The 138,752-nt window shown below is 54.0% G+C and overlaps 3 protein-coding genes across 12 annotated transcripts; all 3 read left to right on the top strand.

Moving 5' to 3' along the window:
• The first annotated feature begins 2,599 nt into the window (after positions 1 to 2,599).
• LOC113994649 (D-glucuronyl C5-epimerase) lies at positions 2,600 to 51,425 on the top strand. 9 transcript variants are annotated; one of them, XM_039385342.1, is made up of 20 exons: positions 2,600 to 2,615; positions 4,871 to 4,972; positions 7,058 to 7,187; positions 7,703 to 7,853; positions 8,371 to 8,581; positions 9,187 to 10,337; positions 11,371 to 11,546; positions 12,102 to 12,284; positions 12,751 to 12,883; positions 13,129 to 13,253; positions 13,494 to 13,580; positions 14,438 to 14,515; positions 14,936 to 15,060; positions 15,567 to 15,651; positions 15,845 to 15,944; positions 16,046 to 16,212; positions 30,879 to 30,979; positions 41,500 to 42,041; positions 46,253 to 46,495; positions 49,440 to 51,425. In XM_039385342.1, exons 3-20 carry the CDS (start codon positions 7,068 to 7,070, stop codon positions 50,462 to 50,464), a joined length of 4,803 nt encoding a protein of 1,600 aa, XP_039241276.1. In that variant the 5' UTR covers positions 2,600 to 2,615; positions 4,871 to 4,972; positions 7,058 to 7,067; the 3' UTR covers positions 50,465 to 51,425. The 9 variants fall into 9 exon arrangements, with proteins under 9 accessions (XP_039241276.1, XP_039241275.1, XP_039241274.1 ...); XM_039385341.1 differs by lacking the exons at positions 2,600 to 2,615; positions 4,871 to 4,972 and adding an exon at positions 6,027 to 6,110; XM_039385340.1 differs by lacking the exons at positions 2,600 to 2,615; positions 4,871 to 4,972 and adding an exon at positions 6,066 to 6,242.
• A 5,078-nt stretch (positions 51,426 to 56,503) lies between these two features.
• On the top strand, positions 56,504 to 70,260 carry PAQR5 (progestin and adipoQ receptor family member 5). 2 transcript variants are annotated; one of them, XM_039385346.1, is made up of 9 exons: positions 56,504 to 56,669; positions 59,543 to 59,595; positions 60,026 to 60,223; positions 60,437 to 60,564; positions 61,320 to 61,519; positions 62,121 to 62,247; positions 66,167 to 66,263; positions 66,915 to 67,056; positions 68,199 to 70,260. In XM_039385346.1, exons 3-9 carry the CDS (start codon positions 60,173 to 60,175, stop codon positions 68,426 to 68,428), a joined length of 975 nt encoding a protein of 324 aa, XP_039241280.1. In that variant the 5' UTR covers positions 56,504 to 56,669; positions 59,543 to 59,595; positions 60,026 to 60,172; the 3' UTR covers positions 68,429 to 70,260. The 2 variants fall into 2 exon arrangements, with proteins under 2 accessions (XP_039241280.1, XP_039241281.1); XM_039385347.1 differs by lacking the exons at positions 56,504 to 56,669; positions 59,543 to 59,595 and adding an exon at positions 57,958 to 57,999.
• Positions 70,261 to 71,516: 1,256 nt separating this feature from the next.
• On the top strand, positions 71,517 to 88,171 carry KIF23 (kinesin family member 23). Its single transcript, XM_027733963.2, has 23 exons — positions 71,517 to 71,611; positions 72,003 to 72,066; positions 72,150 to 72,278; positions 73,355 to 73,460; positions 74,202 to 74,338; positions 75,021 to 75,130; positions 75,832 to 76,002; positions 77,354 to 77,466; positions 77,914 to 78,035; positions 78,497 to 78,599; positions 78,930 to 79,009; positions 79,099 to 79,218; positions 79,678 to 79,837; positions 80,755 to 80,922; positions 81,151 to 81,308; positions 81,575 to 81,748; positions 82,546 to 82,722; positions 83,038 to 83,331; positions 85,011 to 85,241; positions 85,656 to 85,738; positions 86,015 to 86,096; positions 86,359 to 86,429; positions 87,434 to 88,171. The coding sequence occupies exons 1-23, from the start codon at positions 71,601 to 71,603 to the stop codon at positions 87,447 to 87,449; spliced, it is 2,880 nt and encodes a 959-aa protein (XP_027589764.2). The 5' UTR covers positions 71,517 to 71,600; the 3' UTR covers positions 87,450 to 88,171.
• The last annotated feature ends 50,581 nt before the right edge of the window (positions 88,172 to 138,752 follow it).

Below are 138,752 nucleotides of genomic sequence, written 5' to 3' on the forward strand. Positions count from 1 at the left end.
CCCACCTCATTTTACACTTTTCCTCCTAATTCAGGTGATTTTTGCTTTTAAAAACAAACCAGAAAGATCCTGCAACAGAAATCCCGTTTTCACACGTGCCTTTCCACTGATTTTTGTGGGACTATCACATCCATAACCAGCTACAGAGCGTGAAATCACAGCTCTAACAATATATTTAAAATGTCCTGTCAAATTGTGGATAACAAATTCTGGATATCGCAAATTTGGTTATAATTTGGGGGAGGGAAAAAGCAATTTCCCCCTGGGATTTCCTTTTGAAAGGGCCTAAAATAACCTCCTCCTCTGCCAAGATTTCCCTCCTTCCCTGCACAAGCAGTGCTGGTGCTGCTGTAATTAAATATTTACAGTATTTCTGTATCTGGTGGCTGGGCAGGAACTGGGAAGTGCTGATTCCAACAGCTCCGTGACCTTGCGGGGTGACCCCCTTCTCCCTTTGGCTGCTCTCCCTCTCCCTTTCATCCCCAAAGCCCTCCCGGCTTTCCCAAAATCCCTCTGACAGGTGGCACTGTCTCTCTCGGCGGCTCCCAGGGGAGCAGCTCCCCCCTCGCTCACTTCACTGCGCTTTTCCCTCTCCGTGCAAACCTTCCTTTCCTCCTTTTCCCTCCCGATATCCCTCCGAGCTCTTTCATTCCTATTTTTCTCCGTGGAACGGTTCCCTCGGTCTTTTGGTGCAACGGGGCTGAAAGGAGATTTAAAAAAAAAAAAAAAAAGCCCTTCTAACCAATTTTGTGCCTCCCTCTGGAGGATTCCTTCCCAAGGCCAGGAATAGCTCTGGTGGGAGCAGCTCCGCGCCTGCACAGCCGGGATTCGCTGCGGATTTCCAGCCCTCCCCGTGCCCACAGCCTGGCCTTTGGGCTTTATTTCCCCCCCTGCTTTTCCCCCTAATGTCTCCTGGATGTTCTTCCTGCTGTCTTTTCAATATAAACGCTCCCAGGCCGTTTTTCCTGAGGCAGCAGGAGCCCCGGGAGCAGCCGAGCCTGGGATGTGCTCCCTCCTCGGGATGAATCCCGGGAGCCCGGTGGGCAGGAATCCTCCTGCGGGCACCTCTGGGCTGCTCCTCTCCCGTGGCAAAGGGGACGTTCTCGGGGCTGATTTTCACCGTGACATATTTTTGCCCCTCCACGGAATTTTTCCTTGTGTTTCCGTCCCATGGCAAAGGCTCCGGGAGGGGGGGAGAGGTCCCAGGGAAAGGGGGGATGTTTTTCCCGGAGCATCCAAACGTGATCCTGGGAGTCTGTGCTCTGTAAAGAAAACTGTCCCAGGTCATGTTTAAACACCAGGGAATTCATTCCCAGTGTCTCAGACCCGTTATCTCACGTAACCATTTCACTCCCAGCAACCATTCAACCATTCCTGGTGGGATCTCTTAACTGGGAGAATCCTCTTCCCAGCGGGAGGTTCCTCCAGGATCCTGCTCAGCCAGAGGCCCCTGGATGAGGAGCAAAAGCTGGAATTGCTGCCTCAAATCACCCTCAGGTGGGTCCAGGTTGCAGCCACCTCTATTCCAGCCTTTTATTTCCTAAAGGAAAAGCTGAGCAGGACAATCCCTTTAAAAGGCAGGATAGTGATGGGAAAAAGCTTTGGATCCTTTAACAGACTTTGAGGGAAGAGAGAAGGAAATCATGGGGTGACCAGCTCTGGCTCCATTAATTCCTGGGATGAGGGATCAGCTGTGGGAGGTTCCCAAGAGATTCCCAGTATGGTAAGACTTGGATGAATTCCATTGAAAAACTTGCCAGTGGGACCTTTAATAAAGACACTTCTTTATTCCTGTTTATCCACTGATAAAAGAACCTCATGTAGGGCCACCTATGAGGCTTTTAGGCCTGAAGGCACATTCATTCCTATTCCAAAATATGGAATTTTGGACACATATTCCTTGCATTCCAGCTTGCAGACCGAGGAAAGATTTCAAATGTACCTGCTCTCATTTTTTCCCCACGAGGAAAAGGTGGGAGGGCAAAGTGTGAATGAAATATTCTGTCAAAAGCATTCACTTGCAAGTTGGATTTTGATGTTTTTCAGCTCGAAAAAGCCCGTTTTCTCCCCCACATGGGGCTTGTGGAGCAGGAAATTTATGAGTTGTGAGTATTGTAAAGAATATATTCACAAATCATGGGATGCTGGAATGGTTTGGGTGGGAAGGAGGCCTTAAAATTCATCTCATTCCACCTCCTTGCACGGGCAGGGACATTTCCACTATCCCAGGTTGCTCCCAGCCCTGTCCAACCTGGCTTTGGACACTTCTTCCTACTGGGATTTTTTCCTTGGGCTGGTTCTGTTGCCTCTTTACTCAAAATAGGAGCTTTGACTTGGGATTTTCCAGGCCTTCCAAGCAAAATGCTTTGACAAATTTCCCTCCTTCCACCCCAGGGTTTTTTTTAGGAGTTTGCCTAAATTTGAGCCTCCCAAATTCCACGTGATGATGATGAGTCTCCTTGTTCCAAGGAGCTGCAAGGCCTGATGTGATTGGAGTTGGGGTTTGTGTTTGGCAGAGGATGGGGAAAAATCCTTCCATTGAGATCCAAGGCCAAAGGAGGAGCAGCAGCTCCTGGAATAAATGGGAATGAAAACTATCAAACACCTGATTTAAGGTGAGTTTAAATATTAAGAATGTTGCAGTAAATTATCCATCAAAAATACAGTTTTTGGCCAATTTTTCATATAATTTCAACCTAAAGATGGTTTTGCCACTTCCCATATAATTTAAATATTAAAACACAATTCAGTTATGGTTGGCTGCAGTTTGTGGGATTAAAAAGTGATCTCCTTCCTCCCCTCTGGAGATTCCTGCTGGATCCCATGGGAAGAACTTTCCCTGGCACACCAACAACCCACACCCTGAGCAACAGGACCTTCTCCAAACCAGGAGGATGTGAAGGAAGGCATCCCTTGCACATTCCCAATGTTCATTAGGGCATAAAAGTGTGGATTTCAGGAGCAGCATGGAAGGAACAGAGTGAGATGGAGAATTCCTGCATTATTCATCCATTCAGGAATTCAGGGTTATCCTCTAGAGAAACAAAACTAATGGATTGTCTGCAAATATGGAGATGATAAAAGATTCCAGGAAGGTGATCCAAGGGCTGGAGCCCCTCTGGAGCCAGGCTGGGAGAGCTGGGAATGTTCACCTGGAGAAGAGAAGGCTCCAGGGAGAGCTGAGAGCCCCTTCCAGAGCCTAAAGGGACTCCAGGAGAGCTGGAGAGGGACTGGGGACAAGGGATGGAGGGACAGGACACAGGGAATGGCTTCCCAGTGCCAGAGAGCAGGGAGAGATGGGAGATTGGGAAGGAATTCCTGGCTGGGAGGGTGGGGAGATGCTGGAATGGAATTCCCAGAGAAGCTGTGGCTGCCCCTGGATCCCTGGAAGTGTCCAAGGCCAGGTTGGACGGGGCTTGGAGCAACCTGGGCTAGTGGAAGGTGTCCCTGCCCGTGGCAGGAGATTAAAATGAGATCGTCTTCAGGGTCCCTTCCCACCCATCTGGGATTCTCCAATGATCCAGGTGAGTGCATCCCCTGCTCCTCTGACACTCCCAGGGACTCACAACTTAAAAACCTCTTTAAATCCTCATTTTCAGCCCCTCCAAACCCTCCCTGTGGGAGCAGCTGGGGAAGGACCCTCCTGCCCTTCCTCCCCCTCATGGTCCCATCGATGCTGCTCTGCTTCAAAACATCCAAAAAAAATCCTGCAAACATGGAAAACACCCCAATGCTCCAAAAATCTCCTCCTTCTCCACCCTCACCATCCCTGATGCTCCAAAGTGTCCCAGATGTTTGTGGGGAACAAGCCTGGCCACTCCAAACTGGCTGCTCCAAAGAGGAAAACGAGGTTCTCCATCAGGGAATTAAGGGATTTAGGGGGAGATCCTTGAGGAATGTCCTTAAAAAAAAAAAAAAAGGAATGGTAAATATCCCAATTAATATTTCCACCGAATAATTAAATATATTTCCATGAAATATAATTATAATCACTTAATGATCAGTTAATTTCACGAGGAATCATTAGAATAATTTTGTGATTATGTTCAGCAAAAGCACAAGGTGCAAAGTCTTGGCATTTTAGTATCAAGTAAAGAAAATAATTTAAATTTAATATTTAATATTTAATATTTATTTAATTAATAGGAAATTTAAATCAAATATCTAATGAAAAAAATATCTTTCTAAGCCACTTTTTGTGCCAGAACCAGGGAATTACAGAAGTGTCACATCCAGGTGCTGCTCGATGGATCTGAGAAATCCCTTCTTTTGTTGTTGGTGTTTGACATGAAAAGCTTTAATGGGAACAACTGAAACCTTTAAAAGGGGCCTCGTGTCCCTGGCACCTCATTTTGGGAAAAATCCTTTCGTTGAGATCCAAGGCCAAAGGAGGAGCAGCAGCTCCTGGAATAAATGGGAAGGAAAAGTATCAAACACCTGATTTAAGGTGAGTTTAAATATTGAGAATGTTGCAGTAAATGATCCTTCAAAAACAGATTTTTTGCCAATTTTTCATATAATTTCAACCTAAAGATGGTTTTGCCACTTCCCATATAATTTAAATATTAAAACACAATTCAATTATGGTTGACTGCAGTTTGTGGGATTAAAAAATGATTATTTTTTATTTATTTTAAGGGAAGAGATGGAGCAGAGCCCTCAAATCCTGATGGGTTTGGGTTTTTTTTTAACGTGGGAGAGACACTAAATTGTCCTGGGGAAGAATTATTTAGACAATTCTGAGATTATTTAGATTTTAAGCCATATTAGCAATTGATTTCTATTTTACTTATTGATTTCTATTTTATGTATTGATTTCTATTTTACTTTTTGATTTCTATTTTATTTCTTTATTTCTGTTTTATTTTAGATCCCCAGTGTAGTGGGAACACCCTGAGGACAGAGGGGGTCGTGTCCATCACATCCAGCAGATACTCCAAGGTTTTTCATCTTCTGCTCTCCCCTTTCCCAAGTAAATAATTCCATGACCTTGGACTGTTTAAAAATGAATTTATGCGGGTGGTGAATGAGCAGCTTTGGCTCCAGTCAGGATTTGTGGGATGGATCCCAGGAGGAAAAGGTGGAGAAGGAACACAGAGATCCTGGGAAATGGGGGAGCAGCAGGAAAGGGGGATTGTCCCCCCGTGCCCCTCAGGGGGACCCCCCTGCAGAGCTGCTCCAGCCCTGGGAACAACATCCAAAGGACGTGGAGCTGCTGGAGCAGATCCAGAGGAGGTCATGGAGATACTCCAAGGGCTGGAGCCCCTCTGGAGCCAGGCTGGGAGAGCTGGGAATGTTCACCTGGAGAAGAGAAGGCTCCAGGGAGAGCTGAGAGCCCCTGGCAGGGCCTAAAGGGGCTCCAGGAGAGCTGGAGAGGGACTGGGGACAAGGGATGGAGGGACAGGACACAGGGAATGGCTTCCCACTGCCAGAGGGCAGGGATGGATGGGATAGTGGGAAGGAATTCCTGGCTGGGAGGGTGGGGAGGCCCTGGAATAGAATTCCCAGAGAAGCTGTGGCTGCCCCTGGATCCCTGGGAGTGTCCAAGGCCAGCTTGGACGGGGCTTGGAGCAACCTGGGCTGGTGGAAGGTGTCCCTGCCCATCCAGGATCTGGATAATGTTTAAGGTCCCTCCCAGCCCAAACCACTCCAGGATTCCCTGGGATCAGGTCGGAGCAGCACAGGCCCTGCTCCCTGGGCTGTGTGTCCATGGGGGAGCTGAGCCATCCCTGCCCTTCCCGTGCAGCCAGGGGGGGAATTTGCTCCAAAGCTCAGCCAACTTCCCAAGAAACAAGCAGGCAGGGAGAGGGAGGGAGTTTTCCAGCCGGAATCAGCTGCCTCAGCTCCAGCTCTGCCTCTGCACAACCCTCTCCTGCCTTCCCTGCCCGGCGCTCCGTGACAGCGGCGGCGGAGCAGGAATGTTTTACTACCTGGTTTCTGGTCCTGACATTCCCATGGCAACCTCCTCCCCCAGAGGAGTCCCAGTTTAGAGCTGCACAAGCAGGATCTGTTCAGGAAGGAATAAAGGTGGCAGTATGGAAAAGACACTTCCCCGTGTGTTCCTGACGGGCCGTGAATGGCGACGGAAGCGCCGCTGGATCCCAGGCCGTGTGGGTTTGGCAGGACACGCTTCCCAAGGGCAGGGGGCTCAGTGGGGCAAGGAATGTGAAATCAAGGACACTGCAGGAGGAACATCCAAGAGCTGGGATCAGCTGGAAGAGCCAGGATGCAGCAGGGACCTGGTGTGTGGCTGTAGGACAGGAGGGACAACGGGAATGAGGTGGGAGAGGGCTGGGAGTGACCAGTGTGGGCAGGAGTTGTGCCTTGTCCCAGCTGTACATCCCAAATCTGATCCATCCCTGCCTGTCCTCCTCGGGAACACCATATCCCTCTGGCAGGCCCCCTCTGGTGTCCCCAGGAGCCATTTGGGGTGAACAGAAGGGGTTGGGTCACACCTTTGGGGCTGGAAAAAGGCTCGTTGAACGTGGCAGCTCCATGTGGATTTTCCTTTGGTTTCCCGAGATAACGAGGTCCTACAGTAATTTGGGACTGTTGGGGGGCTGCTGCAGGATCTGATGTGAGCATGGGGGATTTGAGGAATTGTGGAGGTCTGGAAAAGGAGATGGAGGGGGGACAGAGGGTGGGAAGGCAAGGAGGGAGCAGGAGGAGGGAGGTGAGGACAATCCAGGGAGGAGAGGGAAGGGGAGGGAGGGATGAGCACCTGTGGAGAGCAAAGATTCCCATCTCCCTGCTCTGGTTTTGCTGGCAAAAGGAAGCCCCAAATCACAAAATCTTACTGCCATCACCCTCCTTCCAGCCCAGCTCGGCAGAGGAGCAGCATCTCCCTGTCCCTGGGAGCTGAAGGACTCTGGGAATGGGTCAGTCTGGGAAACCGGGCTCTCCGGGCCCAGATTTCCCTAATTTTGAGAGCCCAGTTTCCCAGAGAGCAGCCCCTGCTCCGCTCAGCAGCACGGGGCTGGAGGGGCTGGAAGCACGGCAGGAGCACGGACAAGGCGGATTTGGAGGGATGCAGGGCTTGGAATGTCGCCTCCTGCAGGTGCAGCACCATGGGCACGGCGGGAGACGCCGAGTGGCTGCGCTGGGTGACGAAGCAGTTCGGGAGCATCGCCGGGAAGGACAAGGAAATCAGCCTGGAAGAGTTCAAAAGTGCCCTGCAAGTGAAGGAGGTGAGGGGTCCCCCCGGGGATGGGCCGTGGGGGTCCTGCCCCAGGACAGCACCCAGCTCTGCCCCAGGAGGGGACCGAGGGAAAATCCAGCTTAAAAATGGGACTGTGCAGTGTTCATGGGGTTAGAGAATCCGGGGATGGTTTGGGAAGGAAGGACCCTGAAGGTCTCTCCTCATTATACCCCATACAGGGATAAAACCTGCTCCAGGGAAAGGTGTCTCTGCCCACGGCAGGGGGTTGGAACGAGGTGCCAGAGGGCAGGGTTAGGTGGGATATTGGGAAGGAATTCTTCCCTGAGAGGGTGGTGAAGGACTGGAATGAAATTCCAAGGGAAGCTGTGGCTACCCCTGGATCCCTGGAAGCATCCAAGGCCAGGCTGGGGCAACCTGCTGTGGTGGAAGGTGTCCCTGCCCATGGGAGGGGGTGGAACAAGATGAGCTTTAGGGTCCTTCCAAGCCAGGCATTCCAGGATCCCGTGACTTGGGATCATCCCAGCTCCCGTGGTGCTCCCACAGTCCTTCTTTGCCGAGAGGTTCTTCGCCCTGTTCGACGCCGACGGCAGCGGCACCATCAGCCTGGAGGAGCTGCTGAGGGCCCTGAGGCTGCTCGTGCACGGGGACCAGCGGGACAAGCTCAGCTTCCTCTTCCAGGTCTACGACGTGGACGGTGAGACGAGGGAAAACACACTGAGCCGTGTTTCTTTGGGATAAAGTTGGGATTTGGAAGGTGGGAGGGCTCTGCTCTGAGCAGAGCCAAGGGCTGGCGGGGGGTCTGCGCTGCTGGAGCTTCGTGTCTGTCTGGGATCATCATTCCATGGTGAGAACATCAAAAATCCGTCTGAAAGGCAGCAATTCAATTGGCCACGTGTCAGGAATTCCCATGGAGTGCTTTCACCCTCAGCCATGGAGAGGAGTGGGCTCTGCTCCGCTCAAACACCAACTCCCCATCCCGGTTTCATGGACCTGGAGGATCATTTTGGTTGGAACAGCCCTTTGAGATCGAGCCCAAGCTCCCCCAGCACTGCCAAGGCCACCACTAACCACGTGCCCAAGTGCCACATCCACAGGGCTTTCAAACCCCTCCAGGGGGTGGGGACCCCACCCCTGCCCTGGGCAGGTTGTTCCACTGCCCGACCCCCCTTTCCACGAAGGAATTTTGCCCAGTGTCCAACGTGCCCCCCCAGGCAGCGGCTCCATCGAGGCGGAGGAGCTGCAGCTGGTGCTGCGCTGGTGCCTCCGGGAGAGCTCCGTGTCCCTGCCCGAGGAGCGCCTGGGGGACCTCACCAGGGCCCTCCTGGAGGCGGCTGACAGGGACCACAGCGGCTCCATCACCTTCCCGGAGCTCCGGGAGCAGCTCGAGGCCTTCCCAGAGCTCATGGAGAACCTGACCATCAGGTGGGACCCTCCGGCTGGGAGTACCCCCAGGGAGCACCTTTGTCCTCCTGCCTGGAGGAAAACTGGGGGATTTCTGCTCCTGTCGAGACTCTTGGGGGGGGGCAAACTGGGCAGGGCTTGGCTGGCACTGGGAGCAACTTGGGAGCCTTGGGCTTGGATGCAGGGATGGTGTTGGGATGGGGGTTTGGATGTTGGGATGGGTGCTGGGATGGTGTTGAAATGGGTGCAGGGATAATGCCAAGCCAGGTGCTGGTCTTGGATTCAGGGATGGGTGAGGGGTTGGTGTTGGGGTTTGGGATTGTGCTGGGATGGGCGTGGGACTTGGATACAGGGGTGAGTGCAGGGATGATGCCACAGGTCTGGATGCAGGAATGGTGCTGGGATGGATGCAGGGATAGTGCTGAGATGGATGCAGGGATGATGCTGGGATGGATGCAGGGATGGATTTGGGATGGATGTAGGGCTGATGCCACACTGGATGCTGGGCTGGGATGCAGGGATGGGTGCTGGGGTGGTGCAGGGGTGCCCCCATGCTGGTGCCAGCCCGGCACACGCCCGCCCCAGCTCCCCCTTCCCCGGAAGGCAGCTCCACTCCTTTCTCCCAGTGCCGCCAGTTGGCTGAAGCCCCCGGAGCCCCCGGAGCGGCCCCGCCCGCGCTGCCTGTCCCGGGGCTACTGGTACAACCACCGGGGCCAGCTGGGCTGCCTGGGGGGCTTCGCCGCCCTCAACCTGCTGCTCTTCACCCTGGCGGCCCTGCGGCACCGCGGGCTCGGCCCCGCGATCATGGTGGCCCGGGGCTGCGGGCAGGGGCTCAACCTCGACTGTGCCCTCCTGGCTGTGAGTGCGGGGCACGGGCACGGGGAGGGGTTTAGGACTGTGGGGGGCCCGGGAGGGATGAGGGTCTGCTGGGAGTCCAGGAGGGATGTTGCCCCCAACATTTCCAGTTGCCCCCCCAGCATCTCCACATGCCCCTGGTATCTCCCAGTGCTCCCAGACCCTCCCCTTGCCCCCTGGTATCTCCTACTACCCCCAACGTCTCCCACTGTCCCCTGGTATCTCCCATTGCTCCCCAATATTTCCCGTTGCCTCCACCACTTCCAGGTGCCCCTGGCATCTCCAATTACCCCAAATATCTCCCGTTACCCCCTGGCATCTCCAATTACCCCAAACATCTCCCATTGCTCCCCAGCCTCTCCCATTGCCCCCAACAGCTCTAATTGCTTCCAGCACCTCCAATCATCCCCAAAATCTCCCACTGCCCCCTGGCATCTCCAGTTACACCCAACATCTCTCATTGCTCCCAACAACTCCACTTGCCCCTGGCATCTCCCGTTTCTCCCCAGCACCTCCCGTTGCCCCTCTGCTATTTCTCATTGCCCCCCCAGCATCTCCTGCTGCCACTGCCACCTCCAAATGCCCCCCACATCTCTCATCGTCCCCTGGCACCTCCCATCACCCCCTGCTATCCCTCACTGCCTCCCAACACCTCCCATTGCCCCCAAGTGCCCCTGGCATGCCCAATTTTCCCCTGGCACCTCCCGTTGCCCCCCTGGTATCTCCACGCGCCCCCAACACCCCTCCCTTTGTCCCCCCGGCCCGGAGGTGCCGATGCTGCGGCGGTGCCTGACCTGGCTCCGCTCCACGGCCGCGGCCGAGGCGCTGCCCCTGGACCAGCCCGTGCAGTGCCACCAGCTCGTGGGGTACGTGGTGCTGGCCCTGGGGGCCGCTCACAGCGGGGCTCACATCGCCCACCTCGGTGAGTGCCGGCGCTGCGGCGGGGGGACCTCGGCCACCGCGGGGGAGCGGGCAGAGGGTGGGGGGAGTGCTCCCGTCCCGGGGGGATGGAGATATCCCGGGGGGATGGAGGTATCCCAGGGATACGTGTCCTGGGGGATGCCCGTATCCCAGAGGGATGCCCGTATCCCAGAGGGATGCAGATGTCTCGGGGAAGGGAGCTGATGTTCGGGGGGGATGCTCCTGTCCTGGAGGGGGGTGGATATCCCAGGGAAGGGATGCTCGTGTCCCGGGGGGTGCACATGTCCCAGGAGGGGGATGCGAGCCCAGGAGAGGGGGTGCCCATGCCGAGGGGGGCTGCGAGGGTACAAGCAGGGCGCGGGCAGGGTGTGGGCAGGGCACAGGCAGGGTGTGGGCAGGAGCAGCAGCGGCGGGCGCGGCGGTGCCGCACAGTCTGTGATCCCCCTCTAGTGGTTCCCAGCCCGGCAGCCAAAGGGCTCCCGCTCCCCCCGCGCTGCTCCCGGGTGGCGTCTGGCACCCACAGCTCCGCACCCCAAAACCCTACACCCCCCAGCAGCCATAGCCCTGCACCCCAAAACCCTACACCCCCCAGCACCCCATAGCCCTGCACCCCAAAACCCTACACCCGCCAGCACCCCATAACCCTGCACCCTTCAACCCTGCAACCCCCCCCCGCAGCCCTGCACCCCAAAACCCTGCACCCCACAGCCTTGCAACCCCTCGCCCAGTCCTGCACCCCTCAGCCTTGCACCCCCAGCACCCTCCAGTCCTGCACTCCCAAGCCCCCCATTGCCCTGTACCCCCCACCCCGTCACCCCCCAGCCTCCCCAGCCCGCGGTGGGTGCCAGGGCTGCCCACCCCCCTCAGGGGAGCAGCTCTGCCCCCCCTGCCCACCCTCCCGCACGATCCCCCGGCACAGGACGCCCCGGTGCCCCCGGGACACGACACCGAGCCCGGGAAGGGGGTCAGGAGAGGGGGAACGGGGCATTCCCACGGTGTCCGGGTGAAACCAGTGTCCCTGTGTGTGCCCCCAGCCCGGCTGGCACAGCGGGACGGGGGTCCTGCCCTGCTCGAGTCGCTGCTGTGGGCACGGCCCGGGGGGGGCGGCGTTGGGGGCACAGCCCCCCAGACCGGGCTGGCCCTGCTGGCGCTGCTGCTCGCCATGGGCACCTTCTCCAGCCCCTGCGTCCGGCGCCGCGGCCACTTCGAGGTGGGAAGGGGAAAACCGCGGTGGGTGGGGTGGGGGCACCAGGGGGAGGGTCCCGTGGGTGGGTGGGTGGATGGGTGGGTGCCCATCCAGGGGCTGCCCCGCGAGGAGGGGGAGCTGGGCTGGTGCAGTGCCCCCGACATCCCCTGGACACTCCCCAGATTTGCAGGTTTGGGGTTTCTGGGCTTTTCTCCCCGGATGGGATAAGAGGGAAGGTGGGACAATAGGAATGGCTTCACACTGGCAGAGGGCAGGGTTGGATGGGATATTGGGAAGGAATTCTCAGCAGTGAGGGTGGGGAGGCCCTGGAATAGAATTCCCAGAGAAGCTGTGGCTGCCCCTGGATCCCTGGAAGTGTCCAAGGCCAGGTTGGAGCAAGCTGGGCTAGTGGAAGGTGTCCCTGCCCAACCAGGACCTGGATAATGTTTAAGCTCCCTTCCCACACAGAACATTCCATGATTCATTTGCCTTTTCCCCCCGGGATGCCCTGGCACAGCCTCACCACGAGGCACAGTTTGGCTCCACCACGTTCCCTGTGCCCCCATTCCCTGCCCACAGGTTTTCTACTGGACCCACCTCTCCTACATCTCCGTCTGGACCCTCCTCATCCTCCATGGCCCCTACTTCTGGAAGTGGTTCTTGGTTCCTGGCTCCCTGTTTGTGCTGGAGAAGGTTCTGGGCTGGGCCTGGCGCCGGGCGGGGGGGCTGCACATCGTGGAGGTCAACCTGCTCCCCTCCAAGGTGTGCACCCAGAGCTCCTCTGGGGAGAGCAGGAATAACCCAGTAAACCAAGAGTTTCCATGGAAAACTGGGGGTTTGGGTGGTTTAGGTTTGCAGGGAGAGGTGAAAGAAATTTCTTCGTTTTCGAGCCGTTGTTTATTTAATTGAGAATTTTTGCCGATTTTTCAAGTTCAAAACCACCCAAAGTCGTGGAACAACTGGAGCCAAAATGAAAACTGCCCAGATTCTTAAGTTTGCCAAAAAACCTGTTTGAGTCCAGCCTGAACTGGGACTGTTGTTCAACACAAAGTGGGCAGAGAACAGGGGAATAAACCCCCTTTTAGGTCCAACCTGGGAGCCCGTCTTGTGTCAGCCACTGCTTAAACTGGGAGACACAGCCCGGGGGTTCAGCTGCACAGGGACCCCCTGGGCACACCAGCCAGTGTCCTCTGGATGCTCCAGCTTTCCTGCTCCCCTCCTCCTCCAGGTGACTCACCTGGTGATCCAGAGACCTCCGTCCTTCCACTTCAAACCCGGGGACTACGTGTACCTGAACGTCCCGGCCATCGCCTCCTACGAGTGGCACCCCTTCTCCATCAGCAGCGCCCCCGAGCAGCCAGGTGGGAGCACAGCCTTCCCAATTTCCCATCCCTGGGGTGTTTTGCATCACTAGAATGATGTTTTGCATCCCTGGGCTGATGTTTTGCATCACCAGGGTGATGTTTTGCCAGCTTGGAGCAGCCTGGTCCCGTGGGAGGTGTCCCTGCCCCTGTGGCAGCAGGTGGCACTGGATGGGTTTTAAGGTCCCTTCCAAGCCAAAGCATTCCAAGATTTCGAGCACCCTCTTCTCTGTTTGATCCCACAGAGACCCTCTGGCTGCACATCAGGTCTCTGGGCCAGTGGACCAACAGGCTGTACGAGTACTTCCAGCAGCTGGAATCGCCCAGCCCGGAGCCGAATCCGCCCGGGAGGAGCCGGAGCTGGGCACAGGTCGGTGGGACTGGGATCAGCTCTGGGCAAACCCAGCAAAGCAGCACAGACTGCTGGATGGGAGTCTGGGCTGGATGTGGAGTGGATCCCTGGGGTGCTGGGTTATCCCTCGGGATGCACATTCCCTGCACGGTGCTTGCCCAGCCCTGGGGGATTTGGTGTCCCACCGCCCTGCTGACCCTGCTGGAGGGACACCCCCTGGGAGCATCCCAGCAGTGATTCCTGCCCTTTGTTTTCCAGGAAGGCTCGGTGGCCTCTGGCAGGGATGGATCTGTCCAGCTGACGGCGTTCAGAGCCACTGTCCCGGGACAGGACCCGGAGAGGGGGGTGAGCACTGAGCCCAGCCCGGGGCAGGGAGGGGGCTCTGCCCCATCCACAGCCAGGAGCAACCTGGAGAAACCAGCCCAGAGCTTCTTTAAGGGATCCTTCAAACAGAACCCCTCGGGTGTGCCCAGGGCCCTGCCAGGACACCAAGAGCCTCCACTGGTGGCTTTATCAGGATGTTGATCCCTCCAGGCTGGAGGAGCAGCCACAGGGGGGTTAGATTGGATACTGGATATCAGGAAGGAATTCCTGGCTGGGAGGGTGGGGAGGCCCTGGCACAGGTTGCCCAGAGAAGTTGTGGCTGCCCCTGGATCCCTGGAAGTGTCCAAGGCCAGGTTGGAGCAACCTGGGCTAGTGGAAGGTGTCCCTGCCCGTGGCAGGGGGTGGAATAAGATGGACTTTTATGTCCCTTCCAGCCCAAAGCATTCCATGATTCCATGATAACAGATCTGCTCCTGTCCGTCCCTGGATGAGCAGAGGTGCCCCGTGGCTGCTCCCACTGCCTGAGCCAGCACAGTCACTGCAAACCCCTCATTCCCCCCAGCTCATGTGGGAATTGGGATAATTCCCTTTTTATTCAAGATCAAACCCATCTGATCCAGACAACTGGTGACAGATCCCTGGATCCCCGGGGGGGGGATGTTGTGGGACATCTCCCAGGAGCACAGGCTTGGCCCTGGCTCTGACTGAGGGATGGGGCTGGAAGTGTGTGTGCAGCTGGATAACCCAGCTGGGAAAACCCCTGATCCTGGGAACAGGCAGGGTCAGGAGGGGCTGGGCAGGGAGGGGCTGTCACTGCTCTGTGCAGGGAGGGGATGTCCCTGCTCTGTGCAGGGAGGGGATGTCCCTGCTCTGTTCAGGGAGGGGATGTCCCTGCTCTCTGCACCTCACAGGGCTCCACCGGCCCGGGGGAGACTCGGCGGCTCTGCAGCGTCAAGGTGAGGGGCCAGGGCCTTCCCAGGGCTCACCATTCCTGGGGGGACCCACCTGTGGGCCTGAGCACCCCATCCCTGCTCCTGAGCACCCCATCCCTGCTCCTGAGCACCCCATCCCTGCTCCTGGCTGCCCCATCCCTGGTCCTGAGCACCCCATCCCTGTTCCTGACAGCCCCATCCCTGTTCCCAGCCATCCCATCCATGTGTCCCCAGGTATGGATGGTCCCATGTGGGGCTGATCCCAACCCTGCCCTGCTGGAGCCTTCCTGCTCCTCCCCACCCCTCATCCTCTTCCTTTGCTCCCACAAAACTCCCCCAGAGCCCCCAAATTCCACCTGCAATGCCCTTTGTGCTCTATCCCTGCTCTTCCCCTCAGGCTGGGAGTCGTTCCAGCCCCTGTGATCCCTGTGTTCTCTCTCCCAGTGCTTCCTGGATGGTCCCTACGGGACCCCGACGCGGCGGATCTTCCTGTCGGAACACGCCGTGCTCATCGGGGCCGGGATCGGGATCACCCCCTTCGCCTCCATCCTGCAGAGCATCATGTACAGGTGGGTGTCCCTGCAGCTCAGGGTGCCCCTGGAGATCTGGGAGCTTCCCAGAACGGCCCTGGCTGGATTTGGGAAGCACCAGGTGATGTTCAGCCAGAAAGACCTGTCCTTCGACACCCTTCGGGGTCCTGCTCGCTTCCAACCTCGGCACTCGGTTCCCAGACCCCCAGGGGGGTCCTCTCTTGGTGCCAGGATTTTCCCTGGGGGGGCAGGAAGGGACAGGAAGGGACATCCTGGGGCAGAAAAGGGACAGAGAGGGGCAGGAAGCACAGGAAAGAGCAGGAAGGGGCAGGAAAGGGAAGGCAGGGGCAGGAAGGTGCAGGAGTGGACAGGCAGGGGCAAAAAGGGACAGGAAAGGACAGAAAGGGGCAGAGAGGGACAGGAAAGGGCAGGAAGGAGCAGGAAAGGGCAGGAAGGGGCAGGAAGGGGCAGAAAGGGGCAGGAAGGGGCAGGAAGGGGCAAGAAGGAGCAGGAAGGGGCAGGAAGGGCTGTATCCACGTGCGCAGGTACCGCCGGCGGAGGCAGAGCTGCCCCAGCTGCCACCATTCCTGGTGTGAGGAGCTGCGGGACCAGGACATGACTCTCAGGAAGGTAGGAATGGGAGCAGGAGCACGTGGAGGGGATGTGGGATCCAGGTGTGCCCTGGGGTGGGGCAGGAGGGTGCAGAGCCCACGGGCATCCCTCCCATCCGGGAGGTTTGGGCAGGGCATGGCCGGGTTTGGTGGCCAGATTTGGTCCCTGTGCTGCTTCCACCTCCGGAGCAGAGGCTGCCCTGCCCTTCCAGGTGGATTTCATCTGGATAAACCGGGATCAGAAGCACTTCGAGTGGTTCCTCAGCCTCCTGAGCAAGCTGGAAAGGGAGCAGGCGGAGCTGGAGCCGGGAGGTGAGCGGGAGGCAGGGCCAGCATTCCCGGGACATCCCCCATCCATCCCGGTGCCGGGGTGCGGGTCCGCGGTGCCAGCCGGGCTCCCCTGGCACCCCCAGGGCGGTTCCTGGAGCTCCACCTGTACATGACCTCGGCCCTGGCGAGGAGCGACGTGAAGGCCCTGGGGCTGCAGGTGGCGCTGGATCTGCTGGCGGCCAAGGAAAAGCGGGATTCCATCACCGGGCTGCGCACGCGGACACAGCCCGGCCGGCCCGACTGGGGCAAGGTGGGCACCGGGACACGTCCCAAAACTGTCCCGGGGGAAGGGGAACCAGGGATAGACCCCTCTGGGTGCGCTGGGACGTCCAGATCCAGGACAGGGAGTGCCAGGGGGGCACAGGGAGCCTGAGCTGTGCCAAGGCAGGCAGGGATCAGGAATCAGGGAATGGGTTGGGGTGGAAAGGACCGTAAAGATCCGTAAGATCCTTAAAGGTTCCAACCCCCTAATCCAGCCCAGGGATCACAGAACCGTGGAATGGGTTGGAAAGGACCTTAAAGATCATCCTGTTTCACCCCCTAATCCGACCCAGGAATCATAAATCATGGAATGGGTTGGGTTGGAAAGGACCTTAAAGATCATCCCATTCCAACCCCCTGACCCATCCCAGGGTCATAAACTATGGAATGGGTTGGGGTGGGAGGAGCATTAAGGATCATCTCATTCCGACCCCCTAATCCACCCCAGGGATCATAAATCATGGAATGGGTTGGAAAGGACCTTAAAGATCACCTTGTTCCAAGCCCTAATCAGGCCCAGGGATCATAAGCCATGGAATGGGTTGGTCTGGGAGGGACCCTCTAATCCGGCCCCCAATCCCCTGGGTCCAGCCAGCACTCCCTCTCCCCCTTCCCCCTGTGCTCCAGGTGTTTGGGAAGGTGGCCCAGGAGCAGGTTGGGAAGGTCCAGGTGTTCTTCTGTGGCTCCCCAGCCCTGGCCAAGGTCATCCGGGGGCACTGCGAGCGCTTCGGCTTCCGCTTCTCCAGGGAAAACTTCTGAGCCGGGGCCTTCCCGCCCTGCCAGGCCTGCCCAGGGATGGCACTGGGGCTTGGAGCTGCTCCATCAGGGCTGGGAAGAGGGGGGATGCACGGTGGGATGGGCCAGGGGGATGTGGGATGGAGGGGCGGGATCCTGGAGCCGGGTGGGATGTGGAGATGGGGGTCCTGGAGCAGCCACGGTGGGGTGGAGGGGGAGAACCAGGGTCCCAGGGATTTGGGATGGCAGGGATGGGTCCTGTGTCACCTGGCAGGGATTTGGGATGGCAGGGATGGGTCCTGTGTCACCTGGCAGGGATTTGGGATGGCTGGGATGGGTCCTGTGTCACCTGGCAGGGACCTGGGATGGTTCGGGATTCCCCCCACAGGAGGGCACTGCAGCCCCGGGAACAGCTCCAGGCGGCCCCTCGGGAATGGGGCTGCGCTCCCGGGACCCCCCGGATCCCTGCTGGACCCCCCCGGGTCCTCTGGGACCCCCCGATCCCATCCCTTATCCCGGGGCAGCTCCGGCTGCTCCTTCCTGGGAGGCACCGAACGTTGTTCTGCAAAGACAAATAATTTGGCAGCTCCTCCATCCCATCCCTCCCCACCCCCTCCCACCCCATGTCACCGGGGACAACCAGGAACAAGACAATAATTAGGGAATCCTGGAATGGTTGGAGTTGGAAGGACCTTAAATCCCCTCCAGTTCCACCCAGGGACACCTTCCACTAGCCCAGGTTGCTCCAAGCCCCGTCCAACCTGGCCTTGGACACTTCCAGGGATCCAGGGGCAGCCACAGCTTCTCTGGGAATTCCACCCCAGCCCCTCCCCGCCCTCCCAGCCAGGAATTCCTTCCCACTATCCCATCTTTCCCTGCCCTCTGGCAGTGGAAGCCATTCCCTGTGTCCTGTCCCTCCATCCCTTGTCCCGAGTAAAACCACAGAGGAAATCGGGCACTCGGTGTTAACTCGGGGGTTGTTCCATCGCTCGCGTCCTTTGGGAGCCCTCTGGACTCATGGAATGGTTGGGGCTGGAAAAGCCCTCAGGGATCACCGAGTCCAACCCTAACCCCGATCGTGTCCCCAGGTGCCACATCCACAGGGCTGTTAAACCCCTCCAGGGGTGGGGATCCCCCCCTGCCCCGGGCAGGTTATTCCAACCCCCTTTTCCATCAGGGAATTTCCCGATATTCCCCCTGACCCTCCCCTGGCCCCGCCCCGCCCTCGGGGGCGGCTCCTCGCCGGGCACGCCCCTCTCCCCGCGGCACAACCTCCACCTTTGCGGTGCCGCCGAGCCCCTCCCGCTGCGCTTTCATTCCCGAGTCCCGCTAATTATCGTTAATTAACCCCGGAGCAGACCCGGCCGGGTCACGCGGCTCCTCCGCGCCGCCCACGTGACCACGACATGGGCGGGGCCGCGCGCAGCCAATCGGAGCCCGCCCCTCCCTGAAGCCCCGCCCCCTCAACTCGCGCTCCCCATTGGCCGCCGCCGGGGCCGCGCGCGCCGCGCCCCACCCATCCCCCCCGCCCCGGCGGGTCCGGTGGGAGGCGCAGAGCAGGGACACAGCCCCGGGGTGGGGAGGGAGGCGGCGGCGGGAGCGGCCCCGGTGTCCCCGGTGTGTCCCGCTGGCGGTGCCTCCGCCCTGCCCGGCCCGGCCCCGCCCGGCGCCGCTGTGGCGGTAGCGGCGGCGCCGCGCCGCGCGCTCTCATTGGCCGCCGCCCCGAGCGCGCGCCGCCCACCGTGCGCTCCCATTGGCCGCGGCCCGCCCGGGCGGGGCCCGGCGCGGCCCCTCCGTGCGCCCCCGCTGCCCCGCGCGGGGGTTCCGCCGCACGACAGGGCCCGGCGCAGGTACCGAGCGGGGCGGGAGAGACCGGGATAAACCGGGACGGAACGGGACAGGGCCCGCGGCCAGCGGGCTGGGGACGGCAGGGAGGGGTGAGCGGGCTCAGCCCGCGCCGGCGGGGCTGGGCTGGGCTGGGCTGGGGTGAGAGCTGGGTATGGGGGAATAGGGGCTGGGAATGCCGGCCCTGGAATGGGGGAATGGGGGATATGCGGTGCGGGAATAGGGACTGGGAAAATACGGTCCGTGGGGCTGGGGGATGTGGGAATATGGGCCATGGAAAGTGGGAATACAGGCTGTGAGATATGGGAATATAAACTGTGAAATGTGGGAATACAGCCTGTAGGGTACGGGAGTATGGACTGGGAAAATACGGGCTGGGGGATACGGGAATATGGGCGGTGGGAATATGGGGTGTGGGGTGCAGGAGTATGAGCCTTTGGATGTGGGAATATGGGCCCTGGGATGTGGGAATCCAGGCTGTGGTGCTGAGGAACTCCCAGGACCCTTCCAGCCTGAGTCCTGCCTGGAAAACCCCCAATCCAGGGGGATCCAAAGTCCAGGGGGAGTAAATGGGGATCACTGAGGGCTCCCAGTCCTGGAAAATCCCGGTGTGTGCTATTCCAAGGGGTTCTCTGGCCTCAGCCCTGGAATGGGGGTATTCCTGGGACATGGGTTGTGTTACTGGGATAATCCTGGAATGGTTTGAGTGGGAAGGGACCTCAAAGCCCATCCAGTGCTGTGGGCAGGGACACCTTCCCTATTCCCAGGCTGCTCCAATCCCTGGGTATCCCTATGGAAGAGTTTGGAGGGGCTGCCCCTGCTCAGCTCTGGGGTGCCTGTGCTCCATCCCGGTGTTTTCCATGGATTTGTGTCTCACTGAGGCCTCAGGGATCACAGATCCCACCTGGAGGCTCTCCCAGGCTCAGGATGTTCCTTGGAATGTTGTCCTGGTCCTTAATTTTCCACTGGGAGCTCCAGGGCTGTCCGACCAAGCCTTGGAACTTCCATCTGGGAGAACAGGAGTTTTCCAGGTGCCTCTGGAACGTGCAGAGTGATTCCACCTGTTTGTGGGAAGGATCCAGGTGAGGTTGTGGCTGCTGGGACAGGTGGATTGATTTGTTTGGGAGCTCTGGGAATTTTGTGTGGGATCAGTGAGTCCTGAACGGGATTTAATTCCAAGATGTCGCCTGTATGTGGGTTTTTTTTGGAATTCACTCCCTCTGGAACAGCAGGAAGAGGAGAAAACCTGATGATCCTCCTGCCAGGGAGGGGGAAAATTCCAGTAATATCGATTTTTCCTACCAGGGAAGGGGAGAATCCAGATAATCCCAATTCTGGGAAGAGCTGAGTGAGGGCTGGGAGGAGGAGAACATTCCAGGATTTGATGGACTCCACTCCTTCCAGGGCACAGACCTGTGGAAAACAGGGAGAAATCCCATAATTAGTGGGATTTTTGGCCCTTTCTTGCCCCAGGAAGTCACAAATAGGACGAGTTTATGCTGCAATTCCTGAGGGATTTGGGCTTCCAAGTGCTGCCCATCCCAAAAAAGCTCAGGAGGATCCAGGATAGTGGGATTATCATTCCAGTTTTTGGCTAAAAATCTTCCTCTTGCACGTTCCCAGGCAGGGGAAGAGGCTCATTTTCCACCCAGGAATGTCCATTCCAGCTCTGCCTGTTGGAATCGGGGAAGTGCAGCCCAAAAACGTGGGAATTTCTCAATGGATTTTATTATTTTCCCATCAGGAATTGGAGCCCTTTGGCTTTTCCAGCAGCCACAGGAGCTACCAGTGGTTCCGAGTTCTCCTGGATAAAACTCTCCAGGGATTAAAAAAAAAGGGATTTTAAGGCCATTTTGTGCTTCCCAACTCGGCCAGATGGGAAAAGGCTGAACAATATTTCATTGGTCCACGTCCTGCTGGGGTTTTCTTTGGAAAAGTTGGGAAGTGGGGCTGGAATCCTGCCCTTTGTGGGTTAAAAGGCTTTATTTTCCCCCCAGTGACCCTTGGAATACGGTTGGGAATCGATAAATAAAGTCAAGGTCAGAGGAATTTTGCTGATCCAGGTGTTTTTTGGACCTTTTCCACAAACTTCCATGATTATTTTGGCTTCCCAGCTCCTGGAATGGCTCTGTGCTCTCCCAGGGAAGGGAGACTTGATTTCATAGGGAATAATTGAAGCATTTTTGGGTGGCAGCTTCAGGAAAACGGGGAAAAATGTGGGAAAAATACCCCCAAACACCATCTTAGGGCTGTGATCCCACGGGAGCAGGAACAGGGGATCCTCAAAGTGCTGTTTTGGGGGCTTTTCCCTCATTTTTGGTGGATTCCTCCAGTTTTTCTCTGTTCCTGGCACGTGGCCCTTCAGGTGGTGCCTCCTTTAACTTTCCATGGGTTAATCACGGAATCCTGGAATGCTTTGGGCTGGAAGGACCTTGAAGATGATCCAGTTCCATGGGCAGGGAGACTTCCACTGGGAACAAGAGGGTTTCCTTCAGGAAAACAGGGAAAATATTGGGAAAGAAACCCCAAAATGCCTTTTTTGGGCTGTGATCCCCCTGGAGAAGGAGCAGGGGGTCATGGAATCCTGGAATGCTTCGGGTTGGAAGGACCTTAAAGATGATCCAGTTGCATGGGCAGGGACACCTCCCACTGCCTCCCTTTGGAATGGTTTTTAAAAGTATCCCAGAAATCCTGGCTGGGGCTGCTCCGTTGGTGTCCCACGGCCCTGGGATGACTGGAGGCCCAGGAAAAGGGGAAGCTGGAGCTGGCAGGAATTCTCTGTAGGACAAATGTCCCCAGGTAATTCCTCTCCCATTTTTGGTCCTGAATCCCCAGTTTTCCAGCAGGAAAACAAGTCGTGGCTGGTGCACGTCCTGCAGGAAATTAGATTTTCCTTCAAGAAAATAGGGAAAATGTGGGAAAAATACCCCCAAACACCATCTTAGGGCTGTGATCCCACTGGAGCAGGAGCAGGGGATCCTCAAAGTGCTTCTTTGGGGCTTTTTCCTTCATTTTTGGTGGATTTCTCCTGGTTTTTGCTGTTCCGGATCTCGGTTCCTTCGGAAAGGGAATAATGAGCTGGATTTCTCTGAGGTTCCAATAAATTGGCTCTGTTTCTCTGGACTTTTAATTGAGCTGGAAGATGAAAAGGAATCTTCTCATGGAGTTAATTTAACGGGTTCTTTGGGGTTTAATGATGGAATTTTCCCGTCGGAGCCGCAGTCGGAACTTCCCGAGCCGGTTCCTGCCGGATTCAAAGGGAGTTGACTCATCCCTGAGCTTTGTGAGCAGCCCTGAGGTGGCAGAGGATGTTCCCCTTTCCCACTGTTGCCATTTTGGGATTTTCCGACGCTCCCGAGTAAAATTTGGGAATTAAAGCAACGAGCAGACCCGGAAAACTTAGCAGTGATCCCGCAGAATTTCCTCCCAGACCACAGGAAGCTGGGTTTGAAATGGGAATGTTGAGATGGGAATATTGGAGGGGATAAAATGCATGGAAATGAGATCCTTGGAAAGAAAGCTCCCTGCTAATTCCAAAGGAAAGGAGCTTTTCCCTGGTGTCTCCTCCCCAGTCTGGCACCTTTTCTTCCCCCCCTCGTTCATATTGTTTGTGGTTTTGGAGTTAAACTTCAGCTGATTTGGGAAATTTGGGGTTAAGAAGGTGGAATATGGCAGGGAAGAGTTTTAAAAATCAGGAATTGTGCACGTGGTTTCATAGAATCCTGGAATCCTGGAATGGTTTGGGTTGGAAGGGGCCTTAAAGCTCATCTTGTTCCAACCTTCCACTATCCCAGGTTGCTCCAAGCCCTGCCCAGCGTGGCCTGGAACACTTCCAGGGATGGGATGTTTGGATTGGGATTGAGGGATTGGATCAAGAAGCAAAGTGTTGGATGAGGCTCACCTGATCCCAGGGTTTCCATGCCTGGTAGGATCCAGTGATTCCATTTGGGATGTCCCTGGAGAAGGGGCTGGGGAGGTGCCACAGCACCAGCTCTGGTTCAGGGGGGTGGTTCCCTGTGTTTCCTGGGATTTGGGGCTCATCCAGAGTCTCCCAAACACCAGGGAAGGAGCAGAGGGGAGGGGAGGGAGCATGGAATGACCCTGAGTTGGTGGGAGAGCTCTGGACCTTCTGTGGTGGGACAAGGAAGGTCCTTGTCCCTTGCCTTTGGAAGTGGCTCCATTCAGGCTCAGGCTCAGTCCTTGTCTTGCCATGGAAAGCAAAATCTCTTCCATGCGTTCTGTGGGGTTTTCCATGCGTTCTGTGGGGTTTTCCATGCATTCTGTAGGGTTTTCCATGCGTTCTGTGGGGTTTTCCATGCATTCTGTGGGGTTTTCCATGCATTCTGTAGGGTTTTCCATGCATTCTGTAGGATTTTCCATGCGTTCTGTGGGGTTTTCCATGCGTTCTGTGGGGTTTTCCATGCATTCTGTAGGGTTTTCCATGCATTCTGTGGGGTTTTCCATGCGTTCTGTAGGGTTTTCCATGCGTTCTGTGGGGTTTTCCATGCATTCTGTGGGGTTTTCCATGCGTTCTGTGGGGTTTTCCATGCATTCTGTGGGGTTTTCCATGCATTCTGTAGGGTTTTCCATGCATTCTGTAGGATTTTCCATGCGTTCTGTGGGGTTTTCCATGCATTCTGTAGGGTTTTCCATGCATTCTGTAGGGTTTTCCATGCGTTCTGTGGGGTTTTCCATGCATTCTGTGGGGTTTTCCATGCATTCTGTGGGGTTTTCCATGCATTCTGTGGGGTTTTCCATGCATTCTGTAGGGTTTTCCATGCGTTCTGTGGGGTTTTCCATGCGTTCTGTGGGGTTTTCCTTGTGTCTGTAGGTTTTCCTTGTGTCTGTAGGGTTTTCCATGTTTTCTGTAGGGTTCAGCCCAGGCTGTGTCTCTGAGGGACCTTGGGAGTGTCCCCAAGCTCTGGGAATGGGGCTCAGGGCAAATCCCTGCTCTGGAACTGAACTTCCAGTCCATCCAGTGTGTCCAAATGTGCTGGGATCGGCGGGATTGGAGGAATTCTCCTTGAGGAAACCTCTGGAGACACCTGGACCTTCCTTCTGGAAGGTTGTGGAGCTCTCCCTGAGGAGTTTGGAGGCAACTGAGCAACAATTTTCCATGAAATCCTAGCCTGTGCCGTGCCTTCCCACTTCCATGGGCACGGGGGGTTATTCCAGAGCTCGGATGCAGCGAATCCTTGGCGGCCGAGCAAAGTAGGTCAGTTCTTTGGGAATGCTGTGATTAATTTATAAATGCCATTTTTTTCCTGGAGGAGATGGAGATCCAGGTGGATCCCAGTGCTCCTCCTCCTGCCACAGCAAAGTGATGCTTCCCGGGAAAAGAAGAGGAGCCGGGAAGGAGGGAAAGGATTATTTTTAAGCCCTTCTGGAGCTTTTCCTTGAACGTGAAATGGTTGGGTTTTTTTTCCCCTTGAACATGAGATGGGTTTAGAAGAGCAAATCCTGCCTGGAATGTAACGATTCCAAAGCCTTGGCAGATGGGGAATTTGTTTCCAAACACCAAGTGTTGGAGCTGTTTGAAGCCTGGTTTTGAGGATGAGCAGCACTCGGGAATGTTCACATGAAGCCTTCCCAGAACTGGAGGTTTAAAGGAACAGTTTCCTCAGGAAAAGGGAGGAATGAGGGAAAGATAACCCTTTCTTATTTGGGGAAAATGGCAAGAGTAACACTTGGAGAATTTCTTTGGAATATATGGAAAATAATGGGGGGGGAAAGGAGGGTCACTCATGGGCTGGTGTTCACTGAGGGGGGATGGGGAAGGACGTGGAGCTGCTGGAGCAAATCCAGAGGTTCCCATGGAGCTGCTCCAAGGGCTGGAGCCTCTCTGCTCTGGAGCCAGGCTGGGAGAACTGGGAATGTCCAGCTTGGAGAAAGGAAGGCTCCAGGGAGAGCTGAGAGCCCCTTGCGGGGCCTAAAGGGGCTCCAGGAGAGCTGGAGAGGGACTGGGGACAAGGGATGGAGGGACAGGACACAGGGAATGGCTTCCCACTGCCAGAGGGCAGGGAGAGATGGGATATTGGGAAGGAATTCTTGGCTCTGAGGCAGAGGAGGTGCTGGAATGGAATTCCCAGAGAAGCTGTGGCTGCCCCTGGATCCCTGGAAGTGTCCAAGGCCAGGCTGGAGCAACCTGGGCTAGTGGGAGGTGTCCCTGCCCATGGCAGGGGGTGGCACTGGATGGGCTTTAAGGTCCCTTCCCACCCAAACATTCCAAGATTCCATGGTTTGGCAGGGAATTCCCTCACCTTTGCCAGGCAGTCCCAAAAGCCTTGGAACACTTGTCGATGGGATTGGGATCAGCTCCTTGCTGAGAGCTGGGAAAGAACAGGTGGGAGTTCAAGATGTGCTTTGGGATTTAAACTCCCAAAATTTGGATTTAACACGTGCCAGGTGCTTCCCTGGAGTGTCCTGGATCTTATTGCCACGAGATGTTCCACTAAGGAACATTTTTATCCCTGGAGGGGCAGTTTGTTCCCACTCTGGACAGGATTTTTTTGTGTCCCTCTTGGTGTAACTCGGGAAAAATGGGTCCTGATCCCCATCCAGTCCTTAAACCCTCATTTAATCCTTGAACTGCAGCAAAAGGCAAATACTGGGGGGCCTTATTTCTTGGAATGTTCCGTTGGAAAAGGTGGATTTATCGTTACATTTCAGCTGAGTGGGGCTGGGAATGGCAGGGAAAAGCAGCAGGGAATGTTTTAGGTCAGACAGAGGCTTTGCCAGTCCTGGGCTTTCTTGGAAAGGTGACTCTTGGATCAGTGTCCAGGAACAGCCCGAGTTTCTTGGGATTCACGGCCTGTAAAATTTATGGAATAATAAATATGCAAATGGGCTGCTGCCAGTGTGGAACTGGGGCAGGGATCTGGGCTGGCTCACAATTCCCTCTCCTCCAGGAGGGAGCTTTAGCAGCTTCCCACCTTTTGAAGGATCTGATTCTCAAGTCTTTTCCCTAAATACCTTTTTTTAACCTATTAAAAAAAAGGCTGGAAAAAGGGAAACTTTGGGATCATTTGCAGAAGCACTGGTTTGAATTTTTAAAGGGCTTAGTGATGCTGCATTTCCCTGGCACCAAATTCCACGTGTGTTTTTAAGGGAAGTGTCAGGAGCCCACAGCTGGATCTTTTTAGTGCTGGAAAACTAAATATTCAAGCCCTGAACTTCCAGGTTTTCCCTCTCCATGTTCTCACAGCTCCCAGGATTTTTGGATTTCCAGGCTCCCACCCATCCCAGATTCTCCTTGGGCCTTAAATCCACTTGTTTCATTCCAAAAACCTGTTTTATAGATGTTTTTAACTGATTTCAATGAGAAATAGAACTGTCAATTCCTCCTTTCCATAGTGTGGGAACAGCTGGGTTTTCCCTGCCATGGATTGTGGAGTTCCAGGTTCTCCTCCAGGATTTTTCCAGTCCAAGGTGCACCCACAGCTCATGGATTTGCTTGGACATGGATGCTGGACTTGATCCTTGCTGTCACAGCTACTTTAAAATGCCCTTTTGTAACATTCCAGTGAAACATTTTGTGCTCCAGGAGAACCATTAACCCGGAAAATCCCTTTTTTCCCCCTCATTAAATCCGACTCAAACTGGTCCTACTGGTTTCCACTGGAGCAAATACTGATTATCCTTGGGATACACTGAATTTTAATACTCACAGGATTCCTAACAAGCTTGGCAGGGAATTCCAAATTTTACCGCCGCTCCTCCAAGATTTTTCCCAGGGAATTCCGATTAAATCCAAGGAGCTTTTTTAATTTTCTGGGCAAAATATTGCAGCCTAAAAGATCTCCAAGGGAGCCCTTGGCCTGACTCTGTGCCCTTGTGTGCCCTCGTTCCAGCTGCTCTGACTGACAGTTGTGCACATTCCCCTGGAACAGCTTCCCAAACTGGAAACACCCCCGGGCTCTGCAGGGAGCTCCTTTATTCCCTGCTTTTTTGCAGGTTTATTCCCTGCTTTTTTGCAGGTTTATTCCCTGCTTTTTTGCAGGTTTATTCCCTGCTTTTTTGCAGGTTTATTCCCTGGGTTTGTGCAGGTTTATTCCCTGCTTTTTTGCAGGTTTATTCCCTGCTTTTTTGCAGGTTTATTCCCTGCTTTTTTGCAGGTTTATTCCCTGATTTTTTGCAGGTTTATTCCCTGTTTTTTTGCAGGTTTATTCCCTGTTTTTTTGCAGGTTTATTCCCTGATTTTTTGCAGGTTTATTCCCTGTTTTTTTGCAGGTTTATTCCCTGGTTTTTTGGAAGGGCTCATAATTCCAACCAGGATGGCAAATGAGGCACCAGGAAAAGCAGTGCTGGGAATGTCCCCTCTGGGAGCTTTGCCAGCAGCCCAAACATCATCCAAAATGGGAAAAGCTTGGATTTTTATGGGAGTGTCTCTGCAGGGTGCACCTAAAACTTTGGACTAACCTGGAATTCCGCTCTTTTCCAGCCTTGCCCTGCTCTTGGAAAGGCTGTGCCTCCCCAGGCAGCTCCAAAGAGTCCTTTTTTCATCAAAAATTCAATTTAAGAGTCAAAAATTTATTTAAAAAGGGAACACTCGTTGCAACCCTCGGGTGCTTTCATTGTTTTTTAGGATCCTTTATTCCCAGGGGGTTTTATAAAGGATGACCCTGGGTCCAGACAGAGGATTCCATGTTCCATGAGGAATTTGGGATGGGTTGGGTAAGTTCTGGCCGCTGGGCTGTTTGTTTGTGGGGTTTGGAATCCCCCCCGTGCCTGTGGCTCACGTGGATTCCATCCTGGGAATTCCAGCCAAGGCTCCTCATCCCCCAGGACAGGGATTTAATGGCTTGGGAAGTTCAGAACTAGAACAGAATCGACCCAAAGTGAAATTTGGGGAAGGTCAGAGTGGAGCAGGTGGGGCTTGAGAGGAAAAATGTGTCCCAAATCCCTCTTTGGAAGATCTGTTCCTGAAATCCCGGGATAAATGGGTAGGAATTTTCCCCTCAGCCTGCAAGGCACTGAGTTGTTCCCGAGGTGCCTCCTGGGGAAGCAGCAGCATTCCAGCCTGGATCTGGGCTCTCTGGGTAGGGAAGAGCAGCTCTTCCCCCCCTGAGCTGCCCTGAGGCCTCTTCTCCTGCCCTTTCCCTCCTCATTCCCTGGGGAGCTGCTCCAAGCTCTCCATCCCTCTCCTGGAGGTTTCTCCAGGGATTCCTGGGCTGTTGGATCCATCCTTGGCAGAGCTCCCGGGATGAGCTGTTTGCTGAGCTCCTTGGCTGCTCCAGGCTCAGCCTCCAGGCCATTCCTGGTGCAATTCCAGGCTCTGCAGCTGTTCCTTCCAGGAGCCAGGAGCAGGAAGGATCCAGGCTTGGCTCCTTGGCTTTCCCAGCCGTGTCCAGGCTGTCCCAGGGATGTTCCCCACTGACCTGTTGGAGCCACCAGCACAGTCCTTCCCATCTGGGACCTTTCCCAGCTCCTGGTGACTGGGAGCGCCTGGAATTTTCCCAGTATTTCAGCCAGGAATTCTCCTCTGTGAAAACCCAGGGATATTTCCCCTTTTTCTGCCAAAAACCAGGAGGAATGTGCAAATCCAGGTGGGAATCAAACATCCCAAGTGCTGGTGGTTACTTGGAAAAGTTGGCAGTGGATCCAAGGGAGGGGATTGGAGTGGGAAGAGCCTTCCAGAAGGTTCCTTGTGGGAAGGAGCTGGATTGGAGCAGCACTCCCGGGGTTTTTGGGGCTGCTGGAAACGGTACCAGGGAAAGTTTGGAGCCCTCAGGAGGGTGGAGTGGGAGAGAGGAGCTGAGGAGTGTGGAAAAGAGCAGATTCACTCCCGAATATTCCCCCAAAATAAGGGAGGGATTAAAAGGGAAAAACAGAGGGAATCTTCAGCCACGGTGTGGGGACACATGGCAACATCCACTGGGGGGCTGGGGCTGGCTGGGATGAGGATCAGCAGGAATTTTCGGGCGGAATTCCCTCATGGAAAGGGGGATTGGACGTTGGAATGGGCTCCAGGGAGGTGGTGGAGTCCCTGGAGGTGTCCATGGAATGCCTGGATGTGGCACTCGGTGCTCTGGGCTGCTTGGGATGGTGGTGGGTGACCTTGGAGGGCCTTCTCTGGGAAAATATTCCCGGATTCCTGCTTCAAAAAGTGGGATTTCTGCTCTGGAAGCTCCAAATGGGCTCCAAGGGAGAGGGATGAGCTCCCGAATAATAGAACTGAACATCTGGAGGGAGCCAGGGAAGGGCTTTCTGCTCCATGTGCTGGGAATACCTTGGAAAATCCAGGGGGGGCTTGTGCTCCCACAGGAAAATCCCCGTGGAGCCGTGGCAGTGGGATCTGGGCTTTGTCTCCTTGGCTTTCTGAGGGAATGCCAAGAAAAGGAGGATTTTGTTGCTTATTTCTTATTTTTTGCAAGCTGCCAATTCTTGGGGCAGAGGCTCTAAAAATGCCAAAGGAACCTGGGAATCCTCAGCATTCCAAGGAGAAGTGTGTCAGAAAGCTCCTGCCGGGTCCATCCCGGCCCTGGAAGGAAATCTGAATCCTTGGAGCTGCTTTGGTTGTTAAATGGAGCCTCCAGCAGGAGGATTAGAGGGAAAAATCCCACCTGGAATAAATTTGGTTTATGGGGCTAATTCCAGGAGAAAATTCCAGTGGAGTTTTCAAAGGTCCAGGTGGGTGTTGGATAATGGATGAATGGGATTCAAGTGGCTGGATAAACCTCCTCTGGTGGGATCCAGTTTGCTCAGAGACGCGGAGAATCCTTGGAAAACAAAGCCTGTTCCAGGGAAACTCCAGCAGAGGAGTTTTTGTTGGATCGGAGATTGGGAATGCGAGGGAAGGATGCAGGGAGTTAATAAGGGAGTGATTATCCCAAATTTGGGAAGGGCAGAGCCCATTGAAAGGCTGGGTTAGGAGTTAATTCCGTGGGATTGAGGCAGTGCCGGGTCCTGATTCCCGGGTAATCCATGGATCATGTGTGGGCAGGGGGGTGGTTCCTTTTTTAAGGAATGTTCAGCCACATAAGAAAAAAAAGGGAATAAATAATCTGAAAAGCTTCCAAGGGTTTGTTCCTGTTGGATTTGAGCAGGGAAAAGGAACAGCAATGAAAGAGCTGGGAAAAACCTCTGGAAATATTTTGGGGCTGGACCAGACCATCAATAAATGTGGAATTTGGGGAGTTAAATCTCCTCTGGAGCTCAGTGAATAATTCCAGAGCCATGGAATTGAGGGAGTTAAATCTCCTCTGGAGTTCAGTGAATAATTCCAGAGCTGTGGAATTTGGGGAGTTAAATCTCCTCTGGAGCTCAGTTAATTCCAGAGCTGTGGAATTTGGGGAGTTAAAACTCAGTAATTCCAGAGCTGTGGAATTTGGAGAGTTAAATCTCCTCTGAAACTCAATAATTCCAGAGCCATGGAAGTGGGGGAGTTAAATCTCTGGAGCTCAGTGAATAATTCCAAAGCCATGGAATTGAGGGAGTTAAATCTCCTCTGGAGCTCAGTGAATAATTCCAGAGCTGTGGAATTTGGGGAGTTAAATCTCCTCTGGAGTTCAGTGAATAATTCCAGAGCTGTGGAATTTGGGGAGTTAAATCTCCTCTGGAGCTCAGTTAATTCCAGAGCCGTGGAATTTGGGGAGTGAAATCTCTGGAGCTCTGTTCGTAATTCCAGCTGCAATTTCTTCCCGCTCTCCGCTTTATTCCCTTTTCCCTTGGAATTCTCCCCCTCGTGCAGCTCCAGCCACGTCAGGGCTGAGCTAAGCCCGGGATCCTTTGGTTGGAGCTTTGCACTGGAATTTTCCCGGAGTGTTTCCCGGGAGCCGTGCCCGGGCAGATGCCGGGATTCGGGATTCGCTCCGGAGCGGGGCGGGCTGGGGAGGGGGAGTGGGATGTGCTGCTGGAGGAAGTGACATCCCTGCTCCCGAGCCTTCCGTGCAGGAGCTGAGCCTTGGAATCCAGCAGCCCGGCTGCCTTGGGAAGCACAGCCCTGGATAAGAGGATTTGAGGGATAAAGGAGGCGAACACCCCGCTCCGGAGGCTCCGGAGGCTCCGCCAGCTCCGCCAGATCCTTAAGCACTTCAGTCTTCCCTGTTTTTTTTCCCTCTCTCCACATCCCTGCAGGAACACGGAGCTGGAGACCCGCTTGAAACCTCCCAGGGATCTATTCTGGAAGTTGGAAAACCCGGAGATGCGTTAGAATTCCCAGCCCTCCCTTTCCTAAGGTAAGAGAGGAGCCCCTTCTCCCCGTTCCCGGCTTTAATCCGCGTGTGTTTGGGGCGAGCTGGAATTCCTGGGGCGAGCTGGAATTCCTGGAGCGAGCTGGAATTCCTGGCTGTGATTCCAGCCTTTCCCTAAATGGTTAATGTTGATCCCGTGGAAGAACTCGCAGCTGCAGCTGCACATGGCTCTGCTTCCAGGAGTGTCGGGATAACGGGAAGCGGGAGCTGCTCCGGCTCAGGGGGAGTTGGGGCTTTCCAGCCTAAATCCCGGATTTCCAGAGCTTTTCCTTCGCCCTCCTCAGACCGTGAGTAACTCCTGCAGCATTCCGGGCTTGGAATGAGCTGGAGGAGGTGAAAGCTCACCTTGGAGAGGTGGGAAGTGCGGAATTCCCTCCGTTTGGGGAGCTGGAGCTGTGTTTCCATGGTATCCATGAGTGACTCCGGTGGGAGGGCTCGGAGGCATCAATGGGAATTATCCCGGGCTCGGGAGAACAGGTCTGGGGTTGTTTGATGTGGGAAAGATGGTAATTCCCTTCCTTTGCATGTAGGATCTCATTATCCATGATTAAACATGGAAAAGGCTGGATTGAACCTGTTGTACTTGCAGGGAGGCTTTGGGATACTGGAAAATCCAGGGATTAAACTGGAGCTTGGTTTTCCATGGGGGAGGGGGTTGGAACTGGATGAGCTTTAAGGTCCTTTCCAGCCAAATTCCCTGATTTTATGATCCTATGACTCTAATTTTCAAATATATGAAATTTAGGGATAATTTTTATCCTTCACCAGTTTCTTTGGTCCTTGGGGTTTATCCCACAACTTCGGGAAAAGCCAAACTCCAAAGGGGAAATGCCCAAAGAAAGCTGGAAAATCCAGGGGTTCAGCTGGGACACAAAAGCTTTTCAGGAGCTGCTGAACCAGCCAAGTAATTCCAAAGCATTTTTCCAGGATTAAAGGCAACTCCAGGCTCCTTCCCAGGAATTAATCCAGGCTGGTGGGCCCCATCTGGGCTGGGGAAGTTGTATTTTCCAGGCTTTTCCTGCTGAATTCAGGCAGAATTCCCGAGGCTGGGCTGAGGTTTGGGAGGCTGGGCTGTCATTCCCAATCCCTCCGTGCAGGGAACGCTTTAAATCCTTTGGAATGAGCCCCGAGAGCATCTGTGGGAACAATTAAAATCTCCAGGAAATGAATTTTTCAGTGGCCGGGGAAATAGTTTGGGAATGAAGGTGGTGTTTCCTGGGAAAGCATCCATTTTGTGTCCACCCTCTGGAGTGGAAACCAAACCCCCGGAATCCCGTGGGATTAGGGGTCTGGAACATTCCCTCTCCCATCTCTTGCTCTAACTCTCCCCTCTGGAATTGTTTGACTTGTCAAACTCCTCGTCCTTCCCGGGCTTTTCCAGGCTGAGCTGCCCCTGGAATGTGGGGTTTAGGAACAGCAACCACACTCCTGGTCCCAGGGAATAAAGTTCTCCTGCCAGCTTTTCAATCCATAACCTGTCCAACATTCCCACCACCTGCTCCCGGCAGTTTTGGTGTTTAAAGGGGAGGGATTTTGGTGGTTTTCCTTCTCGTGGAAGCAACTGGAGTTGGGAATTGGGAGGGACAGGTGGAGTTAAGTTGATGGAAATTAAAAAGCCTTAATGTGGGAATTTTGCATGTTTAGGAGTCTGGATTAAGTCCTAGAAAAAAAAGCAGATTTATTCTCAACCTCCTGTTTCCTTGGAAGTGCTGGATGGTCTGAGACAGGGATTTGAAGGAGAAAATCAGGATCATTTTGCCATTGGAACTGTTGGATATTGATTATCCCGGAGTTCAGGCTTGGTTTCAAAATTCCAGGGAGGTTGGGAAGGAAGGGACGATGGTGGCAAAAATTCCCAGCTTTTTTGGAAACCTGAATTTTTGGCCTTTGGGAATTCCTCACATCTGGAGCTTGTTCTTGGCTGGGTTTAATTTGTTTGGAACGACATTGCAGCAGGAAAAATAGGGAAGGAGCTCTGGATGGAGCAATTAGGGATGTGCCAGAGGGAAGAGCAGCACAGGAGTTCTTGGCATTGGCTGCACACTTTATTTTATATATTTTTTTATTTAATCTTATATATTTCTCTATACTTTTATATCTTTATACTTTTATATATTTTATGTATTTTTATTTATTTTATGTATTTTATGTATTTTTTATATTTTATGTATTTTATATATTTTATATATTTTATGTCTATTTATATATTTTATGTCTTTTTATATTTTTTTAATATTTTCAATATATTTTTATCTTTTTAAAATAGCCTTAATATATTTTTAATATCTTTTTAGATATATTTCATATCTGTTTAGACATATTTTATATTTTTATATTATATATTTAAACTAATACACAATAGATATATTTTATATGGTATCTAATATCTACATATCTTTATATAGGATATAATTATCTGTTTAACAAACTGTATTTAATATATTATTAATATAATATATAATATAAAATATAATATCATTAATATTTTGAAATATAATTTTATCTTTCATTTTCTCTCTATTTGATGTAGAACAGGATTGTAGCATCTCCTAACAGGGTGTTTTGTGTCTCTATTCCAGCCCTTTGGATGCTCTGTGATAGTAATGATTTATAATAATTATATAATAATAATAATAATAATAATAATAATAATATCTCCTTTGGACCTTCTGGAAATAAGGCACCAAATGTGCTTTCCAACCCTTAAATAAGGCCTCCAATAAGCCACTAAATGTGCTTTAAACCCCTTCAAAAAGTCCCTCCATAAATCCTTAAATGTGCTGTAATGTTTATTAACCCAGAGCCTGTTCCTGGTGGATTCCAGGTTGGATTCCAAGCTCCAAACCCTGAGGAATTGGGCAGGTCCTGCCCCTAAACCAGACCTAAGCAAGCCCAGCCCGACCATTCCCTGTCAAACATTAACCTGGAGCTGGGAATGTTCAGCCTTTGGGGGGGGGCGGGGGGGAGGGAATTCTTTGCTCTGGGAAAAACTCTCCTCACGAGGAATTTTTCCCGGGAAATCCAGCCTTTCTCCCTAAAACCCCCGTGGTGCCAGGGCTTTTCCTGCCCTGGGGGGATATTATGGGCTGGCCCAGCCCCCTGGCCCTGCCCTGCCACCACCAAAGCCCTGCCCCTGCAGCCAAAACCTGGATTGCTGCCCGTGTCCATCCCAGAAGGTGACATTCCTGAATTTTTTTATTATTTTTTTTTCCAGAAGGACTTGGCAGGAAGGCTTTGGGATCAGTTAATAATTAACTGAACTAACAAATCCCTCTGGGAAACCCGCAGTGAGCCAGGGGCTGCTCCGTGCCCACCTCCTGCTTCAGGAGGTGCCAGGGATGCTGGGAATTCCTGCCCCCATGCTCCAGGTGTCCTGCACTTCAAATCCTCCTTTCTCTTCCCGCCATTCCCACTTTGGCAGAGCCTCTGTGAGGATAAATCCCTGTGGAAGAGGCCCAGGAACCAGCTGGAGGCTGGAAGTGCTTCCATGTCCTCCCTGAGGAATGTGGGAGCAGTTTCCCCAAGGCAAGGTCATGTTGTGGTGTTTTTCCCTCTGACTGGGTTTGGAGCTCCTGGGTGGCAAAAGCAGGAATTCTGCAGGTGTTCCTGGAACATGCACTGCATCCTGGAAAGCTGGAAATCCAGAGTGTTCCATGCCTGCTGACACAGAGGTGGCTGCAGGAGTGAGGGAGGACTTGGGTAAGGAAAGAGGGACTTTGGACAAGGACCTGGAGGGACAGGAAAAGGGGGAATGGCTTCCCTCTGCCAGAGGGCAGGGATAGATGGGATACTGGGAAGGAATTCCTGGCTGGGAATTCCAGGTGGGGAGGCCCTGGCACAGGTTGCCCAGAGAAGCTGTGACTGTCCCTGGATCCCTGGAAGTGTCCAAGGTCAAGTTGGAGCAACCTGGGCTAGTGGGAGGTGTCCCTGGGGGTGGGACTGGATGAGCTTTAAGGTCCCTTCCCACCCCACCCATCCCTGGATTCTGTGAGTCTTTGGCTCCAGCACCATCTTCCCTGAAAACAAGGAGGGAAGAGCTCACACCCCCTGTGGAACCAGGTGCCCTTTACGGTCCCTTCCCACCCGAACCATCCCAGGATTCTGGGATTCTCCAGGAAGTTTCCAGGTACCACTTTCCCTGGAAACCACAGGAAGTCAACCCCCCCCCCCCCTTTGCATCTGTGGGAGCTTGGAATGCAGAGCCTGGAATTGCTGAGCTGGGCACTCCACCCCCAGCGCTGCTGATGGTTGTGCTGAAAATGTTGACTGGGAAAAGCCTCTTTCCTTTCACTTTTCAGCAGCTCTGCAGCCCAGAACTGCCAGGAATGGCTTTATCCTGCACGAGGCAATGGATCCTGCTGAATGTGGGCAGGGAAACGGGATCATCAGCAAATCCATTGTCAGGGTTTCATTCCCAGCTGGGGCTCGGAAAGGGTTTTTTGGCAGGGCCGGTGCCAGTGCTGAAAGGAAAAAAATTCCCCCCAAAGAACCCACCTGGGAGGGAATTCTGCTCGTGGAGCCACATCTATCCGTGCTTTGAGGGTATAAATTGGGATAAAATGAGTAAGAGGCAGCAAAAAAAGGCACAGGAGATATTAAATATGTGTTAAATAACGTGCTGGGAGATCGTGGAATCATGGAATGGGTTGGGTTGGGAGCTTAAGGATGATCTTGTTTCACCCCCAGGAACTCCTTCCACTAGCCCAGGTTGCTCCAAGTTCATCCAGGGCTGGGATTTGCCCATCACCAGCTCATTATTCTGCAGATCACTGGAGAGGTTAAATTTGAGGCAGTGTAAGATTTGAGTGGTTTTGGCTCTCTGGAGGAAGAGCTTTCACCAAAATGAAGATGTTTTTACCAAAATGCAATGAACTCTTTAAATGTTCCAGTTGAAGCCTCCAGCAGTCCACAGGCTGAAGGAACATCCCCGCTGGATGTGGGTTCCCTGGATGGGTTCCCTGTTGGAGCTCCCTGAGGAGCCTCTTGGCTCAGCTGCTCCCACAGACAGGAGGGTCAGGAGGGAGGATTTGGAAGCAGCAGGACCTGATTTCCCTCTCCACTGAGCACAGAGAGGGAAACTCCAGTGTCTGAGGAGACTGAGCCCAGGGAATGTCAGCCCACACGGCCCCGGGGGATCCATGGGGAACACGAGCCAGGCAGGGCTGGAAGCAGGAGAACCAGGAAGGTTCTGGAAGGAAGACCAGGCTGGATGAACTTGGAGCAACCTGGGATAGTGGAAGGTGTCCCTGCCCAGGGCAGGGGGTGAGGCAGGATCAGCTTCAAGTTCCCTTCCAATCCAAGCCATTCCAGGATTCTGTGATCCTTGGAATTGGGTTCATCTTTCAGAATGCTCCTGAGAGGATTTGGGGTTGCCTTGGGTTGGTTCTGGTTGCAAGGTAGGATTTGGAGATACTTCCTAATGAGGGAATCCTGAGTTCCATTGGATTTACTTAAAGTTTATGCTGTTCACAATGCTTCTGGAAGTTTGCTTTGCTTCTCCCCAAAATAGCTGCCTTATTTCATCCTTCCTGTTTATCCCTCCTCCCTTTGAAGCGTTCCTTGCTCCCACCTTTGTGGGGGAGAGGAGGAGGCAACGCTGGAATTGGGATGTTTATCTCGGTATAAAAATCCACTCCTGCTCCTGCAGAGGAAAAACAGGGAAACCACAAACCCGAGGGGTTTTGGCAGCAGGAATTGATGGAGAAATTAGTAACAATTCAATTTGTTTGGGAAAAGAAAAGGATATTTTCCTGCTGGTTCTACCTCGCTCTCCCAGTGCATTATCCCTGTGTTTGTGTGAATACATCTCCATATTTATCCATTATTTAGTGACATGGGAGAGCTTGGCAGTTTATAATCCATTAAATTCAGGCTCCCAGCAGTGATCAAAGACCCCACATCCCTCACAAATCATTCCCTGTTACCTGAAACCAGGAAAGACAGAGGGAATCGTGGCCTCTTTTTGCAGGAAAACAGCCGAATGTTGGAACTTCTCTCCTACTTGTTCCTATTAACATTTCATCAATGGAATTCCAGGAGAATTAGTAGGTGAATCTCGGGATTCTGTGGATTTATGTTGTGCAGCTTCTGGGAAAATGTCCCTGTTGCTGAGTTAAAAGGGGGCACTCGGAGTGTCCTGAAGTCACAGGGAAATTCCTGCAGGTTGATTCCTGGAAAATGAGATGCAAGAAGAGACAAGGAGGAAAAAAACTGGGGGTTTGGGAGATGGAGCAGAGGAAAGTCAGGAAGCAAAGGTGCTTCAGCTGCAGTTGGATGAAGCTGCTCCGTTCCACGGCCACGGCTCCGTCGTGGCAAGTCGGGAGCCAAGGAAAAGTCTGCAGCAAATGGAGCTGAAGAGTCAAGGATTAAACAATCTCTGCTGATTTCCTGGAGGGTTTGTGCTGCTGGATGGATTTGCCTAAAATAAACTGCTGCATGCCTGGGAAAAAGGGCAGAGCATCCCCGAGAGCTGCTCCCTGGGGAACGGCTGGGGCTGCAGAGCCAGGGGTTTGTATCCCCCGTTATCCACCTTTCTGTGAAATGGGATTTTCAAAAAGCAGAGGAGGAGGTTCAGCACCAGGTTCCCAGTCCTGGGGGTGCCAGGCTTTTAGGGAGGAGGATTATCCTGGAGAATTCCTTGCCAGCGTGTTGGATGGGGCCTGGAGTGAACGGGGACAGGTCCTGCCCATGGCAGGGCTGGAATGGGATGAGCTGGAAGGTCCTTCCAACCCAACCCATCCCGGGATTCTGCCATAGGAAGAACAGGGGTGTTTGGGGCAGTTTGTGGGGTTTAAGGGCTGGTTTTCCTGCTGGGACTCAGCTGGAGCTGAGTTCTTGCCCACAGGGAGGTGGGAGGGAGGGACTGGGCAAACCTCGGGAAGCTGCTCAGCTTCCATAAAAAACTGGATTTGGCACATTGGCAGAGCTCCCTCCTGCACAGGAACGTTATCCAAGGCCTCCTCTGTCCAAATGGAAGTTACACAACGCTCTTCTTCTGACTCTGTAGTGATTCCAGGTGGTTTGGAGTCGGTTCATCTCCCTTTGCAGCCCGGGAGCAGCTGTGCCTGCGGATCCCTGCGAGGGATCAGGGCTGGAGCGTGGGCTGGAGTGTGGAATTCTGCCCTGGGAACCCACCCCTGCCAGGAAAGCATCACCCCCCGAGTGCAGCCCAACATCCAGACCCCCCTCATCCCACAGAACCGCAGTGGTCCCTCTCCCAGTTCAAGGAGGCGGCAGGACCCGACTCCTACGCTCCCAAAAATCCCCGAGGAACAGGTTGGTGGCATCTCCAGCCCGGAAGGCTGAGGCAGAAGAGGTTTGAAGGTCAGAGATGGACCAGTGGGAAAAATGGGGAGCTTTGGGAACCGCCTCCTGACTTCCATTTCCTACGTTCCAGGATATCCAGGTGGAGTAAAACCTTTCCCCCCTTGTTTCTGAGGCTCTTTCCTTCCTCGGGGTTGAATTCCCGTGTCTTGAGGTTGAGCTGCAGAAGGGAAACTTGCTGTGGAAGAGAGTTGGAGACTTTTTTTATTTTTTTAAGATAATTGTGATTTAACCTAAATTTTCAAGCCCAGAGTCACAGGATGGATCCAGACTCTTTTTTTTTGGCCACAGTAAAAGGAACTTTCAAGCTTCAAATTTCAGCTGTTGGACAAACTGAAAAGAGCCATTACTGTGCCCTCCACCCTCCATTAACTGTTTTGAAACATTGTGCAGCACAAAGAAATAACTTTTTTTTTTTGCTTATTTCAACACAATTACTGCCTCTTGAAAAAAAGGGATTCCTGGAGGGGATTCCTGGATACCCTTAGTAAGGATGAACCACTTCAACCTCCATTAGACAGGGCTGGAATTAGATCAAGTGCTCCAGGAAATGACAGAAATACCCCTCAAAAAAGGAAAAAAACCAACCCAAAAAATCAACAACCCCCCAAATTTGTCAGATTTTACCAACTGGGTTTGATCCCCAAGCCCTGGAGCAGAGAGTGTGTCCGTAGGGATGTGGAATGGCCTGCAGGGGGACACAGGGAATGCTGTGGGTCTGTCCCTGCTGCTGCTCTCTGGATCCTCCAAGTCCTGGAGTGGTCCCTGATCCTTAAAAACTTGGGGTAGAATGCTTGGAAAACGGGAATTTATTTTTCAAGCAGGGATTACTGTAAAAAATGTCACCAAAACGAGGAGTTTGGCACCGCGGGAGGATTTCACTGCCCGGCTTTCCCGCTGGCTTTGGGGATGAAGTTTGTGGGATTTAACTGGCAAAACTCTTCCACTTGGACGTGGCCTTCCCAAAGGAACACCTGGATCCTCCAGCCACGTCCCTGCCTTTTAACCTGAGCCTGAAGAAGAAACTGAAATATTCGGGAATTCTGTTCCTCCCAAAGAAAAGCTGCTTTGAGGGATCAACCCCGAATTCCGTTTTATCAACGAGGATTTTGTAGGTTCTGTGTTGGGCACTCCAGGTATTGGAGATGTTCATCCCAGGTTTGTTGGGAGCAGGGAACCAAAGGCTCTGGGAGGTAAGAACACAGAATTATTCCACCTTTTTCCAGGAATCCTCTTTGCTCTTCGCTGACCCCAGGGGAGAATTCCCTGGCAGCATTTTCCCTGCTCAGCAGTTGCTCTGCCCTTGGACTGGTGATTTTCTGTTGTTTATTCGATATTTAATATTAATCACCTCCTGGACTTCAATAATTCACTGTCAGGGATTCAAATATAATTCACAGTTTGTCCTCAAGGAGCTTTTCTGTCACTTCTCGTTCTGTTCTGCTCCTCCTCGTCATCAGCTCTGGAAGCTGGGAGAGAAAAACAGGTAAAAAATTTGGGATTAAAAAGGTAAAAGGTAAAAAAAAATTGGGATAAAAAAGGTAAAAGACTTTATTCCAGGCCTCTGTGCATTCCTGACCGTGTTCTAAAAACCAGTTTTAAGTTCCTGGTGTAAAATCCAGCTCAGCCTTTGGGCTGGACTTGAATAAACCCAGGATTTGTGGGTTCCTTTGGTCTCCCCAGCGCTGCTCCAGTGATCCCTGAACAGCAGAAAATCAAGGAGCAGGAGTTCCAAACATGTTTTCCAGGGCTAATTCCAGAGTCTAAACATCAACTCTGCTGGGACAGACTTATTTGCAGGATGAGGTGCCAGGCAGGGCTTGGTTTGAAGGATCAGGAGAAGGAGGCACAGGAACAGGGATCTCCTGGATCTCCTCTGTTCCCATTCCTGCAGCTTGGACACCCTCCCCTGGTGGGAATATTGAACATCCTGATCCTTAGAAAGCGATATTCCCAAAATGGGATCACACCCAGGTTCCCAGAGGTGCCCATTCCGTGGCCCCCACCCTCCCTGTGCTCTTCAGGATTTATGGAAAATATGGAAAACTTTCCAATGTTCCCTCGCATTTCCCGACATTGAGGTTCAGGCTCTACTGATTTATTGGTAATATATAGAAATATATTATTTAAATGTGGTATTTTCGGTGGTTTTTCCTCAGTGAAAATCCCTGTGGGAGCAATTTCATCCAAGGTTCAAGATTCCCTGGCAAAATCCCTCGTCCAGGACATTCTCTTTAGAAACAATCACTTGGTGAAGCTGCAGAATTCCGCTGAAAATACGAACTCTGTGATGGAGAAACTGCCTTTGGTTGTTCCTTCCTGGGAAATAAGTGCCAGGGATTTCTAAGCAGGAAAAATGAGGCAATTTTAGCCAGTTCTTCAAATTTAATTGGGATTTTATTTCTTTCTCTGCTCTGTTACTCCCTTAAACTCTGCTCTTTGCACAGGGAAGGCAGAAGGTGATGAAAGCATCCCTTGGGAATAGGGTTGGGAGTGGGATGTGCCAATAATAAACTGGGAACATCAGTGGGGCAAAACTGGGGGGGTTGGGGCTTCCCAGAGATTGGAGCTTCCAGGGGAGCAGAGAATAAGGGAATTGCTGATGGATCTCCTGGTGGACGCTGTGGTTTGCAGGGAATGTGTGTCCAGCACTTCCTGGGAGGTAAATCGTGATTAATGCGGGAATTAACTGTGGGAATTGCATGGAATTACTGGGAATTGCTGTCAGGAGGGTGTTGGAGGTGATGTTCCCGTTGGAAAGGCCCCACCAGGAACACATGGGGTGCTTTTCCCTTTGGAGATGCTCCATCAGGAGCATGAGGGGTGATGTTCCTGTGGAAAGGCTCCACCAGGAGTACAAGGGGTGATGTTCCTGTTGGAAAGGCTCCACCAGGAGTGTGTGGGGTGATGTTCCTGCTGGAGATGTTCCACCAGGAGTACAAGGGGTGATATTCCTGTTGGAGATGCTCCACCAGGAGCACAAGGGTGCTTTTCCTGCTGGAGATGCTCCACTAGGAGCACAAGGGGTGATGTTCCTGTTGGAAAGGCTCCCCCAGGAGCACGAGGGGTGATGTTCCTGTTGGAAAGGCTCCCCCAGGAGCACGAGGGGTGATGTTCCTGTTGGAAAGGCTCCCCCAGGAGCTGCCCTGTGCCCCCCTCACGCTGTGCCCGCTGTGTTGCAGGTATGGTGTGAATATGCGTTGCTTGGCAGCTCGGGTCAACTACAAGACTCTGATCGTCATCTGTGCCCTGTTCACGCTGGTGATGGTGCTGCTGTGGAACCGCTGCTCCTCGGACACCTCCGGCCCCTTCCCGCGGATCCCGCCGGGGCTGGAGCGCCGCGGGATGGCCGAGGACGAGCCCAGGCAGCACAGTGAGGAGACCTCCCCCCAGGAGCAGCAGAAAGCCCCCCCTGTGGCCGGGGCAGGCAGGGCCCCCGCGCCCAAGTACGAGGAGATTGACTGTGTGATCAACGAGGAGCACACCGTGAAGGGCAGGAGGGAGGGCAACGAGGTGTTCCTGCCCTTCAGCTGGGTAGAGAAATACTTTGAGGTTTATGGGAAAATTGCTCAGTACGATGGTTATGACAGGTTTGAATTCTCTCATAGCTACTCCAAAGTATACACACAGCGGGCTCCCTACCACCCCGACGGGGTCTTCATGTCCTTCGAGGGCTACAACGTCGAGGTCCGGGACAGGGTCAAGTGCATCAGCGGGGTTGAAGGTGGGTGGAGTGTTTTCTTCTCCTTTGGGGTGGAAACGCTGCTTGGGATTTGCTCTGCGAGGCCGTCCGGGGTTTGGGTTGGTGGGAGAACAGCCTGGGGTGATTTGGTGCAAAGTATGAGGGGGGAATGTGAGGGTGGAGAAGGGAAAACTGTGAGGGAAACGTTGGTGTCCAGTGAAAAGGGTGGAGAGGAATCAGAGAATCAATCCTAGACTCGGGTGGAAGGGGCTTTAAAGCTCATCCCATCCCACCCCCTGCCCTGGGCAGGGACACCTTCCCCTATCCCAGGTCACTCCAAGCCCCGTCCAGCCTGGCCTTGGGCACTTCCAGGGATCCAGGGGCAGCCACAGCTTCTCTGGGCAACCTCATGCCAAGTCTTCCCAGCTCCATAGGGAAGTGTCAGCCCATCCCTGGAAGTGTCCAAGGCCAGGTTGGATGAACCTGGAGCAACCTGGGCTAGGGGAAGGTGTCCCTGCCCGTGGCAGTGGGTGGCACTGGATGGGCTTTAAGGCCCCTTCCAGCCTAACCCATTCAGTGATTCCATGATGATTCCCAGTTTTCCCAGTTGCAGTGAACTCCAGAGGTGCTGGGACACTGCTCTGGCAGTGCTGCTACCAGGGTTTGGCATCACTGTTGACACTTGAGCCTCTCAGGGAGCCACAATTATTTTATGATACAAAGCATTAAAATATTACGTTTTTTAAAAAAAGAAAAAATAAAACTACAGAGTAAAAAAATTATTTTAAAATTTAAATTCGGAATTAAATTTTAAAATCATTTTAGAAGGCCAGCAAGCCTGGCCTTGGTTTCTGAGGAGGCTCCTGCTTCCCTGTGGACACGGATAAATCCATGGGCTGAGCGCTGCTGGCACCTCTGGAACAGCCCAGCTGCTCTCAGGCACCTTAATTTTGGGGGTTAAATCCGTGGGAGGAGGTTTTGGAGAACAGCCCAAGGGTCAAGCAGCTCTCCAGCCCCTGGATTATCCCTGGATAACAGGGAGATGCAGTCAAACCTTCCCAATTTGAGCCATCACTAATTAACCCTCGGGGTCCTCCCACGGCTCGGCGGAGATTTGATGGCAGAAAATTCTTCTTGGCTTCCCATTAAAAAATTAATGACTTTGTGAAGCACTTACAGAGTGTGCCACCGTGACCCCTCATAAATTAATGACCAACTTTCACTTAAGGAATAAAACCCATTAATTCTCCTGCCTCTGGTGCTGCTCCCGGGGTGTGGATTCCAGCTCTTCCCGGCACACGGACACGGCAGGAGCTGCTGGGCCTGGGAGCTACTTGGCTGGGAAGGTTCACATGAGGAGATATGTAGGATATGGAAGTTTGGGGATGGAGTTTGAGGTTATTCTCACATTTTTATTGTTATTTTCTAACTCTCGTCCTTGTTACACCTGGGAAGGAAGGGATGGAGAGGTGGGTTGGGAACAGCAGCCTCGGGAACACCGGGGGCCTGTGGAGCTGCTCCCTGCTCAGCCCTTGAGGCTCCAGGGAGTTTAACACTGGATAATGGGGTTGGTTGTCCAGGAATGTTGGGGGTTTGCAGCCTGTGATTTAAATGTGGTGGCAGAGCCTGCGTGGGGAAGGCAACAGAGCTCTGGGAATGCAGCAAAGAGGGTGGGAAAGGATTCCAGAATCCCAGAATGGTTTGGGTTGGAGGGACCTCAAAGCCCATCCATCCAACTCTCTGCCATGGGCAGGGACACCTTCCACTAGCCCAGGTTGCTCCAAGCCCCGTCCAACCTGGCCTTGGACACTTCCAGGGATCCAGGGGCAGCCACAGCTTCTCTGGGCAACCTGGGCCAGGGTCTCCCCACCCTCACAGCCAGGAATTCCTTCCCAATATCCCATCTCTCCCTGCCCTCTGGCAGTGGGAAGCCATTTCCTGTGTCCTGTCCCTCCATCCCTTGTCCCCAGTCCCTCTCCAGCTCTCCTGGAGCCCCTTTAGGCCCTGAAGGGGTCTCTTGGGTCTCCCTGGAGCCTTCTCTTCTCCAGGTGAACAATCCCAATTCTCTTACCAGCTTTGTTGGGAAGGGATTTTAATATTAAACCAGGTTCTCAGGCACCTTTAGGCTTTTACTTTGCACCATGCCAGCCCTGGAAGTTCTCACAGTCCTGTGAGATTATTCCTTTAACTTTTGTCCTCATTCCAGAGGCTGTGGCTGCCCCATCCCTGGAAGTGTCCCAGGCTAGGCTGGATGGGGCTTGGAGCAGCCTGGGATAGGGGAAGTTGTCCCTGCCCGTGGCAGGGGGTGGGATGGGATGGGTTTTAATTCCCTTCCAACTCAAACCATTCCCTCGTGTTCTGTGTTCCCTCCTCTCTCTCCCAAGGGGTTGTTCCATCCTGTGTCCTGCAGAATTTCACCTTGTCAGGTTGGATGAATATCAAGTGAAGCTTTTATAGCAAATTTCCTTCTTTTTTTCCACCTTTCACTCCCAGTGAGTGTCCCTTTAACTGGAAATGCTCAGCATTAATGAGCCTCCAGGGGCTCACATAAGATGGAATATTCAAACCTTCCTGGGATGGTTTATCCCATCAGTGATAATCATTAGCACCAACAAATGTATGAAAACAATGAAAATATATCTTTTTATATTTAATTTAAGTCATCTTTTCACTGTTCCACCCTGAAGAACAAATTGGTTCCTGAGCCTGACGTTGCCAAAGGGGAAATGGTGCAAATGCCAACTTGATTTTTCCCTTTCAGTGCCAAACGTCCTTGGTTTGCTGCAGGAAGGACCTGGTGATCTGTTCCCACTTTGGATTTGTATTTAGAGGTCGGGAATTTGTTCCACAGAAAATTCAGGACTTTAGGATTTAACCATACTTTAAATATCCTGTGTCTGCTTCTGGAGGAACATGTGCAAATGAGGCTCCCCCACGCAGCTTGTTCCCACTTCCTGGGTTTTCCACCCAAATCCTGGGAGCTGGGAAGGGCAGGTAGAGCTCTGCAGGGATTTCTGCAGGTGCATCCCAAGGATCCTGATGGAGGGTGGCAGTTTTATGTGACACTGAGCTCCTCCCCTGTGAAAACCCATAAAATCCCATTAAAAACCCATAAATCAGGATGCAGATGATGAACTCTGTGATTTTCCTGCCTGATTCCTCTGAGGTGCCTCCAGGGGGTTGTTTTAGATCTAAAATCACCCAAAGCCCAAACTAAGGGAGAGACCTTTGTGAGACCACAGGCTTTTGGGACAATCCCAGGGAAGGCTGGGATGAAGACAAGGGACAGCTTTGCGGGGTGGAATTAGGGCAAATCCTTCTTGGAGAGCCTGCTGGCTCCTGCAGGCACCACTCCAGGCAGGAACGCTCCCAGGAGAGCTGGGTAATGGGAGGGATTTGTGGCTGAGGGTAAATCGCTCTCTGAGCAGCAAATAACTCTTAGAAAAATCTCCCAACAACAGATGCACTTAATTTGCAAAGATTTACTGACGTTAAAGGGATTGCGGGGATGGAAAAGCGTTTGGGGATTAACTGCTCTCAGGAGCAGGGGGGAAAAATCTGTTCAGGCTTGGAAAATGTGTTTTGAGATAAGTGGGAGGCTCCAGTGACAATGGAAGGAGGATGGAGCCAGGCTGGGAGAGCTGGGGGGGTTCACCTGGAGAAGAGAAGGCTCCAGGGAGACCCGAGAGACCTTTTCAGGGCCTAAAGGGGCTCCAGGAGAGCTGGAGAGGGACTGGGGACAAGGGATTGAGGGACAGGACCCAGGGAATGGCTTCCCACTGCCAGAGGGCAGGGACAGAGGGGATATTGGGAAGGAATTCCTGTCTGTGAGGGTGGGGAGGCCCTGGCACAGGTTGCCCAGAGAAGCTGTGGCTGCCTCTGGATCCCTGGAAGTGTCCAAGGCCAGGTCGGAGCCACCTGGGCTAGTGGGAGGTGTCCCTGCCCATGGCAGGGGATGGAATGGGATGAGCTTTAAGGTCCCTTCCAGCCCAAACCATTCCATGAGTCTGTGAATGTAGGGAAGCCTGTGATAAGGATTCCTCTGCCACTCCAAAGTGCTGAGTTTGAACTAGTTATGGATCTTGGTGGCAAAGGGAACAGTTCAGTCCCTGACCAGGACTGAGATGGTGACCCCTCCACGCCCCGCGTGTGCAGGGGAGGCAGTGCTGGCTCTGCAGGAGGACTCAGCAGAGCTCCAGCACTGGGGGTTTTGGCAAGGTGCTGACCACTGCTCCCTCTCCTTCCTCCCCCAGGAGTTCCCCTCTCCACCCAGTGGGGGCCCCAGGGCTACTTCTACCCCATCCAGATCGCCCAGTACGGGCTGAGCCACTACAGCAAGAACCTGACGGAGAAGCCGCCGCACGTGGAGGTTTATGAGACAGCCGAGGACAAGGACAGGGGCAGGGCCGGGGACTGGGCCGTGCCCAAGGGCTGCTCCCTGACCACAGTGTGGGACAAAGCCAAGCTCACCGGGGTCAAACAGTTCTCTGCTCCAGGTGGGTTGTCCTGAAGGTGTCACAGGTCACCTGTTCATTTGAACATGCTGTGCCAGAGGAGCCTTAACTTCTTGGGATTCATGTGTTTGTTTTCATTTACCCTTCATTCCCATCCTTCATTCCCCATCCTTGATTCTCTATCCTTCATTCCCCATCCTTTTCATTCCCCATCCTTTTCATTCCCCATCCTTTTCATTCCCTGTCCTTGATTCCCCATCCTTGATTCCCCATCCTTGATTCCCCATCCTTGATTCCCCATCCTTCATCCCCCATCTTTCATCCCCCATCTTTCATCCCCCATCCTTCATCCCCCATCCTTCATCCCCCATCCTTCATCCCCCATCCTTCATCCCCCATCCTTCATCCCTATCCTTTTCATTCCCCATCCTTGATTCCCCATCCTTTTCATCCCTCATCCTTCATCCCCCATCCACCTCACCTGAGAGCTCACCCCCCTTCCCTCAGCCCCTCAGGGCCTCTGGAGATCACCTCATCCAACCCCTGATTCCCGTCCCTCTGGAGTTTTCCCTGTTTTCTCCCCCGCACTGGCTTCCAGCACTGTTCTACTCCAACCCAAAGGCTGGATGTGCTCATGGAGGGAGATGAGGAGTCACATTTCCCGAGCCTTCCAGCTCCTGTCCCAAAATAGCAGCTGCAGGAGGAGGTGGGAGCCGTGTGGGGTGTGCCAGGGGATGGGACAGGTGGCACAGAAGGGCTGTTTCCAGCCCGGAGCACGGGCAGGACCGGGAGCTCTCTCTCCCTTCACTGGGATACAACTGTGCTTGTAAAATTTAGGGTCTTAATTCTGCCTAAACCCAGGTAGAATTACAGAATATATTGAGTTGGAAGGTACCTCAAGAATTAAGTCCCTGAGGACACCCCTGTGCCCGAGAGCGTTGTCCAAACCCTCCCTGGGGCTGTGTCCACCACCCTGGGGAGCCTGTGCAGTGCCCAGACACCCTCGGGGGGAAGAACCTGCTCCCAGTATCCATCCCAAACCTCCCTGACACACTCTAAAGTTGCCTTAGAGAAAGAACAAGAGTGTTTTGGGGTCTCCCAGTTGTTCCCTTCACCGCGTTTCGCTGCCACCTCCCTGATTCCCCCTGTTCTGTTTGGTATTTAGGAGGGAAACCCATTATTTAATCCAAGAGTTCCCCTTGTGCCAGGCCAGGCTCATTAATAAGGCCCTAATGTATTTTCCCTCAATCAATACCCACTGGAATTAATGAGTCCATTACTTCCAAGGACAATGAAGTAATTTTCCGTTGGCACCTCGGCCCTGGGGCTCCCGGGAAAAGGTTGTCCAACACTTTTGTGTCTTTGTAGTGGATAAACACAGGGAGAGGGGAGGATAAAAGGTCTGGGCTGTGTTCTCTCCTCATCCTTTATTGATGGCTGAGTAATCCATGGATATGGATATGCATCCACTCCTCTGAGCAGGCCCTAAGTAATGGATTTATGGATGCTTAAGGCACAGCAGCCACGAGCAGCCTTTAGTTCCTTGCTCCTCCAAACTCTTTTTCCTCCCTCTTTTCTAATTCTCTTTTGTTATAATTTATTTACAAGGAACCATAAAACTCACTTGACAGGCACTGTGAGAGGGGGGAGGTTAATTAGGTTTTTTTCCACAGGAGCAAAATGTGGTGGCCCAAAGCGCTCGGTTCCTTCTCTCAGAGCAGATGCTGAGCTTAAAACTCCCAGCTTTTCCTTGAAAAGCTTGGAAAACATGACATTCAGTCAAAAAAATTGGGACTGGACAACAGAGCCTGTACAGGAGGTGTTTTAAAATTCCAGGGATTAGTTTGGGAGGCAGGAAAAGCTGCCCATGACGTGCTGGTTGCACGGAGAAACGTGTCCGGGGTATTTCCCACATCCCAGAGCAGAAATAAAGAAACAATGGCCTTTTCCAGGAGAGTTTTATCCCATGGAAAGCCCTTAATTTGATGTGACACTCTTTAAGTGTTCATCATCCCTCTGTGCATTCAAACCTCCAGGATTTGCTCTCAGCCTTCCAAATTAATTATCCTTTTGATCTCCCGCTGTAGGTTTTGTGGGAGAAGTTGATATTTTCAAATCCAGAGAACACTGGATTTTATTCTGTGGCAGTGCCTAGGAGCTTTATTTAATTTATAGCTTAAAATTAAGCTGAATTTTGCCAATGCAGAGGTTAAGAAATATTTGAACGCACTCGTCTTTATTCCTTGGTTTTTCCCCCCATTAAACTAATCGGGTTTTGGCTCTGTCAGGTTGGGAAAGAAAAAAATCCCAGAAACAGTCCCAGGAGGATCCTAAATACCTGCTTCTGGCATTCCTGGGGTTTTTTTCCCTTTGCTGAAAGCAGAGCTTTATTCAGGAATGTGAGGCTGCAGCAGCGCCGGGTTTTGGTGTCGCTGTGCCAAGGGAGGTTTTAATTTGGGAACAAAAGGGTGGTTGTTGGTTTATTATTGAGTTACGGCAGAGGAAAATCAGGGAGCATCTCAGTTCTTGCTGTGCCCCATCCTGGAGGAAAGGTGCTGCTCTAGGGGAAGGTGTTCCTGCCCGTGGCAGGGTGGGATGAGACGAGCTTTAGGGTCCCTTCCAGCCCACCCCATTCCAGGAGGGGCCCTGTGCCCTGCCAGGCTGGTGACCTGTCCCCAACCCCGGGTGCTGCTGGGTCATGGCTCCCCTCCATCCATGAGGTACCAGAAACATCCCATAAAACGCTGGATGGAGCCCCTGGCACTGCCGCAGCCCTTTAATGGGAGGCACAAACAGGTTCTCCCCTTCGCTCCCAGATTTACTTTTATGCTTAATTAAATAATGTGCAACAGCCCAGAAACGACTGAATTATTGATGGGCTGCCCTGAAAGCTTTGGGCTCCTGCCTGGGGAGGGGGGTTCCCCGGGGGAGCTGCCCTGCCCAGCTGCCGGGCTGTGGGGCGCTGAGCTGTCGGGTTTGTTCGCAGACACCAGCGAGGGGGTGTCCCTGCAGCTGGGGAACACCCGGGACTTCATCATCTCCTTCGACCTCAAGTTCGTGACCAACGGCAGCATTTCGGTGGTGCTGGAGACGACGGAGAAGAACCAGCTGTTCACGGTGCACTACGTGTCCAACACGCAGCTCATCGCCTTCCGCGACAGGGACATCTACTACGGCATCGGGGCGCGCACCAGCTGGAGCACCCTGACCAGGGACCTGCTCACCGACCTGCGCAAGGGCGTGGGGCTCTCCAACACCAAGGCCGTGAAGCAGACCAAGATCATGCCCAAGCGGGTGGTCCGGCTGGTGGCCAAGGGCAGGGGCTTCCTGGACAACGTCACCATCTCGGCCACGGCGCACATGGCCGCCTTCTTCGCCGCCAGCGACTGGCTGGTGAGGAACCAGGACGAGCGGGGCGGGTGGCCCATCATGGTGACCAGGAAGCTGGGGGAGGGCTTCAAATCCCTGGAGCCGGGGTGGTACTCGGCCATGGCGCAGGGCCAGGCCATGTCCACGCTGGTGCGGGCCTACCTGCTGACGCGGGACGCGGCCTTCCTGGGCGCGGCCCTCAGGGCCACCGCGCCCTACAAGCTGCCGGCGGAGCAGCGCGGGGTCAAGGCCGTGTTCATGAACCGGCACGACTGGTACGAGGAGTACCCCACGTCCCCCAGCTCCTTCGTGCTCAACGGCTTCATGTACTCCCTCATCGGGCTCTACGACCTGAAGGAGACGGCGGGCGAGAAGCTGGGCCGGGAGGCGCGGCTGCTCTACGAGCGCGGCATGGAGTCCCTCAAGGCCATGCTGCCGCTCTACGACACCGGCTCGGGCACCATCTACGACCTGCGCCACTTCATGCTGGGCACGGCGCCCAACCTGGCCCGCTGGGACTACCACACCACCCACATCAACCAGCTGCAGCTCCTCAGCACCATCGACGACTCGCCCATCTTCAAGGAGTTCGTCAAGAGGTGGAAGAGTTACCTGCGGGGCGGGCGGGCCAAGCACAACTGAGCTGCCACCAAAGCCGCCGGCCGGGTGACGGCCCCGCTTCTCTACGGCCCGTTCAAAGAAGTGATCCTTAGAACTGCTCTCCTGAAATCACTGCATTCCAGGGTGGGAACCTTTGGGTCCGAGGGGTGGGGCCGGGGAGCGTCACCCGTCCCCTGCGCTCCGCGAAGCGAAACCCCCCCTGCTCCTGAGTCTGAGGCTGGGTTTTGTCGGGTTTTAGTTTTCCTTTTTGCAGGAAAATGTTTGCAGAAGCCATAGAGGTCTCGAAAGCCCCGCAGGCCTCGCCTGAAGAGTTAATCCGTGGCCTCTTAAACTGAGTCTTATGTGTCTCTGTGGGAACAGCTCCTGTGGTGTGACGCCGTCGATGTGACTTCACTCGTAGCCTGGGTAGTGCACAGTGTATCTTTTAGAGGCGGGGGTGTTTTTTAATAGGAATTCTTTTCTCGGGGTGACAAATACACCTTTTTAAGTTTTTCCCCAGTCCTCTGGCTGGAGATCCTTTAGCTGGAGGGTTTCTCCCCAGACGTGTGGGCGGAGGACGCGCGGCCGGCGCCACGTAAGCACAACTCGGTGGGGCTCGCGGGGCCCCCGGAGCCTGAGCCTCATCACCCCCAGGTTCACCATCACCCCTCACTGGTGTCACCTCGGAGCTTGGATCCCTCCTCTGGAGCCTGATGTCCTGTCTTGGGTTTTGTGATTCCCTCTGAGAGGTTTCTCTGAGCTTTGGCCGCTTCTTTTTGGGGACACTCGTGGCGAGTTGCTGAGCGGGACGTGGAGCTCGTCCCGAGTCGCTCAGGAAATTCAGTCGGGGTTCATTAAGGTTTTCCTGAGGTGATTTTAATTTTTAACCTGCTCGATCCATCAAGCACTTTAGAAATTGAAGTTACCTCAGAGGGCTCTGCAGCTCTGCCTGGGCTTTAATTCCTGAGAGGTTGTGGCTGCCCCATCCTCTTGGAAGTGTCCAAGGCCGGGTTGGACAGGGCTTGGAGCAACCTGGGCTAGTGGAAGGTGTCGCTGGGTTGGAACTGGATGAGCTTTAAGGTCTTTCCATTCCAAACCATTCCAGGATTCCATGATTCACTGGCTTACAGTGTAAGGGGTCATGACACCTCCAGCAGTGGCTTCTTGGGTGTGATTTGCCTTCGTGGCTCTGCCAAGTGACCAGTGGTCCCTGTGCACATCCCAACCCACACATCCCAACCCACACACTGGGATGGAGAAGAAACCAGGTGGATTCTTCCCATTTCCCAGTCCTTTACACCCACATTACTCTGAGGTGTCTGGGGTGATCCAGAGGAGTCAAACCAGCCCATGGCTGAGGTTTGCTCTGACCCCAAACTCCCAGAGAGGACACGGATTGACTGTGGGGCTCCCACTGCTCCCATTCCATGCTGTCCATGGAGGTGGGGCTTCAGGTGTTCACCCAAACCCCAGGGAGGCCGGGCACAAGGACAACATCCATCTGCATTTGAGCATTGCTTTGATTTTTTTGATGCTTTTTGGGATTTCTGGCAGAGATTTGAAGCAACTTTTGAATTACTTGATGTTCCAGCCCACGCTCCCACCACACAGATCCGTGTGGGACGTGGGGGTGGAGGAGGAATTTCAATACCAAAGGTAGCAGAGGTGATTTTTGTTACATATCTGTGCGCACACAAAACCACCCTAAAAATGTGCTTCCCCCCCAAAAAACTGGTCCTTCCTGCGACATCTCCCTCCTGCTTCTTCCCTCCACCCTGTCCCCGTTTGGGAGTTGGGGAATCTGGAGACACCCTTTGGGTGCTGCTCGAGAGATGGTTTTGGTGCCTTATGGAGGCCACAATTTCCAATTTTTGTTGTTTTTTTTCCCCTCATTACATCCAATTCCAGGATTGGAGCGTGGCTGATCCGGCTCGGAAGCGCGAGCTGGCCGTGCCAACACCATCGGTCTTGTCCCACCACCTGATCCTTAACACCCCATTGCATTTTCTTGGCCTTAGCACAGGTGGAACTCCAAGGATGCCCCAGCAGAGGTGGTAGAACCGTGGAGAATCCGTGTGGAGTTTCTCCTGGCATTCCCTCAGTTGAGTTGTGCGGTGGCAGAGGATCGTCGGACACGGCGCCAACGCCAGCGGCGCCCAAACCTCCACCAAATCCATTTTGACATTTTTGGGGTTTTTTTGTCGATTTTCACTCTCCAAACCGACACACAGATCTTTGGCACTGAGCCCTCAGACTCCAGACTCCGATCCGAGCTCTCGGAGCCCCGGATCCAGCGAATCCTCCCGCGGGATTTGCCGTCCCCGGGCGCCATCGGAGGCGTCGCGCTCGCGGATCCCCCCCACCAGTGACACAAGCACAACCCTCCCAGCGGGCAGGTGCCATTCCCTGGAAGCTGCCATTCCCTGGAAGCTGCTCTTCCCACCCCCCTCCTCGTGGGGCTTTGGTTTGCCGGGTTCTCGCTGCGCCGCCGTGGCCGGGCGGGCTCTCCCCGTGTGGTAAATATGCAATAACTTGTTTACAGGATGCTCTGGGCAGGGTGGTCCTTTGTAAAGCTGTACAGCCTTTGCAGTTCAAGCACAATGTGCACAGTTAGTTTTCTATTCAGCCAAACCTGAGTTTTTTGCAGCAGGAAGAGGTTCCTCTATGTTTCTATACGATGTGAAAATGGGTCAGCGTTTGTGCTTCGTGTAAAAGCTGCTTTATAAGACTGTAAAATAAATTTTTTTATCTTAAGGCAAGCACGGGATGTCTTCTTCTTCTCAGCCCCCTCCCCTGTGGTGGCTTTGGGGAGGTTTGGATTCTGAGGGAGGTGGAAAATAACTCATTTTTTCACTGATGTGCTGGTTTGAGGTAAGAAGCACAAATCGATGTTCTCTGTCTGCTGGGGTGAAGGTCACGAGGTGGGTTCCTGGTGGGAGTGATTTCTGCTGAATCTGCTTTGGTTTGAGTTTCATGGGGTTTGTTAAATCATAATTTTAATTGACTGGTCACTAAAAACACCTGAACAAAAATGGTTGGTAAAGTAAGAAATTCAGGACTCTTAAAGCTCCAGGGAGAGCTGAGAGCCCCTTGCAGGGCCTAAAGGGGCTCCAGGAGAGCTGGAGAGGGACTGGGGACAAGGGATGGAGGGACAGGACACAGGGAATGGCTTCCCACTGCCAGAGGGCAGGGACAGATGGGATAGTGGGAAGGGATTCCTGGCTGGGAGGGTGGGCAGGCCCTGGCACAGGTTTCCCAGAGAAGCTGTGGCTGCCCCTGGATCCCTGGAAGTGTCCAAGGCCAGGTTGGACGGGGCTTGGAGCCACCTGGGCTAGTGGGAGGTGTCCCTGCCCATGGCAGGGGGTGAGATGGGATCAAGATCAACTTTAAGATCCAAAAGAAACCACTCCAGGATTCTCCCACTCCTCGGGTGAGAATATTGATTTCCATTCCTTAGGAGTTCGTTAAAACGCAGGGATTGAAAATAGAAGTGGATTTAACTCTGTTGCTTGGTGATGGATTTGGGTGTTTGCTGCTCAGTTCGTGGTGGAAGGAGCCACATTTCCCATCTGCCTGGAGTGACTGATCATCCCATGGATGCCTTGTGCTTCTGGAATGTTAAATAGCTGCTTCTCTCCTTAATCTCTTCCCCAGGCTCTCCCAGGCTGGCAGAGCTTCCCCACCCAAGGGCTTTGGCCCCGGGGACAAATCCCAGCAGGAATTCTTGGCCGGTCTGTTGTGTCCAGCCCCCAGGACATCCTGCTCCCAGGGCTGGGCTGCAGCTCCAGTCCCGTTTTCCTGCAAAAAAGAGGATTTTCCACTGGGCTTCAACCCCTCGGTGCTGGGAAGTTTCCTCTGGTTTGAAACTGGACTGTCACTCGTTGCACAAAGTGTTTTAAAGGACGTGTGGATGTGGCACTTGGGGACACGGTCCAGGGGTGGCCTTGGCAGTGCTGGGGGATGGTTGGATTTGATGATCTTTAAGGGCTTTTCCCACTTTAGTGATTTTGTGATTCCCTGGGAGGCACCAGGGGCTGGCACAGCCTTTCCAAGCGCTGGTTTGGGAATCAGGAGGTTTCCCAGGGCTGGGAGGAAGGTCCTGCCTCGGGCAGGAGGTCGAAGGACTTGGGATAGTCCCTCTCCCCGTGGCTCTGGCAGAGCTGCTCCTGGGCACAGGGATTATTGCTGAGATTGTGTCCATGATCATATCAAACAATCCAGAGTAATTTCAAAGCTTTTCCTGGCTCTCTGCCATCCCAGCAGCAGAATTCCAGCCTTTCCAGCTCTGATGCATCCCAGAAACCCAGGCAGGTGAGGGGGCACCTGGAGTCAATCCACATCCCGGGCCCTGCTTTGGAGGGAAAAGAGCCTGGAGAGGGTTCAAAACACACACTCGGTGCCAAAAGTGTGGGGTGGGCACAGAGGGAGTGTTTTCTCCCTGCTCTTCCTGAAATCCTGGGAGTTGGGGACCGTAGGGGGATCAGTCAGTGACAATCCCCCTGGGAATGGACGTGCCCAGGGCACAGCACAGCAAATCCTCCTTTTGTGCCAGGCTGCCAACACTGCGGGAGCTGGGGGTGATCCAGAGGCACCTGGTTATCCAGGATGCAGCTCCAAGGAGGAACCGTGATGGAATTGTCCTTGTGGTGCCTGGGACAGCCTGGCTTTCCTCATCCCAGCAAAAGGGCTCTTGATGAACCCAGCAGGAAACATCGGCTTCTCCAGCACCATCCACCCATCCCTGCATCCCTGGCTCATCCCTGGCTCATCCCTGCATCCCTGGCCCATCCTGCATCCCTGGCTCATCCCTGGCTCATCCCTGCATCCTCCACCCATCCCTGCATCCCTGGCCCATCCTGCATCCCTGGCTCATCCCTGCATCCCTGGCTCATCCCTGCATCCCTGGCCCATCCTGCATCCCTGGCCCATCCTGCATCCCTGGCCCATCCTGCATCCCTGGCTCATCCCTGCATCCCTGGCTCATCCCTGCATCCCCAGCCCATCCCTGCATCCCCCACCCATTCCTGCATCCCCGGCTCATCCCTGCATCCCCGGCTCATCCCTGCATCCCCAGCCCATCCCTGCATCCTCCACCCATCTCTGCATCCTCCACCCATCCCTGTATCCCTGGCCCATCCCTGCTGGGGTCAGAGCACCCCGTGTTTGCTGCCAGGGGTGAGTTTTGTGGGAGTTTGAGTCCATGGGATTTGGGGTTTGCTGGTGGGATCCAAATCCATTCCTGATCCATTGGTGCCAATCCCTGTCTCCGCCCCGTAGCTGCCTCCCAACGGTGGGTGAGCTCTGGCATTGGGAATTGGGCAGGAGCTTGGCTCTGGAGCATTCCCCATGGTGGGAATGGGAATCCCAGAGCCCTGGGAAGGTGTGTCCGAGGGGAATCTGTGCCCCAGTGCCGGCAGGGGAGGGATAACCCCAGAAATGGATGAAAGAGTGGGATTAAAGCACAGGATAGTGCTGGGCATCCACCAGCCCTGCTGGAATGACCTTCCAGCAGTTGATTATTCCTCTTCTTCCAGCTCCTTAATAATTGAGGATCCGTGCCCAGGATCCCTCTCCATCCTCCACAGCCTCCTGCTCCTCAAACGTTCTGAAACGTTTACAAAGGCTGCAGCAGAAACAGTGGATTTTGGGAGCAGAAAGGGAGAAACGTCCCAGGTTTTCTACCGGTGTGGGGAGAGCTGGAGGCTCCTGCTCTGGCTGGCTGGGGTCCTCCGTCCAGCTAGGAATAATCTGGGAATGAGCATCTCCCTCTTCATCCCTGGGAGGGTTGGAACTCGCCCGTCTCCTTGGGGACAGTTCAGCGAGTTTTGGGATTTTCCGGTGGCCCTGGGAGCTTGGGATGCACCGGGAGGGCTGGGAGTTAATATTTTTTCCTGCCCTTATTCCACTTCCTCGCAGCTCGGCCGAACTAATCCCGAGCCATCGGGAGCGTTCGGCCACAGTTATTTCCGGTTTTATTTTGTTGCCTTTTTCCTGTTCCACTCCAAGACGAGCCAGAATTAATTCGCTCCCTAAGCCGGGAGCGGGGTTTGCCCGAGCCGGGTCGGGGCGCGGGATCATCCCGGCGGGTGCCGCCGCCTCCCCGCGCTTCCCGCTGGATCCCGCCCGTGGAAAAGCCTGTGGAGCGGCGGTGCCGCCCCGGCCGGGCCATGTGTGCCGGGTTTGGACTCACATGAGCGCCCGCGGGTGCGGAGCCAGCGCCGCCCGCCCCGCGCCGCCAGGACCGGCCGTAAGTACCGGCCGCGCCGCTTCCCCCGCCGCATTCCCGCTGCCCGCTTTGCCCGCTGGATGCCCAGGCTTTGCACGGCAGGAGTTGGCCCCCGGCTCCGTGTTGGGAGGCCGGGAATGTGTCCCGGCCCCGTGGAAAGGTGTGGGCAGGAGCTGGCGGGGCGGTGGGGCCGGAACGCGCCGAGCTTTCCCTGCCCTCCCGCGGCTCCGGCGGCTCCGGCGAAATTCAGGGAAGTTTCGCTCGGCAGCGCTTTAGGAGCGGGATGGGGCGCTGGGACACGTCCATCCCCCCCCCTCCCCAGGAGGACGGGGGGAATTTTTGCCCTGGCAAAGTGCGGGAGCGTGCGAGGGCTTTGGAAAGGCTGGAGCTGCGGCTCGTCCCGGCGGATCCCGGCGAAAACAACCTCCTACAAAGCCTCTGTTGTGCTGCTGGGAAAGGTCTTGGCATGTCCCGCGCTGCTGACGCCGGGGCCGAGAGCGCGGCCGGGCGGTTCCAGTTCAGCTCCTCTCGCCCTCCTTCGGGGCCGGCGGAAAGTGGGAGCTGCTAATTATTAACTGCTCAAATATTCTCTCCGACCACAGGCACCGGCCGGGGCCGGCGGGCAGGGATGTGCCGTGGGCAGGGATGTGCCGTGGGCAGGGATTTGCCAGGAGAATTGTGCCGTCGGGGATGTGCCAGGGAGAGCTGTGCCACGGGATGGGATGTGCCATGGGGAGAACTGTGCCATAGGGAGGGATGTGCCATGGAAAGCTGTGCCATAGGGAGGGATGTGCCATGGAAAGCTGTGCCATGGGAAGCTGTGCCATGGGAAGCAGAGCTGCCCCACCCACGCTCCAGGCTCCGGGCACCAGGCAAAGGACGGTGACAGGGACACAGGGACGTGCCAGGGCTCCTCTCAGCGGAGAGGGTGGAAGCAGTGCCAGGTGGGAACATTCCCCAGGTGAACCTGGAGCAACCAAAGGCTCCTGGGCTGGACCTGCAGCTGCAGCGCCGGGACATCCCCACGGGGCTTCGTGTGGGGCTGTGGGAGAACAACAGGGAGGAGGAGGAAGAGAAGGAGAAGGAGGAAGAAGAGGTGTGTGGCACCAGCTGGGCGAGCCCGCAGCGTTTGTCCCCCGCCCTTGGCAAGGAGGTGACTCGCGGAGGGCCCGGCCCCGCTGTGTCCCCGTCCCTCATCCCAGTCCCGGCTCCCGGTGGGAACAGGGAGTCAGAGGAGGAGGAGGAAAAACGAGCCGAAGGAGGAGGGAAAGGCGGCCCTGCAGGGTGTGCCCGGTGCTGCTGCGCCCGCGGCTCCGGTGACTCATTTTGCTTTAAAAACACGAATTCTTCGGTAAGGCTGGGCCGGAGCCTCCCGCGGCTTCCCGGGGCTTCCCGGAGCAGCCGGAGCGGGATGGGCACGGGGCTGGATCCCTGCTGGGGATGGGGTTTGGCTGGGGGGAAAGCGGGGGCTCCCAGCTCAGGGCTCCCATCCAAGGGCTGTTTGCAGACCGGGCTCCTGCACCCCGGGATGTGCCTCTGGAAGAACTCGTGCCTCTGAAAGAGCTCATGTTTCTGGGAGAGCTCGTGGCCCTGGGAAGGGCTCTGTGTGGCTTCCCCGAGATAAGGGGCATTATTGGCATTATTGTCGTTCCGTCCCATCATCGCCCTCGGTTGTGTTGGTGTCAGACCTGGTGGGCACGGCCAGAGCCTGGGCTGGGCTGCCCTGGGGGGCTGGAGATGCAAATATCCAAAGTATCCAAGGGCAGCCCTCCCCCCTGGTTCCAGCTGGGTCACGGAGTCCCAGAATTCCAGAACAGTTTGGGTTGGAAGGGACCTTAAAGCTCATCCCATTCCACCCCCTGCCATGGGCAGGGACACCTCCCACTAGCCCAGGTTACTCCAAGCCCCGTCCAACCTGGCCTTGGACACTTCCAGGGATCCAGAGGCAGCCACAGCTTCTCTGGGCAACCTGTGCCCTCACCCTCCCAGCCAGGAATTCCTTCCCACTATCCCATCTCTCCCTGCCCTCTGGCAGTGGGAAGCCATTCCCTGTGTCCTGTCCCTCCATCCCTTGTCCCCAGTCCCTCTCCAGCTCTCCTGGGGCCTCTTTAGGCCCTGGAAGGAGCTCCAAGGTCTCCCTGGAGCCTTCTCTTCTCCAGACTGAGCTCCCTCGGCCCGTGATGGGCTCTGGAGCTGCTGCAGGATGCAGGTCCTGTTTCCAGTGGGATCCCAGGGGGATTCAGACTCTGTGGAGCTTTGAGGCAGCACGTTTGGAGTTCAACAACCCCGACAAAGCTCCTGATTTAAGTCTAATCTTTAACCAGAGGCATTGCCAGTTTTATTTTATGTCTGTTTATCGCTCTCTTGCCTCGTTAATTTTTTCCCTCCCTTCACCACCTCCTGCCCCCTCCCTCTCCCGGCCCTTCCCGGGGGCCCCCCGGCCTTTTCCTGGTGCTGGTTCTCACTGGAGCTGCTCAGCCCAGGGGAGAGGTAGAGTATGGGAGGGGAGGGAGGGCAGGGGGAGCAAAGGGAAGTGCCAGGGGCTGGGAAAGGACAGCAAAGGGGGTTATTTGGGGCTGGCTCTGCAGCACATGCCATGTGCCAAAGGCTGGATCCCGGCGTGTCCCACTGTGGAGTTCCGGATGGCTGAGGTGGCTGGAATTCCAGCCCAGGAGCACATTTTGGGAGATTCTTCCTTGTGGCTCTGTGGGCTGGAGGGCTCTGACACCTCTCAGAATCCTGGGGGAGCAGAGGGTTGGATTATCTGAGATCCCTGGAATCCCTGTGGGACCAACCTGACCCGTGGACTCCCTTCCCACCCCCTTCCCTCGCTCCAGGCACTCCCTGGCAGGAGGAACAAGGACAAATTTCTGGGTTTGACCTTTATTTCACAGACTGGAGGTGGAGGCAGAGGCAGGAGAGGTGGCACTGCCAAAGCCAGCAGCGGGTAAGAGCTGGAGCTGCTCCATGTGCCGGGATGTTCCCTGGGGAGTGGGAAAGGTGACCCCGCCCTGGAGCTGCCTGGGACCCTCTGCCCCCTCCCCGGGGGATGTCCTGCACCCCCAGCCCCTTCCCTGCCTGCTCCCCCAGCCCCTGCCCAGAGCTCCCTGTGGGACCTCGAGGTGCTCCAGGGATGTGGGTGCTGTTCCCACCCCCCGGCTCTGTCGGGATAACAGGGAGTTTCTGTCCCGGTGGGAAGTGGGCTCTGGGATGTGCCGACCTTGTCCCTGTGCTTCTTTTGGGCACAGAGGGTAGGAGGGATCCCAGCACCCCCTGAAGGGATGGATGCCCTCTCCCCTCCCCTCCCCATCCCATGGGAATCCCATTTCCTGCTGGGAACACCGTGCACATCTCCAGGAATGCTTGTTCCCCCCCAGGCCGCCCATCCTGACGCCGGGAGCATCCCTTTGGCCATCCCCGGTGCCCGCGGGCCGGGAGCTGTGCCCAGGAGGGATGTGAGGGCTCATCCCCGGGGAGGCGGATCCGGGAGGTCCCCCTGGAGCCGGAGCGAGCCGAGCCGAGCCATGCTGAGCCTCAAACTGCCGCGGCTGCTCAGCATCCACCAGGTGCCAAAGGTCAGCCCGGGCTGCCTCTTCCCGAAAACTGAGGCTCGGAGGGGCTCGGGAGGGGCAGCATTCCAGGGTGGTCTCCCCGGGGACGGGGGGGGTCACGGCTGGGTGCTGGATCCCGCATGACGGGCACCCTCCTGGCTGCGGGACAGCCTTGTGTCCTTCCTGGCCCTCCGGCTCGTCCCTCTCACCGCTCCCGGGGCCGTTCCTCCCCCGCAGGGATACCGGGAGCAGGGAATCCTGTTCGGGTACCGCCCCCCCCGCAGCTCGGCCACCGACTGCCTGCTCAGCGTCTTCCAGATGACCAACGAGACCCTCAACATCTGGACACACTTCCTGCCCGCCTGGTGGGTCCCGCCGGGGGCTGCAGCACCCAGGGGTGGGGGGTGTCCCATGGGGGGTCATGGGTGTCCCACAGGGTGGAGAGAGTCCCACAGGGGAATGGGGGTGTCCCAAAGGGTAGTGGGGGTGTCCCACAGGGTGGAGAGTGTCCCAAAGGGTGGTGGGTGTCCCAAAAGGGGGTGATGAGTGTCCCAAAGAAGGGTGGTGGGTGTCCCAAAGGGTCGTGGATGTCCCAAAGGGGAATGGGGGTGTCCCAAAAGGAATGGGGGTGTCCCAAAGGGTAGTGGGGGTGTCCCCCAGGTGGTGGGTGTGTCCCACATGGTGGTGGCTGTCTCACAGGGTGGTGGGTGTCCCCCAGGGTGGTGGGTGTCCCACAGAGTGGTGGGGGTGTCCCAAAGGGTGGAGAGTGTCCCAAAGCAGGGTGGTGGCTTTGCCACAGAGTGGTGGATGTCCCCCAGGGGAATGGGGGTGTCCCCCAGGGTGGTGGGGGTGTCCCCCAGGGTGGTGAGTGTCCCACAGGGTGATGGGGGTGTCCCACAGGGTGGAGAGTGTCCCAAAAGGGGGTGGTGGGTGTCCCAAAGGGTAGTGGAGGTGTCCTCCAGCATGGTGGGGGTGTCCCACAGGGGAATGGGGATGTCCCTCAGGTGTCCCTCAGGGTGGGTGTCCTGCAGGGTGGTGGGTGTCCCAGAGGGTAGTGGGGGTGTCCCCCAGGGTGGTGAGGGTGTCCCCCAGGGTGACCCCACCTCCCTCCACCCCACAGGTACTTCGTGTGGACGCTGCTGGGGCGGCTGCAGGGGGGCTGGGAGGACCCCCAGGCCTGGCCCCTCCTGGCCTACCTGGTGACCTGCTGCATCTACCCACTGGCCTCCAGCTGTGCCCACACCTTCAGCACCATGTCCTGCCGTGCCCGCCACCTCTGCTACTTCTGCGACTACGCCGCCCTCAGCACCTACAGCCTGGGTGAGGGGCACGGCCGGGGCACCTCGGGCACCCAGGAGAGCCCCTCGCCCCGGGCACAGGCAGGGAGCAAGGCTGGAACAGCCCTGCCAGGTCATGGAGCCCAAGCACCCCCCAGCAGCACCAAACTGAGCCCAAAGCACACCCCGAGGGCACAGCTGGGCTGGAGTGGGGCTCCCACTCCTCCTCCTCCTCCTCCTCTGCTCCAGAGGGACCACGGAGCATCCCTGGTGCTTCCCCACCCCAGGGAACAGTCTGGGGACACGGACCTGGCCGTGTGACACCCGGGGGGCTCTGGGGGAGATAGGATAAGGAAAAACCCCACATTTAAGACAAATGGTGTCAGTGAGGCCGGTGGTGCCTCGCTGGGGGAGCAGCAGAACCATCCAGGGGCTTCCTGTGGCTCCACACACCTCCATCCCTCTGGAATACTGCCTGCAGGAGCCGTGTCTGCCTCTGCCCCCCTCTCCCTCCTCCACCCCTTCTCCTGCTTGCAGAGTTCCCAGTGCCCAGTGCCAGCTGGGAGGTTCCAGCCGTGCCCAGGAGGACGGGGAGGGTCCAGCAGGGCTGGAACTAACCCTGCTCCTCTCGTGCTCCATCCCAGGGTCTGCTCTGGCCTACTCAGCCTACGTGTTCCCCCTGGAATGGGTGGGCTCCACCTTCCACCACTGCTACGTGCCCGTGGCCGTGTTCAACACCGTGGTCAGCACCAGCCTCTCCTGCTACTCCAGGTGAGCTCCTGAGGTTGGGGTTATGTTAGTATTAATCATTACTAATCATCATAATTAATCATTACTATTACTAATAAAGGGGATCAATGAGAGGTTGTAGGAGCCTGAAGTTCAGGAAGGGGAAGGAGGGGATTTTTTGGCTGGGGGGACGTGGTGTGTGTTGGCACCGGGAGTGTTGGATGATCCAAAATGCAGGATAAGTGAAGGAGCTTTAATTTTTTGGAAGTTCAAAAGGTAGTTAATGGAATCACAGACCGGTTTGGACTGGGAGAGAACTTACAGGCCATCCAGTGCCACCCCCTGCCATGGGCAGGGACACCTTCCACTAGCCCAGGTTGCTCCAAGCCCCATCCAGCCTGGCCTTGGGCACTTCCAGGGATGGGGCAGCCACAGCTTCTCTGGGCAACCTGTGCCAGGGCCTGCCCACCCTCATAGCCAGGAATTCCTTCCCAGCGTCCCACCTAACCCTCCCCCTGGCAGTGGAAGCGCTCAGTGATGCTTTGGGGTGGTGCCCACGTGTGTTCCTTGGGATGGGGGGACCCTCCCGGCCCCTGGGATCCCTTTCCAAGCACAGCCAGGGTTGTGTGTGCCGTGTTTCATTCCTGGATGGCATCAGACCATTGGTTTGGAATAACTGGACTGTCCAAAGCACCCAGCTGGTTCCCAGGGTTGGATCTGAGCAGTGCTGGGTCTCTCACTCACTCAGTTTTTTCTCATTCCTGGTGGATCCCTCCCTGAGGCTCTTTGGGAAGCACTTGTGGATCTCACTGTGTGCAAAACATGCAGTTCCTGCTTTCAGGAGTGCTGGATCCTTTGGCATTATCCCTTCCTTCTACTCTGGGGCATCTCTGTGTTTTGTGTTGTCTTTCTGTTAGGGGTTTCTTCCTATTTTGGGGTCTTTGTATTTTGGATTTCATAGTATTTTGGGGTGTCTGTATTTTTGGGTCTTTGTGTTTTCAATTGTCTTTGTATTTTGGGGTGTCTTTGTATTTTGGTGTCTTTGTATTTTGGGTTGTCTTTGTGGTTTGGATTGTCTTTGTATTTTGGGTTCATTTTATATTTTGGGGTCTTTGCATTTTGGGGTCCTTGTATTTTTGGTTTCTTTATATTTTGGGTTCTCTTTGTACTTCGGGGTGTCTCTGGCCTGTGCTTGCTCTTTGGCACGTGGGCTCCTGTCACAGCATCCCATAATTCCAGGGGTTTTCCTGCCTGGGTGCCGTGGCTCAGGCACAGGGTTGTGTTTGGGCAGGGAGGAAGATATTCCTAAAGCCTGGCAAATCCCACAGGGAGAGATCCCAGTGTGGAAGGGCAGGATGAAGCTGAGCATCCCTGTCTCTTCCCAAAGCTGAGCTCTCAGTATTCCTCATGGATCCTGCAGATTTGGCTGTTGGGCACAGAAGGATTTACTCACCTGTTGGTCCCAGAGTCACTCCCAGAGTGGAAGACTTGGACAATCCTTGGCATTCCAGAGCAGAACCCCAAACCCAGGATCTCTTGGATCCCTCGGTGGATGGTGCCAGTTGGGGCTTGCTATTTTTTCCTTCTACTCCTCATTTCTTTCTCCATCTTTCTCTCTTTCCCCTCTTATTTCTGCCTCGTGCCCCTCTTTGGTGTCTCATTAGGCAGCTTTAGCAAACAAGACTCCCTGACCGTGTGCTAATCCCGGGGCTTCCCACTTGGAGACACCCTTGGGAAGCATCAGCAACTTGGGATCAGGTCCAGAGTAATTTGGATTGGTTAAAAAAAATCCTTGATCCACCAAATTAGTTGTCAGCATCCCTTCTACTCCAGACTGTAAGTACAGATCTGTGAAAACCAGTTCCTGGTGCATGAGAGAGCAGGGATTCTTCTGGTCTCTGGAATTTTCATGAGGGGAACTCTTGTCTCCAGAATTTTCCTGAGGTAAATCCATCAAATCTAAGCATAAAAATTAAAAAAAAAAAAATCCTCAACCCTTCCCAAGTGAGCAGGAACACTGAAGAGACCAGCCCAGTATGGCCCAGTAAAGCTGCTGGGGGAGCCCATGGTGGGAGGGAAGGGTGTCCTTGAGACCCCCACGGGGCCACCCCCTTTCCCACCACAGGGATTCCCCTTGGCATCACCTTGGCTGGTCACAGCAGCTTCTCCAAGGTGGGCTTGGGTGGGAGTGGAGCCAAAACCGAGCTGTGCAATGGGAGGTGGTGCCATGGAGACAGGAGGGGCCTGCCTGGGCACTGCTGCTCCTGCTCCTGCTCCAATTCCTACTCCTACTCCTGTTCTTGCTCCTGCTCCACCTCCTGCTCCAATTCCTGCTCCAATCCCTGCTCCAATTCCTGCTGCTGTTCCTGCTCCAATTCCTGCTTCTGCTCCGATTCCTGCTCCTGCTCCTGTTCCAACTTCTGCTCCTGCTCCTGTTCCTTCTCCTGCCCCTATTCCTGTTCCAATTCCTGCTCCTGTTCCTGCTCCCGTTCCAGCTCCTGCTCCTGCTCCTGTTCCTGTTCCAACTTCTGCTCCTGCTCCAATTCCTGCCCCTGCCCAGCCCAGCAATGCTGTGGGAGCAGCTCCAAACCCACACCCTGGGCAGGGCTTGGGCTGAGCTTCAGCACCCAGAAAATAAAGCAGAACAGAGCAGAGGCACCTTCACCATCCTCAGGGGCTTTGAACTGCCAGAGGGAAGGGGCAGATGGGATATTGGGAAGGAATTCCTGGCTGGGAGGGTGGGCAGGCCCTGGCACAGGTTGCCCAGAGAAGCTGTGGCTGCCCCTGGATCCCTGGAAGTGTCCAAGGCCAGGCTGGACGGGGCTTGGAGCAACCTGGGCTGGTGGAAGGTGTCCCTGCCCAGGGCAGGGGGTGGGATGGGATGGGCTTTAACGTCCCTTCCACCCAAACCATTCCAGGATTCCATGACCATCCTGAGGCTCTCTGAGCAGGCCACAGCCACAGCTCAGCACGTTCAGGCTCCTGACACACCTTGGGAAGGTCGACAGGAGTTTGGGTCAGTGCAGAGGAGGGTGTGGGATGTGAGGAAGGGCTGGAACTGCTGTGGGACATCTCAAGAAAGGCATTTGCTGAACTACTGCACCAAATTTAGCAACTTCTCAGGAAAATGTTCCAATCCTCCATGGCTGGTTGGTGAGGCAACAGGAAGGTGTTGGTTGGTTGGTTGTTTTTTGCCTCCCGTGGCCCAGGAACGTTGAGTTGCCAAACAGGGAAAGGTGCAGATGGACTGGAATGTGTTTGTCCTTCACGGAACCAGCAACAGGACAAGAGGAAACGGCCTCAGGGGAGCTTTAGTTGGGTATTAGGGAAAATTCCTTCCTGGAAAAGGTTGTCTGGCACTGGAACAGGCTGCCCAGGAGGAGTCCCTGCCCCCAGGTGACCTGACCCTGTGCCCAGGGCGAGCTGGTGGCTCTGTTTTGGCAACAGGAGGTGGGGTTGGGTGAGAACGTGGGGTGGGGAGATGTGTGGGAAAGATGAGCGGGACAGGGAGCTCTGGGAAGGTGGTGCCATGGGAGGGAAACACAGCAGGAATCATGGAATGGTTCGGGTTGGGAGGGACCTCAGTGATCAGCTGGTGACTCCATGGGGAACAAATAGAGGGGAAAGAAGAGGGGAAACTTAGATGGGATATTGGGGAGGAATTCCTGACTGTGAGGGTGGGGAGCCCCTGGCACAGGTTGCCCAGAGAAGCTGTGGATGGATCCCTGGAAGTGTCCAAGGCCAGGTTGGACGGGGCTTGGAGCAGCCTGGGATGGTGGGAGGTGTCCCTGCCCATGGCAGGGGGTGGGACTGGATAATGTTTAATGCCCCTTCCCACCCAAACCATTCCAGGATTCTAAATGTCCACATCCACGGGCAGATCTGTGGGCACCACCAGCCCCCCTGTGTATCCTGCAGTGTATCCTGCTGTTCCCTACGGAATTCCCTGTCTGTTCCACAGGTTCCTGGAGGCGGAAAGTCCCCGGCTCAGCAAGGCCTGGCGCACCCTGGCCTTCGTGTACCCCTACCTGTTCGACAGCATCCCCCTCTTCTACAGGGTGTGTATCCCACGGGATCCCCCAGCCCAGCCTGCTGCAGCCTTGGGAATATCAGCTGCCTCATCTTACTCCGAAAATATTTGGGAAAACAGGCCAAGCTTTTCTTTTCTAAAGGCAAACAAACTCTGGCAGGAAAAGGGACTCGGGTATTTTTTCCTGCCCCCACTGACAGGCAGATTCCTTGACTTCAAAGGGCCCCAGGCTGGAAAATTCCTGCCTTTGGAAGCAAAGTGGCTAAGCTGGAGCAGGGTGGGAATTTGGCTGTGGTGGGGTGTAAGGACAGGGATTCACATGGAAAATTCCTGCCTTTGGAAGCTGCAGAGTGCCTTTTCCAGTAGCTGGACTGGAGGGGTGGGAATTTGACTGCAGTGGGATACAAGGAGAGGGATGCGGGGCCGGGATTTTCATGGAAAATCACTGCCTTTGGAAGCACCAAGTGCCTTTTCCAGGCTCAGCTGGAGCAGGGTGGGAATTTGGCTGCGGAGGGGTGCAGGGCCAGGGATGCAGGGCTGGGATTTGCGTGGATGCAGGTGATGGGTGTGGGATTGAGTGTGGGGTCCTGCAGCCCGGTGGGCAGCCCGGGGAGCTGTGGGTTCGGGAACGGCCGTGCCCGCTCTGGGAATGATTTCTCCCACTTTTCCCCGGCTGCAGCTGTACCTGTGTGCCCTGGAGGGCTGCTCCGAGGGCTCCATCCTGCTGCACTACAAACACACGGGCTGTGCCCTCCTCACCTGCTTCATCTTCGCCACCCACCTGCCCGAGCGCCTGGCACCGGGCACCTTCGACTACATCGGTGAGTCCCCGGCAATCCCGGGAATAAAGCACCTGGAGCAGGAGGCGCTCCTGGAGGAGGTCACCTGTTCCCTGCTGGAAATGTAGGAGGGGGTTTTACAGACAAGGCACAGCAGTAGCCTGTGTATATTTGGGATATTTTGTGGGATATTTTTGCGGAATGTTCTGGGGGAATATTTTGCGTGGAAAATTTTGTGTGGAATGTTTTGCTTCCAGAATCTTCCACGGGGGGTTTCACGCCCAAAAACGCTCATTTCTCGTGGAAAACTCCTCACCTGGGGCACAGTGGTGCCGTGGCAGGAGCAGCCACCAAGGAGCTGGGATGGGATGGGATGGGATGGGATGGGATGGGATGGGATGGGATGGGACGGACACCTTGGACAAACACCATGGACAAACAGAGCTCTGGGCACATCCCTGTGCCAGGACTGCAGCACAAACACATCCCTCATTCCCATTCCATCTGGGAAGGAAGAGCTCTGTGCAGGATGATAAAAGCCACAGGAATTAGTAGAGTAAATATTTAAAGGAGATGGAGGGAGGGCAGAGCGTGTGGAGAGTGTCTGAGTGAATCACGGAATCCTGGAATGGTCTGGGTGGGAAGGGACCTTAAAGCTCATCCCATCCCACCCCTGCCCTGGGCAGGGACACCTCCCACTATTCCAGGTTGCTCCAAACCCCGTCCAACCTGACCTGGAACATTCCAGAGCTGTGGCAGCCACAGCTTCTCTGGACAAGCTGAACTCCCAAGGAGTTCCCTGAATGCTTTATCCCTTCCTTCTGTTTTGGGACATCTCTGTACTTTGGGGCCTTTGCTTTTTTGGGTTTCTTTCTCTTTTGGGTTGTCTTTGTATTTTGGGTTCTTTTTGTATTTTGGGTTTCTCGTATTTTTGGGTTTCTCTGCATTTTGTGCTCTTTGTATCTTCGTGTTTTGAGTTGTCTTTGTATTTTGGGTTCCTTTTGTATTTTGGTTTCTTTTTGTATTTTGGGTTCTTTGCATTTTCGGGTTTCTCTGTGTTTTTGGGTCTTCATATTTTGGGTTTCTCTGTATTTTGGGTTGCCCCTGCACGTTGGGGTGTCTCTGGCCTGCGGCTGCCCCTTGGCCCGTGGGCTCCCGTCACCACATCCCGCCGTTCCTTGCAGGGCACAGCCACCAAGTGTTCCACGTGTGTGGGATCCTCGGGACGCACTTCCAGCTGGAGGCCATCCTGAGGGACATGGCTGAGAGGCACAGCCAGGTCCTGCTGCCCTCCTCCCTGCAGACCCTGTGCTCCATGGGGGTCTGTGTCACCGGGAGCCTGCTCGTCATCGGGATCAGCTCCGTGGCCCTGCCCCTCATCCCGGAGCCTCCGCACAGGGACAAATCCCACTAGGATTGGGGACTGGTGGCATTCCTGCTGCTCCACCAGCACCCAGCAGAGTGTTGGTGTGGACGAGGAGTTTGTTTGCTCCCAGTATTTATTGATGATCTTCTCAAGGGCTCGAGGAGCTGCACTGGTTTATCCACTGAGCTTTAACGCTGCAAACGGGTTCGGAGACGCTTTAAATCCAAGTTGTTATCCCAGGAAAGATGTAAAATATCCTGAATTTTATCCAGAAAAAGGGACAGAAGTGCTGCCACTTCCCAAAGCAATGGGGATTCACCAGGTGTGCCTTAGGGAGGGGTCACAGGGAACGTGGTGACACCGAGGGCACCGGTTTGGAGCGATGGCCACGACCCCTGGGGAGGCACGAGGGCTCCCTGACCCCTGTTCTCCCCTTCCAAGGGGCATCATTTTGGAATCTGAAGCCTTAAATGTCCACCTTTCACAGCCTTAAACCCAACCCCAGTGCCTGACAGACGTGGGATTGAGGGACTGGTTTAAAATCAGCTGGTTTTGATCAACACCTGGAAAAAGTGATCCTGGAAGAGCTTCCATGGGGTGTTCCTCCAGAATAGCTGGTTTTGGGTCTAATTCTGGCACAAAGGGAAGTAATTCCTGTGGGAAAGCTGAGCTCTCGTGTTGGCAGAGCAAGTCCATCCTTTCCTGGGTGTTTCTGGAGGCTGGATGGGCCCTTGGATGGAGGGGCTGACACGGGAGAGCCAAACCCCTGAACCCCTCTGGGTTTTGGGGTCACTCACGGGGGATAATGCTTGGAATGTTCTGTTGGATGAGGGGTTGGGATGGGAGTGTCCAGGAGGATGAACCACCAGCAGAGCAGGGAGTGGGATCTGGGCAGTGTGGAGTTGGGAGAAAGGCAGGATTTGGGATTAGATACCTGAGGGATCAAACCCTGGGATTTTAAAGCATTCCCAGAGTTATCCCTCTGCTCCTGCTGTTGCTCCTTGCTTCCCTTTCCTGCTGCTCCTGGATTTTCCAGGCACAGAGCCTGGAGGTCTCAGCCTGATCCAGGAGAGGGAGAGCTCAGCTGGTGGCTCCAGGAATCCAGGGAAAATCCCCTTGGATTTTCCTACAGGAACAAGCGACACTTCTAGGGAACATTACCAATCATACGGGTGTTTAATTAATGTTTTAATTGCCTCTGCCAAGGTAGAACTGATGCACTTTGGAGTGACAACCCAACAGCTCATTAAATATGGGATCATGTGGTTAAACATGGAATAACTAAATCCTTTGTTTTGAAAGCTGACCAAGATTTGTGGGAATATTTATAAGCACTGGAATGTAATTGTTTATTCAAAAGTTTTATTGCATTGAAAGAGAAAACTAATATAAATCACTGATCATAATCTGGTTTTTACCGTTTGATAAGAATATGGCTGGGGGAATTAATCACTTTGGAGATAATGGCTGATAATTGCAGAGTTTATTTACCGTGGTGGGAGTGGGGAGGAATCCAGCTCTGCCTGCAGGACATGACTGAAGAGCCTGGAAAACCCACGGGAATCATTGCCCGGCTTTTTTAGGTCATTTAACTTTTGAACTGAGGGGTTCTGCTCCTCTTCAGCTGAAAGGAAAACTGTAGGAAAACTGCACTAAAAATCTAACCCTGGGTTATGGAATGCCATGATCCCGCCGGATCCTGTGTCTGTGCACAGGGAGTGGGAGATGTTTGATCCTGAAGCAGCACAGAGCAGCCAAATTTCCTCCTCAGCTGGACAGAGGCCTCAGAAAATCGATTTAATGTGTGAAATTCTCCTCACAGAAGAATTAAAAACTCTGTAGCAAATTGTTATGAGTCAATAAACGAGGATATTTATTTGTTGGAGCGTGTTTTGTTGTGTGTGTGTTCCCGACCCACAGCAAATCCCAGCAAGGATCTGAACTGCAGGACCAAATCCAGGGAATATCCCTCAGCTGCTCCTCAGCCACGTGGGTTTGGACGGGCTGGGAGAGCTGGGAATGTTCACCTGGAGAAGAGAAGGCTCCAGGGAGACCTGAGAGCCCCTTCTGGTGCCTAAAGGGGCTCCAGGGGAGCTGGAGAGGGACCTGGGACAAGGGGTGGAGGGACAGAAAAAGGGGTAAATGCAGTTCCAGGTGCTGTAATCCACGTGTTCCCGGGGCTTTGGGAATTCCAGCTGTTTTTTAGGGTGTTTTTAGGCCCTGTCCTACAAGTTTTAGGCTGTAGGGCAGGGCCAGTTTCGGCTGGTGATGGTGGGACTGCACCCCTGGGATGGGGGTTCTGATTCTGCTCCTGGGGAAATCAGGGCAATTTTGTCCTTTTTAAAATAGCCTCGATTTGTATTATAAAAACATGACAAAATTTGCCTGTTTCCTTGTGTTTTAAACCAGTTTAAGAAGGGAAGGTTGGCCCTGGACACTGAGAATGGTCACAGAAGGCAGAGGGTTGGAATTTCTTTGGGCTTTTTCCCTCATGAGGATAAACTCACTTGTTGTATTTAATTTGCACTAAAACTGTGAGTCTGTGGTTTAAAAACAATCGAGTTCAACCCCCTGGAAGCCTTTGCTGAGGGTTTAACCCCGAGTTACTTCATCCTCCACCCCAATTTCCACATTTCCCCTTCAGGAAGTTTTGGCTTTCATAAGCTTGTTCCACCGTGGTTTTTACATGTCACAACAGCACATTGGAACCTTCATTTCCCCCCGTGGATCATTTCAGGTGGGGAATTAACTGATATACTGATTTAATTCAGGAATTAACTGATTGACTGATTTAATTTGGGAATTCACTCATTGATTTCACTCAGGAATTCACTGATTGACTGATTCACCTCCAGCCGTGGCCACAGGGGAGCCCTGGCACTGCGAACTGACTGGATTACACCCCTTTTCTTGAGAACTAAGGAGATAAAAAAGGAGATAAATAAATCCGAGGCCGGACACAGCCCCGCGATCCGGCGGGGCCGGGATTCGAACCCGCGTTCTTCCCCTCCCTCTCTTCGTGACCAGCAGGGGGCGCCCGCGCACAGGGCCGCGCCCCTCGGCGCCGCCATGGCAACGCGGTGCGCGATGACGTAGATGCGGCCGTGCGCGCTGATTGGCTGGATTTGAACGCGGCGGGCGCGCGGCCGCGGCTCGGACCCGGCGCGGCCCCGATCGCGACCCCCGGGCCCTGTCGCGACATCGGCGGAGACACCGCAACATGAAGGCGGCGTAAGTCCCTCCACAGCCCCTTCCCGGCGCGCCGGGGGCGCGGGGCGGGGTGGGGCTGCCACGGGATGGGTCCCCTCGGGGTGGGGCCGCCACTCGGGATCCCTCCCCGCTCCCCTCAGGGTTCCCCCAATTCCCCTCCTGGCTCCTTCCCCACCCCCGGTTCTCTCCCTCCCTCCCGGTTCTTTCCCCTCGTCCCGGTTTCCCTGCACCCAGTTCTCCTCCATTCCCTCGGTTTCCCCCCGTGTCCCGGGTCTCCCTCTCCCCCCGTTCCCGGTTCTCTCCCCCCCGTCCCGGTTCTCTCCCCCCCGTCCCAGTTCTCCCCCCGTTCCCGGTTCTCCCCCCCGTCCCGGTTCTCCCACCTCACCGTTCCCGTCCCCTCCCTCTCCCTCAGTAGGACCAAGACGCCTCGGCGGCCGAAGAAGCCCACGAACCCGACGCTGAAGGACCCTGTGGGGGTGAGTGTGTGGCGGTGGGGCTGTGGGGCTGTGGGACTCGGCTTGGCCCCGCTGACCATCCCTCCCTCCCTCCCTCTCTCCAGGTTTACTGCCGGGTGCGGCCGCTGAGCCGCGCGGACCAGGAGTGTTGTATCGAGGTGATCAACGAGACCACGGTGCAGATCCACCCGCCCGAGGGGTACCGGGTGTTCCGCAACGGCGAGTACCGAGAGGTAACCGCGCGGGGGGACCGCATTCCAGCCGGGAATGTGCCCGGACAAACTGCCGGCCCCACCCCTGCGAGTGTCCAAGGCCGGGCTGGGCTTGGAGCAACCTGCCACAGTGGAAGGTGTCCCACCCAGGATTTCCCCCTGGCTTGTGGGGCTCTTGCAGAGGGCAAAATCAGAATTTTTTTCCCCCTCTTTTTCAAACCCATCCAGAGCAAAACTGCACCACTTCCTTAGCCATATTATCCACAGAGGAAGAGGCTTCTGCAGGGTGCAAGGAACTAAAGCAAACCTGAGGAATGTTTGTGCTGCTTAAAGGATTTTTTTTCGTGCAGGACTAATTGAAAGAAAGCAGCTTTAAACTCAACCACACACAATTATATTTATAAGCATATAATAGATATTATATATACTTATATATAGTCTGTGCTCTGTACAGATGGTACAGAATGAGGAGCCAGAGCACTGTAGGACTGAAGGTGTTGTGGTAGTGAAAGGATTAACTGGAGTATCCCAAAACAGTGCTGGAATACCAAATGAGACAAAGCCATGGAGTTTTTAAGAAAAGAAAAAATAATAGAATTTTTGTGGCATTCTGGAATGTTTTGGGTGGGAAGGGATCTTAAAGCCCATCCAGTGCCACCCCTTGCCATGGGCAGGGACACCTCCCACTAGCCCAGGTTGCTCCAAGCCCTGTCCAACCTGGCCTTGGACACTTCCAGGGATGGAGAATACACAGCTTCTCTGGGCAGGAATGTTGGGTGGGGTGTAGAATAGTCTGGCAAGTTCTTATAAGAAAGGTATAAAGTGATCTCTTAAGGCTTAAATGAAGGAGGCAAAGGTTAATTAAAAGTTTGATAAACCTTTACTCGAAAACTTAAAATTCAGATATTTACCTGAGAAAGTGTTTTGATGGAAAAATGAGCAACCCATGTTCAAACCCTGGCTTAGTCCTAAAGCCGAGTTTAATCGTTCTGCTGAGCTGTGGGGAGTGTCCTAAGGTGTAACCCCTGGATGTTTGGAAGCAATGGACTCCTGGCCACGGAAGCTGAAGGTTCAGGCCGTGTCTCCTCTCTTGGCAGACCCAGTATTCCTTTAAGGAAGTGTTTGGCACCCTTGGGGTTCAGAAGGAGCTCTTTGACGTGGTGGCCAAACCTCTGGTGGAAGATCTGATCCGGGGCAAAAATGGTGAGCAACTGCTGGCCTGTGCCACTCCTCTGCCACCCTCCTGGCCATGATTTCGTGGCTCTCGAGGTTTCTTGTCTTCTCAAGGTAAAAAGGTACATCTTGTTTGCTTTGGAATTGTGGCTCAGCTCCTCACACAACATCCTTGGAAGCTCTCATGTCTAAACCTATTTATTTTTGTTATGATTTGCATGTTAGGTGTGTCAAGGTCTAAGATTTTAGTGCAAGATGAACAGGAGAAGCTTTTTTTCTCTGTGGGAAGGGATGGATTGTCCAACTAAGGAGTGACTGCAGAAATCAGTTTGTGGGGTTTGATCTCCTGGGCTTGGTGTGGGCACAGAATCCTGGAATGGGTTGGGTTGGAAGGGACCTCAGAGCCCATCCAGTGCCACCCCCTGCCATGGGCAGGGACACCTTCCACCAGCCCAGGTTGCTCCAAGCCCTGTCCAACCTGGCCTTGGACACTTCCAGGGATCCAGGGGCAGCCACAGCTTCTCTGGGCAACCTGTGCCAGGGCCTGCCCACCCTCACAGAGATACCACAGTGCCTGCTGTGTGTCAGACTCCTCAGTAATGCCCCATTTTTGGCTTCCAAGTGCCCTGTCCCAGAGAGGACGGTGGATAATTCCAGTTGTGTTGATCAGGGAGAGCTGCAAACACTGCTGGTGGGCTGGAATCCCTGACTCTCCAAAGAGAGCCTTTGGTTTTTTTTCCCCAAATCCATTTGATTCCACACCTTTCCCAGGTCTCCTCTTCACCTATGGAGTGACAGGCAGTGGGAAGACCCACACCATGACGGGATCTCCTGGGGATGGAGGGCTCCTCCCACGCTGCCTGGACATGATCTTCAACAGCATCGGGCCCTTCCAGGCCAAGAGATTCGTGAGTGGCTTCACCCTGAATCCTCCCCCCTGCTGCACTGACAGCCCCAAAGCCCCAGATAAGGGCTGTCTGCAAAATAGATCTGTGACTGAGAAACCAACCCAACCCAACCCACCCCCTCGAGGTCTGAGCAGCAGGGCCAGGGAGGGGGCTGGGATGGACATCTCGTGAAGGTGTGTGGTCTGCCTGTCCTTCAGCTGCTCCTCATTCCTTGATTTAAAAACAAGAAAAAAAAAGAAGAGGAAGCTTTCTGAGTTATGGAGTGAGATTTAGCCATGAGATCCAGAAGCCTCAGGAAACCTTATCCATAATCACAGAATCGTTGAGGTTGGAAAAGACCTCCAAGATCAGGAGTCCAGCCTTGGACTGAACACCTTTGTCAACTAGACCAGAGCACAAACCAGTTCACAGAGATGTGAGGCTTTTCTCGTGGGCAAACTTCTGTGGATTTTTAGTATCTAAATGTACTTAGACAGTCCTGGAAGCCTCTTCCTTGGGAGCATTTATGAAATCTTGTTATTTTGGAAATACCTGTTTTCTGCCAGATCCACTTGGCAGCCTGAGTGCTGGTGAGGGGCATGGAATTAATTCAAACTAGTTAGTTGCCAGCTTGATCAAATAATTAGTTTTGTTGGTCAACACCTTGATTATTTTTTTTTTAATTGTCCAAACCTCCTGCCAGGTTTTTAAGCTGGATGACAAGAACGGGGTGGATGTTCAGAGTGAGGTTGATGCTCTGTTAGAGCGGCAGAGGAGAGATGCCCTGCCTGTCCCAAAAACTCCATCTGGGAAGTAAGTGACTGTTGGAACACTCAGAGGGAATTTATTTACTATAAATGTTATTCTGTTAGTCTGGTTTTAACTCGTCTGGAGGTTTTTATCCTTCCCTTGGAGAAATGAAAGAAAAATCCTAGAATCCTGGGATGGTTTGGGTTGGGAGGGATCTTAAAGATCATCTTGTTCCAACCCCTATTGGTTAATATTCCTATTAATTAATAATATTAATTATTAATAGCATTAATTAATTAGTAATTATTTATTGATTCATAACAGTAATAATGTTAATAATATTATTAATGTATTTCTAAGTGTTAATTTAATATATTAATTAATATATATTCCTAGTAATATTCCTATTGATTAATAAAATATTAATGGAAAGTGAGTGTATTTCATGGGGTTGGAGCAATTAACATAATTATTTAGATTAGAAGACTTAGAATCAGGCAAGAGAAGTTTATTTTCATGAGTTCAATGCTGTGACTTTGAGCAGGAGCACCGTGAAGTTCAACTTGGAGATGTTTTCCTAGAATCACACAATATCCTAAGCTGGAAGGGGCCCTCCCAAGGCTCATGGCAGTCCAGCTGCTGGCCCTGCCCAGGCCAGCCCAGGAATCCCAATATTTTGGCAGCTATGGAGCATTTCCATGCCGCAGTGCTCAGATGTGCCTGCACAGCTCCAGGGGCTCCCACATCATTCCCTGTGTCCACAGGCGCCACCTGGACCCCGAGTTTGCCGACATGATCAACGTGCAGGAGCACTGCAAGGTGGAGGAGGTGGATGAGGACAATGTCTACAGTGTCTTTGTGTCCTACATTGAGATCTACAACAACTACATCTACGACCTCCTGGAGGAGGCTCCCTTCGAGCCCATCAAACCCAAGTGAGTTTGGGAATCCTGCTGTTCCTGGCTTTTGCAGGAGCTCCACCAGGTCTTTGTGGTTTTTAGTCTTGGTGAGTCTGGCTCAAGTCACAAGAATCCTTAAAAAATCCCGTGGAAAGGTGATGGCAAAGGAATCCAGGCAGGAATATTTCAGAGTACCAAGTACTGATGCTTGTTGTGACTCGGTGCTCCCTTCCCTGTTACAGTGGGAGATGGATATTTAAATATTTAATTCGGTGTCCCACTGAGATCCCAAATCTAGTCCTGTCTTTGAGCACGGTTCTAGCAGGTGACTGCAGCTTGGAGCAAGGCATTCCACAGCTGACCTTTTTTCCCCTGGAAACGGTGTCTTGGGTGAGAAATGCTGCTTTGTTGCTCTGTAGTTAATTCACATTTGCATAAGATTTCACCTGATGGCAGTAATTCCCAAAAACCAGCAGTGAATTGTCTCCTAATTGAAATGATGGATGTTTCTGCAAAGGTGTGCAGACTTGGCTGATGTCTAAAATTGGTAAATCTTGACACCAGCAGGAAAAAAATATCTGCAAATTGGCCTTTGAATACATTTATTTAAATTCTAAATCCATTCAAGTAGCCCATCAACACATGTGTTAATTAAGGAGTTGGCTGATTTACAAAGACCAGCTCGAGCAAACCAGGCTGTGTCTCTCAGACATCAAGAGCTGTCTCCAGGGCACTGGTCTGAAAAGGGTTTGAATGTCTGTGAAGGCTTTGGAAACAATGACATTGGTTTAGTGTTGTGCTTCTGCCCAAAAACCAGCCTAGGAAGACTCTTGGCTTGTTTCTCTTTCTGGAAGCTGCAGTGTGTTATATGTGGAGAGATTTTAGACACAAACTTGAATGACTTAATGTTTTTACCCCTGTTTTTTCGGTAGGTGGAACAATTGCAACACCCCTGTGCGAAATGGAGACTTTATGTATGTGCACAGCCTATTATTGCCATCTCAAAAAGTGCCACTTTCCTTCAGTAGAAGCAGAAAATAGACTGATTCCCTGTCTCTTCTTGCTTTACTAGCAAATACTGAGTGCTGTCAAAGCCCCCTTGCTTCTGTGTGCATGTAGAGAAGCAGTAGCTGCCACCAAAGCAATGATTCCCAGCAGAAATTGCAATTAAACGTAGCTGCTCAATTAAAGCAGTAGCTGAAGTGTCACTAATCTGGGCTGGGTCTGTGTCCGTGTCCTTGTGTTTCCTCTTCCATCCTCTGTGCAGATAATCCACGTAGTCACTCTGAATTTTGCACTTGAACACAGCTTGCATGCCAATGATGTACAGAAAACTGTTCTAATTTTTTTTTTTGTCTGTTTGTTTTATTTCCTCCTTGTCCCAAAGACCTCCCCAGTCCAAAATGCTTCGGGAGGACCAGAACCACAACATGTACGTCACGGGCTGCACGGAGGTGGAGGTGAAGTCCACAGAGGAAGCTTTTGAAGTGTTTTGGAGAGGTAAATCCTCCAGAATTCTGGAATGGTTTGGGTTGGAAGGAGCTTAAATATTGTCCAGTTCCAACTGGACACCTTCCACTAGACCAGGCTGCTCTAAGTCCCGTCCAGCCTGGCCTTGGACACTTCTGGGAATGTGGAGTCCACAACCTCCCAACTAGACCGGGTTGCTCCAAGCCCTGTCCACCCTGGCTTTGAGCACTCCCAGGAATGTGGAACCCACAAGCTCCCTGGGCACCTGTGCCCCACCTGGGCACCTGTGCCCCACCACCCTTCCAGTAAAGAATTCCTTCCCGAAATCCCACGGAACCCTTCCCTCCTTCCCCCTAAGGCCATTCCTTTGGCAGCTGGGAAGTCCTTCCCGCTGTGGTGCTGAGAGCAGAGCTGGCTTTGCCAGGTGGGAGTTCTGTTTCCCAAATCCCTGTTTGTGGGCTGTGTGCTGCCCTGCAGGTCAGAAGAAGCGGCGCATTGCCAACACGCAGCTGAACCGCGAGTCCAGCCGCTCCCACAGCGTCTTCATCATCAAACTGGCTCAGGCCCCGCTGGATGCCGATGGAGACAACGTCCTGCAGGTGAGCTCGGAGCAGCTGAGCCCAGGAGAACTCTGGGGGGGAGGTTGGGAAAGGTGCTGAACCGTGGAAATGGTTCCTGGGTCTTAAATTTCCAGGGGACAGAATTAATCTCCTTTTTGTGCTGAAAATAAGGCCTTGAAATCACAGACTCTGCTGAGTTGGGAAGGACCCACGGGGATCATCGAGTCCAACTCCCACATGGAGGGTGGAACTGCTGATTCCTTTGGTTTTCACCTTTTCCTTTGTTAGGAATGTAAAATGTGGAGGACAAGGGAGCTGCTAAACTTCCCAAGAAAAGCTGGTGGTGCCCAGGCCTTGGGCCGTAAAAACACCCCCTGACCTTATTTAAGGGCTCAATGTGTATTATTTTTGAAGTGTTCATGCTGCTTTGGGGGGTGGGGTGTTCCCCCCACCCCTTCAGAAGGAATATGGAGGTGATTATCCTTTGTTTCCTGTGGCAGGAGAAGGAACAGATCACTCTGAGCCAGCTGTCCTTGGTGGATCTGGCTGGAAGTGAGAGAACCAACAGGACAAAAGCCGAGGGGAACAGGCTGCGAGAAGCAGGTGGGAACCACCTTTAGGCACCCTGGTGATTGCTCTGCTAATTATGCTGCCATTAGTCTTGTCTCCTGGTAGAGACATCCCAGGGAGAACTGAAGTGCTCTGTTATGATGATCAATTATCTGATTTGATGACCTGAAACCCTCTGGTTTGGAAACCACAAGTTTTCGGTAGCACTTCTTCTGCTCCTTCAGTTAATTGGAGCAGTTATCTGGAACAAACAGAACTGAAGGCAGGCAATTTATCCTTCAAGAAACTGCTAAATAATTTGGGAACCTGATCCAAGTGGCTGCTTATGGAGTTTTTTTGCTCTGCCTTTGGGTTTTTTTTAAGGTAACATCAACCAGTCACTGATGACGTTGAGAACCTGCATCGAAGTTCTGCGGGAAAACCAGTTGTACGGGACAAACAAGGTGTGGAACCCTCATCCCATCATCCTGTCCTTTGAGGAAGACCTGGAGTGCTGAAAACTTGCTAAATCCTTCCTGTGCTTGATTTTCAGATGGTTCCATACAGAGATTCCAAACTGACTCATCTCTTCAAGAACTATTTTGATGGAGAAGGGAAGGTCCGGATGATCGTGTGTGTCAACCCCAAAGCTGAGGACTATGAGGAGAGCCTGGTAACTCCCCTGCACAGCTTAGTGCAGTCCCTCCTGCTCCTTTCTTCACATTTCCCACTCAATTCTTGTGCTTGAATAGATAAAAGGAATTATATTTTTTTTGTTATAGTTTTGTAGGGTAAAATCTTATTTTTCCTCTTAAAATTACAACTGCTACTTGCTTGTGAAGAAGTAAAGGTTTTACTTATTTAGAGAATTCCAAAGAGCCATATTTAGGTGCTTAATCCCTGCTATGGCAGCACTTACAGGAATCTGAGCTGTCTGCACAAGGGTTCATGGCTCCTCGGGGCTGGAGCTCTGGGGGTGTTCCTGGGAAGGCTTTGGGGTGCTCCACATCAGAATCCCAAGTCGGGAACTACTCGAGATTAGAGCTGGATCGTGTCCTCTCGTATTTCATTGCCTGAACCCCCCTCTGAGTGTCCCTCTGAGGTGTTCCGTGGCTCTCTCCCGTCCCTGCAGCAGGTGATGCGCTTCGCAGAGATGACCCAGGAGGTGGAGGTGGCCAGGCCCGTGGACAGACCCCTGTGCGGGCTCACCCCCGGCCGGCGCTTCCGCAACCAGGCCTTCCGCGAGGAGCTGGCCAGGAAACTGGAGATGAGGGGGGGCCCCCTCGGGGGGGGTGAGTACTGCAGAGTCTGGGGCAGGCTGGGAGAGCTGGGGGGGCTCGCCTGGAGAAGAGAAGGCTCCAGGGAGACCTGAGAGCCCCTTCCAGGACCTAAAAGGGCTCCAGGAGAGCTGGAGAGGGACTGGGGACAAGGGACGGAGGGACAGGACACAGGGAATGGCTTCCCACTGGCACAGGGCAGGGTTAGATGGGATATTGGGGAGAAATCCTTCCCTGTGAGGGTGGTGAGGCCCTGGCACAGGTTGCCCAGAGAAGCTGTGGCTGCCCCTGGATCCCTGGAAGTGTCCAAGGCCAGGTTGGACGGGGCTTGGAGCAACCTGGGCTAGTGGGAGGTGTCCCTGCCCAGGGCAGGGGGTGGGACTGGGTCATCTTTAAGATCCCTTCCAACCCAAACCATTCCATGATTCCATGGTTACAGCACAGTTTTGTGTTAGGAGTTACAAGCTGTTTTAAAACAAATTATTTGAGCCTCAAAAGTGCAAAAGGAGCTTCAGTGACCTGTTGGTTGGGAGCTCTCTGTGCAGTGGGAGCTGCTCCTTCCTCACTGCCTGCAGTCCAAACACAGTCACTGTGTGAGTCTAAATGAATCCTTTGTTATTGGGGGTGACTCCATAGTCCCAGTATTGCAGCTCCTGGAAGGAAATTGTGCTGAGGATGATACTTTGATGTTTCTACATGTTTAGGGCCTGCTTTAGAAATCCAGAGTTGCCTGGAGGTTTTGTAAAGCAATGAATTGAGAATGACACATTAAATCTTCACTCAGCACTGTCAGCTCTTCTGAAAACCTATAGCTCTCCTTAATTGTTCCCATGATCCTGTGGAGTGAATGCTCTGTGTGTGTGTTATCCACTGGAATTTTCCTGTCCTGTAACTTGCTGACAGACTTTCTTTCTTGCCTTTAAATCCTGCAGAAACAGAAGAGCAATCCGTGGCAGAAATGCTTTTGCAGAACTTCCCCCCGTTGCCCTCGTGTGAGCTCTTGGACATCAACGATGATCAAACCCTTCCCAAGCTCATCGAGGCCCTGGAGCAGCGCCAGAAAATGAGGCAGATGCTGTCAGAGGACTTTGCCAAAAACGGTAAGAGTTTGAACATCAGTGCAGAGCTTGATTTTTGGTGCCCTTGTTACTCCTCCAGGCTCCCTTCTGTACCAACAGAAAATAATTATCTTGTCTGGACTGATCATTTCCCCCTTTTTTTGAGGTCATTAAAGAGCTGGTGGCTTTAAGCTGGCAGGAGAAAATCAGAAGTGCTTTGGGTGTGGTGGAGATCAGGTGAGAAGGGGACATGTCTCCATTCTCTTCCAGTGCTTGCCTTTAAAACAATGCTGCAGGAGTTTGACTCCAGTGTCGTATCCAAGGAACACTATATCCAAGGAAAACTGTCTGAGAAGGAGAAAATAATAGCAGGGCAGAGAACGGAGCTGGAACGCCTGGAGAAGAAGATTAAAACCTTGGAATACAAGGTCAGGTTGGGCATTTTCGAGCACAAACCACATTTTTTATGTACCCCTTGGCAAGTCCTGTGACATCAGAAGTTGCTGGATATTGGAAACAAGATAAAGAGGATTTTGTGGGGAACTTCACTGAACACTTTTTTGCCCTTTTTAGTCTGTGAAGATGGGCAATGTGTAATTTAAAATGTATATTTACGGTCATATAACTGGCAATTCAGGGCTTAGATGGTTGTGTTCCTAAGAAGTGTATCCAAATCCTTCCTGTCTTCCTGCAGATTGACATTTTGGAGAAAACTGCCACAATTTATGAGGAGGACAAGAGGAATCTTCAGCAGGAACTGGAAAGCAAGAGCCAGAAGCTGCAGCGTCAGGCGTCGGACAAGAGGAGGTTGGAGGCCAGGCTGCAGGGGATGGTGGCAGAGACCACCATGAAATGGGAGAAGGAGTGTGTAAGTGCTCTGCTGCATCCACTTCACTTCTAGAGATGTAGTATGTGCACATTCCAATAGCTGGAATCTCTTCCTTTGGGCTTGGGCCACTCTTAGGGAGCGGTTCCCTTGTAGAAGTGTCAGAATTTCCCCTTTTTCCTTGTGGAAGTTCTCTTGCTCAGCTCTGCCCTGGACAAGCAATAAGGAAAGGAAAGCTGAGGAATTAACTTTTGCTACTCCAGGATCATTGATGGAACTCTAATTGGGTGTGTTCCCATCTGCTGTAATTTAGGAAAGCAGATAATTATGGTGTTAAATGTGGTGTTGCTTTATAATCTGGAAAGTCTGTCTTTACATTGACAAGGCATTATTTCCAATAGCTTGTGTCTCAGTGGGGAAGATATTCATTCCATAGAGAATTCCCTGCAAAATCCCAGCACAGTTTAACCTGGGGAACTTTTAAGGGGGGACCTTCTGGCTCTGCAACTCCCTGACAGGAGGGGGGAGCCAGGGGGGAGTCGGGCTCTGCTCCCAGGGAACAAGGGACAGGAGGAGAGGACAAGAGGCCTCAAGCTGTGCCAGGGGAGGCTCAGGTTGGACATCAGGAGGAATTTCTTCCTGGAAAGGGCTGTCAGGCACTGGAAGGGGCAACCCAGGGAGGTGGTGGAGTCCCCACCCCTGGAGGTGTCCAAGGAACAACTGGACTGGTGGGGATCAGTCACAGGTTGGACTTGATGGCTTTGGAGGTCTTTTCCAACCCCAGTGATTCCGTGTTTTCCTGTGAGGTACTTGATGCTTTCCCTGCCTTGTCCTTGCAGGAGCGTCGTGTGGCAGCAAAGCAGCTGGAAATGCAGAACAAGCTCTGGGTGAAGGATGAGAAGCTGAAGCAGCTGAAGGCCATTGTCACTGAGCCCAAGGAGAAGCCAGAGAGGCCCTCGAGGGAGAGGGACCGAGAGAAGGCTGTGCAGAGATCACTGTCTCCTCCCCCAGTGCCTGTAAGTCACCTCCAAACACTGACTGACGTAGGGAAAATCATATTTTAAGAATGAAGTGCAGGTTAAAAAGTAGTTCCCAGGCACAGAATTGTGAGTAGCTGAAACTGCCTTTGCATTCCTTGTGTCCCTTGTTCACTTGTGCTCCCACCTCCTGCTGCTGCTCCACTGAGAGAACACCTGAGCCTGCTGTCACTGCAACACTGCACTCATCCAGCTGAGTTTTCCCTCTGCACATTGTCAGGATTCCCTGTTCATTGCTGTATGAGTTCCACTGTGTGTGTTTGTGTTCACTAACTCCTCTCCCCTTCTCTGCAGAGCTCTAGTCCCTTTGCTCAGGGGGGGCACAGCCAGCGCCTCGCCAGCCCCCCGCAGGGGCCCAGACGTTCTAACTCCTGTAGCAGCATTTCTGTGGCCTCCTGTGTCCTGGAGTGGGAGCAGAAAACCCCTTCACACAAGCAGAGCACTTCTTATGCCAGGACTAAACAAGAGCCAGAGCCGAGTAGAGGCTGTAACAGCTCCCACAGAAGGCGAGGGATGTGCTGGACTGGAGTCCTTGAGGTGCCCAGGCATAGAGAGGAGCTAGAGATAGAAGAGGATCACTGCTGCAGGGTTAGTGCTGCTCCTTCCAAAGCTCAACCTAGAGTGGCTTAGTCTGGCTTAAAGGTCTCCTCCCTTGAGCATTCCTAACGTAGAGTAGAGCTTTGCCCTGGCTGTGTTTCTCCTGGGATGGGCTGTTCCCAGACTGAGCCCGGCTGCTCACTCGGACCTCTTGGGGTTTAGATCCTCCTCAGAACTTGAAGGTGTGTTTAGTCTGGCCTGACCAGGCTCTGCCTCGAGCTCTGAGTGTTCCTGTGCTTTCCCTTGTGTCTGTCTCCTCCAGTCCATCCTCCTGCATTTGCCAAGGCCTGTCTGGGCAGCTTGAGGTGGTCTGGAAATAGTGCTTGGATAAACATCCCACCTGTGACTCCACTTGGACTCTCTTACAAGACTCTTCCCTCATTTCCATGGGGGGACTCTGATTACAGGGATTTCCCCCAAACTGCTGCCTGTCAATGCTTATCAGTGGTGGCACCTCATGGCACTGTCACTGTGGCTCAGGTAAATCTGAGAGAGCTGTACCAGTTTATCATGGCATCATTCATTTCTGAGAGCATTCCCAAACTTCTCCCAAATTATTCCAATTCTTCATTTATTTGTATTTGTTTTAATGGAAGATTTTTGCTGAGAGCCACATTTCCCTGTATACGTTTAAGAGGTGCTTTAGACCTGTAAGAGGTTTATCTGTGTGGGGCACAGTCAAAGAATGTGTGGTGGTTGCTCATCTGAAAACACAGCAGGTGGGATTTGCATCCATGGTTGTGTAAGGATTGGGAGGCCTCCAAAATTACCGTGTAAATGGAACAGACTCTGCAAATCCTCTTTCAAAAGGCCATTCCAAGAGGTTGTTCTGATTTTCCCGAGCATCTGCCAACAATTCTCGTGTTCCTGAAATGCAGTAGATGAGCTTCAGCCATTCCCATGGATTTCCAACAGCTCAGTTCAGAGCAGTAGCACAGGGAATGTCTCCTGTGCTCCTTGTACCCAGAAGTGCTGGGAGGCCTTGCATCCTTTAGAGGTGTTGGGAATCCATCCCCTTGCATCCTTCAGAGGTGTTGGGAATCCATCCCCTTGCATCCTTCAGAGGTGTTGGGAATCCATCCCCTTGCATCCTTCAGAGGTGTTGGGAATCCATAGTGAGGATGGATTTGCTTGCTTTGCTACCTCCAAATTACATTTGGGATCATGAATGAATCCATGGAGACACAAATTCCTCTTTTCTACTTGGTTAAGATATTCATAAATCCTAGAATATCCTGAGTTGGAGGGGATCCATCAGGATCATCCAGTTGAACTCCAGGCCCTGCATAGGATCCCAACAATCCCACCCTGTCCCTGGGAGTGTAATCCAAATGCTCCTGGAGCTCTGGCAGGTTTGGAGCTGTGCCCACTTCCCTGGGGAGCTGTCCCAGTGTGGACAGAGCGGGACAAGGCCCTCCTTTGACCAGCTGGTGATGGAAATCTGGGAGGAGATTGCCAAACATAGATTTCCTCCTCGAGGAAACTTTAATAAATGTGGAATGCGACAACGCTAAAATTCCTAAGAAATGGGAATTGCACAGAACATTCCATTAAAACTTCCTGCCAGGCTCTTGGAGCCTTCCAGGGTACAACCCGAGGGCACTTTGGGCACAGAGCTGCGGGTTCCCCCTGTGATTTCCCGGGTGCTGACTTTCCCTGCCTCTCTCCAGAACGCGCCTCCCGTGCGGCTCCGGCACCGCCGCTCGCGCTCGGCCGGGGAACGCTGGGTGGACCACAAACCCCCCTCCAACGTGCCCACGGAGACGGTGCTGCAGCCCCACGTGCCCCACGCCATCACCGTGACCACGGCCAGCGAGAAGGCCCTGGCCAAGTGTGACAAGTACATGCTGACACACCAGGAGCTGGCCTCCGACGGCGAGATCGAGACCAAACTCATCAAGGTGAGGCGGCTCCTTCCTCGGCAGCTCGGCCGAAACCTCTTCCTGGCAGCTTGTCCTGCAGGCTTGGGGAAGGGAATGTTGGACTCGACCCACTAAGAGTTGGTTTGAAACTCCTTTACACTGGGATTTGAGGGGGCTGAAAGTCCTCTCCTTGAGCTTTGTTGTTGCTTCCTATAAACCACGATAGGCTTGTTTATCTCACCATTTTCCTTCAGAAGTTCAGGAAGGATTTCCTTCCTGGAAAGGGCATTTTAGGAAGGATTTCTTCCTGTCAGGCATTGGAGGTGGTGGAGTCCCCATCCCTGGAGGTGTCCCAGGAAGGCCTGACCGTGGCACTCAGTGCTCTGGGCTGGGGGATGAGGTGAATCTTGCCCTGCTGACCTGACAGTTCCTTGTCTCTGCTCTGGGTTCCAGGGGGATGTTTTCAAAACCAGGGGTGGTGGCCAGGCTGTGCAGTTCACTGACATCGAGACCCTGAAGCAGGAATCTCCCACGGGGTGAGTTGGGCCTTTCATTTTGGGTTCTGGGGGTGTGGAACTCCAGGAGTGCACATGGAACCACTTCTGGTCCCAGCCATCCAATGGGAAGTCGTTGCTTCCAGCCTGAAATCATACAAATGTAACTTGGAGGCTCTGGATGCTGAAGGTGCTTTTAAGGCTGGTTTGCTGCTGAGGGCAAGGATTTATTTTGGCAGTATGAAATGTGCTCTCCTGTGCACCAGGATCTGCCCAGTCACAGGGTCTTTGTGCTCTTCCCACACGTTCCTGCTCCAGGCGGAAGCGACGCTCGTCCCCTTCCCAACCTGACCCCCTTGGGGAGGCTGCAGACTCGGAATGGACTGATGTGGAAACCAGAGTAAGACAAAAGGGAAAAGGGGAACATCTCGTGGTCATGGGATTTGGGATGGGTTGGAAGGGACCTTAAAGTTCATCCTGTTCCCCCTGGGATGGTGTCCATGAGCTGTGACACCTTCCGCTAGCCCAGGTTGCTCCAAGCCCCATCCAACCTGGCCTGGAACATTCCAGGGATGGGGAGTCCACAGCCTGGATGAGAATTTGGGCTGATGCTGAGCTGGGGGTGGTGGGAGCAGCAGAGCCTGACTGGTGTGTGTTCCCAGTGTTCCGTGGCAGTGGAGATGAGGGCGGGATCAGCACTTGGACCTGGATATCAGCACCATGCTCAGCCCAAGTAAGTGCTCCTGGGAGGCTCATTCCCTTTCCTGATATCTCCTAAAATTAGGGAACTTTTCTTTCTCGCTGCCCTTCCCACTTCAGGCTTGGATTCCCAGCTGGAATAGGGTTAGGGATGGCAGGGAGAACTCCCTGCATTCCCTCTCCTGTCCCTGCAGCCTTTAGCAGAGGCTGATGCAGCAAAGAACACTCATTTTATCCTTAGAGAAATTTAAATTTACCAAGTTTCCAATTCAGTGTGGCCTGGAGAGCAGGGAACTGAGGGGGCCATTCCCAGTGGTGTTCCTGACCATGGCTAAAAAAATTCCAGCTATGTGATTCCTGAGGCCCCCAACTAAGGAACCACAGGCTCTAATCATGCTGGGGGGAGCTTCCCTCTTTTCCAAATTGTTAGAGAATGGAACAGCCCTGGAGAGCTCAGGCTGTTCTGGGATGTGGTGGCAGTCACACATGTCACTGCAGGGTTACCACATTTCCTGCACAAATCCAAATAATCCCCCAGTCCCCAAGGCTGGGGCCAGCATTTGAGCCCCACATGTAACCCAACCCTTCCCTGCCTAAAGTGAAGGCAGTTTAGTTAACCCAGGGCTTGCAGGGCGGGCTCAACATGGGCTGTGGCCTCTTGCAGGTGGTGCTGGCAGTGCCCTGGGAGTGCCCTGCCCAGCTCAGGGCCACCCCACTGTGCAGGACGTGCTGCTGGGAGCCTTTGCTGCAGCCTTGGCACAGTGTAGTAACCCCTCCAGTTCTCCTGGGCGTTGGGCTTGGAGCTTGGACTTGTTGTAACTTGTAAATAATTGAAATAAGGCTTTGCTTTACGTTCCCCAAAAAAGTAAAATACAGGTGTTTCTGGAGCTTTCTGGGGTTAAACGTTGCATTTGGTAGCACAGGAGGGATGTGAGGCTCAAAGGTGTCAAAACCAGGGAAATTGGGTGGTGGCTGCTCCTAAAGCTGCTGTGGGGGAACTCTCAGAGTTGTTTGTGGCTCTTTCCTTTCCCGTTTTAGGCGAAGAAAGCCCTGAATTTCTGCTGGAAGTTTTCCTGGATTTTCCCAGGCCGATGAATTCTCTGCTGCCGGTGTCACATGTCACAGACCCTGCTTTGTCCTCACTCCAGGCTGGTGTTCTTAGGGTGGCCTGTGCTGGGAAATGGTTCCATGGGTGATACCTGTGATCCCAAAGAAACTCCGGAGGGATGTGTGTATTTTCCATAGATTTAGGGCGGTTCTGCCAAGGTGCCTCTGGAATTCCAAACACCTTCTGCCTCATGTATGGAGCTGTATCTTTACAGCCTTGTGCCACAAGGCTTCTGCCTTGCAGATTTTCCCAGCTTTTCCATTCCACACTCCCAGATCCATCTCTCCTGGTCACTCTCCCTCCCTTCAGGGCCTCTCTTCTGAGGAGGCCCAAAGGCTGCTATGGATTTAGCTGCAGTGCTGCACTTTAAGGGTGTTTTTAGGCCATTCCCTGTTTTATCCTAACCAGCAACAGCTTGGGAATATGAATTTCTCCTTGAAAGAATGACCTCTGAGTATTTAATGTGTACACCAGCCCCTTGAAACGTGTCAATGTTGACAGGAACAGGAATCCTGAGGTGAGCAGTGGGGACTTGGCATCAGCCCCCCCATTGTGCCAGTGAGGAACTCCCTGGAGGGGAGGGACAGGGGGATTTCCTCACAGCTGTGCTCAGACCTTTCTCTGTCCCTGCAAACATGTTCAAATAAATCCTTTTATTCCAAATGCTCTTCCAGACCCTGTTGTGGTTGTTTAGGGCAGTGGCTGAGGGAGCCCCACAGCCCCTGCCTGTGTCCTGTGCAAAGGGATGCACTCTGGGGGATGATTCTGGAGCTGAAATGGTGGAATGTGCTTGGATCCCCAGGTGTGGTTTGGCCAACTTTGTTTGCAGCTCTGCAAACTGCTTTTGGGGCAGTTGGGTCCAATTGGAGTGGTTGCCTTGTTATAAGGTAATTTTAGAGTCCCAGAATGGTTTGGGATGGAAAGGGACCTTAAAGCCCATCCAGTGCCACCCCCTGCCATGGGCAGGGACACCTTCCACTAGCCCAGGTTGCTCCAAACCCCGTCCAACCTGGCCTTGGACACTTCCAGGGATCCAGGGGCAGCCACAGCTTCTCTGGGAATTCTATTCCAGGGCCTCCCCACCCTCCCAGCCAGGAATTCCTTCCCAATATCCCATCTATCCCTGCTCTCTGGCTCTGGGAAGCCATTCCCTGGGTCCTTTCCCTCCATCCCTTGTCCCCAGTCCCTCTCCAGCTCTCCTGGAGTCCCTTTAGGCCCTGGAAGGGGCTCTCAGGTCTCCCTGGATCCTTCTCTTGTCCATTTGAACCCCCCCAGCTCTCCCAGCCTGGCTCCAGAGCAGAGGGGCTCCAGCCCTGGAGCATCTCCGTGGCCTCCTCTGGATCTGCTCCAGCAGCTCCACGTCCTTGTGCTGTTGTTCTCCAGGGCTGGAGGCAGCTCTGCAGGTGGAGTCTTATCCAAGGTCTAAGTGATTCCATGAGCTCCACAGGCTCTGGATCGCAGGGAAGCAGCTCTACCGAGTGCCACTAGATGGTGTGGGATAACCATCCCGGCTGGACTGGATCCCTCTCTGCCCGCAGGGAGAGGCTTTGCCCCGGGCCTGGGCCAGGGAATGACTTCTTGGGATACCCCAAACCTGGGCAGTGTTTTCCTGCTGCCACCCACCTTCCTGCCTTTTGCTGCTGCCCGTGGGAGGACAGGGACAGGGATAACCAATGGAAATAATGAACTTAAACAAGGCTCTTATTTCTGGCATTTAAATTGATTAAATAATGGATCTATTAATGACAAGCAAACATTATCTCTTTGATTTGGATTCCATCATCCTGTCAGTCATATTGGAAGTGTTCCAGAGGAAACCTGGGAGACACAAGGAACTGATGCTCAGAACTTTGCATGGAAAAGATTTACCCTCAGAATGTAGCAAGGTGAGCTGCTGAATTTGCCCTCAAAATGCTCCTTTTTCTATCCCTGCTGGGAGGCCAAAGCGTTTCTTTCCCAGCCCTTTCCCAGCTCTGTGTTTTGGTTTCACACTCTGTGTTTCCAAGAGCTTTGCTCTGGAATTTCTGCTTGTGGAGGAGAAAGGATCTGAGCCCAAAGCAAACACCTCCTGCAGCCACTTCGTCCCCTCAGAAAGGTTAATCCCAAGTGCAAACAGACCTTGGAGAGGAGGATCCATCCTTGCCAGCCCTGGGAGGAGGAGGGCTGGACTGGAGTCTGTCCCTTCTTCATGGAATCCTGGAATGGGTTGGGCTGGGAAGGACATTAAAGCCAATGCCCACCTTGTCCCCCAGCCCAGAGCACTGAGTGCCACATCCTGTCCTTCCCTGGGCACCTCCAGGGCTGGGGATCCCCCACTGGAAGAGCAGAGGGGCAGTGGATGCCTGGAGCCAGGGAAGGATCTCACTGTTCTTCCTCATCCTTCGGCTCCTTGGCAAGGCAGGAGCCCAGAGCTGACTCCACGTTTACCTTTTGAGGTAACAAATTCCTCCCCCCAGGCTGGATGTGCAGTGGGATCCTCCTGCCAGCTCTGCTCCGTCAGAGTTTCCTGCTGGCACGAGGGGATGGCTCTGGATTGTGTTCCCTGGGCTGCTTGGATGTTCTTGGCATTAATTGGCTGCAGCTCTGCTGAGCAGCAAACAGCAGGAGAATAAGGAGCAGGAATGGCCCTGGAATGACAGACAGGGTGAGCTGGGGCAGAGCTGGAGCTCAACTGGGGCTGCTCCAGGGCCTGCTGTGGAAAACGGGGGGAGACAAGGCATGAGAGTCCAGGGCATCCCAATCTTCTCCCAGGTCTTCCATATTCTGAGGATGGAAGCCCAGCAGCCTGTTGGGTTAGCTGAGCTCGTCCTGCCAAGTGCTGTGTGGATAAAAAGGGGCTGGGAGAGCTGCTGACCCCAGGAGAGCTCCAGGGGGGCAGGAGAATGCTGATTCCCAGGAACCTGTTTGCTCTGGGCCCTGGGGGGGCTTCGGTCCCGTGTGCTCCGACCCCACAGCTCCGGCTGTTCCAGCCTGGCCTTGGGATTGGGAACCTCTGTGCTCCCTGGGGAGGGATCAAAGCATGGCCCAGATCTCTGGCTCAGGGGGATGGGGGGATTTTGGGTGGCAGAACGTGGAGCTTTGGCCCAGCAGAACTGGGCTGGGGGAGCTGGGCTGGATCCAGGCACCTGGAGCTGCTGCTCTGGGATCTGGGATCCTGGGGCTCCAGGATCCTGGGGCTCTGCTCAGTGTGACAGGGACCTCGGGGAAGGACCAGGTTGGACATGAGGAGGAATTTCCTCATGGAAAGGGCGGTCAGGCCTTGGCAGGGGCTGCCCAGGGAGGTTTGGAGTGCCCAGCCCTGGAGGTGTCCCAGGAAGGCCTGGCCGTGGCACTCAGTGCTCTGGGCTGGGGGACAGGGTGGGGATGGGGCACAGGGGGGACTCAGTGACTTTGGAGGGCTTTTCCATCCTCAGTGATTCCACCTTGCAGGAATTGACCCCCCTAAAACATGGACTGGAATGAGAGAACAGCCACTGCTGGATGTGTGTTATACACCCACCTTTTCATCAGTATTTCCCCCTTTACACTTTCTCCCAGTGAACCTTTTTTGTTTTCCAGTCGTTTTTGTGGTCTCCTCCTTTATACCCAATCCTGGTTATTCCAGAGCCTGAGCTGTGGCTCCAGGGTGTGGCAGCACCTCCTGCCCAGGGGTTCTCCAAGCTGGAATAACCTCCAGCCCCTCCCAGCCCCATCCAGGGGACTCCCTGCAAGTGGGACCTCTGGGCTGGGCGTGAGCTGAAGGAGTTTGCAGCAATAACCTTTACACTGGAAGGAGATGGTTTTAAGGTCCTTCTAACCCAAAGCATTCCAGGATTCCACGAAAACAGCTGGTGTGTGGCAGCCCAGCAACATCCATGTCCAAAGGCTGGGCTTTATCCCTAAAACCCAGGACAGATCCCGAGCTCAGCCACCCCTGGCAGTGCTGCTGTCTGTCCTCCTTGGGGCAGTGACACATAACCAACGAGCCTTTCCCAGGAGCTGCTCCCTAATTCCCAGAAATCGTTTGTCTCTGTGTCTGCCTTGATTTATGTGCAGCTCAGCCACTGTTAAAAATAATCCAGCCCTGCTAAAATTATATTGTCTCGTTGGGAACGAGGGGGCTATAAAAAGAGGAGTAAAAGGGTGTTGGGGAACAACAGTTGTGCTCTGAGGGAAAGGAGTTTGTCCTTTGCCCTTGCCAGGGACACATCCAGAGGCAGGGATAGCCCTGGCACAGGTGGATCAGCCAGGGAAAGGCAGGAGCTGGTCCTCAGTTTCCCCCTGCCATATTCTATCCATGAGAGTGGACAGGAAAGACTTCAATTCATCATTTGATTCATCATTTGATTCATCATTATTTATTCACCTTTTAACCTGTGATTTAGGCAAGAACCAGTCACTGAGCTGGGCCTTTTGGGTGGTGATTCCTCCTCCTGCCCCACCAGCTCCCTTCTCCTCCTGGAGCTTGGGACACTTGGATTTATTCTGAAAATACCACGAGCTGCTCTTGTTTTATTAGGAATAAACCCCTGGAGCCTGTAAAACACAATTCCCCGGGATAGAGGCTAATCCTCTTATTTCTACACATTTCTGGATGATTAAATGGCTGGATTATTTAAGGAGTGATTTGTTGCTGGATTGCATCATCAAGGAGATCTGAGGCATAAATATTGGCCTTGGGCTCCAGCTCGGGGCTGTTGAAAGGGCCAGAAGGTGTTTTGGAGACAAAACCCAGAGCAATTCCATGCAGGGAGCGTGTGGAGCAGGAGGTCCCAGCAAAGGCCCAAATCCTGTTGGCTTGTGGAGCTTTAACCTTTCCAGAGGGCAGGAACTGCAGCTTGGCCCAGGAAATCTCGGATCCGACGGCGCTTCCAAGGGAAGTCCTCCTCCTGCTGGGCTGGGAATGGGTTGGGAGCGTTTGTGGTGTCTGGACTTGGGTTATGGGAGCTGAGGGAACAGCTGGAGCTGGGTCAGGGGGGCTGGGACGGACAGCAGGGAAAGGCTCCTTATCCAGAGGGGGTTTGGGCACGGAACAGGGTCCCCAGGGTTTGGTCACAGCACAGGGAGAGTTTGGACAACGCTCTGAGGGACAGGGTGGGATTTTGGGGTGTCCTCAGGGCCAGGAGCTGGACTTTGATCCTTACGGGTCCCTTCCAACTCACAGTATTCCATAATTCCGGGATTATCCCCACCCATGGGGGCAGATGGTCCCTGGGCATGTTGTCACCAGCTCTGAGCATCCTCCTCCCTCGGGCCCTGTCCAGGCTCCAAAGGCTGGGAAACATTTCCCACCTGCTCCCTGGGACGGCTCCAGCCCTGCAGCCAGGGGGCTCAGCCTCTGGAGGACAGCTGGGAAAACCTTGGGAGATGCCTGCAGGGAGCACCTGCCTCCTCCTGGCACACAGGGACATTCCAGGCTGTGCTTCCTTCCCCTCCACGTGGGAATTCCCTGGGATGCAGGTGGGGGAGAGAACCCACCGAGTCTGACCCTCCTTGGGAACAGGGAGAGGGACAGGGAAGGGAAAAGCTCTTTCCTGGGCAGTTGGAGGCTCCCTGGCTGAACATCCTCCTCCCTGGGGCCCTGGCCAGGCTCCAAAGGCTGTGGAACATCCCCTGGCTCAGCTGCACCTTCCCAGGCCCAGCTCAGGGGCAGGTCCAGCAAAGCCCAGCCTAAACCTGCCAGGGGAAGGGTCTCTGTGCCTCGGGGAGGAGCAGCTTCCAGCTCTCCCTTGGATCTGGGAGGGGCTGGAATTCAGGGAATGGCTCCTGCAGGATGCCTGGAGAGGTCGGGGGGGGTCTGCTCTGTGGGGATTGGGGCTTGGCTGCTCTGCTTTGGTTGTGTCTTCCAGGTGGGATTCCCCAAATTATTCCCAGATGGTCAATAAGGAGAGATGGATGCACTGAGGACTCCAGGAATGGTACTGGAGTGAGAACAGAGGGGCTGGGAGGAAAATGTGTTGCTGGAAAATTGTTTGGGTGCTGGAAAATTCCCTGGGTTTGGGTTTGGATGGAGGAAGGGGAGTGTGAGGGACTTTGGCTCTGGGTCTTTCCATCCATTTCTGGTTCTTCCTGGGGTTTTCCTTTTGCAATTCATATCCCAAAACCAAAGTGGTTGGAATATTGGACGGATGGATGGGATGGGAGGTGGCTGAAAATCGAGGATGTGCCCCCTGCAGGGGTTTGGCTTCCCAAGGTTTACAAGTGCTCTTGGAATGACCCAAAGCCCCCAAAATTGCAATAAGAAGAATATTTTGAACCTAATCCCGAGATTAAAACAAGGCTGAGCAGGGAGGGTGGTTTGCTGTGGGTTTAGACCCGGAGCAGAGCTGCAAAATGCAATTTCTCAGCTGCTTGGAGAAATTCGGTCGGAAAATAAGACAAAGTAAATATTTACTGGAGCTTGGACAATCCAAGGCGTTATTGCAGTGGGAATTCTTTGCTCTGGAACATTCACACTTTCAGCTGTGGTGTTAATAAACCCTCTGACAGGGGGGCTGGAGCTGCTCCCTGCTCCCCCTCCCTGCTCCCACCTCCTCCCTGAACACAAATCCCGCTGGTTAACGAGCCCACCCTTCCATGCAAATGAGATTCCAAATAATAAGTAATTAACTTTATCGAATTGACATTCCCCTTTCCAACCAAATGTCAACAGTGCCTCTCCAAACAAGGCAGAGCTGCTCTTTGCAGAGCTGGGGGGGATCCAGTGGGTTGGAAAATGCAGGAAAACCTAAACAAGGACAAGTTATCCATTTTTGGGGGCCTGTGGTTTGTTGTTTGTTGCTGTTCCAAGGGGAACAGCCAAAGGATCCTGGGCTGGGATAACTCCACCTGCCCCCAGATATCCACAAACCCCTCTGTGCTATTCCAGGTGAAGCTTTGAGATAATCCCAGCTTTAAATGGTGCTTAAATATTAAAGCAGGTTTAGCTGAGGGTGTTTCCAGAGGTGGAAAACACGGGAGAAGAGGATTCCAGCCTGGATTTCCACCTTCTTCCCAAGCTCTGGGATTGACACCTCCGGTTTTAGAAAGAGAAAAAAGAAATGATGGACTAGAAAACGTGACTCTGAGTGGAGGCCAAGCCCCCTAAAACCAGGAAAATTTGCAAACTGGGAAGTTCCATTAAAAAAGAAATGGGAAAAACCCAAGTGTTTAATGTCCTGCGTGGAAAGAAAATCCCTTTTCCATGGCAGTGGATCATGATTTCGTCAGGAATTGTTTTCCTACTGGAAAATCCCCATTTTCTTGGCGTGGTGGCTGCCCAGGGCTGGCCAGCAGGGCAGTCACAAGCTTTAGGTCTGATGATTCAGGTGAAATAAAAATGGATCTTTTAAATTTTTCTGGGGGTTTCGATTTCTCATCGAATCCCACAGTGGCTGGGGTTGGAAGGGATCCCAGGGATCATTTATTCCACCCCCTGCCATTCAAGAAGGTGCCAATGGCATTTGTGGCAACCACAAACTGGATAAATTTCAATTTAAAGGATGATTTTGATGGGGAAAAAATGGGATGGGAGGAGGAGAGAGCTCTGGGGGGTGTGAAACCACCTGAAAACACACCTTTAATTCAACCCAAAACCCATCTTTTAATGAAGATTGGGGGGAAACCCCCCCAATCCCAAACCATCAATGTCATCAGTGGAAATAACCCCTGGGTCTGTGAGTTTAACCTTTCCTCACACACCTGGAGAAGGAATCCAGGGGGAATCCCAGAAACTTCTCCAGGCTGGATAAACCCGGATAAGCAATCCCAGGGAGCTGCAGCTCAGTGGCCCTTTGTCACGAGCCTCCTTGTGCCAATATTGACTTTAGAACACCTACACTTTGTTCTCCTGAGTGCTGGGAAAACAAACAAACCTGTGGTGTCCCGGGAAAACAAACCTGCCGTGTCCCGAGGGCTCCCCAGGGTTTGGGATCAGCGCCTGGAAGCGGCTGAGGTGACAAGGGAAGCAGGAGCTCGTTCAGCAGGAAGCAGGGAATGCACACCAAGTGATGTTCCTGCTTTGCACAGAGTCCAGGCTTGGCAGGAATGGGATCAGTTGTCTGGGAGGCTGGAAGGGGAAGCAGGAAAAGCCAAGTGGCCTCTTGTCCCTTCCCCATCCCCGGGCGTTGCTTTTCCTGCTGCCCTTCCCACACTCCCGACTCTTCTGGGGATCCCAGACTGCTTTGGCTTGGAAGGGAGCTTAAAGCTCATCCTATTCCACAGGCAGGGACACCCTCCACTATCCCAGGCTGCTCTGAGCCCCGTCCAGCCTGGCCTTGGACATTCCCGGGCTGGGAAGGTGTTTCCCAAAGCGACGTCTCTCCCACGCGTCGCTCCCACCCCGCTGCCGAGTGTGGCCCATCCCACGGCATTCCCGGCTCTCCCAGCCCTGGCAGGTGCAGCTGGAGCAGGGCTGGCTCTCCCTGCACCCTCCCAGCCCTTCTCCCCCAGCCAGGCTCCCGGATCCGTGTGGGCTGCGCTGCTCCAGCTGCTCCCGCCTCGGCCCTGGGACCTGGAATGTTGGGATCCAGTAACATTTTGTCTGGTTTTACAGCTCACAAGGCTTTGGGAGAATTTGTTCCTCATTTTCTCGGGTCAGGCCGTGCTCCTGTATCCCGGATTTTGGGGGATGGCAAAGGGAGGTTGTTCTTCCTGTACCCACCAGTCGGTCCCAGGGCTCCCAACATCCCAAATTATCCTGGGCAGGGAAATGGCCCCAGTTCTCCCCTCAAATATCAGCCACAGCCCAAACTAACCCCAAGGAAGCTGTGTGGGTTTATCCCAATGGAGCAGCAGGACCAGGCTGCCACAGTTCCTGCTCTTCCCAAGGCAGATGGACAGTGATGGTTTCAGACTCGCTTGTTTTGCCTCCTTTGCCTTTTTCCGTGGAAAGGTTCCCAATCCCACCCCAGAGCTCCCTGCACATAATGCAGCTGCTTCTCCAAACCCCAGCACTGCCTCCCTGGCACTACAGGACTTCCATCCCCAGAATTCCCAGCCTGAGTGGGGCAGGATCACTCCAGAGGGGACCCAAACCCTGTGTCACAGCTCCCCTGTGGTTCCCTGGGGAACATCCATCCCTCCTCCACACCTCGGACAGGGCGTCAAAGCCCTGCCAGAACACCCCCAAACACACCTTCCCTTCTCCAGGTGAACACCCCCAGCTCTCCCAGCCTGGCTCCAGAGCGGGTAACTCCTTCCACTAGAAGGAATTATTCACGAATTATTGACTATTTAGATGTTTTCCCACTTCCACCTTCCTGGGCAGGACAATTCCTGCTCTCACCTCCTCTGGACCAACCCCGGGAGGTGCCTGGCCCCGCTCCCCCCCCTCCATTTCCTCGGCCCTGCAATCAAAAGCCATTTCTGGTAAATGTGTTTGCTTTGTGCTGAATTACCCACCACGCTGCCAAGTACAACCACACCAGCTGCTAATTAGAGTTGAGCTTTTATTACCAAAAAGTCTGCTCTGCTGATATGGAAAATGGGAATAAAAAGTCATTTAACCTATTGTGATGTGAAAATAAACGATGACTTGTTGGTTTAATTAAACAGTCTATTTATCCAGGCTCGGAGTGTTTGAACACAGGCAGGATTACGAGCGGCGTTCCCGGCTCCCATCCCGGCGTCGGGATAATCCCGGGCTGTTTGAAGTGACAGTTACCTGCTAAATGGCCCAGTGATCCCACCAGGAATCTTGCAGCAGGAGTGTCCGAGGCTTTGCTTCCTTCTCCTTCACACCCACTGAGGAACAGCCACGTCCTGCTCCTGGGAGTATCCCTGAACAGGGAATGGCATCAGTTCTGCAGCCAGGGGTGTGTGGGGGCAAGTTCTCTGCTTTCCAAAAACCTTCCTGCTGGGGGGGTGTTGGGTTGTACAGAAGAGAGAGCTGGGGGGGTTCCCCTGGAGAAGAGAAGGATCCAGGGAGAGCTGAGAGCCCCTTGCAGGGCCTAAAGGGGCTCCAGGAGAGCTGGAGAGGGACTGGGGACAAGGCATGGAGGGACAGGACACAGGGAGATGATTTTACATTAAAAGAAGAGAGAATTAGATGGGATGTTGGGAAGGAATTCCTGGCTGGGATCGTGGGGAGGCCCTGGAATAGAATTCCCAGAGAAGCTGTGGCTGCCCCTGGATCCCTGGAAGTGTCCAAGGCCAGGTTGGATGAACTTGGAGCAACCTGGGCTAGTGGAAGATGTCCCTGCCCGTGGCAGGGGGTGGGATGGGATGATGTTCAAGGTCCTTTCCCACCCAAACCATGCCTTGGTTCTCTGACACCCTCTCCAGCAGCTCTGGCCTCCTGGATGAGCTGCCCTGACCCTGCAGGGGCAGAAGGGGAAGAACCCCCCATTTAAGGTGCCTGGGTTTGGGGTGGGCCCGACGCTTCCCCTTTAAATCCCCGCAGCTCCCGGAGCCGCGGCTCCAGGAGAGCCGAGCTTGTCCCGGCTGTTTACTCACCCCTTCACACTGTTTGTGTAGCCACAAGTCTCGAGCTTGTATTTATCTCCTCTTAAAACAGCTACAGTTTATAGTTTAAACACATTAATCATCTCCCAGCCTTTAAAGGGCTTTTAAGTGGAGACACTGGTTTTGTTTGACTTTTAATTTTGATTTCAAGTCTCCCTTTCCGAATCGGAGGCAAGTGCTTTGGAGGACGTTGAAGGAGCACCAGCTCCTATGAACTGTGAGCCGGGAAGTGTGGCCACATCCCAAAAAAACCCTGCAGGGAGCTCGGAGGGACCCTCTGGGGTGGGATCAGCACCTAAAAACCCCTTCCCAAGGAGGGAGCTCAGTGCTCTTTGGGGCTGCGTGGCCTCGAGCAGTTACACCATAATACTCATGTATTTATTGTAGATAATAATAAATAATATTATTTAATATTTCATGCTGGAGCTGCTCAAGGATTTTAGGAAAGCTTTTGTTGTAGAATCACAGAGTCACTGAATGGTTTGGACTGGAAGTGCCTTAAAGCCCATCCCATTCCACTCCCTGCCACGGCCAGGGACACCTTCCACTATCCCAGGTTGTTCCAACCTGGCCTTGGACACTTCCAGGGATCCAGGGGCAGCCACAGCTTCTCTGGGCAACCTGGGCCAGTGTTTTACCACCCCCACTGGAAACAAAACCTCTTATGGCTCAGGAAGGTGTTGTTGGGAGGAGGGTGTGCCAAGGGATGGCTCCTGGGTGCCAAGCCCTCGAGGCAAAAGGCATTAAAACTTGGGAATGCCAGGCTGGAATTGGCCAGGAAGGTTTCCCTGGAGGGTGACACATCCTTGGTTCCCCTGGGAGCTGGGTGCCTGCTCTCTGTGATGGTCATTTTAAGCAATTTTGTGAATTATCCCTGTTTTCTGACAGTGGTGATGCTGAACTCCACCAAAGAGGTTCAGATGAGCTTCCCAGCAACTTCCAGGGAGGTTATTCCTGCACCCCTGCAAGATCCTGGCTATGAACTGGGACAGGCACGCTGGGGTTCAGCTCTCCCTGTGCCAGTGATGCTGTTCCCACACATCCTGCTTTTCAGGGAGTGGAGGATGAAGGATCCCAGTGCCAGGTCCGTGTGCACGTTGTCCTTGTGCCCAGTCACCCCAAATTCCCTCGTTTCCTTCATTAATTTCCATCAAATTAACCTGTATGTGGCTGGAGAGCTCAGTGCACTGAGATTCTTTTTATTTTTATGTAAAACCATCAGAAGCAAGTGAGGTTGGACGTGAAGTGTCACATCTGCAGCTACAAACCCCCTCCAGGCTGGGCCAAACATCCCATGGTCTTACCTTATATATCCTTTAATTGCAGAGAAATATCGATTTGGTACAAACCCACTTCTATCAGGACGAGGTGGGCATCAAAATCCAAGCCTTTACCCCCAAAACCTGCCCCTGAAGTGCCTTTCCAGCCCTGCAGTTGCAAGGAAAGCTTTTTCCAGGAGATGTCAGTGTGGCACAGGAGTTTGAGCCGCGTTTGTCACCGAGCGAGGAACCCACCGAGAGCCACCCTCCGGCCCACCCCCAATTCCAGCTCGTTCCCAGCTCGCAGCATTCCTTCCCTCACGGATGGAGGGAGGGTTGGATGTGCCAGTCCCGTGCCACGGGAAGGCTCTGCAGTTGCAGTCGGGGTGAGGGGGGTCTGACCAGCCCATGGGGCTCCTCCTGTGTCCCACACTCTCATCCTCCTAACTCCACTGGGCTTCTCTCACATCCCCAAATATCCCACTTGGAACGCTCTTTCCTTCCTTCTGTCAGAAACAATAAGCAGGAAAAGGTGGTGCTGTATTAATATTTTGGGGTAATTTTTATGCACCAGAAGTCACCAAAATGGGGAGCAGGAAAAGGCCACCCCCTGTCATGGTGCTTCTGGTCACCCCCTGACTTAGTGATCCACGAGGGGTTAGGGCAGGACTCCATTAATGTGGGGAAATGTGGATTTTTGGGCAGTGTTTTCCCTGGATACCCCTGATGGGACATTCTCCCTGCAGAGCCAGGGTGTGGGGAGAGCTGGAGGTGACCCCAGGTGCTCCCTGACCTGAGCTGTGGATGGGCCCAGAGGAAGGAATGGGAGTTATTAGGGAGAAACCAGTGGGACAGAAAATGGGAAAACTGGTCAGGAACACGGAACAGGCCATGGAACATGAGGAACAACCCCACAAGACCACGGCTCCAGAACAGCAGGGGGTTGTTCAGCTCGGGGATGCCTCATGCTGGTTGGCACAAGAAGTTTTTTGGGATCAAGGTTTGGTTCCTGGTGTGGGAATGAGCTGGTAAGTAGAGCCCAGTGTGAGCTCCTCCTGCTCATCCCGGCCCTGGCCCTCCTGCAGAGCTGCTGTGATGCTCTCCATGGTCTTCTCCGGGATTTTTCCATGATCTCCACGATGTTCTCCCTGGTGGCCTCCCCGGTGGTGTCCGTGAGGGTCACCCCGATGGTCACCCCGATGTTCTCCCTGATGGTCCTTTCGATGGTCTCCTCCCTGTGCTGTTGGCACAGGCTGCCCCTGTTGGCACTGTCGGAGTCACCACCCCTGGAAACGTTCCCAAAATCCGTGGCTGTGGCCCCTGGGGACGTGGTTCAGAGTTGGACCTGGCAGTGTTGGATTAATGGCTGGACATGATGACCTCCGAGATCTTTTCCAGCGTTAATGATTCCATGATTCCATGTTCTCCATGGGGTTCTCCACGGTGCTCTCCACGTGCCCCAGGTGAAGGGGGCAGGGCTGCTCCTCCCTGTGTGCAGGAGGAGGGTTGGGATGGCAGTGGGGTTTAACTGCCCCTCTGACCAGGCCGGGCTTGTCCAGGGGTCCTTAGTGCTGGATTCGATGGGAGGGAGCAGCTCCAAAGGCTGGGAAGCCCCTGGAAAGCCTCCTGTCGACCTCATTCCAGGCTGGATCGATGCCTGATGGCAGCAAAGGCTCTCCCTGCACAGCTCTCCAGCCCCAGCTCCTGCGGGGCTCCGGGAGCCGGGCGGGATTTGTCTCCTCTCCGGGTGACGGGCACGCTCGGATGGCTCCGGGTCCTTCTCCAGTTCCAACTGGATGTTTAAATCCAGGAATACGGGCAATAATCTGCATGTCTGGCATCAACAGAACGTCCTGTGTTCCTTGAAAGCCTCGTGGAGCTCATTTAACCTTCCATTGACAGGAACAACCTCCTGTGGTGTCCGGAGAGCCGGGAGAGGCAAAGGGATGGGGACACCACAGCAGCTGAGCTCCTGCAAATCCACAGGAGCAGCAACGACAAGACTCCAGCAAAGAGCCTTCCCCTGCTTGGAGAGGTTGTCTGGGAATTGCCAGGGTGCAAAACTTGTCCTGGAGGCTTTGGAATGGTGAGGGAGGAGGTGACTGAAGGCATCTCCCCTGCTCTCAGCTGCTCTCCAGCCACCGGTGCCAAAGGAAAATGTGGCACTCCCTGGGGCCAGAGAGGCTCCACGGATCCGTCCTTTGGCTGCTGGGCAACGGGATAAAATAGGGATAATGGCTCGTTGGAAAAGGGCCATTCCCTGCTGGAAACGCTGCTCTGTGGGATTGCCAAGGCTCTGTGTTTGCTGGATCGTGGCTGTCGGAGCAGCCAGTCCCTGAAGTGCCCGTGATCCATGTGGTCCAGGGGATCCATGTTGTTGTCCATGAGATCCATGTTATCCCCGTGATCCATGTTGTCCATGGGATCCATGTTGTCCCCGTGATCCGTGTTGTCCCTGTCCAGTGGGAATTGCACAGCACAGGCTCATTTTGCCCAGAGAAGCTGTGGCTGCCCCTGGATCCCTGGAAGTGTCCAAGGCCAGGTGGGAGCACCCTGGGTCAGTGGAAGGTGTCCCTGCCCATGCCAGGAGCCCCCCCAGCTCCCTCAGCTGCTCCTCCCAGGATTTACCCAACCGACCCCCTCCCCAAATCCATCCTCAGGGCAGAGCTGCCTGACAGGAGCTGTTCCCAGCAGCACCATCCTCCCCCTGACTGACTCCCTGCCTTTCCCTGCCTTTCCCGTGCTCCGACACACACCCTGCTATGTCTTATTGTTTAATGGGTACTTGGCACATCTTGGGAAGGAGCCTGTCTGGGACCCGTTGGAGATAAACTCTCCCCCATTAACATCAGCTGGAAGTTTTTATGGGCCTGATGAAAAATCTACCTGGGACAAATCACGGCTTTATGGCTTCGGGAAGGAAGACCTGAGAGGCCCGGGAGAGGCTCATCAACCATTCAGATGAAGGGATAATTTGTCTCTCATCCTCCTTAACTGGGGGCTCGGGGATCCTTCCTGGGTAAATACAACATTCCTCTGCCTTCTTGGCATGGGGAGAAGGGCAAAGCCCCTTCCTTGGCAGCTGGGAGTGAGCCCCAGCAGCCACCTGACCTAGTGAAAAATATTGTTTGCTCCTAATTAGGCAAATTGGTGCAGATGAGGTCGCTGCCTCCCGGGGATGTCCCTCTTCGTGCCCCCCAGGGAACCCCCCCTCTGTGCCCCCCAGGCTCCTGAGGAGGTTTCTCTGCAGCTCTGACCCCACAGAGGGGTCTGGGGGCTCTGTCCCCACAGGCAGCTTTGGGGATGTGACAGGGGGATCAGTGAGGGGGGCAGGGGGCTCACACCAGCCTGTGCATGACAAAAATGGATGAGATCCCATCCCACCCCACATGCAGAGGGTGCAATCAGCTGTGGGAACACTCCTGGCTGGGTTTGCTTTGTGACCTTCAGAGGCCACGTTCTCCTCCCCCCCACACCTCTTCCTACACAGCAGAATTCACATCTTAATTATTCCCTGTGATTTGAGCTCCCTGTGGCAGGAGCAGAGGAAGGGAAGGGATGTTAAACACATGGACAGACAAGGGAACAACCTGGGGGGCAGCCCAGGAGGGAGCCTGGAGCTGGGCAGTGCTGCTGCTCCCAGGGAAACGGAATCCGGGAGTGGGGTGGGCTGGAAGGGACCTTGGGAGAGGATTCCAGTGTCCAGCTCTGACCTCCAACATGAGAAGGACGTGGAGCTGCTGGAGAGAGTCCAGAGGAGGCCATGGAGATACTCCAAGGCTGGAGCCCCTCTGCTCTGGAGCCAGGCTGGGAGAGCTGGGGGGGTTCCCCTGGAGAAGAGAAGGATCCAGGGAGAGCTGAGAGCCCCTGGCAGGGCCTAAAGGGGCTCCAGGAGAGCTGGAGAGGGACTGGGGACAAGGGATGGAGGGACAGGGCACAGGGAATGGCTTCCCACTGCCAGAGGGCAGGGATAGATGGGATATTGGGAAGGAATTCCTGTCTGTGAGGGTGGGCAGGCCCTGGCACAGATTGGGCAGAGAAGCTGTGGCTGCCCCTGGATCCCTGGAAGTGTCCAAGGCCAGGCTGGACGGGGCTTGGAGCAACCTGGGATAGTGGGAGGTGTCCCTGCCCGTGGCGGGGGCGGGATGGGATGACTTTAAGGTCCCTCCCACCCCCCCATCCCGTGCCATTCCCAACTCCGTACCTGTGCACGTGCAGAGGTGCCACTGGAGGTCCCTCAGTGTCCCAGAGCCAGCACGGAGCAAGTCAACAGCGTGAATTTTTTTAATATTCCAGCCAAGCAGCCCTTGGCCAGAATTCCACCTTTTTATTAAAATCCGACCCAAAGCCTCCATCCACGGCAGTGTTTTTTCTGCCTTTGAGATCTTAGTGCTTATAAATGTCATCACCCCTGGCTTTTATTCCGTTCCATGAACTCTGGCAGGCTCGGCAGGCGGCGGGGGATCGTTCCAAGGAGCCGCCGGGCGGGTCGGGAGCTGCCGGGCCCGGGAAGCTCCTGCCGGAGCCATCCCGGTGCTAATGCCCCATAAATAATCCTGATGGGAAGAGACGCTGTCGGCTCCCATCCGTCAGCCCCCCGCGCTCACACGGTGCCCGTTTGCTCTGTCCTTGGGAGTTATGCAAAGGCAGGGAGAGCAGGAACACCCTGCGCCGGGAATCGCTCACCAGCCGCCGGTGGGGCGGGAGCGGAGCTCGGGATGCGGAGCCTGGAAATTCCCGCGGGATGCGGAGCCTGGAAATTCCCGCGGGATGGCACCGGGGGCTCGGGCAGCTCGCTGCTGTTAAACCTTTCTCCACTTGCTCCTGGTGTTCCACAGCCTCTTCCGCTTGTTTTCCCGGCCCTTTGCTCTCTGGAATCCCAATTTTAACTCCTAAACCTCGGGCTCCTCATTTTTGCTCCTAAATCTTGGACTCCTATTTTCGTTTCCTAAATCTGGGCTCCTATTTTTTTGTTCCTAAATCACAGGCTCCTAATTTTTGCTCCTAAACTCTGGGCTCCTAATTTTTGCTCCTAAATCTTGGACTCCTAATTCTTCTTCCTAAATCATGGGCTCCTAATTTTTGCTTCTATTTTTTGCTCCTAAATCTTGGCCTCCGAATTTTTGCTCCTAAATCTGGGCTCCTAATTTTTGCTCCTAAATCTTGGCCTCCTAATTTTTCTTCCTAAATCTTGGCCTCCTAATTTTTCTTCCTAAATCATGGGCTCCTAATTTTCACTGCTATTTTTTTCCCCTAAATCTTGGGCTCCTGATTTTTGCTCCTAAATCTTGGACTCCTATTTTTTGCTCCTAAATCATGGGCTCCTAATTTTTACTCCTAACCTCTGGGTTTCTAATTTTTACTCCTATTTTTTTTCCCCTAAATCTTGGGCTCCTGTTTTTTGTTCCTAAATCTTGGGCTCCTAATTTTTGCTTCTATTTTTTTTTGCTCCTAAATCTTGACCTCCTAACTTTTGCTCCTAAATTTTGGACTCCTAATTTTTCTTCCGAAATCTTGGACTCCTAATTTTTCCTCCTAAACCCTGGACACCTAATTTTTGCTTCTATTTTTTGCTCCTAAATCTTGGACTCCTAATTTTTCTTCTTAAATCTTGGACTCCTATTTTTTATTCCTAAATCTTGGGCTCCTCATTTTTACTCCTAATTTTTTTTTCTCCTAAATCTTGGTTTCTTCATTTTTATTCCTAAACCCTGGGCTCCTAATTTTTCCTTCTATTTTTTTGCTCCTAAATCTTGGCCTCCTAATTCTTGTTCCTAAATCTGAGCTCATAATTTTTCCTCCTAATTTTTTTTTCCCCTAAATCTTGACTTCCTAATTTTTCTTCCTAAATCGTGGGCTCCTAATTTTCACTCCTAAACACTGGACTCATAATTTCTGCTCCCAAGACCTGGCCTCATAAATTTTTGCTCCTGACCCCCAGACTTCTAAATTTTTACTTGTAAACCTTGGGATCCTAATTTTTATTCCTAAATTTGGGTCCTGCCCTGCTCCCACGGGCTCTCAGCAGAGCCAGAGGAGGATTTGGGCTCCTCTGGTTGATCCCAAGGCTGGGGTGACCCGGATTCCGAGGGCAGTGAGCCCTGGGAATGTCCATTCCTGACACTCCGGAGCCTTTCAGGCCACACAGGGAATTCCCAGATGTCACTTTGCTTCCGAGCCAGTCCATGGTGTGTCCCTGACCTGCAGAGCCACCAGTGCATGAAGTGGGATTGAACATCCCACCAGCCACGAGGAGCACCAGCAACACCCACACCTCCTCCTTGGGGCTGGGATACAACCCCTCTTTCCAAAATTCGGGATTTTTTGAAGAATCTTGGAATGATTTGGGTTGGAAGGGACCTTAAAGATCATCTTGTTCCACCCCATGGGCTGGGACACCTCCCACTAGCCCAGGTTGCTCCAAGCCCTGTCCAGCCTGGCCTGGAACATTCCAGGGATCCAGGGGCAGCCACAGCTTCCCTGGGCACCCTGTGCCAGTTTTGGCACCATTCCTCTGCCATGGATTCCCAGGTGAGCCCCCTGTGCCCACCCATGACCCTGCTCATCCCTGGGGATGCTGCTCCCCCGGGCCCCCGTTAATCCAGGCAGGATTTAATTGATTCCTCCTTCCCCTCCTCCCGCTCCAGGTAGGAGTGTTTTCCTAACCCTTCCCATTCATCCAACCTCGTTTTTTTCCACCGGGGGGGGGTTTTCCCCCCCACTCTCCCTGTGCACAAACAGACAAGACAGCTTAGGAGCTCTTATCTGCAAAGGGGAAAAAAAATCAGCTTAATCCCCATTTAATAAGAGAATATCAGCAGGTAACATGTTCAATATGGCAAAAGAGCCCCAGCACCAGGTCAATAGGGGAGCTATAATTTTGAGCAATAAACAAAGCCTGCTTTTAATTACTTCTGTGAAATTGCTTGATCCACGCATGATTAAATATTCATTCTGTGTAACCAGACAGTTTCTTTGTATATAGATCCATATTAAATTTACTTGGCGTCCTGCCCACACAACACATCTCATAAATTCCTTTTAATGTGCTGCAGCTTTGAAGACGTTTTTTCCCTCCCCTTTCCCTCCTCCCCCCTCTGCTCGGCTCATTTGTATAAAGAGCTCATGTCGCTGCCTTACCTGGGCAGGAGACACATGGAATGCTTTAGGAAGGGAAATGATGGAATCTGGGGGGGAAAATCAACCTCCTGATGGCTCGGGGATGGATCTGCCCGGGGAAAAAGTGACTTCCAGCCCTTGTTTTTTCATGGCCTTGCCATTAAGTACTTTGGCAGCGTGTGCAGGAGGGGAAAAAAATCTCCCTCCTTTTAAAGCAGAGCCAGGGCTGATGTAAATATTTTTGTAATATTTTATTACGATCTGAATTTATTCCTGATTGAAAACATTTCCCAGTAACCTCCTGGAAAATCAAATTAATGTGTAATTGGAGGGTCTTGATTTGGGGGGGGGGGTTGTTTGAAAGGGGGTTTTACCAGGGATGTGATGGCCAGAGGGTGGGTTTGGGGTACCCCACGGGTGGTGGATGTCCATGGATGAGCAGAATTTGCCTGGATTTAAATACACAGGAAAAACAGCTGCACCCTTGGGAAATCCTGATCCTTCCCAGCTCAACCCTTGCCAGCAGGAAACCTCCTGATCTGAGAGCCTCCTTTTATTGTCTTGAGGGCTCATGGATTGTTCAGGGCATCGTTGACCCCGTCCAAGGGCATCAACACCTCAGGGAGCATCCTCCTGGCTCCGGTGGGATTGAGGGATCTGGGCATGGAGGGCTCTGGAACCCCCTCAGGGAGGGAGCAGGGAGTGGGAGAGGCTTTGAGGGCTCAGCTGATGGGAATCCTGAGGGATAACGATTCCAACCTGACCACTGAGGTGCTCTCAGGGTCCCTCTGGGAATCTGCACCTTCCTCCCTTCCAGGCTCAGGAGGGGACCATGGCTGGAGGCAGCCAGAGGGGGTGGAAAGGCTTCAAGGGATGGGAAAATCATATTCCCAAGCAAAGAACAGCGATGGTTTGGGCTCCTCTGCTTCCAGAGAGAACAGAAGCATCATCAGAGAACCCTGGAATGGTTTGGGTGGGAAGGGATCTTAAACATTATCCAGTCCCACCCCCTGCCATGGGCAGGGACACCTCCCACCAGCCCAGGTTGCTCCAAGCCCCGTCCAACCTGGCCTTGGACACTCCCAGGGATCCAGGAGCAGCCACAGCTTCTCTGGGCACCCTGTGCCAGGGCCTGCCCACCCTCCCAGGGAAGGATTCCTTCCCAGTATCCCAGTTTGGGACAGGAAAGATCCGCTGATCCAGCTCCAGTGTCAGCAAACACCAGACTTGGGTCCGTCAGTGCATCCCATGATGGGGACACTTGGGGGTCTTGATGTCACCCCCCCGTGGGAGCTCCAGCTCCCATCCCCCCATGGGGGCCTCTGAGCCAAACCTCCACCCATCCCTGTTTGCTTTCCCAGCACAAACCCCTCTCCTGATATTGCAGATGGAATTAAAGAACCAGCGGGGTTTAAAATTACAAATGTATTTGTTCCTGTCATCGAGACTCCATCGCTTAATGAAAACTAATTTTGCAGAACATAATTACTCCACGGGAAGGGAATCTCTCAAAGAATCCACGCTGCACTGACAAAACTCAATCCAACCCTGCTCCCAAATGTGGCAGCCAAGCAGGGGCTTCAGAGCCCCCCTTGCCCATGGGGTGGGGCTGGGGGTGTGCAGGGTCCCAGCAGGGAACTGCTGCCCCCAGTCCAGTGGGATTTATCTCAGGAATAGTCCAGTTCGTGCCTGAATTCCCAATATTAATTACCCAGCCTGTGTTTCAGCCCCTGTTATCTCCTGTGGCAGCAGCTTCCATCAAAGCCTTTCCCTGCCTTCCTCCCCTTTTTAGTCCTAATCTCACATTCCGGGTTTTCCCATCCAAACAAAAGGATGCTTCATCCAGCGAGGATGCCACTAATGTTTAGGAAACATTATTTTTGCTGTATGGAATAAAAAATAAAAAATAAAAAAAAAACCACATAAAAAACCCTCCTGAATTCCTTGGAGACCCAATACTTCAAGCTGGAGGAACAGAGGGCTTTTAAATTTCAAATCAGGGAATCCAGGAGCTGTAACGAGGAGGACACGGCACCAAACGACGGGCAAGCCAATTAGTTGGCTTTAAAACATTGTATTCATTAGGCTGAAAATAAAGCCAAACTTTTTAGAGATAATTGCATCTTTTAAATATCCTTGTTCTGGAGCCCTGCTCGGCTCATAAATATGCGTTATTGGATAATCCTGAAAAAAACACTCTGCCACTAACGAGGCACAAAAAGGGCGTGAAGTGTTTGAATTTCTGACAAGAAATCAAACAAGGGAAGGAACAAAAGTGAAGAGATTTGCCTTAAAAAGCCCAGCCTGGCACTTCCCTGTCCGTGGTGTGTCTGAGCATCCCGGCGTGCCCGGGGCTGGATGTGGGGAGTCCCGGGAGCTGAGATCCTGAGGGGATGGTGGTGGAAGGGATGGAACCTGCACCGCTCCAGGGGCCCTCCTGAGCTGTGCTGGATGGATCCAGCAGCTCCCAGGACCTGGATCAGCTCTGGGAATCACCTGTGGATTGACAGCAGGGGTTGCTGGGCTCTGGTTTCTGTCAGCAGCACCGGGAACGTTGGCTCTGGGGCATCACTGGGGGGTTTCACCCGTCCCTGTCCCCATCCCATCCCATCCCATCCCATCCCATCCCATCCCATCCCATCCCAGTGATGAGTCTGATGACCCCATTGTTTGCTCCCAACTTTGGGTTGGAAGGGATCCTAAAACTCACCCAGTGCCACCCCCTGCCATGGGCAGGGACACCTTCCACCAGCCAAGGTTGCTCCAAGCCCTGTCCAACCTGGCCTTGGACACTTCCAGGGATCCAGGGGCAGCCACAGCTTCTCTGGGAATTCTATTCCAGGGCCTCCCCACCCTCCCAGGGAAGAATTCTTTCCCAGTATCCCATCTATCCCTGCCCTCTGGCAGTGGGAAGCCATTCCCTGGGTCCTGTCCCTCCATCCCTCATAAATTCCTGAGGATGGGCCTTTCCAAGGCTTTTGCTGCCCCAGAACGTTGTTTCCCTCTCTCTCTCTCTCTCCACTTTTCCTGCAAAATGAAGGTTGAGAAGATTTATTTCACTCCCAGACGAGAGGGGAGGGAATCAGTGCAGGGCTGATGTTTCAGGAGCATAAAGCACTCGCAGGAATAAATTCTCCTCCTATTCCGAGTCAGAGCCGGAGGTTCAACCTGCCGAGGTGGCACAACGTGACGTGGATCCACAGCACATTCCTGCTGCTCCTTGTCCCTCATTTTTCCAGTAATAAGTTGTTGTTATATGATAAAACAGGATAATTACCAGCCCCCTTTGGGAAGGCAGCCACGAGCAGCAAGTGCAGAATATATATAGAAAGGATTAAATGACTTTTCTGCCAGTTTGCTTTATTTTCCAGGCTCTTCCAAGGTAATTTGGTTCCTGCAGCCCCTCCCATTTTTATTCATTCTGGGCTTTGTTAAGAAAAGGAAACTTCAGGATTGAGCATCTTGTCTGGGGACTCCCAGATGCTGTGTGGGATGGGAATGTGCCATTCCCTGGGGGAAAGACAGTGGTCAGCAGCTCCAGGTGTTGTGTCCAACACCATCTTCAGCACCTGGATAAGTTTTTTCTCTTCTTTCTGCCCTTTTGGTGCCTCCAAAAGTGAGGGTTTCTGCTGAGAGCCTGGAGTCAGGCTGGGCTGGGGCAGGAGCAGAGGGAATGTGGGATGGCAGCACCTGGGACCACTCCCTAAATTCATACAGCCATTGGATCTTAGAACCCTGGAATGGTTTGGTTGGAAGGGACCGTAAAGCCCATCCCATCCCATCCCATCCCATCCCATCCCATCCCATCCCATCCCACCCCCTGCCATGGGCAGGGACACCTCCCACTATCTCAGGTGGCTCCAAGCCCCGTCCAGCCTGGCCTTGGACACTTCCAGGGATCCAGGGGCAGCCACAGCTTCTCTGGGCAACCTGTGCCAGGGCCTCCCCACCCTCCCAGCCAGGAATTCCTTCCCAACATCCCATCTGACCCTGGGCATGGAAACCCCCTGAAAACACGAGGCCTTGGCACGCTGTGAACTCCAGCAGCTCTTCCCGGGTTCTGTGCCATTGGAAACTGCAGGCTCCTGGGGTTTAATCATTAAGCCAGGCTTTATTTAAGCCGAGCTCCAGGGCACTGCAGGGATGATCCACCGGCTCCATCCCCGCCCTGTGCACGGGGTGGGTTTGATGAGGAGATGCTTCTACAGCAGAAAGCTGCTGGTTCCCTGCTCCTCTCAAAGCCATCCTCAGTCCCTGTGTCCCGTGGGTCAGCACAGGGGCAGGAGCCACCCCCTTCCCCTCCCCTGCAATGATTAACCCATCGATCAACAGCGCCTGGTTAATCTCTCTCACCATAAACAGTCGTTATTTGCGAGCCCGGCCAGATGGGCAGATAATTTAAACCAGAACTTCGAATCTATTTGAGTTTCTAGAAGCCTGACTTTAAAAAAAAAAAAAACAAAAAACAAAAAAAAACCCCAACCAAAGCAAGCCCCAAGCCTGGAATATCCTAGAGATGCCCATGCAATCACACGGCCAATTTGCGTGGTAATTACCTCGATTCCGTGTGTGTGCTCGTGGTAATTGGCACCACAGATGGTGTTTGGATGCATGAATGGTCACTTGTGCATGCAGAACCTCTGCTGGCCCACACCGGGGGACTGCACATGCAAATGAAGGTGTATCCCGTGTATCCTGTGCTTCCCGCGGATCCCGAGCTGTGCAGAGCGGGATCAGCCCCGGAGCAGGGAATGCCGTGGGCAGGGCGGGGGTTTTGGGTGTTTTCACGGAATTACAGGATGTCCCGAGTTGGAAGGGACCCGCGAGGATCATGGGAATCCAGCTCCTGGCACTGCACAGGACACCCAGGAATTTTGGGAAATGCCTTGGAGAGGGGGGAGGTTGCAGAGTGTCCTGGGAACGCCACAGTCAGCCAGGAGCAGGCGGGTGCTGGGGTGGTGCTGCCAACTGTGCCCTCCCTGGTGTTGGAGGGGTCACCCTGTCTGCCCTTTTCCATGTGACAAATCCACCTTCAAACCCCTTTTCCAAGGCTGTCCCTTGGAAGGTGAGTGTATCCATGCGCCATCCCATGGGTGTATCCGTGTGCCACCCCACTAGTGCAGCCACACACCACCCTCCCAGGGCATCCCTGTGCCACCCTGTCAGTGTTATCCCATCAGTGCATCCATGTGCCACCTCCTGAACACACCCACGTGGCACTCCATTAGTGTGTTCCCTCCTTAGTGCTTCCCTGTGCCATCCCATTAGTGCTTCCCTGTGCCATCCCATTAGTGCTTCCCTGTGCCATCCCATTAGTGCATCCATGTGCTACCCCATTAGTGCTTCCCTGTGCCATCCCATTAGTGCATCCATGTGCCACCTCATCCATGTTTTCACCTCAACAACCCCCTGACAGGAGGGGGGAGCCGGGGGGGGGTCGGGCTCTGCTCCCAGGGAACAAGGGACAGGAGGAGAGGGAACGGCCTCCAGCTGTGCCAGGGGAGGGTCAGGTTTGACATGAGGAGGAATTTCTCCCTGGAAAGGGTGGTCAGGCCTTGGCAGGGGCTGCCCAGGGAGGTTTGGAGTGCCCAGCCCTGGAGGTGTCCCAGGAAGGCCTGGCCGTGGCACTCAGTGCTCTGGGCTGGGGGACAGGGTGGGGATGGGGCACAGGGGGGATCCATGGGCTGGGAGGGCTTTTCCAACCTCAGTGATCCCGGGATTCATGAGCACATCCACGTTCCACCCCCTCAGTGCATCCCTGTGCCATCCCACAGCAGCTCCTGCTCCCTGTGCCCTCCTTCCCGGGAGGGGCCGTTGCCTTCGGAGCCAGTCTATCCCAAAGTTATTATTCATTTTTATTGCCTCCTGGCTTTAGGGCTTTGGCAGAAGATAAATTCCAAGGAGCCATCCATTCCGGAGCCGACAGTGTAGCTTAACGCTAACATTTACATTCTGCCGGTGTTTATATCCAGCTGATCCCACTCAATCTGCTCCCTGTGCAAACTCCGGGCCACCTTCCCGGGGATCAATACCTCCATCAAAGGTTAGATGAAGGTGGCCAGATTCTTTTAAGCTGTTTGCAGAGCCCTCAGTTTGCTGTGCTAACACAGCCCGGTACTTCTCCCAATCGCCGTGTTTGCCTTGTATTAGGGCTGTTTGCTGAAACACCTTCCAGAATCCAATCGAGGACAGACTCTCTAAACATTTGGTCACATCTGTCAATCAATAACACCAATCGGTTTCCTGATACAAACAGCGAGCTCTGCCAAATCTAATATTTGCCCAAACTTTTACTGACTCTTGCTGGTTTTAAACAGTAAAAAAGCGGCCGAGCAGACGTTGGTGCCCAAAGGTCCCGGCTAATGTGTAACTGTGGGCAAACAGAGCACGAGTCCAGCAATGAAAGGAGCAAAAACAAACAGTGTAATTATTGTCCTCTTTTTATTTGAGATAATTTGCTTAAATGTACAGCTATTATCTGGTAATACGGCCAGGGGTAATTAGGAGGGACCGAGGAGGGGTTTGGCTGAGCCTCACAGGGTTCAACTCTTGAACTTTGCCCCTTGGGCTGGGATTGTGTTTGGGCAGGTGACTGGAGCGAGCAGGGAGATGTTATCGGGGTGGAAAACACCTGAGGCAAAACAAAAAAAGGGGAAAAAAAAAATCTGTGCTGGGAGGGCTCCAGGCAAAGCTGGATTGGTGCTTAACACAGAGAGGAACAATAGAGGCCAAATGTGTTTGTGCAGAGCCTGCCAGGCAGGGCTGGCCAGCCAGAAACCCAGGCTGGGCCAGAAAACCAGGAGCTGCTTTTCATCTGCAGCCCAAAGGAATGGGAGCCTGGCCAGGACTGACACCCTGAACGTGAGCAGGGCCAGGGGCCAGCCCTGGGTGGGGATCCAAGGAGGAACTCTGCCGAGTTTGGGGATGGAAACACCTTCAGAGAATCATGGAATGGGTTGGGTTGGAAGGGACCTTAAGGATCATCTGATTCCACCCCCTGCCATGGGCAGGGACAACTTTCACTATCCCAGGTTGCTCCAAGCCCCGTCCAACCTGGCCTTGGACACTTCCAGGGATCCAGGGGCAGCCACAGCTTCTCTAGGAAACCTGTGCCAGGGCCTCCCCACCCTCACAGGGAGGAATTTCTCCCCAATATCCCACCTAAATATCTCCTTTTTCTTTTCTTTTAAACCCCTTGTCCCATCACTGTCTGCCTGTGTTGAAATTCCCTGTCCCTTCTTTTTTGTAATCCCCCTTTAAGCACTGGGGTCTTACAAAAAGGAGGGAGAGGGACTTTATTTTCACGTTGGTTCCTGATCCTTCCCCAAAAAGTGCCACCACGCCCCTGCCCAGGTGGCTCCTCTCGCTGTTTCTGGTTGGGAGGCTGGTTGTGACAGCCCTGATCATCTTTAATTCATGGACTTGTGGAGGGAGAATAAGTGGGACAGAGAATGTTCTGCACATTTTCCTTTTGGGTAACCAAGTCTGTCCTTGTGATAAGTGACAATTATTCCAAAAGCCTCTCTTTGCAGGTGAGGCACTCCAGCTCCCACTGCCTCAGAGCAGAAAAGGAACCTAATTGGGCTCTGATCAAGAGCAAACAACACCTCAAAGATGCAGAGAACGGTGTTTTCCCCAACTAACAGGCTCTGCATTTGGAACGCGGGGAGGAACAATGGGTGTGCCGTGTAATCACATCCCCCGCGCTTTGTTCAGTGCAGGGATGTTAAATATTGGATAAGGGCACTCAGGGAACACTCTGGGAGGGGAAAGCAGCTGAAGTAGAAAGGAAGGTCAGAGGAGAGGAGCTCCCACCGTGGGTGGTGGGGATGGAGCTCCCTGCTGTGGGGAAAGGATGGGTGCACACAGGGTGAGTGGTGCTGGCGGCTCCTCCAGCCCAGTCTGGCTTTGGGAACGGCTCCTGCCCCAAATCCATGGACTGTGCACTCAGTCCCTGCTCAGATTTTGGATAACCAAGCTCATTGTGAGGCCTGGTGAACAGGGGGAGCAGCACTGTCAGCTCAGAGAGCACCACGTGGGCAGGACGGGGGGCAGGAGGGGAGGAAGGGCCACGATGCACCATCATCAGCTGCAGCTGCCCAGCTCCTGCCCCCTGAACCTCCTGGCTGAAGGAAGGGCCCAGAGCAGCTCCTGAGGCTGTGCCGTGTCCATGGTGGCACAGGGTGCCCCAGAACACAGGTCAGGGGCTGGCACGTGCCCGTGTCCCTGGATTACAAGTCTGCACAGGCATCCAGGAGGGTTCCAAGCCTGTCCATGCCCCTGCAGGGCCATCTGAGCCACTGCTGTTTGTCCAGGGGGCAGTGCCCACCCAGATGTCCCCCCAGATGTGCCGGGGGTTTTCCATAGGAGCCGGTCCTTGCCCGGCCCAAGAGCAAAGGCAGCTGAGCTGGGTGGGTGAGGATGTGCTGGGGGATGCGGTGCTGGAAAACCCCCTGGAAGTTCATGACAGGAGCTGATTGCTCTTCTCTGGGTGACTGGCCTTGGAAACAGGGAACGCACCCCAATCCAGAGGCCTCGGCTGTGCTGGGCACTGGCTGGAGGCCAAGGCTGGCACCCACCAGCCAATGCTGAGGGGGCAGAAAGGGCAGAGCAGGAGGGGAAGATCAACCCCAGGCTGTGCTGGAGCCACTCCCTGGGAGAGGGGAGGGATGAGGGGACCTGTGGGGCAGGGCAAACCCACCAAGGTGAGGCCACACGGTGCCTCCCGTGGAGCTCTGCCAAGGCTCTCCTGCATCCAACCCTCGCTGAGGTTCCAAACCACAGCGGGGGGATTGTGGCTAATTAGGAACTGTAATTGTTTGAGCACAGCACGGAGCTGTGACCTGGATAACCAGGAGGGACACGGTGTCCCTGCCATGTCCCCACGCTCCAGGCAGGGGACAGGTCCTGGGAGCAGCGGGAGCTCCTGCTGATCCCTGGGGACAGGGGTGGTTGGGAATGGAGCCCGAAGGAACACGGAGCAATTCCAGAGTTACAGAGATTAAAGACACTGGAAGTTTCCCCCGTGATGGTGCAGAGGGAAAACACTCAGGGCTGGGAGGGGAAGAGTTTAATTGGCTCTTGTTAAATGTGATGGTGCAAGAGATGATGGGAATCGTGGAATGAAAAAATCATGGAATGATAAAATCATGGAATCATAAAATCATAACATCACAGAATGGTTTGGGTTGGAGGGGAACTTAAACACCACCTACAATGGGGGCAAAAATGTTTCCAGCCCCCAAACCCATCGTTCCTCCCAGCCAACTGCTCCACGAGGACTAAACCCTCCCCTGTCCCACCTTCCCCTCTCCCCAGCCAAGGTGTTTATTAAAACCACAGGAGAAGCCCCAAATTGGTGCATTTCCCTGCACACAATCACTGCCTTTGTGACCAGCAGGGACTGGAGGCATCAAGGCCAGGATTTCCTCTTCCCCTCCCAACCCCCCTGAGTTGTTGGTTTGGTTGTTTTTTTTTTTTTTGCCTTTGGCAAAAATTCCAGCCCTGGTGGAGTGTTTGTGGAGCGGGGTGAGACCTGCAATGGAAGGTACTCCACAAGCACAAGGCATAATTGAGAGCCTGTGCCATGGGCTCTGAAGCAAGGCCTGGACAATGCTAATAATGACATTAATAACAGTCTGTTATTTGTCACCGAGCAGCCCCGAGGCCCAGGCATGGCCAGAGCAGGCTCAGAGAGAGCAGAGGGCTCCAGTCTGGGCACTGGGTTTGAACAACATCATCTAATCATCCCCAATTGCTCTCCAAGCCCTGCCATCGTCCCACTCGGGGCTTGTGGCTGGAGAAGTTCCCTGGGACAGCGACAGCTGCAAACATGAAACCAGATCCCTGCTCTGCTCCTGCTTTTGTTGATCAGTGAGGGGGTTTGTGAGTCATTTACTGCCCAACTGGGTTTTTTCTCCTTTCTTTTCTACCCCCAAAAAAGGCATCTGTCTTCCCTGACACGTGAGGACATCTGGAGCAGAAGGTCCTTTTAATGTCCAGCTCCATCACGTGCTGGAGGCACATGTCACCCTCCTGGTTAGTGATCCCCCACTGGAATCCCGAAAACAAAGTGCTGATTTCATCCAAAATCCAAAGGGACCACTGTGTCAGGCTCCTGGGGCAGAGGGACCTCAAGGTCTGTCGTGGCCGAGAAGGCAGTGCCTCTACAGTACAGAAAATTAGGGACTGGGAAGGAATTCCTGGCTGGGAGGGTGGGGAGGCCCTGGCACAGGTTGCCCAGAGAAGCTGTGGCTGCCCCTGGATCCCTGGAAACATCCAAGGCCAGGTTGGAGCAACCTGGGCTAGTGGAAGGTGTCCCTGCCCATTGAACAAGACGACCTTCAAGGTCCCTTCCAGCCCAGACCATTCCAGGGTTCTGTGATCCCTGAGCCCCTGCTCTGCTCTCTGTGAGGGGTGACCTCTCTGTGCTCAAACCCCTGGGTGCAGGTGCCTCTTGCCAGGGCTGGTGCAGCCAAAGCAAACCAGCCTGGCCCTGCCCTGCCCTGCCCTGCCCTGCCCAGCAGCACCGGAGCGAGGATAATTCCCTCTTTGTTTATAATTCCCTCTTTGTTTCCTCCTTTCGGAATTCTTTGCGGCACAAAACATTCCCCTCCTCCTGTTTACTCACATGGCCGCTTCTCCAGGGCTCACTCTCTGTGCCTTCCTGGCCAGAGGATGAGGAAGGTGAGGGTCTGTCCCCTCTGTGTCCCCCCAGCAGTGCAGCCCCCGGCACAGGACGCCGAGGGTCGTCTCTGACCCCCCAGCTGCACCAGTCTGGGCTTTACTGGGATGGGAGAGGACCGGGGAGCTCCTGCTGGGTGGGAGCTGCTCTCTGTGCCCCCCTGGAGGTAACCAGGGCACCAGGCTGGCTCTGGAGCTGGAGGGCAGACCAAACACATCTGCAAAGCCAAGGGTGACCGTGCCCACCCGGGAAGGGCAGCGGCACCCACAGCACCCGAGCCACGGCTGGGTGGGCAGCAGAGGGGGGGCTGGCACCCCCATTTCCCTCCCAGGATTCCATACTGGTGTTCCTATAAGCCAAAATCCCCTTGACAGCCATCCTTGCCCCCCGTCCCACCGCAGAGGGGTCCGTCCCTGGCACGGTGCTGCTCTCCCGTGTCCGGCGTGACCCTGGGAAGCCCCGGGGCAGAATTCACGGACACCCCCCCCGGAGTGCCCCCCAAGGTGACTCTGGGCAGCGGCGCCGTTCCGGAGTGTTTGCTCCGCAAACAACCCCGCGGCAACCTTGGGATGTTCCGACAGCGCCGGCTCCGCATCCAGCGCCGGGACCCTGCGGAACGAGCAGCCGGGATTTCCCTCCCCTTCCCTCCCGGCATCCCGGCGCTGTCCCCCGGCGGGGCCGGGGGTGGCACACGCTGTTCTGGGGCGCTGCTGAAACGCTGCTCACACGCGGGGAGAGGGAGCCGAGCTCAATAGCAGCAGTGTCGGGCGGCAAAGTCAATATTGGCTGAGCAAACACGGCGAATAAAGAGTTGCTGTTTGCGCAGCTCCCGGTGTTTGTGAGCTCTGCTGCTCGACAGGGCACTTGGAAAGAATAATAAGCAAAGAAAAAAAAAAAAAAAAAAAAAAAAAAAAAAAAAAAAAAGACGTTTTTTCTCCCAGGCAGGAAATGGTTTTTCTTTAGGGGAGAGCAGTGGCTGTTCTCGAGGCTCACCTTGGCCTCCTCAGGAGCCAGGGTGGCTCCGGGAGTGGCACGGGTAGGGCTGGCCCTCGTGGGGTGAGGGGGGGGATCCCTGACGTTTAATCCACAAGGAAAAGTGTGGGAACCCAGCAGGTGTGGGGACCCAGCGGAGCCACCAAGTGCTGAAGCAGGAGATGGCATGAAGTTTTCCGTGAAAAAGCAGCTCTTCTGCTGGAGAAGCCACTGCCTCCTGAGTGTTGTTTGCCCAGAGAAGCTGTGGATGGATCCCTGGAAGTGTCCAAGGCCAGGCTGGACAGAGCTTGGAGCAACCTGGGCTAGTGGAAGGTGTCCCTGCCCATGGCAGGGGGTGGAATTAGATCATCTTTAAGGTCCTTTCGAACCCAAACCATTCCAGAATGCCATGATCACCCCCGAGCCTGTGGCTGCTCCTCTGCCCTGGGACAGGGGCCGTGTGTAGGAGCACCTTTTCCCACAGGGTTGGTTTCATCTGCATTTCCCTGGTTCTCATTAAGTCCTGGCGCTTCTCAAGGTTCACTGTGTGACCTTCTAAACGACACGTGCCCCTGTTCATAACCTGTGGCCTGGTGCCACTTTGAGAAACCCTGGGAAGGAAATCCAACAACCCATTCCCTCAGGAATATTGGATATCCCGACGTACACACCCAACGTGCATCCTAACGAGGTCAGGCCAGAGCCCAGCATCATCCCAGCCCCCTTTCCTCATGGAAAACATGGTTAAAAATATCCATGCCAAGCCAGGTCAGGTGAGGGGCAGCCAGTCCCTCTTTTCCAGGGCCCCTTTCCCAGCTGGGAATGGATGTGCTGCATTCCTGGTTTAGTCTGTGGAGCATTTTCCATGAAATCTCCAGCCCAGGATGCTGCAGAGACCTAAATAATACAGTGGGGGTTAAATAATTGATTCTGGAGAAGGAGAGGAGCTGTGAGGCACAGGCAGGGGAATAAATATATATAAACATGTATATATTTATATATATATCTCAGTGGTTTGGCTGAGCTGGAACAAGGTGGACAGTTGGGTGGGGAAGAGCTGCCTCTTGCAGGGAAGTGCAGGGAAGAAGAGTTTGGTGCTGGGAAGGGTGGAAAACACTGGAAGACATAAAGGGGGGATTGGGGCAGTGCAAGATGTTCCTGCAGGTACCAATGGCTGAGAACTTGGGAGCCTTAGGGAGTGGAGAGGGAAGGAGGGGGAAGAGGAGCATTCCTGGTGAACTGGAATGAGAGAACCCTGGAATGATTTGGGTGGAGAGGGACCTTAAAGCTCATCCCATTCCACCCCTGCCACGGGCAGGGACACCTTCCACTAGCCCAGGTTGCTCCAGCCTGGCCTTGGACACTTCCAGGGATCCATCCACAGCTTCTCTGGGCAGCCTGTGCCAGGGCCTCCCCACCCTCACAGGGGAGAATTCCTTCCCAATATCCCTCTGGCAGTGGGAAGCCATTCCCTGTGTCCTGTCCCTCCATCCCTTGTCCCAGGCCCCTCTCCAGCTCTCCTGGAGCCCCTTTGGCCATGGCTGTGCTCAGGGACAGCCCTTCCCTCTGCACCATCCTGGCTTTGCTTCCCGGGGGCTTTGGGACACATGAAAACATCGGCTACTAAATTCCACTGGCTGGGTCTGGATATCATGGAGCACATTTGCTCTGCAATTACAGCCCAGGCTAATGCTGTTTGCAATAATTAAATTCACATGACAAATGTAGTCGCATTAATTTTATTTATCTTGAGTGGGTTAACAGGAACTAGCAATGGAAAAAGTAATTATTTCACTTCTAGGGTGCTGGGATTGCTGATTTGGAAACCTCTCCGAGACATATTCCTTAAATGTGGAATAGCAGCATGTGAAATGCATGAGGAGCCAATGCAGTGCATAAAAATGAACATAATTTCTGAAAAATGGAATTAATGAGGCAATGAGACTGTTTTAATGAGCACAAGGGCTGCAGTAAATGTCACTGTTCCCATGTCTTTATTGTAAATTAGAACGGGAATTTTTAGCAAACTCTGCCTCCAGCAGCCCCTGGGGAAGGGGCCGGAGGGGCCGGGATGAGCTGGGATGAGCTGGGATGAGCTGGGATGAGCAGGGAAGCCCAACCTGCTCCTCTCCTGCTCTGAGCTCAGCACAGGCCCTGCCCTATTGATCCTGTATTTTTTCCCTGCTGGATGAACAGTTTGGTGTGGAAAAGGGGCGGGAGTGGGAGAGGGACAGGAGCACACAGTGTGTGTGACATCGAGCTGGGCCACAAACACTGCCCGGGGCTCTGAGGGCCTGGGGGAGTTCTTTGCTCAGACACTGAGGCAACTGATTTCTCTGCTTAAATAAGGGAGGAGAATGGCCAGGGAATAACAGCTCTGGGCTGAGCTTCCCTGCTCCCAGGGAAATGTGCCTGGGGACTGCTGGACTCACCAGCAGCAGCACCAGGGCATCATGGAATGAGGGAATCTGGAATGGTTTGGGTGGGAAGGGACCTTAGATATTATCCAGTGCCACCCCCTGCCATGGGCAGGGACACCTTCCACCAGCCCAGGTGGCTCCAAGCCCCGTCCAACCTGGCCTTGGACACTTCCAGGGATCCAGGGGCAGCCACAGCTTCTCTGGGCAACCTGTGCCAGGGCCTGCTCACCCTCCCAGCCAGGAATTCCTTCCCAATATCCCATCTATCCCTGCCCTCTGGCATTGGGAAGCCATTCCCTGTGTCCTGTCCCTCCAGGCCCTTCTCCCAAGTCCCGTGTGTGCCGATCCCACAGTTGAGGGTGTTTTGGGGACTGGTCCCTGGAGCCAGAGGCTCCATGCTCCTGATGCCTAAATGGGCCCATATTCCCAGTTTTCAGCCGTAAGGTTTCCAGTAGAGATAACCAATGTAATGGGAATTCTTGTTTAAGAGCCAGTGCCTCCCCCTCGTGCCTCTGGATTCCATCCCCTGGCACCAGTGCTCCCCTGGATAATGGGAACCACAGGGATGCTGGACCCTCTGCTTTGAGCAGCCAGGGAATTGAGGCACAAAACACAAAGGAAAATGCAGTTTTGACCATAAATTTCACAAAATATATTCCAATATGGGTCTTTCCTTCTTTTGTGCTGGGGTTTCCCTTCAGTTTAAAAAGCAGGAAAGTAAAAAAAACAAAACAAAGGCAGCCTGGAGGGTATTTGTTTTCCCCTCTCCCATTTGGCCACGGAGGAAAAGGGAGAAAAAGGGTTCAAAGGAAAGGAAATACTTGAATTTCTGTGTAAGGTGCCTGGGAGGAACAGCAGGATCACGATCCCCATCCCCGCCCGCTCCAGTCCCCCTCGGTGCTCCTGGGATGCTGAGAGCAGCCCAACTGGCAGGGAGCCACTCCCCAAATTCCCAGGGCAGCCCCGATTCCAAAGCCAGGCTGTTTTAACCCCAGAAGAGGCTGAGCTGTGCCCTCACCCCTCCTGGCACAAGCCCTGCCTGTTTGCAGGCGTGTTCCTACAACTTCCCAATTGCCATAAATCCCATTGTGCACTAGTCCCCAGAACCAATTAGACCCTGACATCTGCTTAATGTTTAATTACTTTTTGACGAAGGAAATGGAAAAATTGACAAATAGTTTAATCCATCAACCGTCGGCCTTTTGTGAGGGTGTTTATACAAAGCTCACATGCCAACGGCTCCTCATTTTTCTTGCTGCTCTGGCAAGGAGAAGGACAAATATTTATATTCCAGGCACACAAGATGGCTTTCATATTGTTTTCATGTTTAACTGCTTTCAAATGAACTGAGATGGTTCTTAATGTGGTTCTTAATGTGCCATTAATTTTCACTTAAGATTGGCTCCAGCTCGCTCCCTGCCTCCAATCTCTTGGAGTTAATAAGGATTTGTTTGGGAGTGCTCACGGCTGCCTGATTGGCACCGCTCACGGGCTGCAAATATCACAGTCCTATTATGTTCAAATGATAATTAAGCTTGGAATATTATATGGCCCATCCCTGGAAGTGTTCCAGGCCAGGTGGAGCAACCTGCTCTGGTGGAAGGTGTTCCTGCCCATGGAATTGGATGGGCTTTAAGCCCTTTCCCACCCAAACCATTCCAGGATTCCATGATTAGAATATTACTCCTCTTTTGGGGTGCTTAATGCAGAATATTTATGTTTTTACCGTAGGAAAAGGCAGCTGAGTGTCCCTCCATCACCTCCAAACACTGGGAAATGCCCCTGCTTTGCCATGGGATGCTCAGGCTCATCCATCCAATCCCACCCGCAGCAGCTGCACCAGCCTGGATCTGCCTTTCCCTCCTTTCTGCCACTTTTGGGAAGGCAGGAAGAAGGAAAGCAGCCCATCTCCCTGATACCTCACTTACACATTTAATAAAAGGAATAAAATATCAGAAATGCAGGGGGGGAAAAAAACCTTTAATAATTCAACAGCGCCGAGTTGTTTCATTACCTTAATATTTGCAAAACTTGCCGGCAGCTCTTGACACCTTTCCTCGCTCACGAGCTGAGCCAGGGAAGGCAGGAGGATGCGGGATGGATCCGCCTGCCCTCATTATGCTAATCAGGATGTCACCAGCCGTGCCTGGAAGGGTCCTGGGAAAGCGAAGTGCAAGAAAATCCGCCCCAGAATAGTTGTGGGGAGAGAAAACGGCATCAGGTCCGAGCACGGTCGTGACCCCCCTGGGAGCAGCTTTGCAAGCTGGCAGGGACCCCAACTGAGTTTATCCCGAGGTTCCCTCTCGCCTTTGGGCTCCCAGCGCGGGATCCGCGGGGATTTACGGGAGAGGCAGCGCAGGCATCGGTTTTGCTCTTAAAAGGCATTTGTTTGCCCCGCTCCGAGGGCAGGCGGCTGCTCCCCGAAGATTTGGTGGAAGCGGGAATGTGGCAGGTTGTTTTCTTCCCTCTCCCGGCTGGGGCCGATCCCAGCCAGCATCCCGGCTGGCCGCGGATGGCCGGGAGGAGCGGGAGCGGGTTCGCTCCATCCCGGCCATCAGGGGGGTGACAGACGGTGACAACACACCGGGCCGGCCGGGCCGGCAGCCAAGGGGGGCAGGCGGAGCCAGGACTGGGAAGTTCCCCCCCCCCGCGTTGTGGATGTGTTTGTATTTTGAGCCGCAACCATCTGGGAATGGGGGAAGAGAGGAAGCGGTGAAAGCGCTGCCAAAATGTTTGGGCCAAAATGTTTATCCCGGGGAGGTGTCTGAGAGCTGCAAGGGTGGAAAGGAACGGCTGAGAAGGTGCTGCTGCAGGACAGCGGGGCGGGGCCGTGCGGGGGGGGCCGAGCGTGGCATCCCCTGTCCGGGCACAGCGTCACCTGTCCGGGTGTGGCACCTGTCCGGGTGTGGCACCGCCGGCATCGCCCACCCGGGTGCGGCATCACCTGCCTGTGAGTGGCATCACCTCTGTTCTCCCCCTCCATGGCCGGTCCCCGGGCCAGGGGCACCGGGGGGGGGGTCTGTGTGTCCCCTCCCTGACCATCCTCCCGCAATACCCGGCTCTCCTCGGGACTACGAACATCCCTGGATTTCTCCCTGCTCATTAAGGTCGTTATTGGGCCGTAAGGGGTTGCCAAGGCCAGGCTACCCCCCCACACACCCCTCCCCTCCATTTTTGTCACCAGTCTCTCCAGTGAACCGTTCCCCTGCAGACTTTTTGCAGGGAACACCCAAAACACCCCCCACCCTCTCCATGGAAAGGCTGCATTTCCAGAGCCACTCCGCGGGTTTTCCCACAGCCTGCGCGGACAGAAAAGGGGTTTATTGGGCATCAGTTCCTTTCCAGCAAGCGGGAGACGCTGTGTGATGAAATCCCCCCCTGCTCTCGAGGTGCTTTTAATTGCCGTGTTTAGGTTGGGATTGCTGCGGGGGCAGAGCCAAAGCTCGGCTTTGTTTTCCTTGGGCTATTTTCAGCCCGGGCTCGGTAACTGTCAAAGCCTGGAGTTAATTGCAGCTCACAAGGTTATCTTTCAAAGTAACTCATATTTCTGTCAGGTGCTGGAGCCAGCCCTCGGCTGCCTGGCTTTGGGATACTGGAGATTTGGACTCGTGTAATTATCCTTGGAGTTTAAGCTGATTATGTCGACTTCAGAGCCGGTGTTTGTTTAATTTCCCCACACTGTGTTGTTTGTACAGTGGCTCCGAAAGTAAACACGGGCCTGATTAAACATCCCCGCCTGCCACCGATGGCCCTTTTCCCAAAGATACACTAAAATAAACAGCCAGGGGCTGGGGGAGGGAGCTGGGGCTGCTCTGCCCACGCAGAGCACAAAGAGCTGGGTTCACAATCAGCATTATCCTGAGCCAAGGAACCAGGCTGGAGGTGTTGCCTCTGCGGGGGGGTGGTGGGGGGTCACCATGGAGGGGACAGGGAGCTGGCACCGTGGGGATGCTCCTGGTGGATCCCAAGGGCTTGGCTTGTCCCTCTCCCTGCCCAGGATGGACACAGGCAGGGCTGGAGTGATGCCACGGGGCCAGAGGCGACAAGTCCATCTGTCCCCTGAGCTCCTGGAAGGACAAACACCCCTGGCACTGGCAGCACCAGGGTTGGAGCAGCATTTCATGGACACCAGGAGCCCTGAGAGCCCCTGGGACGTGTCACAGGCGTCCTTTGGGAAAGGCCTCATCTCTTAGGGGAACTCATTCCCTCTTGGAGCAGCACAGCACATCCCACAGGCATTCCAGCAGCTCCCAGCCCTGGGGTGACCCGTCTGGGTGCAGCTGATGCAGATGAGGAGCCCTTGGTGTGATGGCACAGGTGGGATCCTGCTGCTTTCCCTGGCACGGGCACAGGGACGGGCACCACCCCCCCAGCGGGCACAGGGACCTCCTGCGAGCGAGGCACCAGCACCAAAGGCTTTTCTTTTCATTCACCACCAACCTTTGAACTCACTCTTGAGTAACTCTGGGCTATCACATCACTTGGACTCTGCTGCCACGGGCAGGTTAAAACCTGTGCAGTTTATCCTGATTTATTTGTTATTTTCTGTCCCAGCACCACCAGGGACCTGCTGCTCTTGAGGAAAGGCCCTCGGCAAGGCACAGGCTTTCCATGGCTGCTGGAAGACCAAAGGCAGAGGCTCCCCCCTGGGAAGGGAGCAGGGATGCTGGACAAGCTGAGTGGGATGTCCCTGCAGGTCCATGTGGCTCAGTTGAAGGCTCAGGCTCCCAAAAGTCCCCCTCGGTGCCAGCTGCTGCCTGCTGTGGTTTCCAGAGGTGTGAAGTGGGATGGCAGGTGTCCAGCATTCCTGTGGGCTCCTCACTGCAGGTTTGGGCAGATTGGAAAAGCTCCTGGTTCCCACAGGCACCGTGGGTGGCTCCCCCCTGTTCTCTCCATCCCCTCTGCCTTGCAGCTGAGGGCACTCCACTTCTCAGGTGGAAAAGGAAAAGCTTCCTCTGCCTTTTCCCTCATCAGCTCCTGACCTAAGAAATTTTAGGGATAGGAGATGCTCTTTCCCCATTTCAGCCCCTCCCCAGGGCTGCTGGAGGTGCAGGGGGGGTCACACCTCCCTTGGAGTCACTTCCACCAGTGTTTTCTCCACACTGGGCTGGACCATTCCCAGGGCAGCTCTGCACCCACAACAAGGGTCCTGGGGCTGAGTCCTCAGTCCTGGGGCTCAGCATCCCCATGTTTGAGGAGGGGGAAATGCTGCTTTTCCCTTTTAATGCCATTTTCTCAGCTGCAGAATCCCAGGAAAAACAAATCCTGGCATGAGCTGCTGGGGTGGGGGGTCAGGATCCCTCCTGGCTGGGTTTGTCACCTCCCTGAGCTCTGGTGGGTGTTTGGTGCCTGTGGAGGGGATTGGGGAGGGCTGGAGCTTCTCTGTGGGGTCAGAGCAGCCCCAGTGTGGGCACAGGGGACTGGTCAGACTGGGCAAGCTGGAATGGCAGGATGTGCAGGGGGTGAGGAACACGGATAGGGGAGGAAAAAAATCGCTGTGATTCTGGGGGGTGCAGGAAGAGCCCATAACCTGGAGGAGGGGGAAAACTTCACCTGAGCCCCCAAATGCAGGAGCCTAAAGGTTCAGGGAAAAGGTAATGAGAAGAAACCAGCTCTTCTCTGCAGCTGGAGATGCCCCTGGCAGCTCAAACCCCCCCAAACCTTCCCCTCCTGAGCTGCTGTGGGGAGAGTTCCAGCCCCTTCCCAGCATTTTATCTCTGCACGTGGAGGGGTTTGAGGAGCACTGGAGAACAGCAGGGGTGACCCCAGGCCGTCTCTTATCATCTCCTCTCCTCCCCCAGCATCCCCTCCCATCCCCACCTGGCTCTGCCTCTCCCTGCCTGCTTTTCCCAGCCCCAGACCAGCGTTACCCCACTGAACTCCCCCCTGGAGCCGCAGCCGTGCTCGGAGCTGAGCTCTCCTGCCACAGGGGAGGCTTCTCATCGCAGTGTTGTTCCCCTCAGAGGTGCTTTGTAGAGGGTTCCCTGAGCCAAGGAAAGTCTCTGTGCCAGCTCTCCCTGCTCAGCACCCGGGGGAATCCCTCGGGCCCTGGTGAGGGCAGCCCCAGTTCCAGGGGGGAGCTGGGAGCAGATGGCATCAACCCCCCCAGGTTTGCTCCTGAGCCAAATTAAACTGGGGGGGTGGTAAGAGCTCCCAGGGCACATCCCTCATCCAGGGGGATGAATTCCATGGATTGGGGGTGTTGGGGGGTACTGAGCTCTGTAAGTGTTCATACACTGAATTATGGGATCATGGAATGGTTTGGGGTAGAAGAGACCTTAAAGCCCATCCAGTGCCACCCCTGCCATGGGCAGGGACACCTTCCACCAGCCCAGGCTGCTCCAAGCCCCGTCCAACCTGGCCTGGAACACTTCCAGGGATCCAGGGGCAGCCACAGCTTGGAGAAACCCCCCTGGGAACAGCAGGTAGAGGGATGTCAGGGGCTGTGAGGGGCTGTGAGGGGCTGTGAGGGGCTGGGGCTGGGCTTGGGCTCCCTGGGGGACAGATCTTCTGGGTGCCAGGCTTTCAGGGTGCCAGACTTCCAGGGATTCAGGTGTTTTGGGATGCCAGATTTCCTGGGTACCAATTTTTCTGCGTGCCAGGTTGTCAGGGTAGCAGATTTTCAAGATGCCAGATTTTTTGGGGTGCCAGGTTTTCTGGATACCAGATTCTCAGGGCGCCAGATTTTCTGGGCACCAAATTTTCAGGGCAACATATTTCCTGGGTTCCAGATTTTTTTGGGCACCAGATCTTCCAGATCTTCTGGGTACCACATTTTCTGGATGCCAGATTTTTTTTTTGGGTGCCAGATTTTTCAAGGTACCGGATTTCCTGGGCACCAGCTTTTCAGGATATCAGCCTTTCTGGCTGCTAAGCTTTCAGGGCACCCGATTTTCAGGGCACCAGGTTTTCTAAGTGCCAAATTTCCCGCACACAAGATTTCCTTGGTGTCAAATTTTCTCAGTGCCAGATTTCCAGGGTGCCAGGTTTTCAAGGCACCTGGTTCTCTTGGGTGCCAGATTTTTCAGGGTCCCAGATTTTCAAGGTTTCAGGATTTTTTTTCCCTGCATGCCAGATTTCCAGGATACCGGGTTTCCTGGCTGCCAGGTTTCCAGGGACCAGCTTTTCCGGGTGCCAAAATTCTTTTTGCTTTGCTTTCGGAGCATCCTGCACTCGGGGGCTCCCCAGCAGTGGCTTTGGGCCAGGCCATGTGGTGGCCCAGTGGCCCTGACCCCACCTTCCCAGCACAGCACTGAACTTCAGGATTCATCCCCTGCTCCAGGAAACAGGGGGTGTTTCCAAAGGGGCCTCTCGAGGACACGCTGGAGCTGGCAGAGGGTGTTGGCAGCGAGTCTGTTGGCAGATAAAAAATCGCTTAATTTGTGTCTCTCTGTGGCTGGAACATCCTGTAACCCCTCTGCAGCTCCCTGGGTGGAAGGAGGAAATGAGGCAGCACAGGTGAGTAGGAAAAATAACAAGGAATTCTGGAAATTTCAGCCGAGGTGTCACAGAACTGCTCATCAGTGGGACACCTGATCACACTGAATATTTTGAATATTTTCTCATTTTAGGCTTATTAGTCATTGATTTTTCTTGATTTAGGGCTCAAGGAATCATTTGTCCCAACATAAAATCATGCCTCGTTTTTTCCTCCTCTTCACTTCAACAAAATGTGATTTTTTTTTTTCCTGTGAAGATACTCATAAAAAACAAATCTCAGCTGAAACTCCTTTGCTGCAAAGGGCACATTTAATCTCTCTGAAACAGCAACATTTCACAATATTGGAGCTTTTTTATTTCTTTTTTTCCTTTTTAAATTACTTTGACTGCATCGAAACGTATTTCAAACCAAGAGAAGAGTTGTTCCAGTTAAAAAATGCCAAAAGAAAAACTTCCAGCTTTCCAAACTCTCTGCTGACGGGATGTGGATGGGGCTGAGCGTTGCTGACCAGCTCCCCCAGACCTTGCCAGACCCCCAAAAAATGGATATCTGACCCAAAAATAGTGTCAGAAACAGAGAAGAAGGAAGCAGTGCAGGAGACTGCCAAGAGGGAGCCCTTGGAAGTGGAGAACAGCACTAATATTTTGGGAAATTGAAATTCCAGCCATGAAATTGCCTATCATTTATCATCCCCAAGCACCTTCCGGAGTAAGAAAAACAGGCATTAAAGCCTTATTGCTTCTTAAACACTTGTGATTTTGGGGCAAAGCCGACTGATGGGCCTCCTTCAACACATATTCCAGGGAAATGTGCGGGGATGTGAAGCAGCCCCTGTGTTTGTGTGTGGAGTTACAGGTGTGGAGCCCCAGGGTGTTGAGGAGGTTCTGGGGTGTCCAACCCCACCCCGGGGCCCCGTGGTGGCCCCTCCTCACCCCCAGCACTGCTGGGCTGGTGCCACCTCTGAGGCCAAACCTCCCCGGTGCCTTTTCCTGTCCCACCAGGGAGGAGGGTTCAAATCCACTCCCTCCTGGGCTGGGAACTGAATTTCTAAACTCAAGCTCTTCCGAGCCCAGAAAAGCAAGATTTGCCCTCAGACCAAGGGGGAGGTGTTGCTGCTGCTGGAGCAGGTCATCCAAGAACTGTTTCCTGATTTAAAGGCTGGGAAATTCCTGAGAATTCCACCCAAACCCTGCCTCTCTTCCCTCCCCACAGGAGGTGCTGCTCCAGCTCCATTCCCTGTATCAGGAACCTGGAACTTGCTTGTGTTGCCACAGGAGCAACCCTTGGGTTTATCCTGGTGTGCCTCCTGGGGTTTTCCTCCCTGCTCTCGAGGTCCAGGGGCAGTGGTGCTCATTCCCTGCCCTGGCACTGCTGCTCATTCCCTGCCCTGGCACTGCTGCTCATTCCCTGCCCTGGCACTGCTGCTCATTCCCTGCCCTGGCACTGCTGCTCATTCCCTGCCCTGGCACTGTTTTCCCTCATGCTTCCCATGGGTTGGGGGTGTTGGGGGTTACTGAGCTCTGTAAATATTCGTGGCAGAGATTGCAGGATCATGGAATGGTTTGGGTGGGAAGGGACCTCAAAGCCCATCCAGTTCCACTCCCAGGGACACCTTCCACCAGCCCAGGTTGTTCCAAGCCCTGTCCAACCTGGCCTTGGACACTTCCAGGGAACCAGGGGCAGCCACAGCTTCTCTGGGCAACCTGTGCCAGGGCCTGCCCACCCTCACAGACAGGAATTCCTTCCCATTATCCCATTTGTCCCCGCCCTCTGGCAGTGGGAAGCCATTCCCTGTGTCCTGTCCCTCCAACCCTTGTCCCCAGTCTCTCTCCAGCTCTCCTGGAGCCCCTCTGAGCACTGGAAGGTGCTCCAGGACCTCCCCAGAGCCTCCTCAGAGCAGCAATTCACCTGCTAACGGTCGACCACAAGCCCCAAAAACAATCAATTAAAAAAAAAAAAAAAAAAAAAGAAAAAAGAAGAAACAACAAACCACACAAACCCCAAGGAAGCAAAAAACCAACCAACCAACCGAGCGAGCGAGCGGGGGAACATAAATTACCCACAACTGGCAAGGAACGAAAGTGTTGCGCGGTCCCCTGACAGCAATGGGATGAATAACTGATGATGATTAGTTAAATCATAACATTGCTCATGCCATGCATAAGTGATGAGCCAACCCCGCCCGCGCTGTCCCCCCCTCCCCTCCCCGAGCCGCCGCGTCCCCTCTCCCATCCCCTCCTCCCGCCGCCCCCCCGGCCGCCCCCGCCCTGTGTTCCCTGGCACATCAAGCGCTGCGACAATGAATATATATTGACCTTATTATAGCAGCCGGCTGCTCGTGCCAGAAGCAACCAGGCATACTTTGCACAAATTAGAGCTGTCAGCGTGTAATTTATGGTTCGGGCGAGAGAGAGAGAGAGAGAGAGAGAGAGAGGGAGGAGCGCGGAGGGGAGCGCGGCGGTTCGGGAGGCAGGTAGGGAGGCAGATGAGTTGCATGATAAAACGGCTCGCTAATGATGTGATGTTCGAGCTCAAGTGTCGTTTTCGTTCGGGGTTGCACATTTTTTCGGCGATTTCTTGCTCGACATGATTCTTCCCTCTCTCCACATTTGGTGGTGTGGTGTGTTGTTTTTTTTTTTGTTTTGTTTTGTTTTTTTTCCTTTCCAAAAGCTAAATTACTGGTTTGACCTGAAAGGGATGGTGTGGGTGTGACCATTTCTTCTCTGAGGACAACGTGGTGACACCCTGAGGCCATAACCGGGTGACATCGTTGAGGGCTGGGTGAGGAGCATTGAAGTTTTGCTCTTTTTTTTTTTTTTTAATTAAAGTTTTGCTCCTTTTTTTTTATAGTTCTCTTTTTTTTTTTTTTTTTTTTTGAGGAGACACAAAATAAAGGAATTTATCTGTGCAACTTTGCTCCTGCTGACACACACACACACACACACACACACAGGGGCAAAATTGCACATCAAGGATGCTCAGCATTGCCAACGGTGCCCTTGGTGTCAACATCTCTAGGCTTTGGGGTGCTGGGTCTTTCCTGCCTTTTTATTCCCCAATCCTTGAGGGAAAAGGAAAGGAGGAAACAAAGGGGAAAAAATCACATGGCTTTATGTCACCCTTGATAATGCACAGGAGCAGGAAACGGGAGAGCCAAGTGAGGAAAGGCAGGGGAGGCCGGAGGAAACAGGGATTTATAACCTGAGTGCCCGAGAGCTCCTTCAGTCCAATAAATAAATGATAAAATAATTAAATTCTGAAATCGAACGTCTGTGAATTATTGAAGTGCTCACCAGGGAATAGCTGGGACTCAGCCAGGCGAGTGCCAAACCCAACAGCCACGTGGGGTGGGGTGAGACGGGGGGAACAGTCCCTCGGGGTCGGGAAATCCGGGGTGTGTCCCACCTCGGAGCCACCCACGGGGACTCGGGGGGCTGGAGGTGCCCCTGGAGCAGGGATCCCACCCGGCACCATCACCCTCCCCGCAGGTTTGTGGGTGCACTGCCATGAGTTTGGGGTGTCAGGCTCCTTAGAAAGGTAGAAAATGGTTCTGCTGGTGCTTTGGGAAGCTCCAACATGGATTTGCACTTTCCATGCCCTGAGAATTCAATGGGGCACAACCAGCCCCACGTTCCCCCAGAATATCCCATTCCAGCTGGATTCTGTCCCTGCTCCTGCAGGGAAACTGCGTCTGGGAGCTGGATTAGGGGGTCCTGCCCAGCTGGAGAGTTCCCAGGAGGTCAGGGAGCTGCTGCTCTTGGGGACATGGTAAAATGCAGAATATGCAGGGAATCCAGGCAGGCCTCAGGGCACCAACACTGACCTTCCTCCTTGGATATCCCTGTGCCTGGGGGGAGCCCGTCAGTCCAGCTCCTTTCCTGGAACTGGGCCAGCTGGGAGTGGCTGGTGTGGGGCAGCCTTGGGGACCCACAAGGTTAGAGAGATGGGGAGGGGAACCCAGGGAAGTGCTGGGATTTTTAGCAGGTGGATCATAGAATTCTGGAATCCTGGACTGGTTGGGGTTGGAAGGGATGTTCAAGACGATCCAGTGCCACCCCCTGCCATGGGCAGGGACACCTTCCACTAGCCCAGGTTGCTCCAAGCCCCGTCCAAGCTGGCCTTGGACACTTCCAGGGATGGAATGTACAGCACTGCATTAACCACATCCACGGAATTGCCACTTTTCCACCCAAAGCAGTGACCGTCCCTCAGCTCCAGCATCTCCCACCGGCCGTGGCCTCACCACCAAACCAGGCAGCCAGAGCTCCAAACTGCCTTTCAAAAAAGTGGGAAAACGGTTTTTTTTCCAAAGCTCAGCCCCAGTGAGCCGGGTGCTGGCACTGCCTCTGAACCAACTGTCTGGTGACAGCTCCACGACGGGAGCGGTGGCAGCACTCGAGAACTATTAGTGTTAAATTATTCCAACAAAAGCAGGCCTTGATGTTGTGTTGAAGTTGATAACTTGAGGACGTGTTTGAAAAGGATAAAAGCTTCCCCTTCAAAGCCTGGCTCCTCTTTTGTACCAGACACCCGAGGAGCAAATGAACCCTTTTGGTAACAAAGGCTCGTTCTGGGGGCTCACTGGGATCTGTGGAGGCTGGGGCAGGAGGCATTAAATAGTGATAATGATGATGATGATGGTGGTGATAATAATAATAATAGGAGTAGGTGTTTTCTTGACATCAATAATGGGGTTGGCTGTTTCCTTGACATCCAGTAACACCGTCCTGCCTTCATTTGCTCTAGGCCAGCAGAGATAATGAGTGGGAAGAGGTCACAGAATCCCAGAATCCTGGAATGGCTTGGGATGGAAGGGACCTTGAAGATATCCCAGAACCCCAGAATCCTGGAATGGTTTGGGATGGAAGGGACCTTGAAGATATCCCAGAATCCTGGAATGGTTTGGGATGGAAGAGACCTTGAAGATATCCCAGAATCCTGGAATGGTTTGGGGTGGAAGAGACCTTGAAGATCACCCATTCCCACCCCCTGCCATGGGCAGGGACACCTTCCACTATCCCAGGTTGCTCCAAGCCCCGTCCAACCTGGCCTTGGACACTTCCAGGGATCCAGGGGCAGCCACAGCTTCTCTGGGCAACCTGTGCCAGGGCCTCCCCACCCTCTTTGTAAAAATCTTCCTCCCTGCTGTGGGAGGAGGGTCATAAAGTCTAAACCTTCAGACCCAAAATGAGTCCAGCCCCACATGGATCCCAATCCCTCCTTGCTGGAGGACCAGGAGCCGCCCCTTGTCACCACATCAGTCCCCGGGGTGACGCTGGCCCGGAGCCGAGGTTGGGTTCGTTCCAGCTGACATTGAACCAGGGCTAAATTTGTCCCGTTTACACCCGGGCTCAGTGACAGCCACGAGGAGAGAGAAGTGCCTTCCATTCCCGGCGCAATAAAGATACGATGGAAAAAAAGTTTCCCGTTGGATTAGCACCCTTGAGGTACTTGGAGCTGTCACTGACAACGTGCCACATCCACCGCTTGACCTCCGCCGGGCGCCCAGGGAGGGGGGATGGAAAGGGAAGCAAAAGGCACTTTCTAGGGATGGGAACACGTGACAGTCCACAAATCAAGCCCAGAACACGCAGAACTAAGCCAGTAATTAGCTTTATAAACACCCAGCTCGGTGGATGTAAGAAAAGCTGTAATTTCCCATCTGACACCGACCCCCTCGGCCGGGGCCGGCGGGAGGCAGGTTATTAATAGCACGAGGCAGAGTTTGTATTTTTCTTCTCCGTGGCACTTGGGAGGGGGGCAAATGACCTCAGTGTGAAGAAACTTTATTTTCTCCTGCCTCTTGATTTATGTGGGGAATCTGGTGCATGATTAGCGCCTCTCATCAATAACGGCAGCGCGGGCTGACAGCTGCTGAGTGAGCCGAGACACCCCGGCAAGCAAAGAGCTACAAATTTCCCTGACAGCCCCGCTTCGGTTACGCGGCGTCAGCTGCCAAAACACCACTTACCGCGGGCCTGGAGTGCCAGGAGCGGCGGGGCAGAGAGGAGCGGAGGGCAGCGGGGACGGGATGTTAACACCCTGCCTTGGCCAGCGCAGCCCGGCAGCCGGGATTTACAGCCAGGGCTGGAGCTGCTCCTGGAAGGGGTGTGAGTGAGTGGCAGAGCTTTGCCCTCTCCCCAGACAGAGGCGTTAACACAGAAATGAGTTTGTAACGCCGGGTTTCCAGGTGAGCCCTCTCTGAGAAGCTGTGGATGCACATTCCCTTAGGAAAGACCTGGAGGCAACTATCAGTGAGACAAGAGGGCTCGGTCTCCAGTTGTGCCAGGGGAGGTTTAGGTTAGACATCAGAAAGAATTTCTTTCCAGAGAGAGTGGTCAGACATTGGAATGGGCTGCCCAGGGAAGGGGTGGGTTCTCTGTCCCTGGAGATTTTTAAAAAGAGACTGGATGTGGCATCAGTGCCATGGGCTGGGAACCACAGTGGGGTTGGATCAAGGGTTGGACTTGATGATCTCAAAGGTCCCTTCCAACCCAGCTGATTCTGTGATTCTATGATTCTATGAGGCCAAGTGGAAATCAATGCAGGACTTGCTGCTTTGCCTGCAGCACTGACTCCTGAAAGGGGTGAAAGGTGAGCTAGAGGGGTGTCCAGGGGGGAAGGAAAGCCGTGGGCATCCTGGCTTGGAGCAGGAGCAGGGCAGGGACTGTCCCCCTGTGCTGAGGCCACACCCAGAGTCCTCCTGCACCTTGAATCCTCAGGTCGTGCCAGGGGAAGTTTACACTGGACATGGGGAAAATTTCTTCGTGGAAAGGGTTGTCCAGCCCTGGCACAGCTGCCCAGGGCAGGGGTGGAGTCCCCATCCCTGCAGGGATTTAAAAGCCCTGTGGATGTGGCACTTGGGGACGTGGGTCAGTGGTGGCCTGGGCAGTGCTGGGGGATGGCTGGACTGGATGACTTCAAAGGGCTTTTCCAGCCTAAAGGGTCCTGTGATTCCATGATTTTGCTGCTGGCAAACCGGCTCGGGAAATAATTATAAATTTTAAGCTGGGGCTGAGCACTTCTGCCCAGCACCCTGCCATTCCTAAACCCGGGATTTGCCATTCCCTGCCTAATTCCTGCTATTTTCCATCTTGAAAAGAACCCCTTTGAAGTGGGGAGCCCTTTGCTCTCTGCCAGGTCTCAGCAGGGAAAGGACCCACGGGCAGACCCCGGGACAGACCCTGGAGGACCCATCGCCTGAGGTCTCCCAAATTTTTTCCAGAGATGGGCATGTTTTGAATTTAGGCTTTCGTGTCGAGCTGTGTGCCAGTGCGAGGATTTAGTTTGGGTTTGATGTTTATTTATTTAATTTTTGAAGCCGCAGAGCACGCACTGCCAGGGAAATCTGGTTTTTGTCTGCATGTGGAGGGTCTGAGCAGGGAAATGCCTCTTCTGGGATGACATTTCCACAGGGAAAGGCTTTGGGGTTGGAGGAGAGGCAGGTTCACTCCAAAAGCCTGGATCTGAGAGCTGGATCTGGATGCTCCAGGCTGCCCCATGGAGCTGGTGTTGAGGTCAGGGCTTTTCTCTTCTGGACACCAACGAGAGAAAAAAAATTGATTTTTTTTTTCATAAAAAGATCAGAATTTTGTCTTTCTTCCCTTATTTTTTGGGTAGGAAACCCTCTCCTCATGCTGAGGTTATTCATGGACACAAGCCTCTGCTTTCTGACAGGGATTTTTCCTTCTCTTCCAGGACAGGGTGAGGCAAGGGGGGAGATGGAGGGACTTGCTCCAGGTTTTAGGGATCCCGTGTGACAAGGATGGCTGGGATGGGCATCCCACTAGAAGCCATGCACCCCAAGCCCTAACAGGGAGCTTCCAGGCTGCTCCCAGCCCATGTCCCAGGAAAACACAGCCCCAGATCCCATCGTTTCCCGCTGGGAGCTCTCCAGGTGTCCATGAAATATTCATGAGCCAAGGCAGACACAACCTCTGGTGTGAGGGAGGAAACTGGTTTTATCCTGAGCAGGAGCTGGAGGGGAACACTGGATCAGAGGGCACAGTGCTGTCAATCATGGTATTCCCAGGAGGACGCTGGGATTCCCTCCCGAGGAGCAAAGCAGGGAAAGCCGAGTGTTTCCTTTCCCAGTGGGAAAGCCGAGTGTTTCCTTTCCCAGCCGGATGCTGCTGCCATGGGATGGTGCCTCCTAAGGATGGGAGTGTGCTCTGAAACGCAGCTGATGGAGGTGAACAGCATTTGCTCTCCAAAATATCCTCCCTGCTGGGGGTTCCTCACCCTCACGATCCCCTGGGCTTGGGAGGGATCACAGAGCCTTGGAATGGTTTGGGTTGGAAGGGACCTTAAAGTTCACTTTGTTCCAACCCCTGCCACGGGCAGGGACACCTTCCACCAGACCAGGTTGCTCCTAGTGCACAATTCCCTGTTTTCCAAGCTACTTGCAAACATCCAGGGGGCAATCCTCACCTGTGCCTTGCCCTTCCCAGGCCATCAGAGGTGTGCAGGGCAGGCAGGGCAAAGCAGCAGCTGCTCCTTATCCTGCAGAGGCTCAGCGATGCAGCCACTGGCACTCAGCTCCCTGCTCTCCCACGCCACTGGATCTGCTCCTCCAAAACCTCTCCTGCTCCGTCAAGAGCAGCTGGAAGTGGGGAGAGCAGCCCCCACCTCTGCCAGGGTGTTCCCCCTGCTGGGGTGTCAGCAGCAGATCCCAGACCATCCTCTGCTCCTCCTCCTCCTCCTCCTCCTTCTCCTCCTCCTCCTCCTTCTCCTTCTCCTTCTCCTTCTCCTTCTCCTTCTCCTTCTCCTTCTCCTTCTCCTTCTCCTTCTCCTTCTCCTGTTCCTGCTCCTTCTCCTCCTCCTGCTCCAGCAGCTGCTCAGCTCCTCCCAGGAGCAGCCCCTAGCTGAGGGTCACCTGTATTATTAATTCCTGCTGGTGTCACCTCCAGGCTGGTCAGATCCCCCGGGGATGACTCGGTGCCTGTCAGGGAAGGAGCAGGAGTTCCTCTGCTCAGGGTGGTGTCACCTCGGGAGGTCCCCAGCACGGTGAGGCTGCCCCTGCCTTCCACTCCTCCTCCTTTTATTTTTAGTGGCTGGGATTTAACCTCCAATAGTGCTGACCCGGCAGGAATCTCAGGGCTCCATGGCCAGCGCCGTGGTCGTGTGCCACATTTCTGACTTGCAAATAACTCGCAGGGAGAGCGAGGGTGTATTTATCAAACACAGCCAGGGCTGCATCTTTATTTAGCTCCTTCTGTTTCCACACTGTATAATTCATGAAATTGCCTTAGAAAGTCGGGGCGGAATTAAATCGTTGACCAGCCCGTGAACCGGAGTTGACACTTCCATTATTTTAAAAGGAAAGCTGAGAGAAACTAAAACCTGACAAATAGCCCTGTGCTGGGGGAGAGGGGCCAGCAAGGAGCTCGGTGCTGCCTGAGCAGAGAGAGGCACATCAGGGGCAGCTCCAGGGCATCCCGCTGGATGCTCCAGGTCCATCCTGCCCTGCCAGGGGGAGGGCTCCCATCCCAGATGATGGGAAGCCTTCTCGAGCCCTCCAGAGGTGGTGGGTGGCACCTCTGGGCTCATCCCCCAGCGTGGGCAGAGTGAGGGGGGGATTCTGCCCCTCTTGTGCCCCCTCAAATGAGACCCCCCCTGCAGAGCTGCCTCCAGCTCTGGAGTCCAACAGCACAAGGACGTGGAGCTGCTGGAGAGAGTCCAGAGGAGGCCACGGAGATGCTCCCAGGGCTGGAGCCCCTCTGCTCTGGAGCCAGGCTGGGAGAGCTGGAGGGGCTCACCTGGAGAAGAGAAGGCTCCAGGGAGAGCTGAGAGCCCCTTGCAGGGCCTAAAGGGGCTCCAGGAGAGCTGGAGAGGGACTGGGGACAAGGCCTGGAGGAACAGGACCCAGGGAATGGCTTCCCACTGCCAGAGGGCAGGGATGGATGGGATATTGGGAAGGAATTCCTCCCTGAGGGCATGGTGAGGTCTTTATAGTCCCTTCCAACCCAAACCATTTTAGGATTCTATAAAAATCTCCTAGAGAACATTGGCATCACACTAAGCTGGGGCAGTGCCCACTGCCCAATTTATCTCAGCTATAACTGGCATCATTAACCTACACAGTCCATACATTGTGTCCCACCAGGACGACTCAGCGCTGGAAAACAAATAAATCATGAAGAGTTTGAACCCTATTCACAGAATTGCTGCTCCATAAATCATTCACATCATCCAGGCTGCTTTCTAAAGGCCTCCCTGGCTTCCCGCTGGCAAGGAAAAGGCAGAGAGCTCTAAATAGTTTGGCTTTGTAAATATTCCCCAGCACCCCTCAGCTGTCTGTCGGCAGGTAACGAGGCACAGGATGTTCTCCTCAGCTCTGAGCCAGGGCTGTTCCGTGGGAATTTTTTCCCAGCACACTGCTGCAGTTTTCATAGAATCCCAGAATCCTGGGATGGTTTGGTTTGCATTGGAAGGGACCGTCCTGTTCCACACCCTGCAGGGACACCTTCCACTAGCCCAGGTTGCTCCGGGTTCATCCAACCTGGCCTGGAATGTTCCAGGGATGGGGCAGCCACAGCTTCTCTGGGAAACCTGTGCCAGGGCCTCCCCACCCTCCCAGCCAGGAATTCCTTCCCACTATCCCACCTATCCCTGCCCTCTGGCAGTGGGAAGCCATTCCCTGGGTCCTGGCACCGCCTGCCTGTTTATCCCCTGGAAGTTGTGCAGGCAGTTGTGACTCCGGGGTGTGACACAGGGGCTGTGGCAGAGCCATCACACCAATCCCGTGCCTCTCCCTCACACCACGCTCCTGCTTCCTTATTCAAAATTCCCTTTGTTCCCTCTGCCTGTGCCGATCCTTCCCGTGTGATGTCGGGATCTGAAGGACAGGCAGCTCCCTTCTCAACCGCCTCCTTTAGAACCCCTTCAATACTGGAGTCCCTCCTTCCTGCTCAGCCCTTACACGGCTCGGCT

The sequence above is a fragment of the Pipra filicauda genome, unplaced genomic scaffold (assembly GCF_003945595.2).
Source record: "Pipra filicauda isolate LSUMZ 115617 unplaced genomic scaffold, ASM394559v2 scaffold406_size631624_pilon, whole genome shotgun sequence".
NCBI classification, from domain to species: Eukaryota; Metazoa; Chordata; class Aves; order Passeriformes; family Pipridae; genus Pipra; species Pipra filicauda.

What these genes read in the sequence shown, in the direction of transcription:
- LOC113994649 (XM_039385342.1), top strand. Translation starts at nt 7,068, where the DNA reads ATGGGCACGGCGGGAGACGCCGAGTGGCTGCGCTGGGTGACGAAGCAG. An exon ending in CCAGGTCTACGACGTGGACG is followed by an intron (nt 7,854 to 8,370) that starts GTGAGACGAGGG and finishes GTGCCCCCCCAG; the next exon opens with GCAGCGGCTCCATCGAGGCG. An exon ending in GGCGCCGCGGCCACTTCGAG is followed by an intron (nt 11,547 to 12,101) that starts GTGGGAAGGGGA and finishes CCCTGCCCACAG; the next exon opens with GTTTTCTACTGGACCCACCT.
- PAQR5 (XM_039385346.1), top strand. Translation starts at nt 60,173, where the DNA reads ATGCTGAGCCTCAAACTGCCGCGGCTGCTCAGCATCCACCAGGTGCCA. An exon ending in GCATCCACCAGGTGCCAAAG is followed by an intron (nt 60,224 to 60,436) that starts GTCAGCCCGGGC and finishes CCTCCCCCGCAG; the next exon opens with GGATACCGGGAGCAGGGAAT. An exon ending in ACACACTTCCTGCCCGCCTG is followed by an intron (nt 60,565 to 61,319) that starts GTGGGTCCCGCC and finishes TCCACCCCACAG; the next exon opens with GTACTTCGTGTGGACGCTGC.
- KIF23 (XM_027733963.2), top strand. An exon ending in TCTGATCCGGGGCAAAAATG is followed by an intron (nt 73,461 to 74,201) that starts GTGAGCAACTGC and finishes CACCTTTCCCAG; the next exon opens with GTCTCCTCTTCACCTATGGA. An exon ending in AAGAGGATCACTGCTGCAGG is followed by an intron (nt 83,332 to 85,010) that starts GTTAGTGCTGCT and finishes GCCTCTCTCCAG; the next exon opens with AACGCGCCTCCCGTGCGGCT.